The sequence below is a fragment of the Eschscholzia californica genome, unplaced genomic scaffold (genome assembly GCF_041429995.1).
Source record: "Eschscholzia californica isolate CP2 unplaced genomic scaffold, dmEscCali1.0.p SCAF_1, whole genome shotgun sequence".
Taxonomy (NCBI): Eukaryota; Viridiplantae; Streptophyta; class Magnoliopsida; order Ranunculales; family Papaveraceae; genus Eschscholzia; species Eschscholzia californica.
In genome coordinates, this window is record NW_028238198.1 from 82,425,921 (window position 1) to 82,560,408 (window position 134,488).

Sequence of the window (134,488 nt, forward strand, 5' to 3'; positions counted from 1 at the left end):
TAGTAGTATATAAGCTTGAAATATACTTTCAAAGATAATATACCATCAATGGGAATAATTTTGCAACATCCACTTAAATCTAACTGTTAAGAATGAGCATTTCACTTGTTTCAACATCCCATCTAGAAAGTATTGAAATAAGGGACATGTAAAATTAAATCTCAAGTCAATGATATCTTGTTGCAACAAAAAAAATCTTGGGAGATTTTATAGGGCTCCCTCATTTTTGTTAAAAGGTCTTCCCTTAGTGATAATTTAGCAAGTAAAATGATTCATGGGGAGGCCTTTTAACAAAATTGGGGAGGCCTTATAAAATTTCCCAAAAACCTATAATATCTTCCAATAAAGTCGGATTTTATTTTAGTATTACATAAGCAATCCAAAGCCTAGTGTATTGAAACATATATGATCCAGGCTGACTTAATCATTCAATAATGGGGATTTTTTTTAACGAAAATAGGTTTAGCCTAACTTTAGTAATCAGAAAGTGTTAAAATAATGCTGGATTTATCCGTTTCCGACTGACTTACAATACATTGCAGAACCAGGACCAATACATTTGGCATATCATAAGTGTTCCCAAAATTTTCATGTGCTAATAATATGCGACCTTATTCGCTGATCAACATCTTCTTCTTTGCAGTAATCACAAAATTTAGAAATTCTTGTATTAAATCTCAAGGCCTTTTTCTTTGTAGGAAGATCATCATGGAGAACTCTCGGAACATAAGTTTTTACTCTTGGTGCTAGATTAAACTGCGACCATACCTTCTTCCAAGCCAACCCGTGAGGGAGTTCGTAGACTATTCGACGTCGAGGGGTTGTCTTTCATAATCAATGTATATAAAGATTTACTTGTAAAAATTCATTTCTCTTTATGTATTTACACGAATTTGTCTTCGGTATTTCTCGCCTGTAGGCTGATCTTTAATATTTCATACGCAGCTATAGTATTGAAGGTACTTTCTACAAGTTGTCTCTTCCACTGCCCATTAGTTTCAATCGATTGTTTCACAAAGACCAGCTGATTATCCTCACCCTCTTCTTCACTACTCCTACTTGGTTTCAATCCTCTCTGAGTTGAAATCCAAGGGTCTTCCCATATTCTTGCACTTTTTCCATTGCCAATTAAGTAACAAATGCCACTGGGTACCTCTTCTCGCAATTCTAATATACTCTTTCATGTACCAGTATAAGGAGTAGCCCGTTTTGGTTTAAACGTCCAGAAGTCATGGTGTTTTAGGTAATTGGCCTTTAATAACCTAACACAAAGTGCATCCGGCTCGTTTTGAAGTCTCCGTACCAACTTACCTATCAAAGTACCAACTTACCTATCAAAGCTTGATTCACCAATCTCAAATTTCTTATTCCCAGCCCACCTTCTTTTGAATGGCTTGTAATCTTTCCCAATTGATACAATGCATCTTCGACTTTCCTGTATCATGTTCCCACCAAAAGTTTCATTGGAATTTTTAAAATTTTTGAACAACTCCATTTGGTACTACATTTGTCGATAAAAATATATAGGGATAGACGATAACTCACTCTTCAAAAGTATTGTCCTTCCCGTATGTGATGGGGACCTTCTTTTCCACCCGATAATTTTTTTCCACTTTTTGCACTATGAAATCGTAAGAAGATATTTTGTAATTCAGCTTCAAGAGAAAATTCCCAAGTACACATCATCACTCTCCATTTCTTTCACCCTTAAAATATGACTGACCATCTCTCTTTTTCCTTCATCACAAATAGAACTCAAATGGATTGTCGATTTTGTGAAATTTATTTTCTGTCTTGAACAACTTACACAAATGTCTAATAAGCTTTTTAACGAACAGATGTTTTCATCTGAAGCTTTCCCGAAAAAGAATTAGTCATCTGCAAACATAAGGTGGCTAACACTTGGATCATATCTATTAATTCTCAGACCATTTTATAACCCACCCGTTTCTTCACGATTCATCAGTTTAGTAAGAGTTTCTGAACATAAGATAAATAAGTATGGACTAAGTGGGCAACCTCGTCTTAATCCTCTCTCACTATAAAATGTCCCCTTTAGCCTACCATTCAGAATAACCGAAAAAGATGTGGTTGTAACATAATTCATAATCAATAAATGTGTATTAGCATGATACCATATTTCTTCAACACCTCTCCTGAGGAATGCGCATAATAGCAATAATGGGAAATTTAATAATTAGTTCGCCACATGACATGTTAATCTTTTCTTGTGACCAAACTTTGATTAGCCACCAACAATGTAACACAATTTTCAAAAGAATACAGTATTTGAAAATAATAGTGATGTTTTATCTGTAAAAATAGGTTGAGATTTGACTGAAATTTAACGGAAATGATCCGATTGCACCAAAATAAAGACGATCCAAACCCAAAAAGTCAAAGCGGTTTCTTTAGACCTCAAAACACTTAGTGCCTCTTCTTTAGAATTTAAATTAGTCTGGCTGAATACATATCATTATAACCAGATTATACACAAAATTCAAACTGTAACTTAGTGGTTAAGGACTTGGTTTGTCATTTGTGTGGTGACATGGAGTTTTTAACATTTACTTTTTGCTTAACCCTATTCTTAACAAGACAATGTGGTCAAGAATTGTTTAGACCGACCCTGTACCAAAACTATAAAATTAGTGAGGTTGTTACTATCAATTTGGACTCGTGATGTCCATCGGGTTTTGGAGCCATGGTTGGACACCCCCCCCCCCCCCCCCCCAATGTTCATGAGGTCGTGAGATCGAGTCTCGGTGGAAGCAGTTTACCATCAAAATTTATCCTATTCAATTTGAGTTATAAGTAAAGTAAATAATGTAACATCTTTATGATGTATTAACGCTTTGTGACGACTAAAAAAAATTAGACTTGTGACTCAGATTTGAACTTGATTTTTAAGAGTGAATAACAATCTCATTCTTCATAAAAAAAAAAAAATAACAATCTCATCTAAAAAATGGATTTTAGGGGGTATTTTTTTTTTTTTTGTTGAAGGGGATTTTAGGGGGTATTTGATCCATTGATAAATAAATGGGTTTTTTTTTTTTGTCATGGTGGACCAAAGGCATTGAACATTGTAGAATACCCTAAAAAAGGGAGGGTACCTAGTGCCGGCCGCATTGTCTAATCAAACGTGGTTTTGCTATTCCTTATCTCACAGTTTGATGAACAGGTTACTACTATAACATAAGATTAGATTAGATTATAGAGAGAGAGAGAGAGAGAAAGTGTAGAATTACTACTATTGAAAAGGCTACTGAAATTCAACTTTGCGTGTTAGATTTGAATTTTGTACCCTAAAAAAGCAAAAAAGAAAACTTTGACGGAAAAACCTGAATCAAAACCGACCTTCACAAACAAACAAAACAAGAAAAAGAAAAAAGGTTGGCAATTCTTGTCCTTTATTCATTTTATACACGTGTCAGTTACCCATTTGGTCATTCTTTATCTCACCACCTCAGCCATTTATGACCAAATGACTTATGCCTAACATTAATTTGACCGACGTGGATTTCATCTCTCTTAGTAAGTAGTGTATAACACATGTCCCAAAATCATATGAGTAGTCATTTTTTGAAGGATTGTTGGTATGTGAATATCTATCTAAGATTTATAACATGGGGACCTATTAAAAGATCAAATGAGTCTCTTTTAAGTTATTCGTCAATAATTTATAGCTCAATTGGTAAGACATATCATCTCGAAAGTCTGAATATCTCAAGTTCGTTTCCAGCTACAAAAGAAATTTTATTTTTGGTTTTTGCGCTTTTAACTTTTCGGTCTCTGATAGTTGGTTAATATGGACAAAGCTAGTCTCCATATAGTGAAGTGCGCTCTCATTTGGGTGCTCTTACGGGCCAAGCACGCTCCTAACTCTAGGTGTCGAGGGATGCCGATAGCTAAATTAGGTACCTATAGATTTTTTTTCTTCTGGAAATGGTACCTATAGAATTGGTTAGTATCTTTTGGTATCATAAATGGGCCCTCCTGGATCAATAAGACCTCTGATCCAAGCCCATCCCCACGGCGTGAGATGTCCGCCGGGAAATTGTATACGGTCACCAACTCACCATGTTTCCACTAAAGGAGAGTTCTATTGGCGCTCCCAGATTCCTGCTACAGGCGCCTATATACACATAAAAGTTCTCTAAATTTTGACTATGGGTGCCAGTACCAATAATGTGGACGCCTTATATAACTTCTCACACTAATCCGTACTTCAAGGGAAGTTGTTTAGGCGCCCACAATGACTACAAGCGCCTCCGTATATTATTTTTCTTTTTTTTTTTTTTGAGAATTTCGCTTCCTTATACTAAGGATCTAAAATTGGTAACCTAGTATTCTTTCCAATTACAGTTCACATAAAGAAAGATTTCTGATCGTATTTTATTTTATTACCTAAGAATCTTCATCTAAATCACTTCTCTCTCTCTCTAAAATCAAGTAACTTTCTAGTTCCTCTGTTTCTCTCTCTCTAATCTCTACATAGCCATAAAAAAAGTATAGTCCACTAAAAGAATAACAAGAAACAAAGATGCTTCCTCCTCCTCTTCTTCCTCCTCTTCCTCATACTCATTTACTTCATAACATTCAATCTGAAACAATAAATTCATTACCAACTTATCACAATTATATAAAACCTATAATTATTATATGCTTGATTCCTCTTGTTCTTGGAGTTGTAACATGGGTTGTTAATAAATGTGAATGTCATTGTCATTATTTAAAAGAGGAAGATGGGGAATTAACAAGAGATATCGAACAAGTTAGAGTAGCAACAAGAGATATCGAACAAGGTAGAGGAGTAACAAGAGATATCGAACAAGTTAGAGTAGTAGTAACAGGAGATATCGAACAAGTTAGAGGAATAACGAGAGATATCGAACAAGTTAGAGGAGTAATAAGAGATATCGAACAAGTTGGAGGAGTAACGAGAGATATCGAACACGGTGGAGCACTAACAAGTAATATCCAAGAAGTTGAAGGAGTAAAAAGAGATACAGAACAAGTAAGAAGAGGAGAAGAATCAAGTTTTGAGTTTAGGTTTCTAAGTACAGACCCAAGGTTTAATAAGTACAAAGGTAATTGTGGTATTTGCTTGGAAGAAATTAAAAATAGACAAATGTGTAAGTGTCTTATTCCTTGTGATCATGTCTTCCATAGAACCTGTATCAATGAATGGTTTCACTTGAATCACACTTGCCCACTTTGTAGAGGACCTGCTTGATCTTACCATTCCTCGACGAAAAGTTTTTTTTTTTTTCGCCTTCTTGTCAAGAAGAATGTCTTCGCGATTTATTTAATTTAAAAGTTAATTTCGTACATTACCGACTCTTTATATTATGTAAATGTGGATATAACATGTACTCCTAAATTTTGGAGCTTTCTAGTTTGATTCTCAGCGGAGGTGAAATCCACGGTTTATTGGACTTGGGCTATTAAGGTGCTTTAGGCCACTAGTTTTGTTGGGCATTAAGCCAGTAATTTGGTACGGTATAAACCAGTTTCGTTCAAGATTTAGTTTGACAGTTATCGTGCTTATAACATCTTCGATGTATCAATCAATGCCTTCGAGTTCGTCAAATAGCGCACCTTGATGATTTTAAAGTATCAATGCCTTTTGAGTTCGTCAAATAGCATACCTTGATGATTTTAGAAGGCTAGAATTGCCGAGTTGGATTGAAACATATTCCATAATGAAAACTAAGGAGACAGTCTAAAACGGTTATCGAACCATGATTTTTTCTAATTTCGTGTTACTTCCTGAAAAGGAAATCTATATAGAAAATAAGAAACTGAAATTTACTATTTACAATATTATACGTATCTTTCTCTTTCTATTTCTCTAACCCATTCCCCCTCTCTATGTATCTAAACTCAAACTACACTTTCTAATTCTTCTCTAAATTCAAAGATGACAACTTTCTAAGTTTTTGCAGAACCACCAAGTATTTCTAATAATTGTTGTTAGACTCATTCTCTCTCTAACCTATGCGGCTCCATCCATATAAATATGTACACCAAAACCTTCAAAGTAACCACAAAATAGTTTTCCTTCAACTTTAAACACATAACACGAGACCGAAGAAGAAAAATGCGTCCAGTGGTTCCTCCTTCACCTCATACTGAAACAACTTCTCCCCCAACTGATGACAATTGCATAGGGGCGGCTCTCTTCCTTCTTGTGCTCGTTTGCGCTTTTGTTTATTTTGTTTTCCGTATATTAAAGAATATCTAGCGTCGTATAACAAGATATACAAAAAGTGATGAAAGAAAAGTAGAACTCACTATCAAGTTTATGTACCAGAATTCAAATCCGAGGTTTTATAAGTATAAAGGTGAATGTGGGATTTGCTTACAAGTTTTTTCTAATGGGGAATTCTGCAAGAGTCTTATTCTGTGTGACCATGCCTTCCATTCAGCCTGTATCGACGAGTGGTTCGATTTGAAACCTACTTGCCCAATTTGCAGAAGACTTTCATCACTTCATGTATAACTTCAAGTTTCTAATTCATGTTTTCCTTTGGTTTCACCATTCTACGACGAAAGAATTACTTTTCTTTTTTGTTCTTTTGGTTATTGTGAAGTTTCTAATTCATGCATGAGTATTGACTTTATACTATATATCTAGTGGTAAATTTTGTAACAGTGATGGGTTTCATAACTGATATTTAAGTAAACAGAACAACAATTTAGCAATCATGTATTTTAGAGAGGGGAGAGGGACAGAGAGAGAGAGAGAGGAGCAAAGATATGAGCATCTAACATCATCTTGAAAAGGTTATTATGTACACAAACATAAATTTAAAGAGAGTATTCACATACAGTACAGATGCAGAAGACTGGCAAATTAACAGTTTCTGTTGCATCAAGCCAAACCTTGAAGCACAATTTCCAATGCATTCTTCCGATACCCTCTTCAAAGATGCTTCAAAAAATCTCCTGTTTTACAATAAATAATTTAATACAGTTACTAAAAACCGAAACACAACAATGAGCAGCTGTTGCATATAAAGTCTAGAAAGTCCACTGTACTCTTGGATTTGATAGACCTTTATATAAACTTCATGGTCACGTTATCTCTGCTTATGAATGGCCTCAGACATCCATGTTAATTTGCTATGCCAATCGAAATTAACCACAAGTAGACTTGGGTAGTATTTTTTTCCCCAAGTCAAATCTGTGATCCGACTCAGCTCAGATTTCAAATTGTTTGCTATCGACCATGGTGCCTGACTCGTCTGAATGGCTGGTTTGGGTTTACTTTAGGTCCATTCAAGTCAATGAGTCAGATTCAGGCGAGTCAGATTCAGGCGAGTCAGATCCAGGCGAGTCAGATCCAGTAGTTGAGACGAAAAAACCCCACCTTACTCTATCCCACAGTAACCTGTAAAATCCACTGCCACCACAATACCCCTCCAAAACCCATACTAGAAAATTTTTAAGGTGGGTTTAATAGAGAAAATATACCTCTTGTTTTCCGGTCATTCACAGGCTATCTTGGTGTCAAAGCTACTGAGGCAGATAGCAAATGCCTGGAATGCTGAAATTGGATATTGGTAATCCATGGTGAATAGGTCTTTCCCCACTTTGCCGAACTGGATAAGAACGTTATCACGCTCCTGTCCAGACGGCCCAGTCGGTCCATCCTCTGTAGATGCAACCAGCTGAAAATTCTTAACTGAAGCAACTGTGACCCTTCCACGGAAGTTCAGACACCAACACTGAAGTTGCTCATGCCATCTTGGAGACTTGTTTCTTAAAACTAATACTTCTTCTTTCTGCTCTGTCAGAGGACCTGATCTAAAGCTCTCGGTGCGGATTGATTTGGATCGGAAAAATGGGAGTGTTGGGAATGACTCGATGTTGCTAACCGGAAATTCAGTCTGTGTAGGGGCCACGCCTCCTGGTTCAATTGACGAGGCAGGAATTCCATCCATTACACAATTCATTCGCCTCGGACCCCTATTTCAACAATTATGTAAACATGGTAATCGCATCATTAAGTTATAGAAATTTACGGGAGATCAAAATAAAATATACATTAATTGAATTTGAGGTTCTTACCTGGAACCTAAAACGTTCAACTCATATGAAATGTGAGCTACTGGATAGTTGCCAAAAGGAACTCTAGGGGTGACTTGTTTCGAACCAATTAGTCTATTGGAGCGGCTCTTTGAAACCATACCAGCAGAATTCGGAGGCTGACTATCAAAGACTGTGAACTTGGTCCCTAGGAAATTTGATCTGTCGACAAAACCCAGAGTCAAACTTGATCAATGCAAGAATTAGAATTGAGGGACAAGCAGTTGACGCTCACCTCAACTTCCCAATGTAGGTTCCACTTCCTTTTGACATATCATTGGCATCTATTGAGATGATATAGTCTGTGCAGGTTGCTCGGCGAACCTTTCGTGCAGCAAGAAGGAACTTGCCGTTATCAGTCAGAGCTGCCATGAAGAATAGACAAATATATGTTTGCTAAGAGAATCCCAAACAAAACAAAGAAAAAAGTTTACAAATCTAGACCCTATATATGGAACTGGAAGATAACTCAGAGTGAGCTTGTTCACTGACAGATTTATATCGTGAAAGTAAAAGATTGAAAAACTCACCTGTAGTTAAACCGAGGTAAAGATGATATGTTTGGGCGGCACGATTTCGTTTTATAAAACATTGGATGATGGAATCCCTTGGGCCAGGCTGCAAATGACAGGAAGGGTTTAAGAGAATATTATAATAATATATTTAGAACAGTTGAAGAGTCAGATAGAAATCTTATTCTAAAACCAGTAAATATTTTTGTTTTTGAATAGTCTAAAGCTATCAGACAAAAACTCCATCCCAAGAAATGAAAAGAAAAACAGCAAAGAGATGGTACTCCTAAAATATAATTTGATTCTCATAATCGGTGAATCAAATTTATGCCTTCTAGATACCCACACCGAAAGGTATTTCAAGTCTGAAAGCAACGCTGAAAGCGTGAATTATACTTCAAAACCAAAACAGTTACCAGCCACCCTGAGAAATCAAAACACTTTCCAACCAAGCATTGATCTTGTTGAAGCTTATGATTTTGATTTCGCTTCACTTATCTTGTGAGTATGATGGAAAAATTGATAACCTGGCGAAGTAATCTTAGCACATGGCAAACAAATTTCATTCCCATGCCGAAGTCTAGAATTCATAGCCTTTCTCGATATTAGATCACAACAACCAACAACAAAAAAGTTCAAACAATCATCTTAAAAATATTTTTGTCATCATAATCAAATTACCATATGAAAATCAAATTCTTATAAAATCTTGAATAAGGTGACTGACTCTAAACAGAATTCAGGATAACATATCAACTACATAATTGCAAAATTCAGAATTAGGGTTTCAATAACAAACCTGCTTCAATGAGATGGGAAATGTTAATTTGCCAGAAACTTCAGGAGTCCTTACAATCTCTTTTGTGATTTCTCTCCAATTTCTGCAAACCCCAGCACAAGCAACCACATGTTTTCGAGTTGGCCATTTACTCTCAGAATCTTCAATTCTCACTAATACATCTCTTAGTAATTCTGGTGGCATATTAGACCAACAACTCTGTTTAAAAGCATCAATTGGTTCTAATTCATCATCTTGTACTATTTGATGTGATTTTGATCTCAACCCATAACCTAATTTCACCTCAAATCCCTTTTTAGACATATTACCAATCTCCCCCTTTACTTCCCTAATAATGCTCTTGAGAGTCATCAATTCATTATTCAACCCTAAAAGCTTATCTTTTTCTTTCTTACAAATTATTTACAAACCCTAAAAAACTTACAATTTTTCTGAATCTGTTTCATTTCCATAAACCCTAAGAAAATGAACTTCCTTTTCAGCTAAAATGAGATTTATAAACAAACAAAAAAAAGATACAAAAGAAGAATTTCCCCAAAATTACATGATTCAGAAGCACAAAAAGGGTCTACCTTTGATCGGAATAAGATCGGAATTTATCAATTAAGACTCTCCCAGTTGAAATTTCCTAGGAATCCCATTATTCTCAAACTTCTCCAGTGCAAATAACTTATTTCTCAACCAGAATTAGCTTTTCCCCAAATTGTACAAACACACAGACAGCTCTAAATTAGGGTTTTTGTGGGATTTGCTTGAAGGGATTATTGTAGCTCAATTGCCAGCTATGGAGAAGGACCTACATGAGAGAGAGAGAGAGAGAGATTAGGGTTTTAAGCAGCTGTTACGCATACTTTTTGTCTCATGAGCTTTCGGCCGCCACTTTAGCTTTTGTTGCTAGTCTTTTTTTTTTTTTTTGTTGAAATGTTTTTTTTTTTTTTTTGTTGAAATGCTTTTGTTTTTTTTTGTTGAACTATTGAAATGCTTCATCAAAAAAAAAAAAAATTGAAATGCTTTTGTTGGTAGTTGAAATTTGAAAATACCCTTAAGATACATTATCTAATCATATTTTTATAAGTATCTCATTGGATATGTTCTTTGAATTGATGATATGGACAAACTTCGTTTGTCTACCGATTTCAGTTTAAGTTTGGATATACGTACTATTGATAAATGTTAGGTCTTTCTGTGTATAGTAACGATACATTAACTCAACAACAAAAAGAATAAAAAAATATTTAGAAATCTAAATTTAAGTTATTTTTTGTTCTTCTATTTTTAACAAATAAATATTTAGAAATCCAAATTTTCATATTCTAAATTTTATTTTCTCAGACGTAAGGGTCTTAGTCAGCACACGAGAGGATCACACAAACGTATATATCTTTTCTTAGAACTAACTCTAATTCGAATCACAATGCGCCGATGTGGCAATGTGTATGCTCGTATTAATAAACAAATTTTTTGTCCACTTTACTTCAACCTACACTTGCGGGTACATTTACATCTAAGATTATTTATATAGTGTTTTTCAATATAAACTAGAGAAAATAAGGAGAAAGGTACAAAATTATGGTTGTTTGTAAATGAGATAACCTGTATAGGATACATCTCTCTATTTCTCAAGGACAAATGCATACATTTTTGTTAGGTTTTTATTTGGTGGTTTAGCATTGTCGTTTTTGATAAAATAAAAGTTAGAGAAAGTAAAATGATTTAGGTAGAGATTAGAGTTGGTGTGAGAGGGGTTTTGTCTCATAACTAAAGCATAAACTTTTGCACAATTGTGGTGATGAGTTTAAGTTACCTTCAATTATTGTAATCATGTTTCCTCTCATTATTTAAAGTCAACCACAAAATAATGTTTCTTCAATTATTAGGTGAGATTATAGGTTATGTTGTGTTTCAAAGTGAAAAAATTGAATTTAACCTAAACTAATCATTGTCAAATTTTCCCCTCACAAACATGAGTTTCTCTTCTGTCTATTCATATATCATCCAATACATTCTTTTATCTGCAAACTCGTGTCAAAAAAAGAAATTACTAGTCTCTGCGTTAAAAAAAATATCAAACAACAATTTAGAAACGAGTGATTAGTCTGTGCACATTTCTAGATCATCTAATATTTTTTTTTATCAAGTATATTAAAAGATAAATACTTGTATAACTTTCTTTTTCTTTGTCTTACGAAACTAACTTGCTTAGAAATGTATCATGTTACAAACTCAAAACTAAATTCAAGTTAGGTTCTAGAACTACGTTGACTTTTGAAGGGAAGAATAGATGATTTTACTAATTTAAGATTTACTAGAACGAGTTACAACAGAAACAAATAAGTTTAGTTATGAAAGGTGTAATAGTTGAGTTAGAACCGACCCGTTGACACCTTGGTTGAGACCCACAATTTCTATATTTTGTAGTATATAATCAACTTGAGCTCCAACTCATGGAGCCCATGATGGTAGTTCATACTGGGACATTTGGAATGAGTGGCTTCCCACGCTATCTTCCCCTACAAACTTGAGTTTTTAAGACGTGGACTCAACTAATATTTAGATATCTACAAAACAAAATTGCAAGGTCCAACTTCTTGAGAGGGTGTTTCAACAAAAAAAAATCCTTAAGAGGGTAATGGGTAGGGATATTTAGGGACAATCAAAGACATAATGTCTTCAAGTATTTTTCTTGATATTTCACAATGTCGGATAGCCTAGTTAGAATCGTTATTAAAAAAAATTACTTGTATTATTCAAATTAAAGTGTAAAGGATCGAGTAAGTTTCGAGCTAGTTTTGGAGCCAATGACTAGCTCGAAAACTTAGCTTCTTCTTTTGGATAATTTCGTTTTTAATCAGTCAAATAATGCGAATATCTTTTCTTCCCCTCTCTAAGAAGCCGATGTTTTAATGCATGTCCGTGTTTATACATTGTAATCTGAATTTATCGTCACAATAACCAGACAACGATGTTCGCAAATAGCGGACAAAATGAAATAGAGGGTTCGAAACGGAAAAGATATTGTTACTGGATCACTAGTCTATGGACATAATTGTAATATATATTTTGGGGTTCTATAGGCGTCTCTAGAATTGCTATAGACACCCCAACTCAAATATACACCCAGAGGATTTGGCTATATAGTGTTTGCCTATTGCAATTCCTGGGACGCCTTTAAATATGCAATATAGTGAGTTTTATAGACGCTCCAGATATTGCTTAAGGACATCTATAAAGCCCAATATTGGAATGCAAATTCTATAAGCACCCGTTAGTTGTATAGGCACTCACGCAAAGCCAAGGTTTGTGGTGTTCTTGTGGAAAAGGGGCGGTTTAGCAATAATGGGAGGCACTTCTCTTTGTAAGAGGATTCGTGTTAGAAACTAGCGCCTTTAACAATAACAGGGCGCTTGTGGTACTCGACGAATGCAAGCCCAAGCTACTAAATTCTAGTCTTATTAATTACAATATGTATATAATGACAACGTTGTGTTAGCCCAAGCTACTGGCAGAAGCATTCGAAACCTGGACTATAGATGCCATTTAAGTTTAGTAAGTTCAAAATCGTTTCGAGTGGGCTGACCGACCCTTAATTAGGAACAAAAGTTTGTATCTGTCTAAACTGGATGAGAGTGACAAAAAGAGAGATTTTAATAGTAACTACTAACGTTTAGATTGGTATATTATGTTAATGTTGTTGGATGATAATTTCTCCTCTACGGGGCATTAGTTGACACACTTGTGAACATGTTTATTAAGGTGGACCACGAAAATATAAATAAAAATTTAAGGTGGTCGATTCAATATTCATTATTCTTTATTTTTTTTCATGGAAAGAGAAACATCTCCTATCCAAGTATGTTATTCAACAAGGAAAATCATACCATTAATATTACAAATGTTTTTCAACAAAAAAAAGAAAAGTACAAATGTGTCCCACCACCACCACTAAATTTTGAAGCTTATGAGGTGGAACACTCTTTATATTTTGTTTTCTATGTTGGGGCTGGAAAGTGATAACATGTCCTAGCATCATTATTATTTTCTCCATATAGAAACAGTTTATAGTTTATTTTAAAAGCCAGATTGACCATTTTGGTCTCCTTATGACATTTTTTCTCGCACTTGTCTAATTAAATTCACCTATTAAGGATTGATTCTTCCACTGCCAAAATTTTGTTTTTACAAGATCATGACTTGACTAACTTCATTGTGCAGCGGGTGTACATTTGTCGATTTGACATTCCTGTTAGAGGATTCTTGTTGTCTCATTTCACTTGCAAATGTCTGGCGTCTTGCTTGTGGGAGTGAGCACAAATTTAATGTGTCCAAATACTTGGAAAAATTTGTGGAGTATTTGCCAGAAAAATAATTTCTTATCAATTAATTTTGAGTACTGAGTTCCAGAGCAATATACTAATCGGTAACCATTACAACTTAAGTCATTACAAGTTGTATTAAAGTTGATGTGGATACATTGCTCGAAAAAGCGTACAGAACTACACATGAGAATATAAACTTCAACAAGTGTTTGGGTTTTTTTCAAGATGGCTGGTTGAATCTTCACCAATATATATGTGTTTTAACCTAAATTTTTTTTTTTTTGAAGAAAAGAAAACAAAGCAAAATTACAAGCCCAAATCCGTCGTCATCGCCTTTTTTTTTTTTTTTTTTTGTTGACAGAAAAGAAAACAAAGCAAAATTACAAGCCCAACACCAACATCTGGAAACTAAGTTTTGGGTGTTTCAAAAAATTCTACGATCTATTATAAATGACTATTTGCTATTTGTATTGTACATCAAACCTGTAACTTTCGACAATCAAGCAACCCTGTGGACAAAATTGCCATGCTGTCATACGAGCTCTTATCTTGGGGTCCACGTGAATCTTTTAATTTAGAAAAGTTAAAAAGTGCTTCAACTCCATCTCCACTAAAATTGAACTCCAAACATGAGACATGGATGAAGTGAAGAATCCAATGTTTTAAAACACCACTACTACTAGTGGTGGTTTGATGATTAATATAATTGTTCTAAACATATAAGAGAGAATTGTGCAACATTTAAATTGTTGATATAAAAACCAAAAGTATCCCACTATAGTCGTTTGCAAGATATTAAGTTTTGACGATTTGACTAAATGAATCCACTCACGAGGATATCGAAAATCCTAATGTAGTGATATAACTTTGCAAAGTGGAAACTATAATTGATAAATAGCTACATTATCTTTATAGATCAAACTCTAAATTACAACCTTCAACAAAAAAAAAAAACTCTAAATTACAAAACTACACGAAGAAAGAAGTACAAAAATGCACAGGCTTTTAGATTTGGGTTATTTCCTAAATGACCCCTAATTTTGTGACCAGCTTCCTGTATGACCCTCTAAATTAGTAAAAATATCTATATGGTCCCCTTTTCTTTAACTGTCAGTTACTCTCACTCCTCCACCTCATCTCCTCTCTCTGTCAAGTCACTTAAAACGCCACATCATCATCTTCTCCGGCAGGGGTCGCCGGCTGACGACCTTTTTTTTCTCTCTGAATTTTTTTTTTTATTTCTCTGTTCAAGGTCTGAACATACCTTGAACGGATCCTTTCTCTCTCTCTAGATCTAGAGAGAGAGGGGAAAGAAAAAAAAAATTTAGAGAGAGAGAGGAGAGAGAAAAAAAATTAATTAACTTTTTTTTTTTATGTTTGAAGATCGCCGGCCGGCGACCCCTGTCGGAGAAGATGATGATGTGACGATTTAGGTGACTTGGCAGAGAGAGGAAAGAGGTGGAGGAGTGAGAGTAACAGACAGTTAAAGATAACGGAAAAAGGTGGTCATATGGGTATTTTTGCTAATCTAGGAGGCCAGGCAGGAAGATGGTCACAAAGTTGGGGGCCATCTGGGAAATAACCCGTTAGATTTTAATATCGTAAGAGTGATAAATGATCTAGCGGCTATTAACAATTCCTAATTTGTGGGACCCAGGAAATAGCATCACATGCCAAACACAGTACTCGGTACCGAATTGATGTCTTGTTTGGCTGTTCACATGTCGCTTACCTATAAAACAATTTCATTGACACCGACACCTTCTACCGATCTGATCCCGCCCACTTAAATTTTGATCTCCACAAAGGAGGAGGAAATGGGATTTTGAATAGGTTATAATCATAGTGTAAAATATATATTGTGTTATCGAATAATTGGATCATATAGAGCCTTATCAACATCGACAGGATAGGCGGTGGATATTTTCACGTACAAAACTATTTCTTTCTTGTTAATTTAATAGAAATCTAGATCAAGTCCATGTTAAGCCAAGGTGTTTTCTCATATTATTATTTTTTATTTTGTCCAAATAAAGATTCCTAAATTATAAGATTCATAAATTATCCATAATACACATAATGCTAGTAGCATAATGGTAGGTTATCAAAGAAAAAGAGAAAACATAATAATGATTGTGGACAAACTTGTATCTTAATTTATTTTATTTTACTAAGTTTCAACTATTGTAATTCAAAATTTTCTTTTGTTGATATGTTTTAATTCAATCTAATTCCTACACACATATGGGGCGGAGAGAACATGTAAAACGTATATATTGTACATAGACAAGTTAATTGCAATAATTTGACATTCATTCTCGTACTAAATAAGTTGTTGTTGTTCTTGCGTGGAAGAAATATTAGAGCATAAGTTAAAGACTTAAAGAAAAAAAAAGTGAGTTTTTGCGTGTTTCGCATCATCACATAGAAATAAAATTCAGGACTACAATCACCCATGGTTTCAATATATTATCTATCCAACTACATCAAACCAAAATCATATATATACAGTTTTATTTTTCAGTTTTTTCGAAGTACAAAGAGAGAAACCCTAGTCGAAATAGAACATTTTTTTTTTTTGTTGAACTAAGTCGAAATAGAACATGTTAAGGGATTTTGAATCTAAAACCTAACAAAGGTAAGCAATTTAGATCCTTCAAATAATGACTTATATTAATAATGTCACTCCACCAAACATTAGAATTATTGATGTCTTTCCTTGATCCTTAATTGATCTGGCTATATGTACGGCAGATATTGACCTAGCCATGGGATGTCTCGACTTTATCCCACATCTTGAAAGGTTATCAAAAAAAAAAAAAAACTAGGGCTCCACTGTATAACTAGTATATTATTACATACTGTTCTTAGCTGGGTAAAGCCGTACCTTAATTTGCTTCTTCAATTCCAAAAGTAATTTCACTATCTGTACGCCAAATATGACCTAAGGGCAAATCAATATCGTTTTACATTTCTTATAAGATTTATGTTTCTTAATTTTAAGATTCTCAAAATTGATCGAAAAATTTGGAAATGACTAGATAGAAAGAAGATAAAACGGAAAAGATATGATAGATTAGGAGGCAGGAACAAATTCAGGATTTCGACTTAGGAGGTGCAAAATTATATACCCTTTTTTAAAAGTCACACGTATTCCACGTCACCCAAAAACGAAATACGTGATAGACTCAAAAAAATGCCACACGTGAGGAGCGTGTGAGAATAGTTATGATGACGAAATGTAAAGATAGCTGAAGAAAACAAATAGCTAATGAAGCATGCCCAACAAGGTTAATGCTTCAAGCAACAATGGTTTGTGTTGGAGTTAACTCAAATTGATCATGTTCAAAGAGGGTGCAACTCCAGATATATATTGAACATTGAACATTTTTTAATAACAAATTCATCCCATCATAGACATTTGTCCTAATCATCAACTCACTCGGCTGAAGAGAGGTAGCCAAGAAAAAATGACTTAGTGATAACTAGAGGTACAAGACACAAATTATACTTTTCGTGTAAAACTTCTTCAACAGAAGCAATCTCAGCTCCTACTCCTTATCAGTCGAGTGGCTTACGCTCCTACTCCTATTTCTCATCTCGAATTTCTTCCTTCGGCTCCTCCAACGCATGGTAACTTACGCTCTAGCTCTATCTCATGTCAAATCTTTTCAGTCTAGAGGGAGAAAGAAAGTACGCTTGTAAATCAGCATGTATTTGAAGGCATATCCCGAGTTCCAAGAAAGTGTAGATTGGTTGGCTAGAAGGAAGGGAAAGTGCTAGAGATTTTCATTCCATGGTTAAGTCCATGTGAATAGGTAAGTCAGTTTCTATTAAGATAATTCGCTTATGCTAAAGTAAACCTACCCTAAAAGAGCGTTGTATGAGAACGAGCAAACCCTTAGCTTCCCTGGGTTTAGATCTAGAATAAATAAGGACTGAGGCTACCTAACAAACGAAATACTTGGAGTGAGTATTTGAGTCTTTCGCTAGAATCTCTTTTGCTATCGGTTCTTATTCCAGGGGGATATATGAAGAAAGCGTGCTACCGTAAGGTTCTTAGTCCCTACTTCTTTTTCCCAGCCTTTGAGGACTCATTCTACTAGAAACCCTATTCACAAGGAGATAGTAATCTCAGACCTAAAGGAAGAAAGGTGAGGAGCGGTAGCCACTCGACTAATAAGAAGAGGATGGAAGAAGACAACCTGCCACCAAGTAGGCCCCTTTTTCTCCTTGTCGGTCTAATTAGGCTTAGGTATTCTATCAGGCTTGACTAGACCTCCAAGAATCGGCTACAACGCTTAGACGGACACAATTTCAGACCTTTGTATTGTGGAGATATATTTACATATCTTTATCGAATCTTTGTTGTCCGATTCTTCGAAAGCGGGTCAACCTCAGGAATCTCAGGGGGCCAATCCCTACTTTCATGTTCTGATCCTCTCCTTATCAGTCAAGTGGCTTCCGCTCCTCTTTATGGTTCATCCCACGACGCTAGAACGGGTTCAGTGGCCGCTCGTGCTTGACCTTAGATTATGTATTTCGCAACGTCAAGTAATGTTCAAATCTTGACAGTTGGCGCATCTGTTCTGGTCCCTCCTTTTTCCCTTTATATCTATCCCAATTGGATAATGTGACGACTCCTCAAATCCTTTGCTTTCTTTCATCTCTCTGACAATGGGCTTTTGCCAATCAATATCTTCTGACTTTATCAAATGAAGGTCGTCTTTGGATTTGACTTGACAATGCTGGGTCCCTTCTTAAGTCTTTGACTTGGGCAAGATTAGTAATCTATCAATCCACTGTGGCTTTCTTTCTCCAATTTCTTAGCCTCGGGTGACAAAATTTGTCTTTCTTGTGATTTTTGAAAGATGGGCAGACTTGCTGATGGCAAAAGGACTTGAAGAGAGTTCATAATGGAGTTCATAATGTTCTCAATAAGAAATGAAACATGAGATGCAGCCACCCATGCTCATGAAGGTCAATAAGTAAAGTCGTTATCTCATATTCCCCTGCTAAAACGGGCCTCTTTTCTAGTTTTCCTTCTTTTCATATCAATAGTCGAAAATTCTTCTCCTCAGTCACTCCATTCCTGTCCTGATGATAGATAGAATATCATAAGATAACTAATAGAATCTTCCAACTTCAAATAGCGTATAAAAAGATCTATTTTCCCAGAGTCAAAACTGAGCGTAGTCTAATATTGGATTTTTTTTTTGTTGAGGGATGTAGTCACATGATTGAAAATTACATACCTTATATTCTACTGAACTATTCATGCGACATAAACACTAATTATACCCTTGGAAAACTTGGCAAATAAGAAGAGCTAAAAGAGCGTCAACACTTGTTTGGTCAAGTGATTGAAAATATTGACATAAACTCTAAAATTCTGAAAATCTCAAATTAAAAAAAAAGAGCGGAAAGAGGGAAATTTCTGAGATCCTCCATGAGGTGGCAGTTAGTTTATAAATGAGAAAGATAAATTAAATGCCATTACTAGCGAGGTAAAAGAGTAATAAAACAAAATCCCAAGGGTCATAAATGATCTATAATTTGGAAGCATTGTCATTTTCGCTAGTACTAGTTTTTGCCATTGTTTTGTTACTAAATTTACTTACGTCACCATTCAAAAAAAAATTATGGAACATATTCGTACTATAAATAGAGAGAGAGATTCATTTCTTTACACCTCTTCTACTTCTCCATCATTCTCATCTCTTTCTCTCTCTCTCTTGTTTTTTCTAGCTTCTTCTTCTGTATCTCTCTCTCTAGAAGAAGGTACGTTCAAAACCCTAATTCTCTCCATCTCTCTAACTCTCTTCATTATTTCCTCACTCATTCAACTTTTTGTTTATCAGAATCTCCCGTCTTCCTTTAATCTGTCGGAGATTTTAAATTGAATGTGTTTGGAATTTGTTCTTGAAGAGTTTTACTGATCATTCTATCACAATGAAAGGATTTATTTATCGATTTTGTTAAATTTTTTTCGAAATTGTTCAAAATGGAGATTCAGCGATCACTCCTCCAGCTCGACAATTCTGGTTATTTATTTATTTTTTTGCTTTTATCTTTGAGAATTAAGAAGATGGAATCCGAAACTTCTTTTGTTTAGCTGGTGTTTATGGGACTATGGTTTTTTTTAATTAATGTTTCTTTTCCGGATTATTAGCTGAACATAAAAAAAACCCTAATTGTTTAATTAATTTATTTTTTTAAGCTTGTCGATTTGGGCAAATAATTTTTTATTATGAGTCTGATTAATTATTTGTTTGATCTGAATTTATTGTTGGTATTTGAATGTTTGCAGGTTGTGATTAGATTTGAAATTGAGGAAAAATCTGTTGGATGGACAGCTCGGAAAGATAAACCCGAGCCGTCCAAGAGAAATTGTTGATATAAATTAGTATCTGTTTTTAAGAAGTTAATTTGGTTTAGGAAGTTGTTACTATGGCTTTTGAGCTTGGCTCTGTTTTCTCTAATTTAGAGATATTAAAAGCATCAGATCATGCTACCGTCGTTTCAGTTACATTATTCGTTACATTACTCTGCGCGTGTATAGTGATTGGTCATTTACTAGAGGAGAATCGATGGATGAATGAATCCAGTACCGCTATTGCTATTGTGAGTTGTTCGTGCTTTTTCTTCTATTATAGGAGTACCCTTTTTGAAATGTATTTTCGAAATTAGAATCTGGGTAGGATAAAATTTTGGAAATTCAGTATTGGGTATGACAAAATTTGATATTGATAGTTAAGATTTCTTAATATGAGGTATTTGAATTTTTAATTAGTATTATGAATTTTATTTCTATTTGGGTGGAAATTGATGACAGGGTTTGTGTACTGGAGTTGTAATTCTATTGACTACCGGAGGAAAAAGCTCGCATATTTTAGTATTCAGTGAAGATCTCTTCTTTATATATCTTCTTCCACCTATTATCTTCAATGCTGGGTATGTTTCAGCTTCTCGTGTCTCCATGTTTCTTCTTTTTTGGTGAAGATACTAATTGCCGACAACTAACTACTTGAGAGGTGTATAAACTACATAAATTATTGAAATTTGAATTGTCTTGATGCAAAGTTGCATCAGTCAAGTTTCATCGTTGTCAGAAGGTAGCTTTCTGTAGATTTGGAGAGGTTCCAGCCGAGACATTTTTGTCGGTTGTTGAACTGTTCACAGTTACTGGAAGATACTTTGTCATACGCTATGTTTCGCCTTGTTAAACTTTTCGCACTTAAGTTAGATTCACAATGTTATGGTTAAAGTTTACTATTATTTGCTACTTCTTTGTAGTCAGAGTGCGAACTTTTCCAACTTAATCTTTGTTCTTTTTATTTTAACGATTATTTTGTGTGATTATGCTTCACATCTGTCTGTACTTTCACTATGAGTTAGGTGCTGTGTTCGTCATCTGATTGTTTGTTTCATTCCAATTGAAGTTCACAAGCTCACTGATTTTGATTAAAATTTTTCTTTTTATAATTTTTGTGGTGACTAGATTCCAGGTTAAGAAGAAACATTTTTTCCGCAACTTCATGACAATCATTCTGTTCGGTGTAGTTGGCACATTAATATCCTTTGCCACCATTTCTTTAGGTATGTCACTTAAAGTTTATACATGCGATTTGGTTTTACCATTTTGTTATTTCTTTCGCAAAGTAATAGTGTCTGCGTAATAAACACCCAGAGAGCTGATAAAATGACGTGAATTTCTAAAGCAAACCATACCAGTTCTGGCTATATGCCACAATAATTATAGCCTTGTAATAGAGCACGTGACATATTGACATTATTGGCAAGTCCAAGTTTCAATATTTTAGTAATGTATGTATTAAAACATGCTAACTGATATTGACCTCTGCAACAATGTGTTGGCGGTTTCTCCGTATAGAATATAAGTTGCTGCGGTATGTGATCTGTCGTGAAATATTTAATGCAGGTGCTACAGAAATATTTAAGAAGTTGGATATCGGTCCTTTGGAGTTGGGAGATTACCTTGGTACTTCTTATACATTACCTTCTTTCTTCGTACGGGTTGTTTAAGCTCTCATCTGTTTCTGTTATTCTTCTCCACTTGCTCTTAACTATATTCCACGTGTGACTTGCAGCAATTGGGACAATCTTTTCTGCAACAGATTCTGTTTGCACCTTGCAGGTATGGGTAGCCACTTTCGAGCTTGACTGATTTTAGCTTCTAGCTAATAAGATAAATTGTGTAGCTAATGATGTTTCTTGTGTTTGCTGAACAGGTGCTTAATCAGGATGAGACACCTCTTCTATACAGTTTGGTCTTCGGGGAAGGTGTTGTTAATGATGCCACTTCTATTGTGCTCTTCAATGCAATCCAGGACTTTGATCTTACTCAAATCAATTCCAAGATCGCATTACAGTTTTTCGGCAACTTCTCATATTTATTTATCATAAGTACGGCACTGGGTGTGTTTGTAAGTCTTTCTTCCGCGAACCATTCTTGCTTGGGTGCATAGATGTGTCGTATGGTTGCATACGAAATTAAGTTTATCTCTTACAAGAAATTTACGTTCTCCCCCTGCAGGTTGGTCTTCTGAGTGCATACATTATAAAAAAGTTGTATTTTGGCAGGTATTTGAACTATTACATGGTGTTTGTGCAATTACCAACTTTTGCTTCAATTCTTTTGTTTTTGACATTGTGGTTATTGGTAACATCATCCATTGTTGTCTTATGACCGTCGAAGTTGTGTCTTGGTTTATCAGGGACACTTGAGATTTTTTTGTAAACATAGTAGTTCCCTTGTTTTCCTGGGTGACTGAAAGGTTGTTTGGCACTTTGACCAGTAAAGTAGTAGGGCTTATGATGCACCTGGTGGTGGGTGGGTCAGGTAATCTTCCTGCTGATGGCACATGTTTTACTATACCATGGGGTCGTTAATTCTTTACCCCATAGACAGGAATGCAGGACAACAATACTTGAACTTCTGAGTACTATAGTTAGCATCTTTGAGCCTTTGCAAGATCAGTTCAGTTTTATTCGTATTACATGATGTGATTGAAGCACAATTTTACACCATAATAATATTCCCAACCAATTATCTAATAAAATTATTGAAGTTTCTAATTCCCTTAAGTTTTCACAAATTTCAGACATTCTACAGATCGCGAGATCGCGCTTATGATACTCATGGCTTACCTTTCTTACATGCTAGCTGAAGTAAGAATTCTCTCCCAACTCGTGGAACACCTACCGTACATTTTATATTGTTTCAGTTGGCTCTAAATTTACCTCTGAGTTGATGACTTCGATGTTCCTGCAGTTGTTCCACTTAAGTTCAATTCTCACTGTGTTCTTTTGCGGGATTGTCATGTCGCATTACACCTGGCATAATGTTACCGAGAGTTCCAGAGTCACTACCAAGTATGTCAATTCAAATGATCGAAATTCGTTTGTTCTATGTTATTGTTTCGCAAGCATCGATGTCGCACAATTGAATTCATTAACTTCAATTTCTCTTTTTTCCAATCATTGAAGGCATGCTTTTGCAACATTGTCTTTCATGGCTGAGATATTTATCTTCCTTTATGTCGGCATGGATGCATTGGACATCGAGAAGTGGAGATTCGTAAGAAGCAGGTATGGTATATTTATCTCTTTTATCGTGTTTGATGGATTACCCCAGCATTTCTACTCTCACTGTTTTCTTGTACCATCATCATTTCATATTATAAGTTGCATGTTGAGTCATAGTAATTGTACTGTACTCACATGAGTTCATGGGTTCTCTTATTGCAGTCCTGGAAAATCAATTGGAGTGAGTTCAATACTGCTAGGCTTGGTTCTGGTTGGAAGAGCAGCTTTTGTTTTCCCTCTGTCGTTTTTGTCCAACCTAACTAAGAAAGTTCAGGGTGAAAAGATCACCTTCAATCAGCAAGTAATGGTTTTAATTCTTGTCATTTGAAGTTTCTCACCCTCCTTAGCTAACTTACATACTGAGCGACTAAAATCTTGCTCCTGCAGATTACCATATGGTGGGCTGGTTTGATGCGAGGCGCTGTGTCTATGGCACTTGCTTATAACCAGGTACACATTAGAACTATAATTTCTAAGGGCCAAAACTAAATAAGTATATTTTTATTCATATTTTAGCTGGATGTTTTAAATGTCATCCCAGTTCTTAACGTATAAATATTTTTATATATTTATAACTTCAATTATTTGTATGGAGCCTCGAACACACTTTTTAATTTTGTATTTGTCTCGAAGGATTTTACATTGGGTTTATAGGCTATTTGTATTTGTTGATGTAATGAAGGCGTACATATTTGTTGCATTTGCAGTTCACAAGGGCAGGGCATACTCAACTACGTGGAAACGCTATTATGATAACCAGTACAATTACTGTTGTTCTTTTCAGCACAGTGGTAAGATGTCCTATCCTTGTTTTAAGTTTAAAAACTAAGTAGCTTGCCATGATCCACTACTCTGACGATGTAATTGTCGTAAAAATCAACCACATTGTTCCTGATTTAGGCCTCATCTTGATCAGTAAGAATATGTAGCGAATATGTAAGACAAACTGCTACCTCATAACCTAGCCCACTTGGCATAGCTCCAGATAGTAACATGGTTTTGTCTTAGTATGGCCCATGCCCTAGACCTCCATTTTATTCTCCACATGATCAGCTTAGGCAGCAACCCAAAGGCTCTTACCTTCTATGGGAATATATGTTATAACCCAGACCTGGAAAGGTATTTCCTAACAATCTGGGACTAAATCCAAGACACATGAGCCTTCAGGCTCTCATGAGGTTAATCGGCCATTATATCGAATTTGTTTTGAACTCGTGAACTTCTTTCGTAATTTTTAATGTCACTTTAATGGTTATTTTCGTGATTCAGGTATTTGGTCTGATGACTAAACCTCTTATACGGCTCTTACTACCTTCACCGAAACCCTTCAGTAGTATGTTGTCTTCGGAACCATCGAGCCCAAAATCTTTCATCGTTCCACTTCTTGAGAACGGACAAGGTCCTGACGTCAACCCTGTGAACCTCCTTCGTCCATCCAGCATCCGCATGCTCCTTGCTACCCCAACCCATACTGTTCACCATTATTGGCGTAAATTCGATAATGCATTCATGCGACCTGTTTTTGGTGGTCGAGGTTTTGTCCCGTTTGTTCCTGGTTCTCCAATTGAACAAAGTATACATGAAAAAGATGAACAACCACAAACACCAATAACTTTACAGAGATCTTGATGAAGTAAACTCCGACACATTTCCAGGGCGAATTCAGGTTTAATGATCTTTCCAATGTGAAAATTTGGGTAGTGATTGGAAGTGGTGCTAGTTACATATATATATATATATATATATATATGAGTTGAGTGTTTGTGTGTATGTTTGTAGTATGTAGCATATATATTCTTTTGTAGTTTACGGGTGATAAGGAGTGTCTGCGAAGAAGAGGAAGGGTTAGTCCATTAGATCTTTGTATTGTTTTCTTTTCTTTCTGATAACCTTTTTTCCAAGATCGAGGATTGGTTTATTTATTGTAATTTGGATTGATGGGGTTAATGTATTGTAGCTTTTCTCTTCAATTTCGGTTTCCCCTTTGTTATATTATCGATGGAAGAAATTGCCGTTGGATTTTGGTATCTTGTGTTCTTCAAAATAAGGTTGAAAATTATCTTTGGTCATGTTTGTTTTATATCGAGAACGAGACAACAGCTGGATTGAATTTGATCTTCATGGCATAAATGAACTCTACTACTCTAGTGGGAGTTCTGGAAGAAAGACGAGCAGAAATGCAGCAGTCACTTCGCAGGTTGTTTCTCTTTAAGTCCCTTGAGTCGTCATATTTATTTTTGTCAAATTTGTGACGACTGACTCATCTAAATGGTTGATTTGGGTCCTGATTTGTATAGAATAATAAATAACAATGAAAAAGCATCCAAAGAGATTTTGAGATAATAGAAAAGCCAAGTGGAATGCTAGAAATACTGTTGTTTTCTTTCTTATATTATAACTGATCTTGAAACACTAGAATAGTGATATGCTTACTCCACCATGAAATGCTAACAACAAAAATCTATTCTGTATTAAAATATCCAATCAAACACACACACACACCTATATACAACATACCAAATTGAAGTCTGTGCCTAGGGTTTTAGAAAGTATCCGAGTCTGAGACACGCAATAGCGACCATACAAACAAATAGGAAAGGGAAACCTACTTGAACTTTTCTTGCACCATTCTCTCTTCTCAATATCTCCTGCAAATTATATTAAGCAAATATTCAGAAATCCACTTATATACAACCAGATATCAGTAATAGGCACTTGTACCAAAATCTAAAAAGTTAATGCGGACCCTGGAGTTCAATCATTAATCACATTAGTATTTAATCAGAGCATGATCGTTAAAGAATACATTAGATCGGGTTACTCCTTAAAAGTTATCAGTTCGATTCCTCTAAAGGGTAATGAGGTTTACAGTCATTTAGGCAATGTGGATTAGTTGAGGTATTTATCATGATAATCAACAAAAAACAGGTCATAGCTGGTGGCCATGGTTGTATTGGTGTAGTTGGCAAAAAACGAAATATGTCAGTCACTCAGTCTACTTACTAATTCTTCTTGCAATTTGCTCCTTTGTTCTGTCGTTGTGAACTTCTCTTCTTCCAGTGTTCTTATGGTAATTTTTGCCTGCAAAATATTTTAAAACACTTTAATACCTAATACGTTAATAACTTAATTATGGGTACTGTGAGTACAAATAAATGACATAACAACTAAGAGATGGCGTTTTCAGCCCATCGTGTCTGATACTCCGTATCACTATCTGATGCTGGTAGAAAATACAGATATCCACATTTCTAAGAAGAAACTCGTACATGCAAGGCCTATATGTCCAGAAATTGAGTTCTAAGGATGATAGACTTACCTCACTTAATTTTAGTTCCAATTGAGTTAGCTTTGCCTTCAACTTCTTCACTTCATTACTCGGTTTCAAATCCTCCAGATCCTCAGAGAGTTGGAACACCTTCCCAACCTTGGTAAACTGCAACGCTTTCGCATCCTTCGCTGCCTGTTATAAAAAGCATAATCAACTTGACTGCCTTCCAGACTGCAAGAAGGACATGCCATATTTGTGTGTGCAAATGTGGATTTTCAGTAGAACAAGTGGGCTAAGTGACCATCCTTTACCATATGTAGAGGGAGATTTTCCTGGTATCTTGAAACCGAAGAAGCATACGACAATTCCTGCCTCGAAGTTCCATTTACTGGTAGCACTATAGGACACATGAGTGGAGCGATAAGAACCACTTTCAACTTGTGCTCTTCAATGCATTTGCCCACATCTTTAGAAAACTGTCGAAACAAAATCTTTATTCATTGACTAAAACGAAACGAGAGATATTGGTTTACATTCTAAATGACCATCATAAAAGAGCATATATACCATGGTAGATGTTATATTCTCTGCATTAGTCCCGACAGGAACAACCGTACTTTGGATTAAAAACTTATCTTTGCATTTAAAATTTGGAGGTGCTTCCTGTTGGGCTTGCATTATAACTGCATTTGACAAGAACACAAATTTCGTGAAATTACTCGTACAAATAAAGATGTCTTCTTATAAAAAAATAAAAGAAATCACAGCTAAATCAGTGAAGGACGGAGGATAGCGCCACCATTAAGAGGAACACAAACCCAATTGTTGTAATCTTCAGAATGCAACTAACTAGAACTTAGCTCCTCCTGGGGGGTACAATTATGAGATTAGTCGAAGTGATAAATGCTGATTATACCCCTTTCTTTTGAGTTCTTAATTTCTGTTTGTACGTGAAGGCAACAGCTGATCTGCTGGTTTAGTAACATCAGCGTCGGCCCGTCTCCCTTTTTAGTAACGGGAAGTGAACTATTGTGATTTAACTAAATGCAAGTGAATATCTCAACTATCTTTTATTGTGAAGTGAACGCAATCAAGTATCTGAACTCCACACCTCGAGCTGTCAAACCTCTAATTTGCTTTACTTTATTAGCAATTATAAGATGCAAAAAGTGCCCTGAAACTATAACATTTCACATTATTGGTTTCACTTGTCCTGCCGTGGTACGAGCCTAATAAGATATTGAGACTTAACTCGCCGTCCCCATACTTTGTGTAGGATATCGATATCCATACTAGCATCCAACTGTTATACAGCATAAGATAATCCTCTATTACTAAGCAGACACAATATTTGCTTGGAAAGCTCTTCTAGGAGTTATGTGACGTAGTGACGTATAATATTATTCTTAATAGATCCTAAAAGAACAAGAAGATGAATAAGCAATCGGGCAACAAGAATTTGACCTTAAAATCTGTTAACTAGTACTAAACAATTCTTTACAAGCCTCCGATCCCAACCCACGAATAACTCAAAAGGTTGACATCTCATCAAACCTTCCCTACTTCAGAAGTGATATCAGATATACATTAAATTTCTAAAAAGTCAAGATTAAGAAGTAAAACCAACCATATTTCGAGAAAGCACAGCCATTAAAAAGTAACCTTTCTTGTATGGATGAAAAAGACCAATTTAAACAATTGATGTACCTGTAAAATCACAAGTTGACTTCGGACAAATAACACCTGAGTGCGGCCGAACCGAATATCTCCTAGGAGACGTGGTTTTAACCTGCAAAAAGAATGTGTATAATCGTTATCACAAATTTCCCTTGGAGATATAATCTTCTTACAACCCATTATATACAGTACTAACGCCTTCTACTACAAATGTTAGTAAACAAATGAAAGATAGAAGTCTGTGATCCCCTAAAATTTCGGGAGCTATTCTTTTTGTGTCTCACATTTGGATTGCATAGTTAAATATATGTTATAAAATACTTCTTTTTACGGAAGGAGCAAAAACTGTGTGAACTTCAAGTAAACGATTCAAGACATAACTAGGAAATCGAGGAACTGTATAGTGAAACGGTCACACACCTTAAACGCAACATACTGATCTGAGTTGTTGAAGAGCTGAACTGAACATGAACAAGGCTTTTTCAACTCAACTAGAGAAACAATAAACCGTTAATATCTCGAATTTATCGGACTATATTATCCATGAAACAATAAAACATAGCAAAAAATGCTACAAATTTGAAACATCAATAGGTTGATCCAAAAAAAAAAAACGCCCGATCGATGTTAAGGATGTTCAGAAGAGCAGATTCGGAAAGTTTGTCTGTTGAAACTGAAATTTTAAAGCTACCCACAACAACAATCAGTACCAATTTACTGAAATCAAACTAAAGGAAAAGCAAAGCAAAAAAATCACAATTTTCACCATCTTGAAGTAATAGTTCTAAAACATCACTTGTAGTAAACTTACATATGAATTTGAGTTCACTAGGTTGAATCCCCAATATCTCTGAACCCATTATTATCCTTCTTCACAGAAAACCTAACACAAATCTTCTTATTGTTTCCCCAAATTTGTGAACCTGCAAAAATGAGAAATCAAAATCTGGAAAAAAAAAAGGATCATCACAAAAAATCACTAAATTGATAAAGGTAAATTTTTCATATAACATTAGAAAAATCAAATCTAGAATGACCTAAATCCTACCCACTAATTTGGTTTTAGTTAAACCACTAATTATGATTACTCAACAAAAAATTAAACTAAAAAATCATATTTAACTTCACAACACCTAACCTAATAAGATTGATCAAGAATCAAGATTCAGAGAGAATCATTAATAACCGATAAGGAAAAGGCACGAGAAAGGATTATAGAAATGAAAAATGTATAATGAAGAAACCCTAATAGTAATCGAAGATATACAGAGGAATAAGTATTTAGAGAGAGAGAGAGAGAGAGAGAGAAATTACCAAAGATAGAAATGACGTGATGGTAAAGTTAGTTTGATTTGGAGTTTATGTGAAAAGCAACATTTATTGATCGATCGATCGATCAAACTATGGAAGTGATGTGGAATTTTTTAGGGTTTTTAGTAGTGGTTTTGGTGGTGCACTGACACACAAAGTATTGAAAATGTAGTGAGAGAATGTTAGTTGTGTTATCAGTAAATGTTAGTTGTAAAACCGACGACGGTTGGTTACCCGCCTTTTTATACCTTTCTAATTTATATTGCCTTGTCGTGATAAAAAAACCAAATTATGGTGGTATCATTACAAAATTGTGGTTCAAATTCTTGTACAAAATACATTCAAACATTTTCCAATATAGATTCAAGAAGTGAGGCATTCGATTTAATATGTACCTTCCAGATGTTTTTAGATTTTAAAACATATTTGTCAATTGATTAAATTGTGGTATGTGATCGGATTGCTTCATCATTATTATTTTTTAAACAGAAACGTCATAGTGGCAAAAGTGTTCTAACGGCATGGTGTGCGCCTTATGGCATTGGAATGGAGCTTGCTTTTTCACTGATGTATATCAACTCCGATAATTTTTTGAAGGTTCATCACTATTTAGATGTCCTGTTTGGACATCTATTCTCTATTCAGGGGATTCCAAATTCAATTCTCATGAAAGTGAAATTTGGGTATAAATAAGGTAGAACCGGAATCTTTCAAACTCAGTGGATCTTAAAGATCTTTGTATGACCCTAGGGTCCAAGATGACCTTGTGATTGTAGTTACAAAGTTTATTTATTTCATGTTATTTATCTCACGTAATGATGTAAAAAATTTCAAGCCCGTATAAAATAAATAAATACAAATGATAGTTTTAAGACTCACAGAATTGATCAGAGGTTTACTTAGATCGCATCTCTAACTAGTGCAACATCTTTATACATATGATAATTGTAGCTTGGTAACATAATTATTTTAATTTTAAGCACAAAATGTCGGAAGTCCATATCCTTTAATTCTGCAAGTTTATTTCTTTGCGGGCATAGACAAGTGTAGCCAATAACTATGATATTGATGAGAATTAGATAAATCCTCTGTGATCTTCCTAACTCGTAAATAGTACATTACAGAGGTCGAGTACAAAAAAAATTGTCCAATTTCTATGGCAAACAACTTGGTAAATATATGTTCCGAATAGAAATATATAGAGTATTAAATTCAAACAAAAGTTCCAAATAGGTAAGGAAGATTGCTTTATAATTGAGAAACTTACTCATGAGTAAGATGTGAATTTGTTGCCCTTTCTAGATTTCCTTGATAAGGTTTGAAGAGAAAAGGTTTGGAAAAATCTCAGAGAGATTAGAATAAAAAAATAAGAATTAACGACGCCTGAGAGATTCGAACTCTCGCGGGGAAACCCCATGTACTTAGCAGGCACACGCCTTAACCACTCGGCCAAAGCGTCGTTGTTGTTCTTGATTAGGTTTTAATATACCTAGATTATTCCATGCATTCCCTTCATTGTATTCTCATGTGGTCTTCCTATGATGATTCTGTTAAGTTAGTAAGTTACTTCAACAAAAAAGAAATATGTTTCCCTTGGATTCAAAAAAAAAAACAAAAAACAAAAAAGAAATATGTTAAGTTAGCAACATGCAGTCTTTATCTTTATGAGATATTATTATTACGTCGTCTATATCTTTTCAGATATAGTGAGATTCGCACAATCAGATTCTAGCATCCACAGTAAAAATACAGGCATATCGTCGCTCAAACAAAGTTCGCTTCAAACGTAGACTCCATTCTTATATTATTCTTGGAGTTAAATTGTAATCAAACAATTTTATACCAATGGGAGATTGAGTTTAAGGCCTGTAGTCAGGGCGGTTGGGGCTCAAAGCCACCAAAGCGGTCGCTTTCGACCCCGACATAATAAAAGGCCTTATTTTTGTATTTTCTATTTCGATTTTGAAGAAATAGTTATATTCAGAATATACTTGTGATGTTAGAGTGGTTAAGAGTTTTCATAAAGTGTTTTTTACAATGGATTGAATTAGGAAAAATAAACTCAAACTCCCCAAATAGACTTTTCTTTTGTCAAATATAGTCCATCCATCCTTTAAGCTCGATCTATATAAAGTTTGCACAAATAGAATTTGTACAGAACACACATTTTGCATGATCTGCAAAAATTTACACAATTTTGTATTAAAACTTCCTAGTTTATGTTAGCATGTCTCTGAACTTGAACAAACACAAAATATATCATTTTATTTGTCATCCAAAGACCAAACACGAAACTAGGTCTTTCTTCCAATTTAATATCTGAGTGGGTCAACATCAGAAGAACAACAATTGAACAAACAAGTTTAGATAGCTTAAAATTTTGTTCGTGCACAACCTGAGAGGTGACGTGGCCTGCGAGGGAGTAGAAAATAGGCATACCACGCCAGCTTCCAATAGCATCACTGATTGTAAAACAGTCCTAGTCTCACTCTCTTCCACCATTAGGATTTAGGACTGGAAATGGGTATCAGTTTTATCCGAAATCGAACCATAACCAGAACTATTTTTGTCGGTTCTTGATCTTTATTTTTATACCTGACAACTTGATGGGTATTAGTCGATTGGAACTGATAAAATTTCAACACTAGACAAGAACACGATGGATACTAGATAACCGACTGTAATAGGTGACTAATTGATACTTTTACATGTTTTAAAGTGTAAATTAGTTATTATATGTTAATTATATTCTAATTACCTCATTTGAGTTTATTACCAATAAAACATTCTTAAAGTATATTTCATAACAAATTTATCAACTTCGAACATATGATAATACATTTTGTTACAAAATCTTATTAATTCAATTGTTTGTCTCTTATTAAATAAGTAAATTTTTAAATGAATTATAACCTTCTTAATTAGTAAAAATGATAAGTAAATGTCTTAAAGAGATCCTTACAGTATAGAACCCGAATTGAAATAGCTTGAAATCGTAACAATAACTTTTAATAGATTTTAGTTCTGTATAATGAAATACCTCGACTGAAAATAACCCACTGACACCATATACATTACATACACTTGCGAGAGAGAGTCTAATGAAAGAAAGGTTTCGAGAAGTTTCTTTTCGATGGAAATTTCGATAGACATGGAAATATACATATTTCGGTTATTCCGACCGCAACATTTCAAAATTTACTTCTTTCACAAGACATTGTTAAAGTAATTACATCAAGTTTCGATTTTTATGAAAATTTCTGTAAGTATTTCAACAAAAAATGGGTCCGTCATTTCGACCAAAATATTTTCAAATTTTATTTGTAGGTTGAAACGGGTTGATACGGTAAAATGATGAAATTAGTTTTGCTCACGCAGCACCTAAAAGGCAAAACAGATCGGTACTTTCGATGAAAACAAAGCTGGCTCTCATATAAAAAGGGCACAAAGAACACAATTTTAACACTCATTTGCTCATTCATTCACACTCTTCGTGTTCTCCGTCTCTTTCTCTCGCTCATCTCTTTTAGGGTTTAGACAGAGAGACTCTCAGATCTCTCTCACTCTCTTTCAGTTTCTCTCTCTAGAATCCTTTCAGATCGATCCATGGCTTCAATTGGATTTACTTCTGTCTCTGTACAAGCTCGTTCTTTCGCCACTCAGGTATAACCATCTCTCTCGATCTTCTCATTCTATGTTTCCTTTGTTTGTTCTTGATTCTGATTTTCGTTGATTATTTACTCTAGATCTGGACTCGATTTGTATTGTGTCAATTGTTTTTGAGCTCTTTCATTTCAATGATTTGTAAATCGATTTCTTTCTTTTTTTGTTTTCCTTTTGATTTCTAAAAACTGTTGATTGTGTTCATTATTTATTTCTGATTTGTAATCAATATTGATTTGATCTGTGAAATTTGTTCAAGATTGTTTATTTTTCTCTAGTAACATTTTTGCATGTGAGTTATTGATCTAAGATTTAGTCTCTCTCTCTCTCTCTCTTTTTATTAGGATTTATTCTTGTAGAAATTAGGATCAGTCTGCCTAATTAAATCGTGGAGATCTATATTTGTGTGCTTCAATAAAATGTGATTTATAGATTGAATTCTTGTAAGCATTAATGGTTTTTTACCTCCATAAGATGAAGGCTGAGTGATTTTGTGAGGCATGATGGAAAAATTATGTATCCCTAACTCGTAATCAACTAATTTATATGCCTTCTTTTTTGTTGTTGTTGTTCTTGATTTGGTTTCTCTATTATTAATATTTTTATGTGATTTACAATTTTGAGAGTTAGTATATGAAAATTGGTAGGTAAAGTGAATCAACTTGTTAGTTTAATTTAATTTCTATTCATTTGATATGAATCAAAGTTCTTGTTTTTATACATTTTGAGCAGGGGACAACCAGAATTGCTAGTTTGAAGCCAGTATCAGTTTCTTTCCAGAGGAAAAGCTTCCCATCACTTAAGTCGCGCTCTCTTCGGGTTTCCTGTGCTGTATGTTCTCTAACGCTTAGTTTTCATATTTTTCGTAGTTCATTGTCTCTTGCTAAAGAACAAGAAGTTCTAGTTTACTTTTCTTTGATTATCTTACTTTATGGCTTATATCCTGATACATTTTTAAGCTTCACTAGACATAACTTGCATCCTTCAGCTTTAACCAATGCGATCGGGAGAATGAAAAGTTACTTGATTTTATCGTAACTGTTAAATGCGATGGTTATATGACAATTTTTCTGGCCCCAATTGTGTTATGGTTATGTACCTATTTTGTGAAACATCTATTGGTCGGAGAGAAACGTTCCATCAATGAGATCCCTCTCGTATATAGATAAATGTTGGTTGCTTTGTCACTATACCATGCTATAACCTGCCGTCGCTAAGTTTTACATGGTTACATTGGGTGTGTCAAAAATCTCAGTATGATAATCTCAAAGTTAGTCTGACTGATTGTAATATCTTTTGAGCAGGCAAAGCCAGAGACAGTGGAGAAAGTTTGTGAAATAGTGAGAAAGCAATTGGCACTATCAGAAACCTCTGAAGTCACTGGCGCATCGAAATTCTCCGCTCTGGGAGCTGATTCTCTTGACACAGTATGCAAAATTTACAGATAATTTTTTTTAGAGTAATAAGTATTCAAGGACTTGCCCATTTCGATATTTCTTAGTTAACATGTGACTTTGGAATACAATTTGGGAAAATTCCGAACTGATAACGAGGTTAAGAACCTTAGAATTCCCATTCCGATATCTCTTAGTTGTCTCTTGATTAGTCCCAATCATCTCTCCCAATTCTGGACACCAATTTGCATCTAAGCTTCCTTGTATTTTTTTTCAATCTGCCGATTCTACAGAATGTTTTGGGTTTTGGTGTTGGTAATTACAGGTTGAGATAGTGATGGGACTTGAGGAAGAATTCGGAATAAGCGTAGAGGAAGAGAGTGCACAGGCTATTGCAACCGTTCAAGATGCAGCTGACATGATCGAGAAACTCTGTGAAGAGAAGAAAGCTTAAGTGGAAGAAGTCTTAGTTTTAACTATTTATTAGTATGTTTTAGATGATGCTCCTTGGTTATGATCTTTGCCAGTTAGGGTTCTTTTAAACTTCCTTGGTTATAATGTTTGTTATGAATTTTCTCAAAACCTAGAACTTTTGAAGTTGCGATTGAATTGAGTAGCTCCTTGTTAAAAGTTTAAAACCTGGTTGTTAGTTCTTTCTTTTTCCCCCTCAATCAAACCCGGGTGCCAACAAGATACAATTTGTCCCGGGTGACCCCTTCAATGGCTCTATCTAGAGGACCGAGTAGACAAACAATGTGATCCCTTCAATGCCTCTATCTAGAGTATCGATTAGACAAACAATTTCGATCAGAAACTTGATGGCCCTTTCAAAGTCTTTAACCAGCTTGATGATAGCTGTTCCTGATATATTTGTCGTTTGAACTATTTTAAACCTCTTCACTAACTTATCAAGGTGGAGCTATCTGCCTATCTCTACCCCTGGGCCAGTTATTGGAATTGCTAAAGGCACTTGGTTTTTGTGCTATAAACAGACAGCTCTATTAGCACCCAGGTTATTTTTCAAAAAGTCTACAAGCACTCGGTTTTTTCGATTAGCATATGTTGACCTTTATATGCCTGACACATTCAAACATCAAATACTGAAAAAATTGGTTGGAAATTACCCTTGTTGATTTTTGTTTTGTTGAAATCCCTTGTTGATTAGTATTTTGTAAGTTTTAGGAAGAAAAAGATGGAGGAAGACTTAAAATCTGCAGGTGTCTATACTGTTCTGGTCAGTGTTCATTGACCCTAGTCAAAGTAATAAGTCGTGTGCTTACAGTGCAAAGATCGGATGGTTTTAGCACAACCAAGAGTTACAAATGAACTTACCCTTACAATTTAGGAAATGTATAACTTACATACTTCTGTTTTCTCGTATACTTTTGGATTCTCTCTTTCTAGAGGAGTTTAGACCGGAGAGAGATGAGGTTAGGGCTAACAATTCTTGATAGGAATGGTAAAAAGATTAACCTTTCACTTTAGAGGTCAAGTGTTCGAAGTACGTTGACAATAAAAAAGGTTGCGGCTTTGGGGAATAAACAAAAGTCTTGGGGAATAAAGATTTTGGTCAAAAAGAATTGACTTCATGGACATCTTTATTTTTTGTCCGAAAATTGGATATTTTACTTTTTTTGGTCCCTAATCTTCATCTCCACATCTTTCTCCCTCAGACTCTTAAAAAAAAGAAAGATATGGTTAGGTTTACTGTGTAAATATTACATTGGGGGGACCCACACAAAGCAAACATGAAACCAGAACTAGGCATAAGTCCATTATCTGAAGTGAAGTTTTAAAGGCGCTTCCTGACATGTCAAAAACGCCTCACCCAAGACAAAGTCGAGGAGGAACGAGGAGTTCGTGAGGGGAAGGGGTGTCTTTAAAACTTAGCCCTTTTGTTTCACTTATAGGGTGAAAGAAATTGTGTATACTAAACCAGATACTTAATTGGGGAAAGAAGGTGATGGTTGGCTATAGTATGTGGATATCACATACACCATCTTCCTGGAGAACCGGGCCAATCTGACTTGATAGCCTGAGTGTTCATTATAAGAGAACACTCGGCCCAACCCTATCTGGCTAGAAGTAAGACCGAAGTCCAAACGGGCCAGCCCATAAAACGGTGATTCGTGGTGGTGATCCGTCCTCCGACAAGTGCTTGCTTATGTGGCAATAAAGGGGGTAAACTTAGTGATCACGTGGCACCCATCGAAGTCAGATGGCGATACTTGCGATGAGGTGGCGGCTTTCTTGACAAAACAAAGTTAGAGTAAAAAGGGACAAATTTGAGATTTGAGTACATCTTTTGTCATAACGTTAGAAGTGGTGGGGCCAGTTGAATTTCCGACCGTTACACCATGACGCTCCTAAATCGTGAAAAAAGTTCACACTTTGTTGTGACAGATAAATGAAGAGTAACTCCCTAAATGGTTCATCATCATCACTTAACATCTCGAACTTACCCCTCAACTTAACCGAAAACTACAACATCTACCACTAATCCCGCTTCATGTTTAAATGACTTAGTTCTTATAAACAACAATGAAAGTGTTTAATAAGAGACATAAATAGAACTGATAATAAAGGGTAATTTAGTCTCAGTTAGAAAACCACACCAACAAGTGTTGGGTTACTACCTTATTTCGGGACTCCCGAGGCTTCCATTATCTGCTGCATTTACTCTCTCTCTCTCTCTCTACATATATTATAATACAACACCACCACCACTGTTAACATTTTAGAGAGAGAAACAGAGAGAGTAAAAGAAGAGAGAGAGAGAGAGAGTGCTTCACTTCTCATCTTTTCCCATTGCTCGCTCCATCTTTGGAGTCCCATCGGCGGAAGACGTTCAGCCCCATCAGGTATGCTCTCTCTCTCTCTCTCTCTATATTCCATGGAATGTTTAGTTTTTGGTAATGAGTAAATGTTTCTCCTTTTTTTCATTTCTAAGTGCCCCTTCTTGTATCTCCTTTGAGAGTTTGAAATCGTTAATACACAAAATATTATAATTATTCTCTGCCGTTAACCTTAGGTTTCGACCATTTTCGCCGGTTTTCAACTCCCAACTCTCTCTCTCTCTCTCTCTCATTATTCAAGTTTTTCCCCTGTTTTCAAGGGTATTTTGGTCAAACAATATTCTTACTGTTTTTTCAACTTTAAACCATTGGGTTTGAATTTCGAATCTGCCCTCCCATCGTGCTATAGATTTCCCCTACTAGGGTTTCGGTCAAGTTAGCTATGATAGGCAGGGGTGGTTCTATACGCGCCCTATATTATTGGTCCAAGCGCCATCTCCAAGCCAAAATTCTTAAATTCACAATGGCTATTCATGCGTAAATGGGCGATCAGAACAATAATCGAGGGCGCCTACAGAACTACGGCCTAGGGAGATAACGACTGCCACTAGATCTGGCCCATCTGGTAGGTAAAATCTTGAGAATATCGAAACTCATCGAGAAAATCTTGACCGTCCAATTCATGTTGCTTAGGGCAGTTGGTCAAACTCTGGATCTCTTATGGAAATGACTAATTTGACCATAAAATGGAGCCGTTGGATTAACTTTAAATGTGGGTAACCCAGGTTTGATTTTTTGTTTTGGTTTAGGAGAAGGTAAGTGAAGAAGATGGTGATTCAGAAGGTAGTAGTAGTAGAGAAGAAAGCTTCTCACTCATGGTGGTTTCAAGGTCATAGTAGCCCTAAACGCTCTCCTTGGCTTCAATCCACTCTCTCTGGTAGTTTCTTCATCTTTTCTTTTTTACCCATCTTTGCTGGGCCTGGCCCACCCATTTGTGATATTTGAGCTTCTTAGTTCTTACTATGAAGTATAAACCAGTTTAGCCCAGACTGGTCTCTGGTCCCAGATTCAGGGCCCCTAAGTAACATTAGAGCCCAAAATAGCCACTTAGGATACTATGGGCCTGATCTAGCCCCTAAGTATGGTCATCTTGACCCTGTAATGACAAGACAAGGAGGAAAACCTCCACCAGCCTTTGGTGCAATGGTTGGACACCCCTCTAAGCCCATGAGGTCGTGGGATCGAGTCTCGTTGGAAGCAGTTTGCCATCAAGATTTATCTTATGTAATTTAGGCTATAAATAATGTAATAATTTGTCGGGCTTTAGGCCTCTTTGTTGTTGGGTTTTAGGCCTCTTTCACTCTTGGTTCAAATTAGGCGGTTCTCGTGCTTATTAGATCTTCATGATGCATCAATGCGTTATAACGACCAACGTATATCGTAGTCGAAATCTCAAAAAAAAAACACAAGGAGGAAAACCTAACCAGTTGGTAGTGTATTTGCTCCCCGTTACGGAAGTTAGAGGTTTGAGAACCCATGTACAAATTCATGATTTATTAAACTTGAATATAAATTAAGTAATTTAGTTGGTTTTAAGCCAGTATTTTCTTCAATTCATGATTTATCCAGACGGTCAATGGGGTCAAGTAGGCAGGCAACCTAACATGGTTGTCGACTGCAGTTAGTTCTTATATCCATTTGTATCACATGACAATCTACACAAATTAGTTTAGACTCGAAAATATCTGTTTTTATAAGGATTCCCATTTAACGATAACTCGACAAGTATTGTTACAAATGAAGCACTTTCCCTGTCTTAAAAATGTACTGAGATATGTGGATTTTCGGTTCATAGCAATATAATATCTAAACGAGATTCAAGTAAGAATTTATATTTATTCTGATCCTCTAATGTGACAGAGTTGGATGCGAAGACAACAACAATGCTAAAAATAATAGAGGAAGATGCAGATTCATTTGCTCAACGGGCGGAAATGTACTATAAGAAACGACCAGAATTAATCAACATGGTTGAAGATTTCTACCGAACTCATCGGTCATTGGCTGAGCGATTTGATCAGCTCAAGACGGAATCAAAACCCCATTTTATGCATCCATTAGCTTCACTTTCGTCAACCAACTACCAACCGAACAAGTTTACTATAGGCGAGCCGGAGAAATCTTATGATAGTTACTCCGACGATGCATTCGGATCCGAAATATCAGCAGAGTCTGAAGTAGATGATCCAGAAGAAGAAACCCAAGTTCATAAAGGGATTGAAGATATCGAAGGCGAGGTTTTTTCAGGAGAATCTGAAGTTGATGATCATGAAGAGAAAGAAGAAGTTATGAAGTTGAGAGAAGAAATAGAGAAACTCAAATTAGAAAACAAGAAACAAGAAAAGGAATTGATGGAGAAAGATGAAGAGAAAAGAGAAGTTATAAGACAACTTAGTTTGTCAATGGAGATTTTGAGAGAGAATTTGAATTCAAGTAAGAGCAAGACCAAGGAATCATTCAAGAACAAGAATCACTTTGACTTCAACAAACTTAAGGGACTCTTTTCAGGGAAGATATTTGCAGGGTCTTCTAAGACTACTACTACTCTTGTAGCTCTCTAGGGCAAAGGAAAGTAGGAAAGTGTAGTTCATACTAGTAAGGAACTTCTTGGGTATATTTGTCACATAAAGGAAAAAAGCATAGAAGGAGGGTTTGGGTTCGAGGGGAGAGGAGTTGGCTTTGAATGATATGCAATTACTTTAGAAGAAACCAAAATCAACCAAAAGAAACACAAATCGAAGAAAGGCCGTCGTTATTGATTTCTTCCCTAGGGGTTTTTGTGTTGATTCTTGCTGCTGCTGCCTCTGAGTAATTGAATATAGTTCTAAGTGAAATCTTTCACCTCAGGGTTTTCTAAACTAGGTCTTAATATATAACTATCATTCATATTCTTTGTAGGAGTTGTTTCTGTTGTTATATATGTAATATTGTTGTTCCTTTTCTTTTTTGTCATATTCAATAGAGTATTTTTACTTCTTCTTTTTTTCTCCTATTTCTGTTTAAATTGTTGTCAACTCTGGATGGACCTGGTTTGCTTGTATTTAAGTTTTTATGTAGCAAAAATGTATACTTTCTTGGGCTAAATAAGAGCAATTCCCATGAATATCAAGCACTTCATACTCATTTCCCATGGATGTGAGAATCCGAGATTTAGGGAATTTGGATATAAATAACCTAAAGGTTCATGATGTCTTAAACATCAGACAGTTATAGCGTTCATGAATCTCCATGTATTTTTATTTTATCTCTTCTTGATGTATAAATTCCTTTTAATGACTCTTATAGCCATCCATGTCGAAAAAATTAAATAAAATAAGTAGAATACAAACTCTTGTCACTCATACTTGCCGTTAAATGAGGATTTAGTTGTTGTAATATGCAAATTCATACTATAAAGTCAACGACATCTAGAGCATTCAATTGTGGGGATACAAAATTGAACACATTTATGAAAAAAGCAATGAAAATGCAAATTTATAAGAAGAATTATTGCAAAATTTGTAGTACTAGATTATACAAAGAGAAAACAATTATATATTGATAGTCCTCACTTCACCTAAACCACTAGCTAACACCATTATTTATACACTAGAAAAATCCCAAAAGATGAACAAAAAGAAATGTAATAATATAACAATAATTGAAGCACAAATTTTGAGAAGACAACCAAACAATAATCCTCCTCCTCTGTCATTTTCAACTCCCAATAAGCTGTAAAATGTAAATTACAATGACACCAAGAAGAAACCTAGAAAAATTCAGATACCCAAATGAAGTTGAGGCAGAGGAAGAGATGGGTGCAATAGAGGCAGAAGGTGAAAGTATTAACATTGGGTTGGTAGTTGAATCCATTTCATCTGGATTGGGGGGACTAGGGTTTGAAGGAATAGTAGGAAATGAAGAAGACCCAGATGGGGAAAGATCAGAACCACCACCAGGAGAAGGAAGAAGAGGAGTTATATCTGGAGATAAAGTTGGTGAAGAAGAAGAAGAAGAAGGTGGATCTGCTGGACCAGGTAGAATTGCTGGGGAGGCTGAAATAGTAGAAGTTTCTAAAGATGATGAAAGTGATGAGATACTTAAGAAAGTAATGAAGAGAAGAAAAATAAATGAAAAGGAAGCCATTATTGATTCTAGGATCTTTCTCCCTCTCTCTTTAAGTTTTTTAGGGTAGTGCAATAAATATGTCTGATGAGAGAAGTTAGTGGGAGAGAGAGAGAGAGAGAGAGTTTTAGAGTGAGAAAGAGGAGGGGAGTTAGTGAGTGATGAGGAGGGAATGAAAGGTCTTTAAGAAGTAGGATAAAAAAAAACAAGGGTTAATTCCATTTTGGCTCCCTAAAGATGACCAATTTACCAAAATGGCCCCCTGAAGATGACCAGCTTTCAATATGGCCCCCTTTATAAATTTTCCGTTAGTTAATTTCAGTCAACTTTAACAGTTGACTGAATCTTTCCCTATTTACCCTTCCTTCTAAAACTTTTATCATATTAATATTTTCTCGTCGGAGAAGGGTCGTCGGAGACGACCGGGGAACACATCACAGGCGACCCATCACCAGAAAAAAAAGAAATTAACATTTTTCATTTTCTTCCCTCTTCTTATTTCTTCGTCTTTCTTATTTGTTTTTTCTCTCTCTCCTCCCTTCCCTTTCTCTCTTCTTCCTTCATCTTTCTTCCCATTTCACACAGGTAATATCAATGAACAGATCAAGATCCAAGACCCAAGAGGGACATTTTATTTCCAAAACTACTCTCTTTCTACATACCCTGCTTTTTTTTATCATCATAGCAATCACAAAAAATAGTTAACTAGAGAGTGAGGTGAGTGGTTTTAGAGTGTGAAATGCGTATGAACTCAAAACAGGGTAGGTAGATCCATTAATTTCTTAAGATTAATCTCATACAAGGGGTGTAATAATGCATAAATTAGTCTCATACAATGTACAATAAATCACCACTGTAATGAGAATGCCTAAATATCTAAACTATATAACCTTCACATTAATCATCTCTACAAAATATGTCAAGAACTCAAAACCCCCACAAAAAAGATCATCAAAATTTGCTCTAGAGTAAGTACTTAAAGAGTGAGAGAGAGAGAGAGAGAGAGAAAAAAAAGGTTAAAATTATTTCATATGATCAGGTGGATCAGATCATCAACCATCTCTCTATTGTTGTGATTTGAATCAAATTTGGCGAGGAAATCAAAGCTTGTGAGCAAATCAAATATTGTGAAGAAATCAAATCTTGTGGGGAAATCAAAGCTTGTGAGCAAATCAAATATTGTGAAGAAATCAAATCTTGTGGAGAAATCAAATCTTGTGGAGAAATCAAAGCTTGTGAGCAAATCAAATATTGTGAAGAAATCAAATCTTGTGGGGAAATCAAAGCTTGTGAGCAAATCAAATATTGTGAAGAAATCAAATCTTGGAGGAAATCAAAGCTTGTGAGCAAATCAAATCTTGTGATGAAACCAAAGCTTGTGAGCAAATCAATATTGTGAAGAAATTGAATCTGATTGAGAAAGACTTTTAGCAAAAAAATGAGATTAGAGAGAGAAAGTAGAGAAAGAGAGAGAAAGTAGAGAAAGAGAGAGAAATAATCGGTGTGTTAGATCTAGGATTTCTTGAGCTGGCACTATTTCGTGTTAGCGTGATTTTTGCCTCTTGTGGTTTTCTCTCAGGAAAATTTGGGAAAGAGAGTGAAGAAGAAAAAGAGAGTGAAAGAGAAGAGATAAAGATGAGGGAGGAGAGACAGAAAAAATGAGAAAGATGAAGAAATAAGAGGGAAGAAAAATAAAAAATGTTCATTTATTTATTTCTGGTGATAGGTCGCCGGCGGCGTGTTCCCCGACCGTCTCCGATGACTCTTTTCCGGCGAAAAAATATTAATGTGATAAAAGTTTTAGAAGGAAGGATAAATAGGGAAAGATTCATTCAACTGTTAAAGTTGACCGAAATTAACTGACGGAAAACTTATTAAGGGGGCCATATTAGAAGCTGATCATCTTTAGGGGGCCATTTTGGTGAGTTGGTCATCTTTAGGGGGCCAAAATGGAATTAACCCAAAAAACAATGGTGGGAAAGTGACATAGATTAGGTGGCGATGGGAAAATACACATGGGGATGCTGGGCTAAGAGACAAGATTCATATTTGTTTTCTAGTATTAGTACCATCTTTTTCTTTCTCTGTGGCTCTAACTTGGTTGTGTTAGGGTGTTTAGGTTAGTTAATTCAATGGTCTAAGATCAACATAATGGAAGGTGTAACCTAGCTAAACATGTCGCGGCGCCTGTGCCACATAACAACCCGTGGTAGGTGACGATGGGTAACTGTCAGAATCTTGTGCCGCCAATAGTCATAGTTGGTCACGAGTTGTGGCTTGTCAATGCACAATGGTTTTGGTTGTTTGAATTCATTGTGAACCATAGTTTCGTTTGTGTCGTTGTGCGGTTCACGAGTCATGGCAGATCACTAGTCGTGCAGATCATGAACCATGACGGGTCATTGGATACCGGATGTGGCTTTTGGAATCCTTTGTGAACCAAAGGTGTAGTTGGGGAGCTTGACATTATTGACAATATCATAACAACTCTTGTCTTCTTTCTTTCGTTTCTTTAATACTTTATCAGGCTTTCACGAAAAACAAGTAACCTTTTAATGTGACACGGAAAAATGACATAACATCATAATACCAACAAAACAATGTTGAAAATGATAGTGGTGTCCCCGTCACTCACGGGTTTGTTAAGTAAAAATATTAGGTCTTCAACAAAAAAAAAAAAAGATATTAGGAGAATAACTTGCTGTGCCTGGACCATCTTGATTAATTTTGGTGTTATTCTAGAATTAGGTTAGGGTTTCAATCCCAGTCTCCTTTAGGGGGGTTTGTTAAGTAAAAATATTAGGCCTTCAAAAAAAAAAAAAGTGAAAATATTAGGAGAATAACTTGCTGTGCCTGGACCATTTTGATTTTGGTGTTATTCTAGAATGTCTTGTAAATAATAGCTTTCATACTTGAGTTTCTTTGTATCTGTGTAAGTTTCTATAAAAACATCGTGAATAAATATATGAATTGAACAAGTCCGATAATTACCATCATGAAAGATATTTGAATTTTGAAGTATAAGACATCTTGGGCTAAAGTCCAACAATAAAGAGGCTTAAAGTCCGACAAATTATTACATTGCTGATGCAGGGGCACCCGGCGTGGAGACTATTTCCATGACCGGACCCGGTCATGGACCAACCGGCCAGAGAGAGTAGAATTAGGAAGTCCTTATTTTAGTATGATTATTAATTAATTTAGGTTTAGGAATTATGCAATTTTAATATTTCCAATAATTGGAAAGGTTCATATTTGAGTCCAAGTTATTTAGGCAGTTGCAGTATTTAATTATTTAGGAAGTCTAATTCAAGTCTATCTAGGAAAGTCCAGAATCCTATAAAAGGATATCTAGTTTGTCTATTATTCTCAGATTGAGAGAAAAACCCCATTGAAGTTTTAATCAAGTTTATTATTTAGAGTTATTTGATCTTTATTTTCATCGTTCTTACTTAATTATTCATCTCTTTTAATTCCGCTGCGTTTCTACATCAAGTGGTATCTAGAGCCATCATTTTTTTTCTTTCTTTCTTCATCACTTTTATCATCATGGTTAATACTACTATCTCTGCTACACCAACTAAGGAGAAAACACCAACTTTCTCCTCTGAATGGGAAAACATTAAGGAAGGGCTATCTGCAGGTAAAAAGTTGGAAGAAGGGTTCAATGAGTACAAGAAGGAAACAACAGAAAAATTCGATAAATCGATCAACGATTCGATCAACTCAATGACTCAATCACCATCATCTCCAAACAACTAGAAGGTATGTGTAAAAACCAAACTCCACCTCCCACCACTATCACACATCAACAACCCTCTCAACTACCGGGCACCACCAACACCACCCGATTTCCTCCTCTTGGTTTCCCTCCCGAACCCACGACACCACTATTCGGCCACACCATTAGCCACCCTCCACCGGTTATCACACCACCGTTCATCACCTCCTATTCACCAAGCACACCTTTTCAAACACCTACGTACCCCCCTATACCCACACGTCAACACCACCATCATTCTCTTTCCCCGAGCCGACTACAACACCACACCGACCACCACCCGAGAGCCACTTCTCGGCCGACTACAACCCCCTCACCAACCCACAAACCAACAACCGAAACATCACCAACCAAACACAACCAATTACCCCTTTGGGGACCATTACAACGTATCAAGACCCACGTCTCCTTTACTCGTATAACCGATACCCTTCATTCACTATCAACCAAACCGAAACCCACTCACCATACAATCAACATCACAACCACCCCAACCCCCATACCGAAATACGATCCACCACCATGACTATTGATCCGGTTACACCACCTCTACAACACCGTCGTCCACATGAAACCGAACCAACCATCAACCTCCCTCTCAACCCGACAACACCACAATCCCACGTCACCAAGCCCACCCGTTCAACCGAAACCGAGACCATACCTCCACCCATTCACAAACCCGTGACCTCACCACTCCTATCACCCGTCCAACCAACATCCCACAACGACAACCCTTGGTAGTCCAATGTACCCAAACCGAACGTGATCATTACACTCCTCCCACCGACACCGAATCTCCGAATCCTAGTTCATCATACCGTATTCGAATGGAAGTACCCTCGTATGATGGTTCGATAAATATTGAAGATTTCTTGGATTACGTCTCTAGACTTGAGATATTTTTTGATGTTATGCAAGTCGAAGGCCCTGAACAGGTACGTTGTGTAACTGGTTATTTATCTAAAACTGCTCTTACTTGGTGGAAACAGGAATCTGAGAATCGTCGTTTATTACACCTTCCTCCTATTTCTTCGTGGTTAGAATTGAAACCATTAATGGTCTCCCGTTTCCTCCCTCCGGATTATGAGAACCAACTATGTGTTGATTATTTACGTTGCCGCCAAGGAAGACGTTCCGTTGAGGAATATGCTTCGGAATTCCAAAGACTAATTACAAGACTTAATCTCCCAGATTCAGAGTCAATGAAAGTAGAGAAATTCAAGGATGGACTTCGTACTGATATTAAAGATTTGGTTAATTTGAGAGCTTTTAATTCGGTTTCTGAATGTATTAGTGTAGCTCGGTCTTTTGAATCAGATTCACGCTCCATTTTTCGAGGACACAGTACAAGAAGTCAAGCAGTCAGAACTCTACCAGATGAATTAGATCAATCAAAACAGGCGGAGGACGGTACTAAATCACTAACAGAAAATCCTTATAAAAAACCTCCACCGGTCAAGTGTTATCGTTGTTTTGAAACAGGCCACTATTCTAATGCTTGCCGCTCTCGCGGTAAAGCTAATTTGGTAGAAAAGAAAGCTGATTCGGATACAGATGATGATCAATTGGAACGAATTAATACTATTCCCGACAACGGTGATCGGGTTATGTTACTCACTAGGCGAGTTCTTTTCACACCTTTCAAGAGGAATTTATCTCAACGAAAGAATTTGTTCGTTACACGGGGAACAGTACTGAATAAAGTATGTACTATTGTGATTGACAATGGTTGTGTAGAGAATTTAATTTCTACAAAACTTGTCAATTTCTTGGGTATTCCCACAATGATTAAATCACACCCATATAAAACCGCTTGGATTCAGTCTGGAACAACTACACGGGTTGATCACATGTGTACTATTAATCTTTCTATTGGTTCTTCTTATGTGTCTACAGTTAATTGTGATGTCACCGATATGCATCTATGCCACATCATATTAGGACGACCATGGCAATCTGATGTTGATGCCACTTACCGTGGTCCTTTGAATGTTTATGAATTTCCGTGGAAGAAGAAGTCTGATAATTACCATCATGAAAGATATTTGAATTTTGAAGTATAAGACATCTTGGGCTAAAGTCCAACAACAAAGAGGCTTAAAGTCCGACAAATTATTACATTGCTTATAGCTTAAATTACATAGGATAAATCTTGATGGCAAACTCCTTCCACAGAGACTCGATCCCACGATCTTATGCGCTTAAGAGGGGTGTTCAACCACTGCACCAAAGCCTGGTGGATAGAAAGACTACTCATACCTTTAGTTTATTTATGTCTTTCAGCACAAGTCAACAAATGATCGATTTTCACTTCTAGGTGAATCGAACGGTTGATCTTTGGTTTTTTGAAGCACATGCTTAACCAACTAACCAAACAATTGTTGACCAAATGAACATACATTAACCTTGAAGTTCAACTTTTGACGATATTATTATTCGAGGGTTGTTTGATTACTTACATAGATCATAGTTGTTTGGGAGATATTCTGCTTCAACTTTTTTATAAAAGAACAAGTTACAAATATGTTCAACAAAAAAAACAAGTTACGAATATAAAATTATTACGGTTCTATATTGTGTTTGCTTATGTATAACTTAAAAAATTGAAATAATCTTTGTTGAGAGAGACTATATAAAAAATGAATCTTTACCTGTCTAAAAGAAGTAAACGGATCGAAGAACTTAGTCTTATTTTTTTTTTGTTGAAAGAACTTAGTTTTGTTTAAATTATATCTTGTTGAGAGAAAACAAAGACATTGACTCTTTCGAAATAAAGTGTTCTCTCCTAAATCAAATTAGAGTATTTGTTGGAGTGGTTGATTGAGAAATTGTCACTCTTATTTTTTTTGTTGAAAATTTCTAATAGGCTTTTCTCTATGAAAGTGGGTGAGAATATATTGTTAAAATTCCAAAATCCAACCTTAAGAAAGGCTTTTCCTTGGCCTAATCGAACCACTAGTATAACACGCTTTTGAGAGAGAATTTACTTATGTAACTCTCATGTCGCTGAACAGAGAGGAATTACTTTTGCTATGTAAACCAGTGATTTAAGATTTAATCCCTTATGAATGAAAAGGGTTTCAATGGTTTAAAAAAAAAAGTATAATTTTTTAAAGGGCTACATTTAAGACAACTAGCATTGAAGAAATTTAGTATGTGGAACATAATTTGATGGAAAGTTTTAAAGACACATCCCAATAGTGTTACTGACACCTCTCTATAGGTTTATTGGTGCCCCTCCGTTATTTCACTAGGATTGTTAAAAATGTTTCTCTCAAAACAGACACTTCCACTATTTTTTTGATATAAAATGAAATCGGCGAATTTAATGCGACATGGCTATAAGATCGACAGAAGTCCACAAATTTCAAAAGGACTGAGCACTTTTTCTTATTCTTTTACGATTCTTTATTGCTCAAATACTAAGGAACCAACTTTATTTTTCTCTCATTTCGTATTATAAGCAACAAAACCTCTGAATTTAAGATAATGCTTGAAGTCTCTCTTTTCTCTCTCTAAACTCGTCACTTAACAGATCCAAATTAGACAATCTAAGTGTTTTAAGTTGGATTTTCGGTTGACATTAGTTGAGGGTTCTTCAATGAGTTCAAAGAAGATGTTTTTTGTTATTTTTATTTAGATTTTTGGTTGAAATCAGTTAGTCTTAACTATCTTAAACTTGACTGATTTGATTGATGTTAAGGAAATGTTTGTAGAATGATTGATTATGGGCTAAGGGCTAAGCAGTAGGACCAAACTGATTTTTGATAAACATTCGATCAGTTCGAACTAATTTTGTGGTTGAACCATACCACAACTATTGAATACAAGTCAAATCAGTGGTCTCAAACAGATCTTTGTTACAAATTTCAGCTAAAATATATCGATTTTGACGCAGCGGAAATCTCTGAAAAGGCTTAGATCTTCGTCTAAAGACTACAAAACCGAAACTAAGAAGATTTAATACTAAAAGACTGAACTTCATAGATAAACTTGAATGACTGAAACAACTCTAGACCCTCTTTATATAGGCCTAGGGTTTCCTAATCTTAGTCAAGATCAAATAGCAACTCCTAATAAAATAAAAAACTCTAGAATAACAAAAATCCTAAACTGAAAACAATTCCCAAAAATAGAAAACTACTAAAAGTCCGTTTTTGAGGACCTAAATGATGAAATTTGTCCCTCAAAGTGGGCCGCTTATGGCGAAGCGACACGGAATGACCGGAAGGCTATTTCGCACCATCCCTCAAAATTTCGTTCAATTCCGACACCCGTAGCTTCGGTTTTGGCCGTTTTAGTCTGACACCTTTATACTTGGCCGCGTCTATTTCTTCTATATATTTTTCGGTCAATTCCTCTACATCAGATTTTTAACCACTGAATATTAGAGTTGAATTCGGTAAACCTTGAGCGAATTTTATAACAAAATACGATCAGAGTCCACCAATTTCAACTGAGAACATTGAAATCGATTTCACTAAACCTTGAGTCGGACCGAATCTACCAATTTTTGCTCCTTTAACCAATAACATTCAAACCTTATTCAATAAGTTAAAAAGGGGTGTGGGAGTGGTTTTTAGAACTTCATATGATTATACAAATTGATTTGGACAGATTATACATGGTCTGTGTACAGTGTGAGAATAGTCCCACATGACTTCCAGATCAGATAAACATTGAAGGTCTCTTTCTGCTGTATCATCCAGGACGCTTAGATTCATACTTGACTGGGTGTTCTCTGTGAGTTTATACTTCTTTATTAAAACATTCCCAACAGAACTGCCTTCTCGATCCTCTACCGATTCATCAGTATCATGGGTGTGGCAGTTATCTTTCATATTCAGAAGTTTATTTTCGTTTCCTATGGGTCCTTTATGCTGTTCGTCGGGCTTATCCCACAGTGCTAAGGATAACTTATCTTGCCCAGTTTCATTTATAAAGTCGTTCCAGTCTTCTGAACCAAATGCCACAGTTGAGTTCATGAGCAATGGATTTCCATTCTCTGTTTTGGTTACTCGAGAATGTTGTAACTTTTGCCTTTCGTACAAATCAACCCTCTGTTCATCATCAGTACCAGACCCAAACATTGAGTCCTCATCATCGGAATGTTCATATTTGGACGAGCTTCCTTCTTCACCTTCTAGCACTCTCCTACTTTCCCTACAGTCAGATAAATCATTTGATACTAAGCCTGATCGATTTAAGTAACCCGAATAATTCTGAGCTTTTTCAGTGGGATTCTCTTCAAGCAAGGCCACTTTCAGTGGTGAATCACTTGATCCCAGTGAAGGATGGGACTGAGCCCCAAAGTTTAAAATGTCATTCTCCTCATCTTCTGCACCAATTGCATCTAAAGAAGAATTACCATTTTCAAAAGTTCGACAAAACCCTAGTTCAGTATAACCTATAGATGACATCAAACCTTCATCAGTATCCTCAGAATACAAATTCTTACTAGATGAAGCATTCACATTCGAACTTTCACGAGAGTACTTTCCATTCTTAACCTCCGAAATCGTCAAATTTCCATTGCTGGGTGAAGACTTAGAACAAGTTTTGTTTTTCAATGGTACACTATCTTCTTCCACATGAACCCCATTAGCTATCAAATTTCTCCCTAACCTAACCCCAGAACCATAAGTTTCCAAAAGACGATCATCATCTAATCTCAAGTTCTTAAAAGAGCCTAAATCAGAATCTAGAAAATCATTACAAGTTCCTAAAGAACTACATATACTTGCTGTACCCATGAATGAATTGGCACTACAGTATTTCTCAAACTCTGATTCACCATATGATGAGTACTCAGATGAAGCAGGTGATTCAACATCATCTTCCAACGTCTCATCTTCTTCGAACAATGAAAATTCTTCCAACGGATCTGGAGAGGTAACGTCAGGGAAAACCTCTCCATTATTCATTTGATTCTTAACAAGATCAAATCTTTATTCTCAAATCATAAACTCAATAGAGATACTTAAAAGTGATCCAATCATAAACTCAATAGAGATGCTTAAAAGTGATATCATACACTATCATCCAACATACCTCACAACAACCCAAACCCTAAAATTATGAAAACCAGAACGAACTGTACTCAAGGGTTTTGTTCTGAATTTTGACTCAGCGTGAGATCAAAACTTAAATTTCAGATTGTTACTTCTATTGTTTCTAATTTCCCGCTTTCCTTGAATTTCAGATTAAAAATTGGAGAGGAAGATGAAATTTGCAGCAGAATTCAAAAGGAAGAGAAAAAGGGGGTAACTTGAAACTCACCTTCGAAGCCGATCTTGAGAGATGACGGGAGATAGATTTTAGAGAGAGAAAGTAGAGAGAGAGAGTAAACCAGATAATTTGGCCGTATGTATAGGGACCTCACTTTGTATAGAGGGGCACCCTTGCTTTTGATGTCCCTATAACATCATGTATAGGGACATCTCTAACATAACCCTTCACGTGAGGGGGCGTGTGAGAATAGTCCCACATGGGAGAATGAGTAACTAGCAACCAAGAATATAAAGTATAGGTCCTCTCCACTCATTGCCAATTGGTTTTGAGTTGGATGGCCACAAACTTAACATACAGGCTTTATGTGGTCTCTGTTCATACAAATTACTTACCCGGAGGAAGTACAAATATAATTTTCAACACCAAGTTCTTATTATTTTTACAGAACCATGATTCTCACTAATATTGATGATTGACAAGTTCTTACTTCTTATTAGGTATAAAAATTCATTTGCTTGGTAGTATATAAATTATAATAATTTAAAATGACAACCATAAATAAACAAATATGGGCTCGAAAAAGACAGTGAACTAGATAGATCTATAATAGAGGTAGTTGGAATCAATGGTGCTACACATGCAGACCAGACAAGTTCTATACACATAAGAATAAAAAAAATGTTTATACGGTTGGTTTATCTTAGACATTTTAAGTTCATTAAGACAATATCGATGGTTTAAGACGTCCCAAGTTTAGTTGCCTAACAAATCAACCATTAAAAAAAAGGCAGTGAGTACCATCTCTTATACACCAAAGAGACACTATATAATTATTAAGTAGAAAATTTAAGTTTTCAAATGGAAGTAGTTAGGCAACTAACAAAGTTGAGTTGTATTTTGATTAGATTAAATGACCATTACAAACCAAATTTCTAGGGCTTTTAAAGTTTTCAAATAGAGAATGTATGTAAAATTGTAAACTCTACTTTCACCAAGTGTAGGTGGTAAATTGCAACTTTCAAATCTTATAAGCAAAGTGTCTAGGATTTTGGATGTGTACAGGACAAACTAACACTCAATATGTTTTTTTTTTTCTATATCCAAGATTAGGGTTCCATTACTCTACAATATCCAACTTGTCCAACAAATTCCTTGTATTAACACATAATTGGATTTTTCTATCTTTAAGATGGTAAGAATTTAAACCAATTGACTAACTTTTGTTGAAAGTTTTTTTTGTTGAAAGACCAATTGACTAAGACTAACTTGTTATATAAAATATATATTCTCTTCATACAAAGAATTGCAAGGCAAGTAACCATCCTCTTATATAATTATCACCCATCATACTATCTTCTAAGGCTATCAATCTTACATCTCTCCCACTACTTAAAACATAAATTCATCTCTCCTTCTTTCTCTTCTCTATCTCTCTTTCTCTCTCTCTCTCTCTACTTCTTCCTCCCTTTGCTTCTCACTTTTGATCTCTTTTAAGAAATGAATGAAGAGATGGTGATAATAGTTGGTGCTGGTCCAGCAGGAATAGCAACTTCAGGGTGTCTAAATCATCTTTCAATTCCAAATATAATCCTCGAAAGAGAGGATTGTTTAGCTTCTATTTGGACCAAAAAATCATACGATCGCCTTCATCTCCATTTAGCTAAACAATTTTCCGAGTTACCTCACTTTCCGATCCCAACCGATTACCCAAAATATTTATCTAGAGAACAATTTGTCAAATATTTGGTTGATTACGCGTCTTATTTCAAAATAAGTCCTTTATATAAGCGAACCGTTGAGTTGGCTACTTTCAATGAGAACATGGGAAAATGGATTTTGAGAGTAAGAAATAACGATACGAAAGAATTCGAAGAGTATTCTACCCGTTTTTTAGTTGTGGCGACAGGAGAAACGACCGATGCGTATATACCGGAAATTGAAGGGTTGGAAAGTTTTAGAGGAGAATATTTTCATTCTACAGAGTATAAGAATGGGAAAAAGTTTGTTGATAAAAATGTTTTGGTAGTTGGGTCGGGTAACTCTGGTATGGAAATTGCTCTTGATCTTGAAAATTTCGGTGCTAAGACTTCTATAGTTGTTCGAAGCCCGGTAAGCTTCTTTAACTTACTCTCGTGTATTTATTGTTTGTTTGACGCACTGAATGGATTAACACATTGGCACGTTGCACCAAATACTGATTCCGTTGGAGGAGTAAATTGTAATAGAGAAACTTGATTGACCTCTTTTAGGGTTTCAACTAGTTTGAGATAATGTTTATGAAAGTTGATTTTTTCTAATTGATGTGGACAGGTTCATATTTTGAACAAGTCCATTGCCTACATAGGGTTGAGGCTGCTAAAACACATGCCACTCAATTTAGTAGACGGGCTCCTAGTAATTCTAAGCAAGTTAACATATGGTGATACAACCAAGTATGGAATTGCTAGACCCAAGGAAGGTCCTTTCTTAATGAAAGGGAAGTATGGCAAGTATCCTGTCATTGATGTTGGTACTTATGACAAAATCAAGTCTGGCCATATCCAGGTACAATTTTTAACTATCAATGCGTGAAAATATAAAATAAATGGTTAAACTTCTACAAAAGATACAGTTTTCTTAGCTAAAGAGCTCATTTGTTTGAAATAATTGTGACCATGACCGTGACCAAGACAAGTCAAATTCGGACAACTTCTGCAAGTATGGTTCATGCGATTGAGATTCAAAAACTTTAAAAAGAATGTGTTCGTCTAAGGAGCTTTGAATCTAGACATGAATGATTTGTTATGTTATCATTATTTGTTTCATGTGATCAGGTATTACCGCTGATAAAAAGTGTGAATGGAGATAACATCGAATTCACAGATGGAAAGACTCATCAGTTCGATGCTATAATTTTTGCAACTGGTTTTAGAAGATCAATAAACAATTGGCTCCGGGTAATAATCCCACTGCTATACTATTGAATATTGATACATTATTCAATAGTCTAAAAATAAATAATTTTTTGTTGAATTGACATGTTATTTCCTAGAATTTAGTGTATAACAAATTCCATACAAATTTTGATTATTTTTTGTTTTTAGGATGACTACCTTATTGGTGAAAATGGACTTTCAAAGTCAATTTTTCCCAATCATTGGAAGGGACAAAATGGTCTTTACTGTGCTGGATTGGCCAGAAGAGGGATATATGGAGGTGCCATGGATGCCCAAAATATAGCAAATGATATCAAGATGTTACTATGACCTACACAGTTTATTGGTGTCTTTCCCTTTTCTTGATAAAATTTTGTTAATTCCTAATTGTTGGAGGTGAATATTAAGAAGGAATCTACTAAATTACATCAGAGAAAGGTGGATTGGTCATTGGTTTGTAATTTGTATGTGTGAGTATGGCAATGTCAACATTGTATTATTTGAGATAAAATATTTGTGAAAATTTAGCCAATTATACTTAAATTCAAATAAGAGTTGTACACGTATGGAATTCTTCAATTTTTCAGTATGGTCTCTATCACCATCTCTATTCCCTTTATCAATTCTCGTATCCCACCTAGTTCCTCAAGCTGGAGCACGAATGTCAAACATGGCCACCTTAGACAGGTACATAGAGTTTTTTTTTTTTTATTGTTGAGGTGACAGGTACATAGAGTGCCAATCAATAAGTTGGAAAGAGTTGTTGTGAGAATTTCAACTTGATCATTGGGCTTAGTGTATGGAGTAGTGGTATCTCGCCCGATGTGACCTTGTCACAAATAAAATGACAATCCACTTCAATGTGCTTGGTGCCCTCATGGAAGACAGGGTTGGCAGCAATGCGAATGACCATCTTTTTCTATTGTGATAGCTCTGTGCCTTTGTAGGCAGTTTACCTAGTTGACCAAGCTTTCAAGGACTACTGATGCTTCCTTTCTTGATACAGGGCGAAGTTTACTCTAAAATGGTTGTTACGAAGAACTGTAATAACAATTGTTTTCACATTTCAATGAAATAAGTTGTACTACAAAACTGTCGTATTTTCTATTTCACAATTTCACTTGATACAACATAATTTTTTTCTTGAAAGTGACTTACAAAGTTATTACAATGGTATAGGTACATCAAAGATGTGATAAGCACGATAACAATCGAAATTAAACTTCTTAAAACAAAAAGGCCTAAAGCCCAACTGAGCTACTGGCCTAAAGTCCAAAGAATTAAATGGCCTAAAGCCCACCTAAATACATTATTTCTACCTTTTAATAATCCAAGTTTAATAAACCATGAATTTCACTTTTTTGGGGATCGAACATGGGACCTCCATGGATTTTGGACCTTATGTCAACACTATCCACCACTTGGGCAAGCAAACGTTTTTTTTTAATTGTTCAGCGTGTGCCTCGAACCCTTGACTTATAAGGTGGAAGACTATACCTCTTACCACTCCAACCAAGGATTGTTGGCGGCAACCGAGTATTGACTTGATACAACATAATTAAATCATTGAATAATACAAATTGTCATGAGAGAAAATCTTTTATACAGTGGAAACCACTTATTGCTTGAATATCTATAACTACATTAAAACGTCAAATGAAAAAAACATCTATTCAAACCCATGACGTTTTGAATCTTAGAAGATTGCATGATCGTTAGGCCCCCACAATTTTTATGTTGTAACTAATTAGACTGAAAATATCTATAGATTCACTTTTTCTCTGACTGGAGAGCCCTACAATGTAAGCATACTCTCGGGTCCGAACTAATCTGAGAGGTCTTAGACTGGATAGTCCAGACTTTGGCTCTTAGAATGGGCAGTCCGAGACCTTGCTTAACATCTGACTGATGCGAGTCAATGAAAAATCGACTGACATAAATCTGTATGGAATATTGTTGGTCTATCACTTGTTTATACAGGGACATGGAAAAAAGAAGTAGATCTATGATTCCAAATATCCTATCTTTCCCCAAAAATAAAATAAAATAAAAATAAATAAAAAATATCGTATCTAATGACTAATTTGCCCATAAAGAAGTCAACTCAATGAAGAGTATTCTATTTCACATTGGGGGTATATCGTGTAAATTTTCATCTGGTTGTTGATTGGGACTCAATAAAACGGTCAGTTAGACACTGAGGCCTGAGCCAACTATACTCTCTCTTTCTCTACCGACTTTCTCCCTGACTTTCTCTGGGGTGTTCTGAGGTAAAAACGCCCTCCTCATCTTTCTTCTCTTTCAAGAAATATTTCTCTAGGGTTTATCATCTTGATTCTTCTTTACTCTTACATATATATATTTGATAATTAGATCCTTCTTTTTGACATAGCTTGATCAGTAAGCTACAATTTCTATTCGTCTAATCTGTTATTGTCTTTTATTTTCTCTTTTTTGTATTTCAATTAATGATTCATTTCAGTCTGTGTTGAAAAATTGATTCTAGCTCTGAACTATTAGATCTAGGGTTTGTTAATAGGATCTAATTTATAGAATCATCATCTCTGTAATCGTAGTATTTCTTTTCGCTGTACTGGTTGAATTAGCTATTTACTGAGAATCTGATATGAACAAAGAAGTCTCATAATCTGATTGGGTTGCTTTTTGTTTCTCATTTTTGAATTGAATTTACAACTTTGAAGCATAATTGCCTAAATTCAGTGACTTTTACTTCATTTCCTGAGACTTTTTAAATCTACAGTTTAGAGTTTTGCATCTAATTGTCATACTAGACCAATCTATTTGATCTTGTTCTTTGTTTCTGTTCCCCGAAATTTTCTTTTTAATATGCCGAAAGAGGATATTTGGTTTTCGATTGATTATCTATCTATTCAGCCTGGGTTTCTTTTGTTAAACATTCTTAAGTGAAGAATTTTTCGTGTTTAAGTTGAAGGGTTGGGTAAGCTTGAAATATAAGTGTGAAGTAGGCACTGATCTAAATCAAGCATGTGAACTCGAATGCAATTATTTCAAATGAATTGAGCAGCATGTTACTTCCAACCAAATCCTCAACTTTAGCTCAGAAATCTTTCACAAACCAATCATCTTCGTTCTCCTTTTGTTAAGTGTCACTTGTGTTCATTTACGTGGTAGTGTTTAATCTCTTCTATATTGAATAGATTTTTCTCATTACCGCGCCTAATTATTTGTTTTTTTTTTCAGATCACAGATAAAAATGGTGAAAGCAGTTGCCGTTCTGAAGAGCAGTGACGGTGTATCTGGCACCATCCAATTTACCCAAGAAGGAGATGGTAGTTTAGCTTAAGTTCAAAAACACATACTAATATGAGTATAGCAGATCCTTTCCGTAGAAATCAAATAAACTGAAGTGTGTTGATCCTCATTTATTCAGGTCCAACTACTGTAATTGGAAACGTCACTGGTCTTATAACTGGACTTCATGGTTTCCATGTCCATGCTCTTGGTGACACAACAAACGGTTGTTTATCGACCGGTACTGTCCATCGCTTATCTCTTTGCAAGGAATAAAAACAGAAAATAGAAATTAAGTGTCTAAAAAAGTTGTCAATTTCAGGACCTCATTTTAATCCTGCTGGCAAAGAGCATGGTGCTCCTACAGACGAGACTCGTCATGCTGGTGACCTTGGCAATATCACTGCCTCCGAAGATGGTATACGATCTTATTTTCTTTTCTTACTCCTTCACTGTTGTTTCTATTAGTTACCCGTGTATCAGTTTTGTTCATAGACATCGTTCTGAATTCCTATTTTGTTATTATAACCATCAAGCTAAAAGAGAGTGATTAGAAAGCTAAATGTGTTTGGAAAAGGTGTTTTATGTGTTCTCTATTCACTCATGGCTTATTGAACATGGGTTTTGTTTTTCAGGTACTGCTACTTTCACTATTGTTGACAAACAGGTGATTAGCCGCTCTCGATTCCTCTCAGTTGTGGTGTTGAACTAGTTTTTCTTTATATAATTTTGTTTCTCAAGGATCGTTTAATGTTTATAGATTCCTCTAGCTGGACCAAACTCCATTATTGGAAGGGCTGTTGTTGTCCATGCTGATCCTGATGATCTGGGGAAAGGTATTTTTTCTGGGTTTTTTTTTGCTTTCTAATAAATGAAATTCTAGATTACTGAATTAAGAATTTGTTTGGGTTAAACTATACACATAGAAAAGATAACTAACAAGCAACCCGAATAACTAATACGTCTCGAATTGCATTTTAAATTTTTTGCCTGATATATACGATATTGTGAAGTCGTAAGCCCTTGAATTAGTTTGACCCTACCAGGCTACCACAAATCTGTGCACTTAACAAAAGATTTATATATACAAAAATATCGTATATTATACACAGTAAAGTGATTCCGACATGGAGTATCCAGTGAGACATAGATAGAGTACACTAAAATGGAGTACCATCATACATGATGTTATTACTTTCTAAACAACATTTAAGATCAGTACTAAACTAACCCACACATTTTTCAGGTGGACATGAACTTAGCAAGACCACTGGAAATGCTGGTGGTAGAATCGCCTGCGGTAAGCTATTACAACCTCATTCTCTTAAACCTTATTAACTCCCAACCCTTAAGCCTTAATTCAATTGGGATCACTAATTTTATCTCTTTGTGCAGGTATTATCGGTCTGCAAGGTTGATTGTTGTCTCTTTGAATTGTTCCGGTAACCCTATGCAAATGTGTAGAGATCGATACCTAGTTTAGTATTGAAACACTTTTGATAATAAAAGGAATGGGACAACTAGGGTTTAGACAGAACTAAAACTCTGTTGTACTTCATAAATTGTGTGGTTTGTTGATGTCTCTTTTATATTACCCTCTCCCGTTGCAATTTGCAGTAGTTGTTTCTAGCTCTTTTATATTCTGCCTTACACTTGAAGTCGCCCCATTTCTTTCAAAATTGTTCGTGAATTGTACTACATCGGTCGAAATTCAAAGTCAACCCATATATAGCATAAGAGGTAATAACTAGAAAAGTCAAAATATTATTGAAAATGAGTAGAAAATTACAAAACATTTGGAAATTATTATTCAGGTCAAAAAGTATACAAAGACTAACTTACCCTTTTTTGTCTTATTGTGTAACTAAATTCTTTTATTTTTCTTTAAACTTTAAATCGATATAACTTTTGTTTGAGATGTCGGATTTCAGTAAAATTTATATATTTTGAAATGATTTTTCATTAGCTTTCTAACAAGATCCACTTTCAATACTTTTTTTTCAAAAAAAAATCCAGAAAAAAACGGTGTTTTTTCGCTTACAATATTCTGCAAACACGTGTTTGCACAATCTGTTCTGCAAACAACTGTTTGCACCAATCTGTTCTGCAAACATGTGTTTGCATTTGCGATATTGCAAACATGTGTTTGCATGTGCGATTTTGCAAACTGCGTTTGCATGTGCGATTTTGCAAACTGCGTTTGCATGTGCGAAAATGCAAACTGAGTTTGCATTTGCGAGATTACAAACTCAGTTTGCATTTGCGACATTACAAACTCAGTTTGCACACGTTTACATCTTCACAAATTGCTTAAAGCCAACTTTTGGATTCCAGCCAAGAACTTTCCTTGCTTTACTAGTATTGGTCTCTCCCTATATACGAAAATTTTCATTGTATTCATTAAATAAATAGTTTACATTTACAATTAATAGATACTCAAGAATTGATCATGTATGAAATATAAAAAGCTTTAAAAATTACAAACAACCTCACATAGAAAGAGTCCAAGTACAAATGCATATATGGTATGTCAATCAATAACTTTCAAATTCTTCACTCTACCTATCTCTAAGACTTACAATAAAATCTATCATTTATCTGACACTATCTAAACTTTAGAGATCAAAAGTGGAGCCCTACAAATTTTCAGCCCACCAAACAATTCCTGTCTCATCTCTTTGAAGCAAAACCCCAAAACTCGCTTAACTATTCAACAAAAAAATCTCAATGTTAAAAAAACCCTTAAAAGAAAAAGATAAAATAGACTCAAAAGTGATCACTCATTTCTGAAAAATAAAATAAAAAATCAGATAGATGGTTCTTTGCTGATACTAGTCCCACCGTTTTGAAGAACACTTTTTGGAGGACAACCCAAATGGTTAGGTTGGTGGAGGTGGAACAACATCTATGCATATGTTTCTCACAGTACTTTTGATTTGGAATAACATCTTTAGAACACCTCCATTTTTTTCCAAGTGTTCTTCTACATTTTCCTGGTTCTGCTTCCATATTGTTTCTATTATCAAAGTACATTACTTTACAACCTAAATCTGAAAAACACAAAAAAAAAACATAAAAATCTTGATGTTGTTGTTGGAGTTATTGCAGCATTGAAAGATAACTGCACAAGCATGGGTAAAATTTACGAACCCAACATTAAGTTGATGGCGGTGATGGTGATCTATTGGTGACATAACTGATAAGTAAGATCAATGGGAACAGGGAACCCAACATAAAGTTGCACCAAACCTCTAACTGAGTCTTAGCAGTTTGTTCAAGCCAAATTAAAATTGTCTCGTAAAGTTATCCGCAATATGGGTTGAGATATAATTCATACAAAATGATGTAAACTATTTCGGGCGCCATCAAGAAATCTTAACTTGAAGAACAAATTTTTTACTTTATTCACACCTTCTAAATTCCCAACATACTTCGCCTGATAAAAAACAACCAAAATTAATCACAACAGGATTACGAAAGAATTTTCACATTTCCATACTTGAGCTGAGCTTCAATATTCATCACAACAGGATGATCATAGCGACCAAAATTAATCTGGAGCTACTATGGACAACAAGATTCATAGATTAATTTGAATTATTAACCCATTTCTAAGAACATACCACTTTGCTTTAATGAAACTAAAAAGCCGAAAATTCACACACATTAAGCTGAGCATAAGAATAAGACCTGTAATCAGTCAAGCAGCTGATCCTTTGTATACCCCATCGTGTTCTCTCGCGCTCTCTAGACCTTCCTTCGCCGACTCTTTTATCTCTCTTTGCTTTAGGTGATCAATCAACCCAATTCTCATTACCTACTAATTGTTCAAATAGTTTCAAATATTTGCATACTGAGATACGTAAAAAGGCCAATAAAGGTTAATCTCATTTACTTCTACAAACTGAGTCATTTAATGTTATAGAAAGTAGTCTTCAAAGCATAGGGCGAAGGCATTTCAACACGAGTTCAAGTAACGTTACCTGAAGAAAAGCTTCGTCATATTCTCATAGTTATATGCGGCTTGAATCATGAAGATGAATTTATGATCCTCATGTCAACCCTTCTTAATCCCTATAATATTGAACATACCCTGGTATCATCGGGTTCCAAGTAACTGAGTTCTTTCCTAATCCCATCCGATCAAACAACTCTTTTGCTGCCATCAATTGCTCTGATTTACAATAAAACATCAATCATGCCATTCCAAGTAACTATGTCTTTGACTGGATTGGAAACGAAGATCCATCGAGCAGAATTCATGTCACCCAACTTGAAATAACAAGTCATCATGGTATTCCAAGAAGATGAGTTTCTTTAAGACATTTCATCAAACAAACTCCGAGCTTCAGTTACATAACCATGTTTTCCAAGTGCAGAAATCATCGCATTTTGTGCAATAACATCCCTCTCAGGCATTTCGTCAAACAATATCTTTGCAGAAACTAAATTCCTAGTTTTTGCACAAAAGTCGAGCAACCTAGTTTGCAAATACAAATCAAAATAAAAACCCATCTTTAAAATCTGACAATGGAAAGATTGTCCGAGTTGAGTAGCAGAAAGTGAAGCACAAGAACGAAGAATCATAGAGAAAGTTGTGTCATTGGGACGATCTTTCCCCGCAACATAATTTTGTACAAACTAAGAAATTCTTGACCAAAACCAGATTCTATGGATACCCTTATCACTGAATTCCATAAAGATGAGTTGGGTTTTTGTAGATTTTGTAACACAATCAAAGTGTAATCAAGTTTTTGGGATCTAAGACAGGAAGAAAGGAAGCTGAGCCAGAGAGGGTCTGAGTCGAGATATCCGTCTGTGACTATTTAGGCGTGAATTTGTTCCAATTGATTGAGGCAGAATCGAGACTTCTGGAGATGGAAGAGTATATAATCTCTGAGAGAAGAGAAATTCCTCGAAATCGAATTCATTAACACGACAATATCATGAAAGAGTCATTTTCAGTCGAGCAAGGGAGAGAGAGAGAGCAAAAAACATAAGAAGGGTAATATTGGAATAATAATAAAATTCTTTTAAAATTTTGACCTGATTAACAATTAAGCAAATTATTTTAAACTTAACTTCTAATTGGCTCTAATATTTTAATAGAAAATGACTAATATCAAAAGATGGAGGCTTTTTTAGTTATTATGAAATGTTTTGCTACCCAAATAGTCATTTTCTAATAGCATAAAAATATTTCATGTGAGTTTATGGGGGGGGGGGGGGGGCAAAATTTCATTTTCAATTACGTCATGCGGTTGTACTAGTATATATGTTTCTCCTCGATGACGATACTCTTATCTTAATTCCACTAGTAGTTTCACCTGCAGAAATAATTTACATTTGAATTCGATATCAGAACATCTATCTATAAAGTAAACAAATACTCGAATTTTTCGAATTCTAAGAAGAAGCATTGTGCAGAAAGGTCCCCAGTATAAAAGTATTTATGGACTTTTTAACTGAAGGGGTAAAAAGGTAAAAGACAAAGAAAGGTGACACAAAAGTTGGTAAAAGTGGGAAGGTAAAGGAGTGGCGTCGTTAAATGCTTGAGGCTCTTAAAAGCGCCGTTTATTTTGTATAGTGGGTAAACGGAAAAGTCGCCTTCATCATCAATTGAGTTTTGGACCTTTTCAATGCACGTGTCACTTTCACATTCCTCCTTCCTCATCCTCTAACCAGTAGTTATGCTCGGCTTACACACTCCCCTCCCTAATTTTTGCCACTGGCATGAGATCATGTCTTTAGGATTAGACACACTTACAATTTTATCTGACAAATAACCGACTGACATATTTTAATACTCAGAATTATCTATAAGTACGAACTTAGAAATTAAAACGAGTCTCCTCAGACTAAAAATCTCAACCAATCAAGTATCTCTTTGTCTTTATTTATTGATTTTGAATATTTTCTGGAGCAAGAATATGTGCGAAGTCGTTCTTTTATTCGATAGAGAGAGGGAACGATTCTACGGAAAAAAAAAGAGTTAGTAAAACATTAGACACTCCAATATGTAATTATACTTAGTTCCACTTAAGCAAATGCCCCTCCTCTATGATATATTTGCACCTTGGGACGTCGAAACCATTTGTATGGACTCGGTAATTAATACTCGCCTTTAACCAAAATTCTAGCCTATGTGGACTGAGGTGGCAGCTTATGGACACAACAAATCAATTTGTCATTGGTTCTTTTTTATTAAGACACCAATTTAAACAAATGAAAATGATATCTGATTTTGTATCCGGATACAAATCGGCAAAAGATATCAAATGACAAAGAATCATACCCAAATAGAGAGAAGAAACAAGAGAGAGAAACTATAAAGTTTCAAGTAGAGTACAAATTTTCTTTTTAGACTTGGCAATACAAAAAAAAAAAAAAGAAGAAGAAAGAAAAAAGAAAAAGAAGAAGAAATTTTTAACTCTTGGGGTTTAAAGAAGACGCGTGTGTACGGTTGAGAAGAGGCAGCAACAACAACATCAGCAAGCAGCAGAGAAATGGCAGCAGGTACCCTCCCTTTCCAGAGCAGGTTTTGCTGCAAGTGAAGCGTGACCAACGAATAGTAAGGCAAGAAGCGTTTTAAGCGTTACAAAATTGAAAATTCTAGAGAGAGAAAGAAAGAGAGTGGGTAATAAGAGTTTTTTTTTTAGAGAGAGAAAGTTACAAACTTTACTGTTTTGAAGAGAAATATATTGAAGAAAGAAATAGAGGGAAGGTGAATAGTTTTATAGTACTAATAAGTGGGGTTTGATTTTTTTTTTTTATTGCAGAGAAAGATTTTAAGGGTAAATCTCAATTTCTTCTTTATTTTTGTTGCATTTTGTTTCTAGAGTGAGAAAGAGAAATGGGTTTAGTTGGAGTAGTGAATGAGTTGAATTTGGAAGCAATGTTTCCAAAAATGGAAGGTTCTAGTTACCAAGAAGAAGAAGGTTTGCTTCCTCTAAATCAAGGTAACTAACTCTCTGTTTTTTTTTTGTTTTCTATTTGATTTGAAACTTGAGGTTGGAGTTCAAAGGAAAACAAAATCACAAATGGGTATATATTATTTTAGTAAATGATTTGGCTAAAGCCATTAAAAATTCTAAAAAGATTTTTTCCTGCATTTTTTTTTCTTTCTTTAATCAAAGACATTGAAAAGCTTAATCTGTTAAAAATGTATTTTAAAAGATTAGTACTATATGTTTTCATGTAGTTTTTGGGTTCATTCTAAGTGTTTCTTTACTCCTTGAAGTTTAAAAAGGAGATCCCTCACTTGAGTTAGTTTTCTCATTTCAGGGCTTCAGGCTCAATATACAGTATATGAAATGGTCTTAGTTAGTGTTAAGTCAGATTTAAAATCAGATTGAAGGTCTGAAATAACTCGAGTCAGATTTCAGAATGTTTGTGTTTGTTTGGCTTTGATTGTCTGAATGGCTAATTTGGGCTGATTTTGGGCCATTTGAGTCAGACGAGTTGGATTCGGACAACTAGAAAAAAACACCAACTTAGACTCTTAGATGATAGATTGAATTTTTAGTGTTCATTTAGGTTATTGATTCTCTCATTTATAAGATTTCTTTATTTTTTTGGCAAGTACTTCTTGTTTAGTTAGGATTTAGTAAATGCTAAGAAGATGAAGCATAGATGAAGTTCCTAAATTGTTCTATCTAACTATGGTATACTTTTATTATGATCTTAGATGAGAACGATGATCTCTATGCCGAACTTTGGCGTGCTTGTGCGGGTCCCCTTGTTAACGTTCCTCGAGTTGGAGAGAAGGTTTTCTATTTCCCCCAAGGTCACTTGGAACAGGTCCTTTCTAATCTTGAATGCCCTCTTGTCACATATATTGCCATTGTTGTTTCTTTTTTTTTTCTTTTGTACTTCTGATTTGCATGATTATTTTTCGATTTTATTTGTTATTTTCCTAGACCCAATTTGCATCGACTTTGATATTGATATAGGTCGAAGCATATACGAATCAAGAAGCTAGTATGCAAATGCCGAAGTACAATTTACCTTCCAAGATCCTTTGTAAGGTTGTAAATGTGCAGCTAAAGGTACATAAATATTTTTAAAACCTAGTGTTATTTTCATTAGACAGATATTTTTTTGTTACTAACTTCGCTTTTGACGATTCTTGTTATCCAATTTTGTTCGTTCAGGCGGAATTGGAGACTGATGAAGTGTTTGCGCAAGTGACATTACTTCCTGAGACAAAAGTCTGATATACTTGCTTGGTCTATTTGATTTCTTTTTTATTTCAATATGTATATGGCTATCGACTAATGAGAGAAATTATAGCAACAACCGGAGGCTAGTGTTGCGAGTGACACTCCAAAACCTGTGGCGGAGAACTGTGTGAACTCCTTTTGCAAGTCACTAACTGCATCTGATACAAGTACCCATGGTGGATTTTCTGTTTTGAAGCGACATGCTGACGAATGCCTTCCTAAGTTGGTAGGTATCTACGTATTTTTTCAGATAACAATTAAAATATTGTTTACCATATGAAGCTAATTCGACGGTTTATGAAGCCGAGCTATATATTGTTCACTTTTTCTTGTTGCAGGACATGTCACAACAACCACCATCACAGGAGCTCGTGGCTAGGGATTTGCATGGGATAGAGTGGCGTTTTCGCCATATATATCGTGGTAAAATTTTTACTAAATTCTTTATACATTTTAGCTGCGAGTTTTTCATTGCTCTCTTTAAAATTAGTCTCTTCTTTCATGCTGATGTCTATTAATAGCTTTTTGATTGTTGACTTTTTTTAACGGTTTCAGGTCAGCCGAAACGACACTTGCTTACATCTGGATGGAGTACTTTCGTGAGCTCAAAGATGCTTGTTGCTGGGGATACTTTTATTTTTCTAAGGTTGCCCCTTTTCTCGCGATCCTTCCTCCTATACCCGGACTGCCTAGCTTTAGTATTACTGCAACATTTGACACTCTTGGGTTGGTTACTTTTAGGGGCGAAAATGGAGAACTTCGGGTTGGGGTTCGACGTGCAATCAAGCTAAGAAAAAATATTTCTACATCGGTTATATCGAGTCACAGTATGCAGCTTGGGGTGCTTGCTACTGCATCTCATGCTATCTCTACTGGAACCATGTTCACTATATATTACCGCCCGAGGTGAGCAAAGAAATCTCAACTTCAGGAGTTGGCTTGAACGCTTTCTTACTTTGAACTTTATTTATTCACATGCGTTTCACAGGATAAGCCCCTCGGAATTTATAATTCCTTACGATCAATACATGAACTCAGTTAAGGACTATTCTATTGGATCAAGGTTCAAAATGAAGTTTGAGGGGGTAGAATGTCTTGAACAAAGGTAAACAACACATGGGTTTTCGAGATTCATCTTTAGGTTGTGAATATAAATTTGGAACTTCAGGATGGTGGTAAATCAGATTTGCAGGTACTGTTGTTGGTATTGTGGATATTGATCCAGTAAGGTGGCCCAATTCGGATTGGAAACGTCTCAGGGTAACTACTAGTTCTGTACTTGAGCTAGAAATTATGCATTTTTTTATGACATTTTGTGCTCTAAAATTTGCATATGTGTAGGTTCGATGGGATGAAGCGTCTGCAATCAACGCTCGTCCAGAAAGAGTTTCGTCATGGGAAATTGAAGAATCTATAGTCACTAACAAGAGGAATGCTTCGATTTTACCCCAACAACAAAAAAGAACCCGAACTCGTAATTCCTCATCCGTCGAATCATGTATTGTGATTGAAGATGGTTAGTTATCCTGATCTACCTTCCTTTCTGAAATAGATATACCCTTCAAAAAGTTCAGTCCGGATTCGTGCTCAATTAATAAGAAGCTCTTAGAATATTTTTGGATCGTATTCTCTGTTCTTTTTTGAAATTTTACTTAAGTTTACGGTTATTGTAGTAAGATAACATTCTATAGTTCTCTTATTGAAGTTTTGTGTTGCTCGATTGTATGCAGAAACAACTCACTTATTGGAAACTAATCTTCCTAGACTGGTTCAATTTCTCAGGTTCATCACAGAGTTCGATTGGGCCACCACCACCTAAAAGACACTCAGGGGTCTTGCAAGGTCAAGAAAGTGCAATAAGCGCTAACGAGTTGGGAATCAGGGATGCATCGGTGCCGCCATCCTTATCTCCACCGAACCACCAGTTAGGTCAGACTCAAGTAGAGTCGGTGGAGTCAGAGAGTATCTTCAACTTTAACAAGGATGACCCATCAAATCCGAGACCTTTCAGCAAATTACCTCGCAAGTGCATGCTTTTTGGTGTTGATTTAGTGAATACTTCTCCATCTGAGTCTGAATTACCAGATGCTGTTCCTCCATCACTATCACCTCCGGATACCACAGAGACGGACCAACTTCTCAACCCGTCGAGGACTACTATGCTATCTGATTCAAGTGCTTCAGAGCGTGGGAACTGTTCGTTCACCAGTCGAAGTTGCACCAAGGTAAAGATCTCTAACATGACCCATGGTTTCAAACTGCGATTTGTAGTAAAACACAATCATTTTGTGTTTCTTGTGTTTTGAGGAATACACGTGATCTGTTTTCGATTCGAATTTGCTACTTCTTTTTTAGGTTCACAAGTATGGAATAGCTCTTGGTAGATCTGTGGACCTTATGAAATTCAACGGATATGATGAACTTATAAGCGAGCTAGATCGAATGTTTGATTTCAAAGGCGAACTGATCAAACCGAATAATGGGTGGAATGTCATATACATTGACAATGAAGGGGACACAATGCTTATTGGTGATTACCCGTGGCAGTTAAGTATATCTTCCAAATTCCCTTTCTCTCCCTGTCTCTTTGCTTCTTTTCGTTCGTTCTTTCTCCTAATTGTTTATAGATCATTTGTTTGCTTATAGGGAATTTCGAATGATGGCACAAAAATTATTCATTTATCCAAAGGAAGAAGTCGACAAGTTGAACCCTCGCTCATCTAATCCAATACCTATACCGTAATTTCTTGTCTTGTTACAAGGTGTTGTTGGTGTTTATATTTTGTGGTCCATTAGTAAGTAACGTGTAAAGACGAAAAACGGGCAGATGTTTTTCACCTATTTTCGGTTGGTAACAAAACTTGAAGCTCAACTAACTCAACTGTTTTGTGAGGACATGAGATCTATTCTAATTTTGCTAATATATATGATTTTTGATCAACTGTGGTTCAATATTTTGTGTTCCTAAGCACAAGGAACTGGGAGAGGTTGAATTCTTATTGGTCTGTGTGTTTTTCTTATTTGTATTTGGTCCAACAACCAAACCTTTGGGACTAATATGGAGGCTCACTTACTCATCCCCCTATCACTATTTAGGGGAAGTCTAGGACCTAGTACTAGGTGTACTTTAAAAAAAACATTGGTTCGCTAAAGCCCCCTAGACTCTGTTAAATTTATCACAATCGCTAGAACTTATGGATTTTCACTTGAAAACCAACCTTGGATTAGTTCAACAAAAAAAAAAAAAAAAAAACCTTGGATTTTCACTTAAAAAGGAACCTTGAACATCCCAATTATTAGAGTGAATTCCAACCACTACATCAAGTAGTAATGGACAATTTCCCATTAGTACAATTAAACATAAATTCTGAATAGCCTTTGACTCTTCATACAAACTTGCGCACAAACTAACTATGTAAAATCCTGTAATACAAACTCGTGGTGGTCTTATTACCCGCACAGTTTAAAAAAAATACGCGACTACATTTGATAAAAAAATTGGACATGTTTGATGAACATAACTATATTCCTCACTTCAACACTTCTAGTGTTGGTGACTAATTTTTTGAGAGGAAGTTTTCTCATGAAATTCTTAGGAAATAAGTTAATCTCACTGCCAATCAAACACACCCTAACTCATGAAAGGCAATAATTTATCACGTTGACTGCCCGTACCTACAAATTTTCAATATTTCTAGGGGCTTCCTATAGAAATGAAGAGTAGAAGGGTTGGAAAGAAGAAGATGAAGAATCTCGAGGACTCTTTCTCCTTTTAATTTCCCCCCCCTTCCTCCCTTCCTTCTTTTTCTTCCCGCTGCCTCTCTCTCTCTCTCTCTCTCTCTCTACCCAATCATTCGCTCAGAGAGAGAGACACAACACTTTCTCTCTCTTCAACAAGTAAACTAGTAAGTTATTTTTGCCCTAACTTCGTTTTCTTCAATAACTGCTTCCTATTATTGTTCGTCACAATGTCGTAATTTTTTAGGGTTTTTTTTTAATCTCACTTTAGGGTTTTAAATTGCAAGAGTTTCTCTTATTGTTTCAATTACATTCCCGCTTATTTTTCAACCTTTTCGTTTCATTTTAGGGTTTACTTTTGTATAAAGGGCTTTTTAGTAGTTAGGTTGATTTTTTTTTTCTTCTGGTCTGTTTGATTTTATTTGACTTGCATGGGTGAATCTATTTGTAACTTTATATTAATGACTTGCTACTACTGTTGCTTTTGACTTGGGGGTTTTGATCTGTTTAGGTCTAGGGTTTTGTTCTGCTTTTGATTTTCGTTTGTGGGTTACTAATTAATTTAGGAGATTATATATTTGTGAAAATGAAGGTCTTTTAGTGGAAGATTTAATTCAGCTTTATATGTATTTGGTTTCTAAAAGTTCCGATTCCGTGTCATGATGAAAGTTTGTATCTGGTGTTCCATCAAAATATTGTTATGTTTTTATAATCTGTTCATGCAATTCATCTACTTTGTTGCTTATTTTTGTATATTCCAGAAATACAACAAGATTTAGTGTTGCAGATTGTTTTTTTTACATGGACTCGAAAAGTCATTACATCAATATGGCATGAATAAATACATGAATTGGATAAGCCCTATAACTACCATCATCGAAGACATCTTGGGCCCTTAAGGTCATATAAAGACCCTTAAGGCGATCCTAGGGGCATGAGAGCCCATTCTTGCATTTACTTTATTTATATCCCTTTAAGACAAGTCAATAAGTTGATAATGGCAGATTCCACTTCCATTATGAACTTAACTTGTGACCTATGAGTTTTCGGAGTAGATACACACCAACTTGGCCCAACTAGGATTGTAAGCTAGGTTTTTGGCTCTTTTTTAAATTTTATATTGGGTTCTCTTTCACCCTCAGTTAAAACTGCAACTATTTCTTGACAATGTTTGGTCACATATTTATAGAGATTCGCATGCTCAGTTTTGTGTTCCTCTCTTCTGTTTATTGTGATTAAATATGGTGACAAACTGTTATCGTATAGATCTTGTAAATAGAACATGATACTCAATACATTGCATTGTGTGGCATGTAGTTAGTAAGATGTAAGATAAGAGGTCAGGGAAGTCGATGTGAAGTTCCCTACAGAAGTGCTTGGGTAGGTTTTTTCTGCACTATCATATAACACATGATTCCAACAAAAAACACAGATATTATTGGGGTAGACTGTGACACATATTAGCTGGAGTGCGCAAGCAGAAGTTGACATAACTTGCCTTGATGAATAGAAAAAACTATGTACGTGTAAATTTATAGAGATGGCAATAAACAGAAAAGGTAGAGTGTGCGCGCCGAAGGTTAGATTAGACCATGATCTAGATAGTGTGCACGCGTAATGCAGTTAACTGGCTGAGCAACGTTTAGGCAACCACCCTTTGACACCACTTTGTTGAAAGGACTCCATGTTGTGTTCAAACACCCACCTTTCGGATTTAGCGCCTTCTTGAGTGGTGTAAGAGATTTAGTTCTTGGTCACTCAGACAAGTTTTTCTTGTACAGACTCACTCACTCACACACACACACACAGTAGTATATCTTTATCTATGATTCCATTCGTTAATTTGTCATATATATGATATAATGCATATTAGATGGCCATGTGTCGCTATAACCCTTAGTTTTAATAATATAGTATGGGTGCAGCGCTTCGTGCTGCCAGTCAACTACATCGCAGTTTACAAACTACGATCATATGTTAAATATCTATATCGTGTTTGACGGTTGGGTATCAATGAGGAGCCTACTGGTATTGAAATTGATTACATGTTTTAGACTTTAGTTAATATCTATAAATATAATTAGTAGACTATATTTTAGAGGAGAGGAAGTTAAAGAAGGAAGTTGTTACCTGGGGTGCTCTAATGACAAATGCTAGAGAATATATCTATCTTAGTAACTTATGTATTTGTTTTGTTGTCATTTTAATGTATTATCGTTTTGAAGTGGATAGTTCACGATACTCATTTACTGGAATACAATAAATTAATTTTTCTTACAATCTCTATAGTTGCTTTTCTATAAACTGTACTATTTCACTAGTTTCTTCGGACTTGTAAAAATTTTGGGATTTCGCAGATTCTGCAATCTAGGGCTGTGGTTTCTTCCGTAGCTGCTTCCACCATCAAAGTGAAAGCAACTATTTTCTTGGGTAAAATCTACTCTGCAATCACATTGATAGTTATATCGTATGGGTTGCTTTGCTTATTGGATTTTTGCTGTGTTTGTTAAACGTGCTTTGCAGATCATTTTTCTCGGTTTCATTTTTGTTTGATAAAATTTATTACTAAACAAGGCAATATTTTGTTTGGATCATCCCTATTGATGTTAATTTTCTCTATTTTGCTTGGAAAAAGATGAGCATTTTTAAGAAGGGGAGAAAACTATTTTTTGCACATGATTCCCAATGCCATGTTGGTAATTGGAAGTTTGGAAGGATCTAAATAAGGCAATCCGTAAGGGTGGTAACTGGTAACATGGCATTTGAGAAAACTAAATTAGCTACTCTCCACTTTTTCCCCTGGTATAAGGAAAACAATGTATGCATCATGTGTCCTATAGGGTGTTTTACTTTCTCAAATGCGTCAGTCAAAACAGTGTGAGTTATCTCATGGCCGTGGAGTTTGCCTTAGTGTCTTTTTGGGTCTACATTATTGTAGATCTCTAGTACTTCTAATCCTTTATCTTGTTTTGTAATATTCTTGAAGTTAAATAAAATCAAATTTATTTCGATTTTTCTGAGCAGAAGTTCGGTACTTAATTCGAAGCTCCTTCTACCCACTTGGTTGCTGTCTGTGGTTATTTTTGCTACATTAACAAGCTATATGTGAGGACATAGGCCGTGAGCGGCGTTTGTTCCCTCAACTGTGTTAAGACCATTAACATTCAGGGACTTAAGTTCTCAGGTAAAAATCTAGTCACTTGTACACTGAACTCCCAATCGTTAAACAGGCATCCGTATTTCTGTTTGTATAGCGTCTCTTCCTGATGCAATTAAATTGGATACTGAGTTTCTTTTCTTTATTGGTGCAGAAAATCTGTACTTATCTGCTGCTTAGTGTGGGCGTACCATTGGAGTCTGAAGTCATTGTGTCACACAAAGCTTTTTAAGAAGGCAATGGGCCTTATTCAACCAGACATGCAGAAGATTTGCATCATCTGACACACTACCTATGTGAAAATAAGTTTTGGTTTTATTCAGCTTCTGCATACACAATGGAGTGCAACAGAGAAGAGGCAATAAGAGCCAAGGAACTTGCAGAAAAGAAGATGGAAACCAAGGATTTTATGGCAGCCAGAAGAATTGTCATTAAAGCTCAACAACTCTATCCAAGTCTTGAAAACATCTCCCAAATGCAAGCAGTGTGTGATGTCCATTGTTCTGCTGAGCACAAGGTAGCGGGGACCGAGACGGACTGGTATGGAGTCCTTCAAATTCAGCAGACTGCGGATGAGACTACCATTAAGAAACAGTACAGAAAGCTTGCTCTCCTACTCCATCCTGACAAGAACAAGTTTCCTGGGGCAGAAGCTGCCTTCAAACTTATTGGGGAAGCACAAAGGCTTCTTTCTGATCCCACAAAGCGGAGATTACATGACATGAAACGTACTCAAACCACCCAGAAAACTGCTTTACCCAAGCAGTCTCAGCCACCAGCAAGTAGGAACTCTCACGCTGGCAAACAACCTGGAGTACCTAAAAATCATGTCAGTGCTGGTACTGCGCAATTCACAACCATGAATCCTCATCAGCAAAAACAACAGCAGCAAGCTCAACCGGGGGTCTCCAACCAACAGACGTTCTGGACTTCGTGTCCTTATTGTAGTATAAGGTACCAATATTACAGAAACATTGTGAATAGAGCTCTGCGCTGTCAAAATTGTTTGAAGACATTTGTTGCTTACGATTTGGATGCTCGTGGAATGCCGCAGGGGGCTACCAATCCACCTTTTGTGCAAAATAAAGAGGGTCCCAGTCGAGATGGTCAAAAGATAGGGCCAGAAAGTACGGTTAGGAATTTTTCTTTTAATACGGGATCTCAGGGAAGCCATGTCAATATGGAAAAAGTGTCACAACCAAAGACAGGAGGTACTTCAAGCGTCGGTGGGGATTCTAAGATGAAAGTAAAAGAAGAAGTCAATGTTCGGAAGGAAGATGGAAAGGAAGGAAAGGAGATACCCGTGGAACCTAAACCTTCTAAAAACACAAACAGGAAGCGGGGAAGGAAGTCAGGAGAGGAGTCAAGTGAGAGTTGTGACACTGAAAGTAGCACTGACATTGAAAATGATATTGACCATGTTACAGGATTCACCAGTGGAGATAATCCTCGAAGATCGTCTCGGCAGAAGCAGCAGGTTCGTTATAATGAAGGTGCAAGTGACGACGAAAACATTGGAGGTTCCTCAAAAAGGACAAAGCAGAATATAGCACCCGATGCTACAAGAGAAAGGTGTGAACCATCTACAGGAGCAGACTTTAGTAGAAATGATAAGCCGTTATATAGCTCTTCTGATTTCAAGGAAGACAAGGTGGAGAAACAGAAAGTGAGTGCATCTCTTCAAGAAGGTCTTCCCAATGGAAATGAAAAAACTGAGGAATGTAAGAAAAACGGAAAACAAGCTGTTAGTTCGGATGACGATAAGGGAACTGAATCTGCCAATGAATCTGAACCAGATGTCGTTGAAGTCCCAGATCCAGATTTCTACGACTTTGATCGGGATAAGAAGGAAGAGTGCTTTGCAGTAGATCAAATGTGGGCTGTTTATGATGATTTAGATGGCATGCCTAGATTTTATGCAATAATCAGAAAAGTGTTCCCACATGGTTTCAGGGTTCGAATCACTTGGTTAGAACCTTTTTCTTATGAGCAAGAAGAGGTTACTTGGATCAATGCAAAATTACCCGTTGCATGTTGTAAGTACAGACATGAGAAGACGGAAGAAACTGAAAATATTGGTATGTTCTCTCATAGAGTTGAGTGGGAAAAAGGCACCTCTAGAGGTTCTTACGGGATATATCCTCGAAAAGGTGAAACTTGGGCTCTATTTAAAAACTGGAATATTAAATGGAGCTCTCGTCCAGATAATCATAGAAAGTACGAGTATGAGTTTGTGGAAGTGCTGTCAGATTATAACAACGAAGCAGGGATATGCGTTGCGTATTTGGTTAAGATAAAAGGTTTTGTTAGTCTTTTTAAGCCAACTGCACAAGATCAGAATGTTTCCTTTCAGATACCACCAAAGGAAATGCTCAGATTTGCGCACAGGGTTCCTTCATTTAGAACGAATGGTACAGAACGTGAAGATGTCCCAAAAGGGTATTATGAACTTGATCCTGCTTCCTTGCCTGCTAATATGGAAGAAATGCCTGATTCTGTAGATGTGAATGCAAAAAGGGGAGATGTTGCCACAGATTCAAAAAGTGGAAATCAGTCTCCTTTCTCAAATGGGTGCAATAGGGAGCAGAAAACTGAAGACATTTCTGGCACTAGGGAGAAAGAGTCTGGTGGTTCAGATCAGGTGAAAAGTTGTGGTGTCTCAGATGCGAAAGATAGTGGTGCGCGTGAGAAAGAGTCTGGTGGTTCAGATCAGGTGAAAAGTTGTGGTGTCTCAGATGCGAAAGATAGTGGTGCGCGTGAGACTGCCTCTTCATCCGAAAATATGGACCCCCATGAACTGCCGGAGACTGTGTTTTACAATTTTGAGGGCGACAAATCTCATGATAAGTTTCAGTCTGGTCAGATATGGGCTTTATATTGCGATTTGGATGCCTTGCCCAAGTTCTACGCTCAGATAAAGAGGGTTGAGTTAACTCCTGATTTCAAATTGAATATCAGGTGGCTTGAATCCAGTAGTCTACCAAAGAATGCTATTCAGTGGCTTGACAAGGGTATGCCTATTTGCTCTGGGACTTTCGCTAGTGGTGATAATAACGAGTTTAACGACACTGCTGCTTTCTCTCATCAGTCAAGAGGGGTAACAACTTGTAAAAAAAACAAGTTCGAGATCTACCCAAGGAAAGGAGAGGTATGGGCATTATATAAGAACTTCAATTCCGAATGGTCATGTTCAGATCTGAATAAATGTGAGTACGAGATCGTTGAAGTCCTACAGGAGAAAGTTTCGACAATTCAAGTTTCTGTATTACAACAAGTATCTGGTTATGAAACAGTTTTCCGAAGTGAAAGTGAAGCAGGGCAGGGCTCTATTATTGACATACCAAGGGTCGAATTGCTTAGATTCTCTCACCAAGTTCCTGCATTCCGTCTGACAGAGGAAGGAAATGGAAGACTTCAAGGATGTTTGGAGCTAGATCCGAAAGCATTGCCTGTGGATTTTTTTAATTCTAAGTGAAGACCAAAGACCTGAAGAAGCACACAAAGTATGTCTGTATGAATCTGCCTGGTCATGAGTAAAACTCGATAAGAATCTGTAGGTTGGTTCATTGCAGATGGCGAAGTATGGAAAATCCCGTTTTGTTGATTTTGATCATCTCTGCTCAGTATATTCAGCTCTGGGTGGCAGTTAGTTATCATGGGTCTCTAACAATTTCACCCGCTTTCCTGGCCAGGTAAAGTGGTATTAATATCTTATGATTATGTTTTTTTTTTTGGTCATTGAAGTAGGTAAAATGTAGGTCATTTTGGGGGAAGAAAAACTGTATTAAGGATATGTTAAATTCTAAGTTTTGTTTCAGCAGATGTAGTACTTCTGCTGTGATTTATAGAGTACTTTCAGTGCAGTTGTACATGTAAGAAGAAAAAGACTCCGTTTTCTCCCGAACTTGAAAAACTATCCCTCAAAGTTATGCTTCTTTAGCTTTAGGTGCTGTTTGTTTTTTGTTTTTTTTCAGATCTGAAATCTGAATTGGTATCAATTCAGATTTCAGATGTTTGTTTTTCTTATTTGTAAAAATCTGAAATGTCAGCTGAATCAACTAAATGTCTGAATTGACTGAAAAAAGACCCACATTTTTCAGACTTCAAAATAAGTCTGAAACCAATGCCAAAATCTGAATTTGTGTTAATTTACACTAATAACCCCTTGAATTAAAAAACTTCCACCACCAACACCACCACCACCACCACCACCACCACCACCACCACCACAACAGAACCAGCACCACTAACCACCACCACCTCCACCACAACAGAACCAACACCACTAACCATCACAAAACCACCACCAGAGAACCACCAACACCACAGAACTGCTAACCACCACTAACCACCACCACCACCACCAACAACCACCACCACCGAACCAACACCACTAACCACCAGAGAACCACCACAAACCACCACCACCACACAACCATCACTACCACCACCACCACACAACCATCACTACCACCACCACCACACAACCATCACTACCACCACCACGAACTAGCCACCACCACAACAGGCCAAACCGCCACCACAACCAATGCGCCACCACCACAAACCGAAATGTCACCACCACATCCAATCACGGCGACCACCATCACCCACGGCCACCACATCTGAGAGGTGCGTGAAGAGGGAGAGAAAGAGAGAAAGAGAGATAGAGAGAGAGAGAGAGAGAGAGAGAGAGAGAGAGAGAGAGAGAGAGAGAGAGAGAGAGGCCCCTACCAGTTATTAGGGTTTTGGGTTTTTTTGGATAATGGAGGAAGAAAGAGGGAGAGCTGGAAAGTAGAGAAAGATATTAGGGTTTGGATTTTTTTTGGCTGAAATATGAGAAGGATAAAGAGATTGGTAAATTAGGGTTTTGGGTTAAAAAGAAGAAAGGAGGGCATAAATGTCAAAATTCTAATTCAGACCCAATAATTCAGACTTAAAAAACAAACATCTAACTTCTAAAATAATTCGGCAAATTCAGATTCAGCGAATTCAGTTCAGCCAATTCAAGTTCAGCCAATTCAGATTCAGACACAAATAAAAAAACAAACAGCACCTTACATGAACTTTTCAGCTCTCTCTCTCTCTCTCTCTAACATTGCATGATCTATATTATTGCCTCATTTTATGTGGCTAGGGTACAACATTTGAGCTTTCCTCACGACGACGACGAGGCTTGCTACACCATCATTGGGTGGAAGAGCTCAAAGTTTTAATTCAGGAAGGAAGAAAGAGTTAGGGTGTGATTTTTGTAGTGTAATTGATTTAGTTGTAGCGCCCACGTTTTCAAGTGTTATTCTATGTCCACCCAACTTTTTTTTTCTTAGAGAAGAGCTTACCGCCAAGTGTTTAGCACCACCACTACCACAACCATGTAACACCCAATGCAGCTTGGTGCCATCACCACTACCAGCCAGTACTACCAGCTTGGTTCCAACCCGCAGCCATGTAACAAGTGTTTCATTTATTTATGATATGATGATTCCATTGTCACTGGCACGACAGCACCACCACCACCACCACCCACCACTTTCATGATCGCGTAGTAATTGTGATGATTCTATTGTCACTGGGATGGCAGCACCACACCACTTTCAAGACTGCCAGGCAACCACAACCTACCCAACCAACGCATCTAAACTGTTGCCACCACCACCGCCACCAAACTGCCCAAACAGCCGGACATGGCGCCACCATAATTGGATTGCCAAAACATGCCACATTCACAAGAAAAAAAGGCTTATCGGAAGAATAGGGAACAAGAAGGGCATTTGGTCTAGTGGTATGATTCTCGCTTAGGGTGCGAGAGGTCCCGAGTTCAATTCTCGGAATGCCCCCTCTATTTCTAATTTTTGTCTAGTGTTTCTCATTCTGTCTTCTTTCTCTCTTAAGTATTCCCATAAGTTTCAATATAACTCTCTCTCTCTGAAGCGTCTCAACTCTGATCCAGAAGCAGGGGTGAGAACACGAAATCATATTTGTCCGTTGTTACATAGTGCAAGTCTATATACATTTTTGGATCAAATTCATGGCGAAACATCCAATCCGATATTCCTTATTCTATTCGAGGGATTTACACCAACCATTGTTTTTCAATGGAGCTTTTCATTGGCTTACCAATTCCTCAACTTCATATTCTCATACCACATTATCGATCAAATACTCTTCGAGCTACCATTACCTACTAAACTATTGGTGAAGACTAAAACATTGTCTGTGAAATACGAATATACATCTCTTTTGTGTTGGATTACTATCAAACATACAAAGTTCATTTTATTTTTTTGCATCGGTTCAGTTTTACCAGCTTTTCGATGATTACGTTCTATTTTCTCTTTAGTTGCTTATTTCTTTCTGAATATATATAAGTAAAATACATTAAATATATATATCACTAACCAATATTGGTTTTTCATTGCTAAGGTATATGTTTACACATACACAGATTCGGAAATCAGAACAATCAAATTTACATTATCTCTTCATCTTCCCATTTCTCCATGTCCGGTTCTAGCTGCATGATTTTATCTGTTGCAAAACGAACGTGAAATGTCATGTCTTGTTTATCAGACTGAATTAGAGTTGATCCGTCTCGGAGGAGGTCTTCGAGCACATGTATATAGGCATAACGAGTTGAGGCTTATTGAAATCCCAAAACCTAAAATTGCTGATAAGAGAACTGCATAAACTGCACGCAGATGGAGCTGCCAAGAGAAATAACACCTCAAGTTATATACAAACCTTCACTAACCCAAATAAGCTAACAGCTAGAAAGGATGGCCGGATCCGTTGGATTCTCAAACCAAACTTTAAAAATGGATGCCCTTAATGCCTAGAAGAAATATACTTAAAAAACAACACTACTTGGGGCTGAACGTCACTACGTATATGTATCTTGTGTCACAAGAGAATGTAATGACTTCGCTATCTTGTGTCGTAAATGTCTCCCTCTAGGTATAGGTATCACCGTATCAGCGTTACAAACCGGTACAAATAGTTGGATTACGTGAGTAGAACAAGGGCAAAACGAAGACACTTTCGTACTAGATCCCATGTTTTCTACTAACAATTATTTTATTTTTTTTACTTTAGGATGAACCATTGTTACATTATACACAAAAGACGACTGTTACTTAACCTAGAGTCGTATTTTATGGTCCTACGACCTAACATTATTTTGTGCAAGTACATATAAGATGTACTAAGAAACATACATTGTTCTCAGTTGTGTGATCCTGAGTATCTGGGTATACGACACAATTATCTGAGTGCTCTCCACCATGATGATGACTTTAGAAGTTCTTAATATGCTCTTAGTTAGGGTTTATTTATACTAGTAATTGAAGTACTCACTTGAGCATAGCAGATATGAAGATTTATGGCAACCAAACTAAATTCAAGAGCTGCATATGTCCATATATACTCCTTCATTGCTGCATGTACAATAAGCAAAATCACAATTCACAAGTAGATCGACACATACATTCAGACTAGTTGCAATTTTGATGTCAACATTGTTTTCAACATTACCTACGATGATGGCAAACATTGATCCCAAAAGTCCCAAGCTGAAAGAAAATGGTGCTGCAATTATTAGGGCTTGAGATTTCAGGTCAGTAATCTGTGAAGAAGAAAAGATGGCTCTTAAGCACCAGAATTAATATCTTGTAAAAAAACGACGGGGTGTATCTGGCGCAAAAACAAGAGGTTACGCTGCAACGTAAACATATTTTATAAGTTTGTCCTTGATTTTAGGCATCACTAAGGCCCGCTCGCTGCAACTCCACATTATAAAAGGTTTTTCTTGCACGGGCCAATCATAGACCACTCAGGATTCACATGTGACAAGTCCCTGCACCAAGCCCACCCAGAAGTCCTAGCCTGTGTGTATAAGATGCTAGCTTGTAATCTAGGTCGGGTCTTCTTCGGCAATTTCGGACTGTCGACTGTAGGCAATACATATCGCCCTTCAAGGGTACTTCACTCAATGACCTGCCATGGTTCCAAGGGTAGCTCTGCCCTATGTGGATATTAGACTACCTGACATTTCTATTTACTGCAAGATACAAGTTTAACGTCTCGCTCATTCTTTTGCTCAACGCATTCGGAACTTTTTAAAGGTCCGTATACATAGAGGCTCTAACTTGATTACTTTGAGATAATGAAAGTGAAAACTACTGCAATGACTTAAATTTAAGACTTTCTTTCTTCCTGCAATAAATGTCGCTGAAGAAAGGCAACTATAGACATTCTGGTCCCCGAACAAAGAGATTATATTTCATATCGTACCAGTAGTTGCTCCAGGATGAAGAAATAACTTATCGAGCTTATCAATGTGAGCACCACCAAGTCATACCAAGCCCTACAACAACAATGTCCATAGTTTAGTAAAAAGAAACAGGAAACGAAAAAAGAAGCAGATTCAGATACCATTGATATGTTAACAGCAAGTCTGTCTGTTTGAAGTTACGGGTTGAAGGTCGTAGACTCGTGCTCCAGACGGACTTGGAATGCCCATTCTTAATCTAATTTAGGAAGTTTGCTTAACCAAGATTAACAATGACTACATGATGAATGTAATGAACTTGGCTAAGCTTTGAATTGCTTGACAAGCATCAAGTTTGATACTTTGAGTTGAATTGACACCAATGTTATGAAAAAATTGCCTTTGCGGATTATTTAAAAATTAGTTGTTACCCCATTGGTTGTGGACTTGGGCCATGTCTGGGCCCTCCACGTCTGACCCTTTGCCTAGAAGCGTGAACTCGAAGCACAGCAACAGGTAAATTGCAGACCTCTTTCCCACAAACATCACAATTCCTATTTCCTTTGATTGTGAACCACTTTACCACGCATTCTTCATGTGTAAGCTTAAGGTCACCCTTGCAACTGCACTCCATCTTGAACGTCTTTCCTCCTTCACACAACCCAACTAAACAGATCCTGCAAACTGCTTCCTCTTCGGGAATCTCTTGGTCATCATCTTCAAGAACAACAGGACTTGTATGATCTGACTTAGAAATGGCCAAACCAAATCAGTTCGAAGAAAATATGATTGGAGTTAACTTGCATGGCTGTAAAGCTATTATTTAACAAGTCAACTTGTGAATTAACTTGGTCGTAGTTAATATGCTTTGTTTAACTTCAATATAAAAAATGGGCATTTTAAAAATGTCATAGCTAAAAACGAGAGCGCAAAAGAGTAAGGTTGTAAATTTAGACCAGTGACTAAACAAGTTAATTCATGCTACACATATCCAACTAGAAGTACACGAGATTGAAGAAGCAAAAAACTACAACGATAGAGAAGATATAGGTACCATCAGTTATATCTGTTTGCACAGGTTCCTTGCGATTGGTGAAGGATAAACATCGCACAATTACAACATTTCCAACTGGTACAGACAAGGACCTCGAGACCTTAATTGCCGGACTCTGCTAGATAGAGCAATGCTAAATTTAATCAATCCTAGAATCTCATCAAGAAAAAGTTTCTTGTAAAAAAAAAAGATATATCCAAAAAGTAATAATCATGATAAGAGCTAAGACGATAAAGGTAGGACAAGAAGTAACAAAGAAGAAAAAAAGAAGAAGGATTACAATAGTGTTCAGAAACCAAGAAAAATACCAGATAAAACTTACAGATGAAGATTCTTTCTCGCCACCAATGCTTTCTTTTGAAGGTGTCGATGCCGGAGGTAACAAATTTGATATGGGAATAACAGGAACCGACGAGGATCTTTTGCAATGGAATGAAGAAATAATACGATCCAATACCGGGCTCCGAAGAGGCTCCTTGGAGTCTTCATGCAGGAGGGAGCTTCCTTCCCCATTAGAGACAACTGCCGTGTTCTTGAAGCTTAACCCTCGCAAGATGCGTCCCAGATTATCAAAACCGACTGTGTTGGATGGTATATCGATTGCCAGATCTAATTGTGTTCCTATGGGTTCTGCAGGCACACCTTCATCATTATCGGACTCCATTACTTGACCAGCCTGTATATCACAAAAATGTGGACTTACTATTGCAGAATTTTTCAGTTTCTAAGACTTCTTGACATAAAGGGGGGAGCTTGAACTACGGTTTAATTTGATAGTGAAATCGTATAGCATAAACTTGTTGCCTACTTCTTATTTAAATATTATTTAGATCACAAAATTACCGAAACTCAACTAGTCTAGAACAAACATTTGAGGCTTCTCGGTGATAGATAATTAAAGCACGTTCCTAGAAGTTGTTCTAGCTTAAGAACTAGATACAAGAATGGCAAGGCTCAACCATAACTTAAACCAGTAAATATCTTAGATCCTATGACAACTAGCTTATGATATTATTATACAGCGACGACAATCGACACGCATGAAAGAAATGCGATTACCATGAATAACAATCTCGTAACGTGTTTTTTTGGTAATCACAGTTCCATAGCTACAATAGAAGAAATCAAATTCATAACATTAATGTAGTTAATAATGTCAAATGGGTGCTCTAGCATTTCACAGTAATGTAGTTAATAATGCCATTAAATGTCAAGTTTTGAGGTCTAGATCATGAATACCCACACAACAACATTTTGTAATTCTTTCACTAATTTGGGTTCTTTCTCAAATTGAACCCCCCCAAAAAATATAGAACAAGACAAAGGAAGATGCAAAATTACCTCTGTGGAGACGCCATTAGAGACTGGTTCAGGTTGCATTTTCTTCCCTTCTTCTCCCTCTTTCTAAGGTGGGGAGAGAGATATAAATCTGTCGTCGTCGTCAAGAAGAGAGGAAAATGATGAAGAAGGAGAAGGAGAAGGAGATATCATCATAGACAAAGAGATCTCATTTTACACAAACAATACAACCAACCAACCAATAGAATGATGAACCAACAGAAAAACAGAGCGGGTTACATTTTGTAATTTTATAAACTAATAGGGGTAATTTAGTAATTCCATTAGTTTTTTTTTTTTTTTTTTTTTAGCAGTCCTCATATAAAGAAAAAAAAGAAGAAGAGGGATTAGGTTTAAAACAGACTGACAGAAGTAGAGAACGGGAAAGGCTTCCTTCTTTGTATCTACTACTATCCAGGTAAGTAATTTTTGATTCTTTCTAGAGTTCCTAATATTTCAATTTTGATTGTTTTTAGGGCCTTTAGGTTACTGATTTTGATTGTCCATCTGTTTGTGTGATTGTTTGTGTTACTCATTTTGATTATTTTGGTGATTGATTTTAATTGTTTGATTTTGCTCACACTACTCCTAAACCCTAATGTTCATGATAAACCTAATTAATAATTTTGGTAATAAATTTCCTTTATATGTTAGTTTTTCGGAGTATATATTTTATCATAGGTACAAGTTTTCTTAATAGAAATTATAGGCAAGTCATGTATAAAATCAAATTCTGGCTCTGCCCTTGCATCCACTTCCAAACAATACAAAATAGTATGTGTGGAGGATCAGAATCAAGGATGCCTCGTCGGCCACTATAGGAAATTGTATACGAAATCACTTGGGAGGGCATCTAGAGTTTGGATTATATGCACGATTAAGCTTATCAAGTGTAGAGAGCTGTTGCTGGCTCTGGAGCGTGTGTCAAGAATCCGACGATATGGATCTACTAAGGCTTTGGGCTTTACAGTTGAGATTTGATTCAAATTTGTATTTTGTTATTAGAAAAAGTACCCGACATTTTTTTATCTAATAGCAATTAAAGTGTTCTAACCCGATGTTCCCTTGTTAGATTTTGGTGTAATAATATCTTGACCAATAATAATATCCAATATATACATATAGATTAAATTATAATTTAGACAAAACATATCTTTTAATAAAAAATTACAGTTGTTATATATATATATATATATATATATATATAGTAATGTATATGATTATTTTCAATCCACTATACTACTCTTTATAGCCCTACGTAAAATCGTCAAGCCAAGTGCACACTGGAAGAAGATTTTTACGTTATATTAAGCTTGTTTACTAGGGTTCTATTTTGTTGCATGAAGTCCGATAGATTTCGATTTTAGGTTTTAATTTCTATTTGATAAAATTGTGACTTTTTGGGGGAGAAAGAAGCAAAGTTTCGGTATTTGTAGTTTTTTTTGTTTGTTGGAGGAAGAATGAAAAGCTAGAATAACAATATAAGATGCAAATGTAGGTACTGAAAAAACCTAACTATATCGATGCTTGATAGTGTTTTAGGTTACTAGACGATGCCCTTTGATTTCCAGATTCCATGATGGAGATGATAGCATGAGGTTTTCAATTTTGGCCATACTATAGTTCATTCTTAATTATTTTTGCTTTTATTCATTCTTAGGTGGAGATGAAGTTTCTAGATTGGTACTTGAAGATAGCAGTTGTAGGTGCCACAATTGGAGCTTCAATGGAGCTCTTCATGATAAAAACTGGTTTCTGTGTGAGAACCCTCCTTTTCTTCTTTTGTCCGGCGTTTGGATTCTTTTCTGCTTTTGGAATGATATCTGTTTTCTAGCAAAAGATTCAGACAAATGGGATGATGGCAGAAAGCACCTTGCTACCATGGCTCTTCACCTATAGTTGTTAAGTTAGATTTTTATTTCTTGAGGATCGAGACCTGTGTTATATTTAGGACTTTATCCTCTAGGCACTTTACTTAAACGGTATTTGAAATTTATTTTTAACTTCTTTATACCATATAGCAGTGGTGCCCAACGGTCCATGTCGGCACGTGAACAGCCGACACAGTCCATTTAAGAGGCGTGTCGACACAGCTCGACATGCGTCTGCCTGTCGTGCCGACATGATTGTTTCTGTTCATTGTTTATACCAATATTCAAAAACTTATTTGGATGGCTCTTTTATGAGTATTAGAAGCCTCTTATTGTTTCACAATCATCAAGAACCTTTATTCTTTTGCCGCTTATTTATGACTAATTTGGTCTTGTTTAGCCGTTATGTCCATGCAATGGTGCAAGTTGGTGTTTGAGTTTATTTTCCTTATATCGGTAACAAATCCGTTGCTCAACTTTAAATTGATCTTTGACGTCTTGGTTGGTGATTTGGTAATCTTATACCTGATCGCTAATATTTCTTGTTTATGTAGATGAAAAAGTGACTGTTTTAGAATCAGAGAAGCGAGCTTGGGAAAGTTCCCCAGAAGCTCAAGCTGTAAGAGATGCTTTAAATCCTTGGCGAAATCAAGAGGAGAAGGTTAAAGAGAACCCTTAAGTTCATTTGATGCAGGTAAACTTTCCATCTATATATTATCGTAGGAGCTAAATAATTACGCTATGAACTGTTAATTTAAACTTCTTTTTGTTTATTTTTATCAGGACATTAAATTTTCATCTCAGAAGAGATTTCAAGGGAGAAAGGTTAGGGTGAGATTGTTCAACTAAAGTTGGGTTTTGTTAAAATACTTAAGCAGAAGGAAGAATTGGGTCACTGAAATTTAGAATACACAAAATGCTACTTGAGTAAGGAAGCTGCTTTATTGAAACAATTAGAACAATCGTTTTCTCTCTGTACTTCGATAATAAATCATCAATGACAATGTGACCGTGTACTTGGAAATTCGATAACTTCAAATTTGTCTGGATGATGTTATATTTATTTTTACCAGTGATGTATTATCTATGTCTTTTCGTCTATCTCAATAAAACTGATTGTGGAAGGAATCATTCGTCCATTTTTATTGGGAGTTTTATAAAAATCACATTAACGACTAAGATATCTGTAAAATAACTATACTCAAGTATCCCTCTTTATCTCTCTCACTTCTCTGCAACCCTCTCTCTTCTCTGCAAGACTGCAACCATCCAATACATGAAAAGGAAAAGTCTCATAAGTTGCATTTGTTATCCAACTTTTGGGAATGTGAATTAATTACGAATTATTAAGTATTAAATTACAATAGACGTGTATCTAGCTAAAGTTTGTGTTTTCCCCTCTTTAAGTCGTTGATGTCTCACATTTTCTCTCTAAATCCTACCTGTCTACATGCTTCGGTCAAGATTTTGCTGGAATATCGATTTGGCAGAGTACGGTCACTCAACGGTTTATACCATTACACTGGACTAGGCTATACCTGACAAAGTCAAACTTTTACCAAATGTAAGAACTTCTGTCATCTTTCCTAGAGTTTTACTCAAGGTTAGACTCATAAATTTATGTAACAAATTCTTGACTATGTAATGTGACAATGCTAGCGTGGCCCCTGGACATTTTTGTGGTCCCACTTTCATATGTTTACTCATGTATAGGAGTAATTCTTCGTGAGTAATGTTAGAAGGGATTACAAGTCAAAATCTACTTCAGATCTACACGAAATCGGCGGTCGCTAGGCAACTCCCTCTCTCTCTCTCTCTTGATCGATCTTTCACTCTCCATGGACAGTTAGGTTCATGTTCGGCTCTGGGGGTGGGTTTACTTTCGTAGTCTCTTCTATTGATTTTCAAGGTATGTTTTGGAAATACTTCAAGAACTAAGGACTATTTTGTCATACAGTATAAAAAACATAGCAAATCCCTTATTGGGGTTTCTCTCATTTATCCTAACTAGAATCTCAGCTTCTTCTTCGTGTCTTCAAACTAGAATTTCTTCTCTCGTAAATTATTCACTGATAGAATTCGGGTACGATCTTGATAAACACGGATTGACACTATAAATTTACTAGTTAATATACTTACTTTTTGTTGTTTCTGTTTTAAATCCTAACATGATTTCCCTTATAATTCAAATATTAGTTTCTAGGGTTTCAAATTAAACTTTAATATTGAGTAATTGGTAACTGTTTGATGAACTTTATTGTGTTTATGTCGGATATCATTTCTTCTCATGTGATTTTATCTGATTACAACACGGGGAACTGAGCAAGATTAGAAATTTATTATACCTGTTTGGGGGAAATTGGAATAGGGTTGTTTTTTTGCTGTTAGAAATTATTTTTGAAATCATCAGAGTAAAACAGTAATAGTGTGAGGAGTATTAGAAGGGACATTGATAATCACTTCGATATATGTTCATCTAGTATAGCGACCATTGAGAATATCGAATGTCTTGTGAGAAAATATGAGAGAGAAAAGTATTGGTTTAAGTTCATTATTTCAGTTATTAGAATCTGAAATCCTTTTTGCATACGAAAATTTCGTGGCGATACGTGAATTTGAAAGTATATCTTTAAGGTTTTATTGGCAAGAAGATTTTTTTCATTTCTGAGTATTGGGTAGTCATTGTTAATGGTTAAGACTATTTCACATTGACATTGGTGGTTTTCCTTGGTATTGGATGAGCTGCCTGATGGTCCTATATAGGATTTTTGATTCAGTCTTAGTTGACGGAGCTTGTCATTTACACTGTTTGACACTTTTTTCTTTTTTTTGGCCCTAATGTCCTGATTGATATGTCCAACGTTGTCCAATACTCTCCCCTTTTGCTTATTGTGTACTTGATTTTTAATATCGTTTTTGGGTGCATTCTCGATTCAATGCTGCAAATTTGGTGCATTCTCGAGTCAATGCTCCTGATTTTTAATAGCAACTGAAAATAGCGTGCCGAATAGGTATACCCACAATGTATTGGATACTCACATGGTAGCATGTTGTGCTCCCGTACCTGTATGACATAAAAGAGTGATCTGCGTTCCAGGAAACATTGATATGGACTCATCCCATATGACACTTGACTGTGGAACTGAATGGGTATGGTTGAAGCAGCTTTGTTCGCTAATATAACATCCGAAATAGGCAAATACTGTGAAATTCTTTCAAGAAAAACCAAGAAGACATGAAGCTAATAGACTCTAGAACTTAAATGATATGCTTTGCCTAGTGATCACGACTCTGTGATTCTGGATTTCTAGGTTAGTTGGTTTCACTGTGGATCGTCAATAGAAGGGTTATTGGGTATGTTTTGAGCCCGAGAGTCCTGATTTGGGCATCTCAACTAAAATGAAAGTCTGAAAATTTGTCTGTAAAACCCAGTTTTATTGCACTCTAAGGTAAACCAGCGGTTATGCAGTCATTTATTAGGAAATAGGAAGGTGGTTAGTTTTCCACTGTCGTATGAAACACTTCCAAGAAACTAATCGTTTATTTTATTCTTCCTAGTAAAAGCTGTCATACTAAAGATGCAAATACGTTGATAACTGCAGGACCTGGCTTGTTGTGGAAGATTGATTGGATCTGTATAGGTCAAAAATTTGCAGGGAAGATGAAGAAGGAAGCTACCAGAGTGGTGGAAGCCTCCTCAAAATCATCGGAAGCAGGAGCTAAGGCTCCAAACTCATTGAAACCTAGATCTAAAATTACGAAAAGATCTTCAAATTCGAAAGTGACATTAGCAAGAGAAGCCAAGTTTTTTCAACAGGTTCTAGACGAACCTGAGGATGACAAGAGAAAAGGACAGAAGACCGACAATGAAACAAGTACCAGTAATATAGGAATTGATGATAAGAAACCAAAGCCACAGGAAAGACTCAAAAAGAAGAAATTTCTGAATCAGAAATCTGCAATGACTACAGGAACCGAGATTGGTCCAGTGGTTGAAACGATATCCGATCATGAAAACAAAAACAAACAGGATGCTGACAGAGAAACACACACTAATAATCAAAGGAATGACGGAAAGAAGTCAAACTCACAAGAAAGGAACAAAGGGAAGAGCATGGCCAAAGGAAACGATAGAAATAAGCAGAGGGATCACAGGAAGGAAAAACTTGGAGGCTTGATAATGATGTGCAATGGGAAAACGAAACCAGATTGTTTTCGGTATAGAGTCATGGGAGTTCCAATGAAGAAGAAAGAAATTGTTATGAGCATCAGACCTGGTCTAAAGCTCTTCCTCTATGATTTTGATCTCAAGCTTTTGTATGGAATCTACACGGCATCTTCTTCTGGTGGCATGAAGCTCAAGCCGAATGCATTTGACGGGGCTTTCCCTGTTCAGGTTCCCATATGTTTTGCCCACTTCCCTTTACATATTTGCAGGAGAAACAATATCTATGTATTATTGACATCAGACATTTTGTAGGTGCAATTCAAGGTTCACCAGGATTGTTATCCCTTACATGAAGATGTGTTTAAGAAGGTAATAAAGGGGTACAGTGAGAAGAATCGGAGATTTGACACTGAACTGACTTTTCAGCAGGTGAGCTCTAAAACTACTTCTACGAATCTGTGAAAAGTGTCTGATTCAATTTGCTCTCACAGGTAAAGAAGCTAGAAGATCTTTTTAAACCAGTTCCACAGCAGGAAACAAATGTTTGTTCGTTTATTCAAGCTGCACCAGCAGCACTGCTTGTTCATCCCCCTCTCCTTCCTATTTTACCTGTTAGAGAAACCTCCGAAACTCCTGGAAAAGAACAGAGGTATTATGCGCCTGATCAAGAAAGGGAAAGGTTTTCGAGGCACAGAGAGATTACTTCTGTCAGAAATGAAACCTCATCTTCCGATCCACTCTTTCTTAGTGAAAAGGACTATAGAACTTATGGTCTTGGAAGAGCACAACATGCCACTGTATCCCCGGTAGGAATTCACTCTTCCGATTCATACAAAATTGATAATCGTGGGGAACAGCTTCATACTCATCCCACTTCCATTCACAGGGATAATTTACCTAGACAGATAGAAGAACACTCTTCCGATCCACTTTTTTTGAGTGAGAAAGATTATCGGACTTATGGCCTTGGGAGAGAACTACCTGTGTCAACCCTTCCTGTTCCAGTCCCTAGTAGGTCTGCTGCTTTAGAGCTTTATTCGAATGACCCTAGTTATACATATCGATATGGCTCTGCATCATCGGATTCATATTCCTTGTTACCAGCAACCTCGTCAGAGCTGTATTCTCCATTAATGGGAAAAAGCCAGCTACCTCCTTACCTAAACAGAGGCACACCAGATCATCAACTAAAGAGAGAGCGTGATGAAAAGGAAACACTATATTCCACTTATGCTTCAACAGGTTTCTCGGATCCTAACCGAACACAACATCTGGGTCGGAATGCTGATCAAACATATGGATCTGTTTCATCGAAATATGTATTTCCTGGGCCATCGGTATCGTATCACTGACTCAGGACTGCCCTTGAAGTTCTTAGCCGTTTCTTTTGTGTCATTAGTGGCTTCTTAAGATAATGTTATATTAAATCTTAATCATTCTTGGGGAGTTTGTCCCTTGTGTTCTTAATCATATGGTGCAAATGAAAGTTAAGAATATGAACTTCGTAAGATGATGAACAAAAAAATCATGTTAATTACAACCATTTGGTGCTTCGGTCAATTGAATTGTAGTTTCATTAAATTTTCTTCCATCGCGAATTTCTTTGTTTTACATAAGGCAAGCTATAAAGCGACGAATAGTCTTTTTTTGTTGGTTCTTTAAAATTGAATTGTAGTTTCCTTATAGAATGTATAAAGGAGAGTTTCCTCATTTACCATGATGCAACCTTCATGACACTTGAATGATGACCTCATCTCCAAACATCACAAGTTTGACGTCAGTTTGACCCATTGACTCTTGAGAGGTTGGCCTTTTTTTTTGAGTCTTGTTGAGTTTGACTTGCCCCAAAATTTTCTCACATAATTTATAGGTAAAAAAGGTATGGTAATTCTTGGTGGTTAGTGTTGTTTCTCCAATAGTTATGACGAGTTCTATTCCATGTTTTCTGTCATATAGTATTTTTTTTTTTGTTGAAAGATGTCATATAGTATTTGTTGCCCTTGTGTAAAATGGCTTAAAAAAGGCGTTATTCACAGACAGTCTCTTTCACCGGAACTGTGACTGTCAAGATATTTCGCGGTTGTTTGGTGAGTCCGTAGAGTTCGATTTTTCTATGAAGTGAATGTGACCATCATGTGTGTTTGAATAATAAAAATGTGGTTGGTCATTGTTTCTAAAATCTTTCTAAATTGTTTCCACCAGGATTCGAAAATTTGACTTAAGAGGAGGTGTGAACAATCTCCATGAGTCATTAAACTTGTTAAAATTCATAAACTGAATAACCATTACATCGGTTTGATTATAGGTATCTTTAGTTTTTAAAGGTTATACAAGAACAGACCTACCTATAAGACAATTTTAGGAGATCTAGAAAACCGTCTACAATATTTTTACTTGATTTTACTGTTTAGATAAAAGTAGATAAATCTTATAAATAACTGCTTCCACGAAGGTTCGACTATCAAATATTACATCTTAGAATTAAATGCTTCTAGGGAAGTTCCACTACAGAATATGAGGAGCTGAAAAAGGGGTGTCCAACTGCTCTACCAAATATTAAATGAGATAAATCTTAGAATTAACTGTTTCTAGGAAGGTTCCACTACAGAATATGAGGAGCTGAAAAAGGGGTGTCCAACCACTCTACCAAATAGCGTCGTCTTACCAAATAAACTAGGGTTTGGAGGATTTAAACCCACAAACACCCGGTAATTTACATCTAAAATAGTTAGTTATTGGAGACGCGTAGAAAATTTCATGGTCTTTTTTTTTCTTTAACAAATTCCACTTTTGAATCAATCTTTTTTTTCTTTTTACGTTTTCAATAAAAAGAAAAAACTGATTTAGTACTTATAAATAAGGGATATCCAATTCATGCAACTTTCACTTATCACTCCAAAATCAAGATTCTCTTCTGGTTTTACTGCTTCAATTTTACTACTGTCATTCATTCTTTAGAGAGAGAGAGATGGGTGGTTGTTTTTCTGATGTGAGAGGAGGACAACAAGCTATTGGAGGGACAACAACATGTCCCACTTCCTCCATAAACCACCAAAGTAATGGTGGTGGTGGTGGTGGTGGTCATGGAGGAGGAGGAGAAATAACCCATAATGATGCTGTTGATCATTTCTTCAGATCTCATGGTTTTCAGACACTTTTCACTCAACTTGAGGTAGTATAATTTATTACTATCTCTTTATACAAAACCCTAAAAAGATTTTACTGTTTTTCTAGGCATCTACTAGTGGACTACTTTATTCTCTCTGTCTCCCTTGAGTTTTGTCCTCTTATATCTCTTTCTCTTTCTCTCTATGTTTTCTTCTCTCTCCAGTTCTTTTCTTTCTAGCTATGACCTCTTGTTCTGGTTTGGGACATTTGCAGAAAAAAAGATCATAAAAACAGGTTGGGTATGAAGTTGATGTTCATAATCAGTTTGGGTTTGTGTTTTTTTTTCTATTGCCCATGAACAAGGGTTTGAAGTTTCTTTGTTTGGTACCAAAGGGTCATAAAAATAGTGAGCTTAAATATTTAAAGTTGAGAAACTAGGGTTTGTGAAACTAACATGGACAATGGAATTGGACATAACATAAACAAAGAAAATTTAACTCAGAGTATGAAAATTTTGAGCAAGAGATATTGGGATTAAAATGGAAACCAGAGTAGTTGTGTTGATTAAGTGGACTATAACAAGTATTTGAACCATAAGAACAATTTGGGACTTTGGACATTTTAGATATAAATTGGACAATAGGAAGTAATCATAAGAACAATTTGGGCCTAATTGCAAACCAAACTAGCTGGCAAATGAATTATGAATTTCTGATTAAAGTTAAACAAATGATTTAAAAATCCGTTCGGACATGAGTTGACTTGTGGTCTAGTCTTGTAAACTATTGATTGTTAATAAACACGTAAAAAGTTTTAGGTAAAGATGAGAGTGATGCATGTCAACGCACAAGTGGAAGACAATGTATGTAAAATAGAGATAGTGGTGAAGGAAGTAGACACTTATGTGGCAACCTCACGCTTTCGATAAGTACGATTCTTTATTGGAATATTACGTGCGCAGAAGAGATATTAACTATTTAGTCAATATCTTATTATAGAGTTGATGTAGCGTTGTGGAAGACTTAGACTAGAGCTACTCTGCCAGCCTAGAGGGATCAAGGATGCTCTTGCATCATATAAAATGATATAATGCAAGAATAACGTGTACCTATGCTATTATATCTGATATTTAAATTGGTAGACCAAAATCGATATTGCATCTGTTTTGCACTTCACGTGTCAGTATATACGTCCTATCTTCACTTAAGGGTTTGGAAGTTTGGTATATATCAGTCTTACTTATTAACTTGTTATTCATTTACTTACCCTTTTGAAATCGCAATTTACTCACAAACTTGTATTGCAGTTATCGCTATCTGCATCCCATTTACGTGATCTGGATGTTTTCTCAAAGGTATAATTTCAGTTCGCTGCAACCAAATTGTAATATTTAGCGCTGAAATTTTTTGTTAGTAGTTACAGGTTTCACCTAGTTCACTGCAACTATTCCATTTTTTATGTTGTTTGTTATTACGATCTAATTTTTTCTCTCCCTCTCTGGACTCCTTGCCATGGTTTAATCGTCTAGACTCTAGATTACTACTCTATATAATTAAATCTTTATATTTGTACATTGTTAGGATACAATGTTTATTCCTTTGACTCTCCTATATCTATACTTGGAAATTCCGATAAACACTTGAGCTATTGGTTATGCTAGTAATTCGCTTTCGCTTTAGTAGACATTTACCAATACAATGTAAGTAACTGGGAGTTGCTTTTCGGTGTTTCATGTTCGTAAGAACTGTTGCTAATGCTCTCTTGTGTTGTAGAGTGACCCCATGGCAGTAGTATATGCCAAAGGAAGAGATGGAAAACTCGAAGAAATAGGCCGGACTGAAGTAATACTGAACACACTAGACCCTGTTTGGATTAAAAAAGTTTCCATTGCTTATCAGTTTGAGATTGTTCAGTTGTTGGTGTGAGTGTCTTTTCGTCCTCTAAAGAACTTTTGTTTACCTTCAAGGTTTCATTCGTATAATTAATCATTTCACTTTATTTCTTGTGTATTCTTGTTATTTCAGGTTTCGTGTGTATGATGTTGACACTAAGTTCAATAACTTACCTATCAAGGTATCTTATAAACTCCACTATTCAATTTGTCGTTCTAATTTGGAACTTCAAGGACCAAATTTTTACCAATAGGAAAATCCATTTTAGCCCCAATCTTTGTATCAATGAGAAGCCATTAATTACTAAGTAATAGTTTTTGTTACTGACTATTAATGAGCAGAGCCTACCCAACACTGTTTTTCTCATGTGTAAATTGTTCTCAGATTCTTCTGAACTGTTACTTGGCATGAATTTAAACATTCGTATTCCTATATTTGTAAAATTTCCATTTTGTTTAATCTCTATGACGTACTGTCTATTTGCCGTTCTGTTTGGGTAGTCAGTTATATTGTTCGATGTAAAAAAAATCGAGGAGACTAAAAGGTAGTTTCAATGAATTGGCGACATCCCCATTATACCAAAATTTTGTTGAGACCTTGCAGCTTACCATAATGTTGAATCCCTGCAGAAACTAAATTTGGACGAGCAAGACTTCCTTGGAGAAGCTACGTCTGCTCTGTCGGAGGTAAGAAGCACTTTTAAATACAACAAATTTACTAGTGCATTGTCTAAGCAATTTATGTTATAGGTATATCCGTATATGTTATAGGTATATCCTAATATGTAATAGCAATTTGATAATGAGGTCTTTTTTTTATGATCGTATTTCGTAAAATCGTATGTCTAATACCTTTCTTTCTTTGTTTTAGGTAGTGACAAAACATAATAAGAGTTTGACACTTAAACTTATGGTAAGAAATGGGCAAGGAGGACTTAAAAATCAAGGGGAGCTTACTGTCCAAGCAGAGGAAGTAGTTACTTCAAGACAGTCTGTTGAGATGATATTTCGTTGTTCCAAATTGGATAACAAGGATCTCTTTTCTAAAAGTGTATGTATTTTTAGAAGAAGAATTGTATTTGAGATTAATATTATACTCATCGTCTACATGGTCATTTTTTGCTCCAACTCTTACTTCCACTCTAAATTTTAGGACCCATTCTTACGAATATCTAAAATTACCGAAGGTGGAACTATCCCGATTTGTAAAACTGAAGTGGTGAAAAACAATTTGAATCCAACTTGGAAACCTGTATGCCTCACTGAACAGCAATTTGGGAGCAAGGCAAGTTTGTGGTTTTCTTAAATATATATATTCCGTTCTACTGTATGTTGTCTATACTTTCAAATTTCAATCGACCCTTAGGCTACTTCTATTACGATGGTCTTAGTTTTGAACGATCTTAATTTTAGTAATCAATGGATTTTCTCTGCAGATTATGATTCCTTGGTTATACCAAGTCTGACCTCTAGTTACATAATTTCAATTTGTTTCAGGATACCCCACTACTGATAGAGTGTTTTGATTTTAATAACAGCGGAAATCATGAACTTATCGGGTAATAATAAGAAACTTCTTATGCTCTACTTATTTCACATTTTCGATTGTACAGTATATAATTGCGTTACCTATACTTCATGCACCAGAAAAATTCAAAAATCAGTTGCAGATATGGAACTACTTCACCGTGAGAAAACTGGACAAAATTTTCACATACAATCATCTAGACGGAAAGACCAGATGAAGGTTGTGGTCCAATATACTTGAGCAAAATTTGTAATAACTTCCTCGACGAACTCCTTGTCTAAATCCAAATTGTTCAACAATTTCTTACAGATGCTGAAGGGGCAACTATTTGTGGATAGATTCAGCGAAAGAACGCTTTATAGTTTCTTGGACTATGTTTCAAGTGGATTTGAACTTAACTTTATGGTAGCTGTTGATTTTACAGGTAACAACCGGCTTCCAATGTTCTAGAGGGATTATCTAAACTGTTGGGCTTACTTATTATAGTCAACTGACATGCCCAAATGTTTTTTGTGTCGGTTTCTTTGTGCAGCTTCAAATGGAAACCCTCAGTCCCCAACTTCCTTGCATTATATTGATCCGTCAGGTCGATACAATGCTTACCAGCAGGTGAATTGTCCGTTGAGCCTATTGTAATAGTACAATCACACTCCTTGAAAGAGAGAGTTTGTAGGCAAAATTTGGAACATTGGTTTATGGTTTGAAACGCTATTAGAGTTAAAAAAAAAAAAGTAAAAATGTTATTTGGCAAAGTTTTCTAAGCATCACTGTCTAGCAAAACGTAGTTTTCCCCGATTTTATACGAAAATTGTAGTTACATTTCGTCAAACCGCATTTTGTTGAAGTTGTTGATAATCTTTTTTATTTTTACGAATTTTGTGCAGGCTATTTTTGAAGTAGGGGAGGTCATACAGTTTTATGATTCCGACAAGCGTTTTCCTGCTTGGGGTTTTGGTGGACGGCCGGTCGGAAGTGTTGTATCTCATTGTTTTAACTTGAATGGAAGTGCTAGTAATTCATACGAGTCCGAGGTAGTCTGAGTTGCTGTTTTTCATTGTATGTTTTTCTTTTTGCCTAATTGAAAATGTGGTTTATGGTTTTTGCCTAATGGAAAGCTATATGATGAATGTCGGCATTAGATAGCATTTATCTTTACAGTATTTATCGACTTTTACTAACTTCATCTTACAGGTCGAAGGAGTAAATGGCATCATGTCTGCCTATTCAAGTGCCCTCCATAACGTTGCTCTTGCTGGTCCTACTTTGTTTGGGAAAGTTATCCATAAAGCTGCACAAATTGCCAGCGAGTCCTTACATACACTAACGAAATACTTTGTCTTACTGATTATCACAGTAAGAGTTCGAAACTTTTTATCAGACCAAATCCTTTTTTCCTAGTTTTGGTTGTTAGCTAATTTTTTATTGCTTTTGTTTCCTAGGATGGTGTACTTACTGATCTTCAAGAAACTGTGGATGCTTTGGTACGGGCTTCAGACTTACCCTTGTCAATTCTTATAGTCGGCGTCGGTGGTGCTGATTTTGAACAAATGGAGGTAAGCGTATTATTCTTTGTAACAGGATATATGAAATCTGCGGACTGCTTTCATCCTTGTTAACAAACAGAACGTAGAAGATTGACTTTGATTTTTGAAGTTCTACATATTGATGTTTTACTTGTATCATTCGGCAGATTTTGGATGCAGACAAAGGAAAGCGTTTAGAGAGCAGCACGGGACGGATAGCTACACGAGACATTGTACAGTTTGTACCAATGCGTGAAATGCACGGTGCGTGCTTTTCTTTCTTCGGGTTAATATTAATAGTACTAAATGCTATAGATTACTCTTATGACCTTTTATTTCTCCGATCTTCGGAAATTGTGAACTTCGATTGTCTTAAGTCTACTACATTAAACAAACCGAATAGATTCTTACGAGAAGAGGGTCTCTACTCAATAGAAATGACTTCAGACGACTCACTAAAACGTCTCCGTGTTCCATATCTTCGTATTTGTTAATATATGTGATATCATATGTCTCATAGTTCATCTTTGTATAAGTATTCAACATATTTTTCTTATAGCTTATTGATTTCTCGATTATAATGTTAATTAGTCGTTCACTTGAATTCCATCTTATAAACAGGTGGGCAAGTCTCTGTAGTTCAAGCTCTTTTAGAAGAACTTCCTGGCCAATTTTTAACGTATATGCGAAGCAGAAATATCAAGCCACGCTTTGTCCCTTCTGGAGTATCCATAGCTACAAGCTCAGGAACACATTAATCAAGTCGGATAACCCCAACTCTGATTTTGTTAACCCTAATCATTAGTCTCTTGGTGATCAACGCTGATCAAAACCAGATGCCAAGACAATGGCAATATGTTTTCGATTTTGTTCTCTTCAATTAGTTAAACACATTTTTGTACAGATTGAAAGGGTTTTTGTTCTTATTGTGACAGTTAATTTGCACATAGAATGTTCATATTTTTGTTTGCTTGGTAAGCTAGCTAGTAAATGGTCGAGTCTGGATTGGTTTACAAAGACCTATCAAATACTCTCCCCAAGCGGATGGAATTATAGGCGAAATTCAAAAGTGAAAAGCAACCGAAGTTAAAATTAGGTTTCTTTTCTCACATTTAGCATTGCAGCAACCTTTAGAGAAACATAGTAGTTGGACTTGCAAGTAAAGATGAAATTGGCCATTGACTTTTAATACTAATGAATGGAGGGTAGGTGAGTGGGAATTCATTATAGACTGATTTCAAAGATATCTTAAAATAAATTTCCCTTTCAATAAGTTTTTTTTTGGTTGAAATAGTTAATCACAAAGAAAAAATAGAGAATCTTGTGATTCACATGTTATTGAGACCCAACCAAATGGGATACTTTTAATCTCATTCATAATATGGTTGGATTTTTAGGGGTTTAGAGTTGAACTTTAGTGGTTTAGGGTAGGATAATTTCTTTTAGAAATAATATTATTTAAAGTTTTTCAACTTTCTTGTGAACCTTATTAGTGTAGAATGGTAACACATAGAACATATCTTCATGGTCTAAATGAATTCGAATCTTACCGATAAAAAAAAAGGACTACAAATATTCTGGCGAGACAAAGTTAGTTTGATTTTAGCATTTCTCGGACAAATTTGTTGTAGAACCTTTAGGGATAAATTAGAAATGAAATACTAATGAACTTTAGCTAGTCATGAATCTCATGAATGATCATCTCAACTAGCCAACTATCATTCTTCTTCATCAATCAAGGAGTTTACCCAAGTATGGTGGCAACTATATTATGTGTGTTTATGTAGAAAGGAGAGCTTATCTTCTAGAAGGGAGGAAGAAAAGGAGCTAACGTTCTAGAAGGAAGGAGTCTTCCAATCAAGACCTAAATATATAAAATATAGGAACTCTGGCCTAACTAGCTAGAAAATACTTTTTATATTAGACAAATTAAGCCATCACTTGTTTACTTTAATCATATCTTTTTCAAATTTACACACTTTCTTTTAACTTTTATGCTTTTCTTGTGCAAAAACTTGTAAACCTAACCTTATAAATACATTTCTCCTCTCAAATTCTATTCTATTAGAATATTTTGTCCCATCACCCAGGCTATAATCTGGTCGATTTTCGTTGATTCACCTAAAACTAAGGGATGGATTGGAATAAAAACTTCGGAGGTGATGTTTCATCTTTTATGCATCTTGAAACGGTGGGCGATTCGGAAGAAGAAGTCCTCCCAACTAATATTGGATTGTTCGATGTTTTTTTCGCAGATGAGGATGCTCAATCGTGTAGTTACGACACGAGTGATACTAGTTTTGTTAATGATTATGGGAATGTTGATTATAAAGATTATTACGATGAGGATGAAGAAGACAATTGTGATGATGGTTTGTCGGAGAGAGTTGATGAGGATCCAACTTATCCAAGAGATTGTATTGATGGAAGGAAGGGTAATGAAGATGAGATGAATGAGGTGGAGAAGAACAAGCTTTTCTGGGAAAGTTGCTTAGAAGTTGAGTGTCTTTAAAAGTCAAGATTGGCCCATTCTTTTTTGCTTCGTGAAACATTTTTTTATGTTTGTATTTATATCATCTAATAAGTATTTTTCCACCTAATTTGTCAAATGCATTTTTTGTGGTGGGTGGGTCTTACTCTAGATGTTATTAATATTTTCCCATGGAATGCAAAACTTATAACTCAGATTTAATATCCAAATAATACAACTATTACTCTATATGTTGTTAATATTGTTCTTACTCTGGATTAGTTAAAATATCATATACGATGATTACATCTTATGTCACGCCATAAAGATGAAATAGAAGTGACGATGTAACAGTCAAAAGTCTTGGTGTGAAGTTGACGTGGATTGAGATCGAACGGACATTCATCCTGTTTCATCAAGAGAGAGAAAAGTGACGTGAATTCAATTGTCTGATTAAAATTGAAGCCAAATTTTTAAGTATTTTGTAACATTTTCGTTGAAATAAACATATAACATTCACCAGACAACCCTAAAGCAATCATAGCGCTCCATAGTAGTCATTGCAAAATAACATAAATGGGTGTAAGCGGGGTGTAAACTTAGCGCCCTCTCATCTTATAACGGTTGGTATTCATATTCAAATTACAGTTAATTTTGTTGGAGAGAGTGATAGAAATGATCTTTCAACCCAAACACATCTCCTCAACTGCACTAAATAACCAAAGAAAAACCCTAATTAAGCTCTTGCAATCTCAATCAACAACAACTAAACATCTCAAACAAATCCATGCCCAACTCCTCTTTCAAACCTCTCCTCTACAATCATCTCTCTATCTCTGCAATTCCATGCTCTTAGCTTACTCCAAATCCTCTGACCCTGACGATGCTTTCGCCTTTTTCGCAACCCAAATGCGCTTCCTTTCTGCTGATCAATTTACATTTCAATTCCTTCTGAAGGCTTGTTCAAAATCAAAGAAGCTTTTCCAAATTACCCAGATCCATTTAATGGTTTTCAAGCTTGGGTTTAATCTTTATACCTCTTTGATGAACTCAATTCTTCATTGTTATGCTTTGTCTGGTCAGATAAGATATGCTCAGAAGTTGTTTGATGAAATGCCTAATCCAGATGTTATCTCTTTTAATTCATTGATTCATGGGTATGCTGAATTAGGTGATATGAACTCTGCATTTCAAAATTTTCGTCGAGTTCCTTGTCCTAGTGTAATTACTTGGACAGCCATGGTTGTTGGATTTGCTAGTAATGCTGATATTTTGGCTGCTAGGGAGGTGTTTGAGGAAATGCCTGAGAGAGATTTGATTTCTTGGAATGCTATGATCTCTAGTTATGTGCAAAACAAAGCACCCGTTGAAGCCTTGAATTTATTTTGTCGAATGCAAGCGGAGAATTTCAAGCCAAATAAGGTGACAATTGCTACTGCACTTTCGGCTTGTGCTAGTCTAGGAGCTCTAGAAACTGGAAAATGGATCCATGTCTTTATTAAAAAGAATCGGTTTGAATTGAACCCGTTTCTTGGTTCTGCACTAATTGATATGTATTCAAAGTGTGGGGTTGTTGAATTCGCTCTCGAGGTTTTTGGGTATTTGAAGGAAAAGAATACTTGTACTTGGAATGCAATGATCAATGGGATGGCCATGAATGGTCACACAGAAAAAGCTTTAGATATCTTCAACCAGATGAGAACTAGTAGAAATGCTATACCCGATAAGGTCACATTTGTCGGAGTTCTTTTAGCATGTAGCCATGGAGGGTTTATAGATGAAGGAAAGAAGCATTTTTATTTCACAATGGAAGAGTATGGAATCACCCCAATCGTGGAGCATTTTGCTTGTATGGTAGACCTTCTTGGCAGAATTGGGCATTTGGAGGAAGCTCAAGAGCTTATAAGAAGTATGCCGATGACGCCCGATATAGTTATCTGGAGGGCTTTGCTTGGTGGTTGTAGACTTCACCGGGATGTTGAATTGGCCGAAAGAGTTATCTTAGAAATGGAAACTCATGGAAGTGGAGATTACGTACTTCTATCAAATTTATATGCTTCAGTTGGAAGATGGAGAGATGTTGAGAAAGTGAGGAAGATTATGCAGGATAAAAGAATTAAGAAGACCCCAGGTTCTAGTTCGATCGAGGTTGGTAACATGATTTACGAGTTTATATCAGGAGACAAATCTCACCCGAGATATGTTGAAATTTGTGAAAAATTGGAGAAGGTGGGAAAGAAGATTGGTGAAGATGGGTATTTAGCAGAGACATCTATAGTACTGTATGATGTAGAGGAGGAAGAGAAAGAACAAGCACTTGGACATCATAGTGAAAAGTTGGCCATCGGGTTTGGCCTTATTAGTACAGATTCTGGGACTACGCTTAGGGTTGTGAAGAATCTTCGGTTTTGTAATGACTGTCATAATGTAGTGAAATTGATATCGAAGATTTATAAACGGGAAATAGTAGTTCGTGATCGAATCAGGTTCCACCATTTCAAAGATGGAATATGTTCTTGTAAGGATTATTGGTAAGAAATGACGTGTAACAGATGTTCATACATTATATAATAGTTGAAGATAGTTGGAGCCTTGGAGGCCTGACACAATTTCAAGTGGGTCGAAACTATGAGAATGGTCCTGAAAATGTACTTTCTATGGTTCACCGGGTTCTTTTCATGATCTAAAAGAAAATTGGACTTCAGCTTTTGAGATCCTTCGATTCATCTTTTTTCGTCTTTGCATCCCCGACAACACTGGTCGTCTCCGACCCCTCTTCATCAAGAATGACACTGTGGGTGCGGCTGGGTGTTTCAGTTAAGTGGGTGTTTTGACCTTCAAGGCTTCAAGAAGGTATGGTTTTTCTTTCTTTCTACGATTTTAAGTATTACTAGTGCAAACCTAAAACTAATGTTCAAACCTGAAACTAATGTTGTATAGCCGTACAGGGTTACCCGCAGAGCCTAAGTTGAGAATTTCTTTAGTACAAAACAAAGTCCTTCAATATCATCCCCGACATATTTTGATTTAATGTATACATCGACATGACTTTTCCCTCACACGAAAATATTAGTTAGCACAAGAAATTAAGAATCCTACGGAGTAATCAAAATCAATGTTCTTTGTTAGATGTTTTAGGGACTGGATAGCTGGAAAATGTAACAACAATAGTATGTTAGATTTGCTCAATCAATCACAGGATTGTTGGTGGTAATTATATCGCAATTTGTCAACTACTATCACAGTCAGAATTATATTATTCTAAAGTACAACCAGAGTTCATGAACATCCTATTTCGTGTGTTCTATATAATAATCCTAATTCATCTTTGACTTATTTTTTTTAACATCTATACAACTTATTGTTTTCTTAAAATATTTGGTGTACCACGAAGAACATAGTTTTGAATTCTAGTCGGTTAATCTTTAATTACGTCAATATTCAATTTTTTTCCACAAACAAATACAAATAAAACCTAGAGTAACCCTAATTGTTTGTAACGTACAATAGAACTGTCTGTGTCCATCGGGCACTGTTTACACTCTCGTACAGACGTAGAGTTGTTATAGTAACGGGTGGCACCGAAGTATTGTGGCTAAAAGTTAATGGTATTTAAAAAAATTGGTCCGCTAAGGACATGCCATAATCAACGGTCCTAATACATTTGAATAGTAAACCTGTAGGAGATGTTTGGAAATCAATTATTGAGTTAATAAATTAGTCAATTAAAAAAACAACTTGTTTGTTTAGTTAATGAATATTACTTCCTTCGAAACATTCTTCACAAAAATCTGTATAAAAGGGATAATCAAAAGATGAAGATCATTAGTAGTAGGTCTTCCCTGAATAATCTCCTCCTTGTAACCATGTTACTTTTTGGAGTTTTCGCGACGGTTTCTTATGGTTTTAGTAATTATCTAAAGAATAATTTCTATAAGAAAACCTGCCCGGGTGTCGAAAAGCTTGTTTACAGGATTACTAGGAAGCATGTCCTTAGAAGAGCTGTATTACCCGCAAAACTCCTTCGAGTGAATTTTCACGATTGCTTTGTTAGCGTAAGTGCAGAAATCAGTACTTCGCTCACTGTCGCGTAAAATGACATCTTTACCAGAAATCTAATAATTCTCGAATTTTTGAAACGTTTTTCAGGGTTTTGATGCATCGGTGTTACTGAACTCTACCAAAAAAATTCAAGCTGAGAAAAACGCCCCTCCAAATGTATATCTGGAGGGTTTTGATGTCATCGACGAGATTAAGACTCAAATAGAGAAACGCTGCCCCGGTGTAGTTTCTTGTGCAGATATCATTGCCTTGTCTGCTAGAGATGATGTCTCTATCCATGTAATTAGTAACTTGAACCAAAGCTTAACTATACATAATTGACATTTTATTTTCTATTGAGATTTTAGGGCAATGGTCATTTAAGATAAAAATGTCGCCTTACAAATTGGATAGTGTGATATTTATAATATTGTTATTGAAGTTGATCTCTCTCTCTCACACACACATGAAATTCTTTCAGTTTCAAAGACGGCTATGGAAGGTTCGCAGGGTTGAAGAGATGGCAAAGTATCGTCGGCGAATGAAGCTCTCCAGCTCCCAAATACTTTTGGCAACTTTACCCAACAATTGCAAGGTTTCACTAGCAGAGGACTCAATCTTCGTGACCTAGTTGTTCTATCAGGTACCTTTTGTTATCAAACTGCTACTGAATAGTTGTTTAACGAAGATAATGGAGATTCTTTCAATCGTTGTTTAATTTTTTATCGAAGGTTCTAAATAACTGTGCTTTTCATTTCTAACAACGGTTTAAAACTGTGGTTAAAACGGTATTAATGTCACGTATGATATGCCATTACATACTAAGATATTCTCTGTTCATGAATCATGTTAAGACAAAATGAGTATTGGATTAACCTATCATTATTTTGCCACAGAATGAGTACCATGCTAACACTAAGTATTGTCATTAGAAACAGTTGAAAACCGTTGTTAAATCTTTCTTTTATTGTTATTATTGGTTTTTGACATTATGATAGTTTAACATTTGTGATGATTTTGAATCCTGGGTCTATTTAGGTGGAGGACATACTATTGGAATGGGTCATTGTTTTCTCATGTCCAATCGACTCTACAACTTTACTGGAAAAGGAGATGCAGATCCTTCTCTCGACCGAAAATATGCAGCTTTCTTAAGACAAAGAATGACTTCAGAAGTGTAGTAGATATGGATCCTGGAAGCGCTTTTTCATTCGACAATAACTACTATTATATACTAAAGCAAAACAAGGGTCTTTTGACGTCCGATACTACTCTTCTTACAAACAGACACTCATTAGCAATCGTTAACCAGACTAGAGTATAACCCGTGCTCCGGCACGGAACACCCAAAGAACACTTAACGCTTTTGAACATATATATTCGATGAACATAAAAGAATGAAGTGTGGATTTATTTAAGGACTAAAATACGATACATTTAAAAATGAAGGAAGTTTTTCAATACAATAAAGAAGTCATTTGTTGTGTTTTCACTTTCTTTCCCGTAGTATAACATTATATAAACTAAAATTATCATACCAAAAGTTACATTAGACGGAACCAGAAAGCATTTAAAAAATTCTTAGAACATTAAGAAAAACTTAAACATCAAAATTTAGAAAAATCAAATCAAACATAATTGAGGAGGGAAGCTATGGGTCTGATATAAAAGCTAAGACCTATTTAATAAGACAGAGAGGGGAATAAAGATCTTTGTGTTTTGTAATCAAGAAATTAGACTGGACTTCATTATCAAGAGTAGTGTTAGAAGACGCAAGAAGACAAAGCCTACTCCGGACTTATATGAATCAATGATCTTTATTTTCGAGAGTCAATTTTCTCTCTTTCAATGAACATTTTCACTTCGAATAGACGTTTGATTCTTATTTAGACCTGAGATAGGGCTACAGTCTCTTCTTAAAACAATAGTAACATTTGTGATGTGGTTTGGAATGTCATGTAGTTGAAAAAGTCTCACATAGAATTAGAGGGGAAGCGTGGTGTCTTCTATCTATATTACGAGTGAGATAGAAGATGAAAGGACGTTTGTCGCAGTCATCAAATCACATGCTAAGAGAGTGACTGCTGGTTGATAGGAGATCACTTACACATTAGTTTTACTTTTTTTTTTGTTGAAAACACTTATATGAGTCTGTAGGAAGTTTATTTTGCTAACTAATTTAATTTTCATAACTACGCCTACACTTTTACTAATATCGTATTCGTGGACTAAATAGTGGACTAAATAACATAACACACCTTTTAAATGTATCACTTGTGCTGTGCTTATATAACGACACTCTTGATAACAAGAAGGCACAAGTGTGGATTTCTCCAAATATTTCTTTGTGTGATACACCTTTGTGACATATTAGTCTCTAATATGCTTGGCGGTGTTGTTTTCAATTGTAAGATGTGTTTATGTATTTCCTTCATCACTTTATTACATAGGAGCTCGATGAAAGTGCCTATGCTGAAAGTACATGTCACATTTGAATGGAAATATACGGCCATTTTCAAGTAACCATATCCTACTGGCCTAATCCAAAATTAACACCAGATTTTGTAATGGTTAGGATAATTAGGAGCAGGGACGGATCCAGGATTTTCATTTAAGGGGTGCGGATTTATACACCTAAATAATTTTTTTTTTGCAAACACAATAATTAATAAAATACTTATATTCGTTAATTATATTGATACTTCAACGATTACAAATACATTTGACATCTACGAGAGTTCATATTTTGAAATGTTCGCATAATCGATTCATTGTCAATTTCACTAAAAACTTCTTTTCCGATGTTGGAGTCGGTCCTGTTGTTGGAATGAAAGATAATGTTGGAGTCGAGTCCGGAACTTCCGGTGTTGAACTAAATGAAACCGAAGAAAATTTTCTTTTAATATACCTTTCCGTAGTTACTAGTTGAACTTGAATACTTGATTAGATAAATAAGAAGAAGTAGTAGTATAGGAGAAGTGATTTTTGTGTGATTTGAGATGAAGAAATGAGAGATATATAAATAGAGGTAGAAAATTGTATAGTTGGATGGTTGGGTAGATGAATTGAAGTTTATAGGGGTTTAGGGTAGCTGAATTGAATTTTATAAGATTTATGGTAGATGATTTGAAGTTTATAGGGTTTAGGCTTTAGGGTAGATGAGTTGAAGTTTGTAGGGTTTATAATTTAGAGTTGAAGTTTCTAAGAGTTTATGGTAGATGAATTGAAGTTTGTAGGGGGTTAGAGTAGATGAACTGAAGTTTAAAGGAGTTTAGGATATTTGAATTGATTTTATATAGGTTGGTAGTTGAATTAATTGTTATAAATCTTTGATTTATGGTGGATGACCACCACACTTTGGTAACTCCCACCACCATAAGTTCTCCACCATTATTTGTATTCAAGCAACATTACTCTCCATTAGTTTTGTAACTCATCAAGAGGCCTATATAAAGAGCTTTCTTGTTAGTGAATAAGATGTACCAAACTAGTGAACCAATGTACCATAGTACCAATGTAGAGAATTCTCTACAAACATATGAATACAAATCAAGTTCTTCATGTCTCTATATCTTTTGTCTATATTTCTATTGTTTTTCTTCTTCCCTCATTTATTTTTCACAACACGTTATCAGCACGAATTGCTCTATGCTTAAAGGGAAGAAGAAATTATTCACTCCTTGATCAAGTTATAAGCAAATAAAAGATTGGTAAGTTTGGTCAATTGTGATTGGTAAGTTAAAAGGTATTTGAACCTTTCTTTGTTGAATTTGCAAACTATTCATTCTTATTTATCGCTAACCATTTATTTTATTGTTGCTAAGAAATATTGAATCATATGAGAAGGATATGAGAATTGCATACATGCTAATAATGAAATAATTAACATTGCGATCAAATATGAATGTTAATGTGATTCATTCGATGGTAAGGTCAAGGTAAGTTATGATTTAAAAAGAAATTGGTATTACTTTCATAACTAATGTTTATTTTTGTATGAAAATATCATAAGTGCATATTTTGGTTTGCTAAAGAAGATTTCTCCGAAGAGGAAACTCAACCACCAAAATTTGATTAAGATCAAACTGAATCATCTTTTTGTATATGAGGTTACCAAACCTGAAGTTTGGTGTATATACTTCTTCAAATCTAGAAAATTCTAAAAGAATTACTAGAGTAAATAATCTCTAAGGATGAAAAGATATATCCCTATGAGTTGATTAATTGTCAACAAAAAGGGTAAACCGTTGGAAATCAAATTTACCTACACATTCCTGAAGAATGACAAGTACTGGTATTTCAGTATTGGAATTATTTTCCATTGATTATTAAAGGATTATAATTAAACGGTGATAAGAAAAATCCTACACCGAGTTCATATTGGAAATGGAGTAACAAAATTGAGAATCTCATTTTACTATACCAACGTATAGTTTGATTAAATTTGACAAAGCTCTTCATCGTGGAATGTAATCAATTTTTGTGAAACTCATCATATATTAAGTCGAAATCCAGAATATCTATTCAGGTGATGATGATATTTTCTTACGTGTCTGTAGACAGTGATGAGTTGTAAATTCCTGACAAATAAAATTGTTTGATTATCATATTTCATATTACACCTGAAGTTGTAATAACCAAAGAGAAAGTGATGATGGATTTAATAAATAAAATAAAATAAAATCACATGAAGATGATATATCTCACATGTAATTAATCACACCCGAAGTTGTGTTATTATAACAAATTGCTCACACCTGAAGCTGTGATCAGATAATAATTTTTTTCCAACGGAAAATATGATATGAAAATAAAAATCAAATTTGCCTAAAGCAATTGATTTTTCCTTCGTCTTTGTCAAATCCTTGAAGTATGTGCTCATAAATAAGACGGAAATCTATCGACATTAGGGGGAGGAAGTCCTATATTCAATGTCGTAAAATACTTGAAAATGATCGAGTTTCTCTCATTTGGAATCAATATACGGAAAACTTGCTACCTCGAGATATTAATATTTTTCCGAGCTTAATATGCTTATATCCAGATAAAAGTAATGGAAAATGATCAGAGTTGATCAAAGTGACATATACTCTTTGACACTGAAGGAATAATTTTTCCTCCTGAAGAGGCTATCAAATTAGAAATGAATGTGATTCATATTCGTAATAAAATCTCCTGAAGAGGATATGTGTAAAAAGAGACACCGACCTTTTACAAAGGTACATACATATATGAGATCATTGAGCTATGTATGCTGTGAGAATTTGAGAAACCAAATAAATTATTTCAGACGATGTATTTATGAAAATACTAGCTACTGGGAGCATGTTGATCCCGAGTTACTCTAAGTAATTGGTAAAACTTTGATGAGATATTTCATTATTTATGGATTTTTGTTACAAAATATTTATGTCTTTAGACATGAAGTCGAAGCACCAACCAAGAGTTACCCTGAAGGTAATGAAGTAGACATATGTTAGAGTTGAATTATAAAGGATTTATAAATCCTATTTTGACTCCTGAAGAGTTTATCAAAGTTTGACAGTAGAATATTGAAAAAGATTATTCGAGTAACGAAAATCTTGAAAATGAACATATTCTGAATTACTAAAAGACTATAATTCAAAGCAACTCATATTGTCTTAACTTATCATATGTCATGGAAATTCAGGTCCCGAAGTACCTAATATAGTACAGACAATACATTATGTGTGTTGTGATGTGGTTTCAGAAAACAACCATCATTCATATATAAAATGTCAATCACGTTGTACTCTTTTTCCTTCGTTAAGGTTTTGTCCCATTGGGTTTTCCTTATCAAGGTTTTAACGAGGCAACGATGCGTATTGAAAATTGTTATAATTTGTTTAAAAGTTGTAGTCTTTTTTCCTTCGTTCAGGTTTTGTCCCGTTGGATTTTCCTGACAAGGTTTTGGCGAGACAACTCTATTTTAAGACAATAGTCATCAATGATGAATTTAACACCTCTTATGTGTGTCAAGTGGATTATACAACGAAATGTGATAAGTACATCAATTTCACAAGATGTTATAGTTATCTTACTGATGTACATGATACACAAATACGGATCACTAAATAGTGACTTCAATCGATATCCCTAAAGGATTAACAAGCTTCAAGTTAAAGTATGCATGAACTTTAAGACATTATACTAATGCAACTTGAAATGTCAAATGCTACAAATTGTATTTTGTGTATATATACCAAAAGGAAGCTGACGATAAAAAGTTGAACAATGCCCTCAACCTTCATGAGGGGGAGCAAGTTTATGAAGACACTATATACTATATTTTCACAAAGTACTCTTTTTCCTTCGTTAAGAATTTTTCCCATAGGGTTTTTCTTAACAAGGTTTTAATGAGGCTGATTATGTGTTCATCAAAGATGTACATAAACAAAGAATTTGTACTCTTTTTCCTTCACTATGGTTTTGTCCCATTGGGTTTTCCTAGTAAGGTTTTAATGAGGCAATATCTGATGTGGTGGACATCCAGGGGGAGTGTTATAAATCTTTGATTTATGGTGGATGACCACCACACTTTGGTAACTCCCACCACCATAAGTTCTCCACCATTATTTGTATTCAAGCACCATTACTCTCCATTAGTTTTGTAACTCATCAAGAGGCCTATATAAAGAGCTTTCTTGTTAGTGAATAAGATGTACCAAACTAGTGAACCAATGTACCATAGTACCAATGTAGAGAATTCTCTACAAACATATGAATACAAATCAAGTTCTTCTTGTCTTTATCTCTTAGTCTATATTTCCATTGTCTTTCTTCTTCCTTCCTTTATTTTTCACAACATTAATTATATTTTAAAAATATAAAAATGTGGGAGGCTGGGTTTGAACCTGTGCAATTTAGGTACCCTGCCGGTTAAATATACACTTAAAGACATACATTTCAAAAAAATATTTAGTGCTTAAGGTGGAGATTGAAATCATGACCTTAGGGGCAAGTTGATTTGAAACCCATGTCTTAGCCATTACGCCAAAGCCATCTTCATGCCATTTGCACACATCATTATATAGATAACTATACATACTTACATATATGTAAAAAAAAATTATTACTATTACTACATTTTTCTTCGGGAGGATTGAGGGGGTGCGCACCCCCATGGATCCGCGCCTGATTAGGAGGGTAATAAGGGTTAACGTATGGACTGTGATATTGGTTTCTTGTTTGTGGTGCTTGTTGTGGATTTGCACTATTACTTTCTTCCCTTATAATCTTATGATCTTTCCACTGAAACAACAAAGTAAAGAACATCATATGTATATATATATAGTATACATTTAACATTTTCATATAACCATATCATACAAGAGTATTTTAGTACAATACAGTAATGTTTTAGTAGATGTTATATTTAGACATAACCAGGGTAGACATACATTTCCTTAGAGAAGTGATAATGTGTCTGAAAAAATTGAGTTGATATTTGAGTGAAATTCGAAGTGGACATATCTTCCTTCACTCTCTGGCACTTTCTTTCTCTTTTTTTTTTGATGAATTGAGGCCATTGCCTTATATATTAACTACTCGAGCAAAAATGAGTGTTGGCTAAATCTGCCGCCAACAAGCTTACAATGCAATTCGGAGTCTCATACGTCTCCATAGTTTGATTTAAATTGAGCTTAAAATTGAATTTCGCTAATGAATGAGCGACATTATTTGCTTCTCGAGCGACATTATTTGCTTCTCTGGCACTTTCTTTCTCTTAGTAATGTTGAATTCCACTCGGTAAATATAATGTTGAATTCCACTGGGTAAATATAAGAAGTTCGGTTGGGTTTAAGTTATTTATAATTACATAATTTCCAAAATTAAGAGGAAGATTGCTTCTTTTTTTTTTATGTTATATTCGTAATAGGGATATCCTATTTTGGCACGAAATCGTACAAAAAGTTGAGACGGAATAATGTGTAAATTAAGAGGCAATAAGGGAATGATTAATTGATATGATCCAATGGTGACGATGAAATCTAATCCTAGACGAACGTTCTATTTCGTGTAATAGACAATCTAGATCGTTAAAATAAAAAAGGATTTCATTATAAATATCAGATGACCTCTAGACAATATCCTTTATTAAAAAGGGATGTTTGTCACAGTAATCGTTTTTCCTTCTGATTTATTATATGGATGTTCCATAAGCTAACGTTCTTTAAAGATTTCAGCACATCGGTGACTAAGTTGAGTGAAGTTCAAATTCTCATTGGGAAACATGGAGAGATCAGGAAGCAATGCAGTGTGGTTAATAAACATTAATGGATGAGGGAATCATGAATTCACGGAGTCATGAGTCCTTCAGATTCATGATTCTACGAATTCCTGAGTTAAAGTAATTTTTTTTGGTTTGTTTGATACGGAGTAACTAATTCTTTGTTATATGGGTATTTTTAAACGCTTCTTAAAAAAAAGTATTGAAGAAATCGTGTTTTCGAAACTCGTTTTCTAAAACCATTTTTATTTTCAGATATCGTTTCATTCGAGAACCCTCTGTTTTCTTCATAATTTTTTTTTTGAGAATCGTTTTTCCAATTCTTTTCGTAAATAATTTTTTTCAAAAGTAGTTTATTCCCGAAAGTCGTTTTTTCCTCGAAAACCCTTCCCGAATTTTTTTCGATTAACCGAGATTTCTTGAAACTTTTTTTTTCACGAAAATCGTTTTTTTTTCAAAAACCGGTTTTTTTCGAAAAATGTTTTTCTGGAAATCTCCATGAAACAAAAAAGTTTTCAGTTATCAACGGTTTTCAAGAATGAAAAAAAGTTACGATTTTCGTGAACGATCTTCCGAAGGAAATGGATTTCTAAAAAAAACGGTTGCCTTTAGATAAACCCAACATGATCCTCAGTCTAAATAAGATAATGATCTTCAGATCACAGAAGGTGAAGATGATTAATCTTATGAGAACGATTCATATTAGTTGGTTGTTTACGACATAAAGATGAATTTTCCGACCCGCGATAACCTAACGGCGTCAAGTTCCGTTAGGTCAAACATTGAACGAGACATTGCCTCCTGCCTACACATTGCCCTTTACAACTTTGGGCATTGCGTAAAAAATCTCCCATAAGGGTTTATCTCTATCGAAAAAATATCTAACTATCTTCCCTTTCACTGAGGATGAAGGGGAGATTGTATTATCTTTGCGAGAAAGTCTACGAAACGACATCATCTTCAATATCCTTTCATGGGTACCCTTAAAATCTCTTATGCAGTTCAGAAGTGTAAGAAATTCATGGTCAGATCTTATTAAGAACCATATTTTTCTTGGTAACCAACGATCTTTAAACCTTAACAATCTGAATTTTATTATTTCTACTGGTAGACACCTTTTTGAACACATTTACACGATATCTTATGATCCATCATCCTTACCAAGGGCAGAGCCAAGGGGTGGCGACCCCTGGCTGTAGTTAAGGGTAAAGTTAGTATATTAACGAGTGATACATAATTTAATACGAGGTGCGACCGAGTTGGTTCACTAGTTGGTTTAGCGTACTACATGTCGTGAGATTAAATCACCTCTTCCACGCTTAGAAGTTTTCTAACTGAAAGAAGTTTTCCTTATTTCTTAAATAATCAATTTACAAATGAAGGTAGGTTTCTAAATGTTTAATATAATTTTATTTATAAACATTTTATTTAAATTTTATTTGAGCTAATCAGTAAGGGTTTCTAAACAGCGAATGTATCAAAGAAAGTAGTTTTATAAATGTTTACAATAGTTTTATTTATAAACAATTTTATTTATACTTTATTTGACTAACCAATTTGGTTTGTATTATTTATTTTATTTAAAGTATTATGAATAATTAAAGTTTTAAGTTAAATGTTTGACAAGTCAAGGAAAACTTTTTAAACTGTTTAAAATAATTATTTCATAAAACAAGTCTTTTTAAGCTTTTAATTTCTTTTGTTTTCTTAATTTTTTTAAATCACTAATTTATAACCGAAAGTAGTTTTATATATGTTTAAAATAATTTTATTTATAAATAATTTTATTTATACTTTATTTGAACTAACCAATTAAATTTATATAATTTATTCAGCAAAAGTTACTTTTTCTTCTAAGTGTATATATATACGTTAAAAATGAAAATTTTGGTCTGCTCCGCCTTTATTCTTTACCATTATTGTACGAGAACCCATTTAGATTATGTTCTAATCCCCTATAAATGGACATTAAAGTCAAATGTTTGGCGAAATATTCAATTTTATGTTCCGCCAATACTAACTTAGGAATCAGGATTTACAACAGTTGGTTATTATGACACAGATATTTTATTTATAAACAATTTGATTTATACTTTATTTTAACTAACAAATTTGGTTTGTATTATTTATTTTATTTAAAGTATTATGAATAATTAAAGTTTTAAGTTAAATATTTGAGCGGTCAAAAGAAGTCTTTTTAAAATGTTTAAAATAATTATATATATAAAACAAGTATTTTAAAACTATTTAATTTCTTTTTGTTTTCTTTATTCTTTTAAATAAGTAATTTATAATTGAAAGTAGTTTTATATATTTTTAAAATAATTTTATTTATAAATAATTTGATTTATACTTTATTTGAACTAACTAATTGAATTTATATTATTTATCTACTTATTACCAGAAACTTACTGTTTGATCTGTTTACGACCAGAATCTTAATATAAAACTCACTTGATTAGGAGGTTTTCGTCACGACCATTATCACCATCATTGTTGCTCCTGAACTTACAATAAGTGTATCTTTCCCATAAAGATCTGTTGCGACAATTTTACGAACCAGAGCACCTGAGTACTCCGGCGACGGTTACCTCTTTATTGCTCACTTTGACTTTCTTTATTTTAGTTGACCGAGTAACTGACTTGACTGTCGGAGTTCCCTTAGGCCCGCACCATCCCAGTGTCCTAGAGGCTTCACGATCTTTAGTCTTCTTTTTTGTCTGCAGGTCCTTTCGACACATAGACGATGTCCGCGACATTCGACCCGACCCATCAAGACTTCTGATCGTTAACCAGTTGACTGTTGGACTTTCCGATCCGTAGACTTTTGACCGTCTACAACACTAAGGGTTATGAACACAGGAGCTATGCGGGAGATCGTATTATCTTCGCGAGAAAGTCTACGAAACGACATCATCTTCAATATCCTTTTATGAGTACCCTTAAAATCTCTTATGCAGTTCAGAAGTGTAAGCAATTCATGGTCAAATCTTATTAGGAACCCTAATTTTCTTGATAATCAACGATCTTTCAACCTTAACAATTTGAATTATGTTGAATTCAGACACGTTCGACGTGTAGTCACAAAATGATTTCAATATTGAGATAGCTTTCATTATTATAGTCATGGTGCCATGAAATAAAGTTCTAACAAGATAAGGGTCCGAGAATAGGGAGAACTCTATTAGTCTCATGTGTTTCAGTCCAATGGTTCTGTAAGTAGTTGTTGATTGACGAGAGTCCATGGATGCCCCAAATAACTACACTCCTTAGTGGCTTTTGGGAAAAGAAATCTCATGATGTATACCATCAATATTTCCCTCCCAAGTCTCCAAAAGCTCTTGTACACAAAGGAGCACCTTCAAAAGAGGTCAGTTGTAGAGAAACTTCCGACGGAAATGCATTGATCTCGGAACGGGTGTTTAGTGATGCAAATTTGATTACTCATATTGGCTTGCTCAAGAGGGCCATATAGTTACCTAGCCCACTGTTGTTCTCTGGTTATTAATCGATAAGTCGATTTCTCTCTGTCTTGGCTTAATTTAGACAGAGTTTCCTTTCTCTAAGTTATAGAGAGATAAACTAATAAGGAATTAATCAATATTCCTTCTTTCGGACTAACCGAGATAGGTGTTAATGTAGTCGAGGCAAGAATAAATTCTCTTTCCTTAAGACATTTTACACCCCCGTAACAGTACCAAACGTTAGGGTGAATGCCTTCGGGATACAACGACTAACCTTTCAGAATTTTAAGATGGTACTTCTATATTCTGAAAGCGGACGAACCTTTGTCAGTATTATGAGCTCTTGGACTAATGCGGATGATCTTCTAGATGCTTCTGAAATTCAAATTTCACTCGAGACTTCTTTCTTCCTTTTCCAGATATTCTAGTCTAACCAGAACCTCTTAGAAAATACTTCTTTAATTAGATATTCTAGGCTAACCAGAACCTCTAATTGTTAGAAGGGAAGAGAAGAAGAGAATGAATTGAATTGATGAAAAATGAAGTGGGTTTGATGGGTTTATATAGGAATTGAATAGGTGTATAGTGTCTTTTGGGTTAAAGAACACTACTGTTCGGAACCAGGGGGTATAACCGAATAAAAGAGGGTCGGTTCATCTTGGGCCGTCAGATCGCGCTGGAAAACGCGGCCAGATCTTGATCCATTAGATCAAGACCGAAGCTGTCCCACAGATGCACTAACTGACCGTTAGATGCTAGCCCGGAGCGTGCCCGAACGCGGAGAGAACGCCAGACGTCAGATCTCGCGCAAATCCGCGCGATGAACGCCCACCGTCCAGATATGAGCGCGTTCACTTCGCGCGAATGCCCCCCAACGTGACTTGTCCTCTTTGACAATTTAGTACCTATTTCAACCGATTTTTCGTTCAAATTTTAACCTTGAATTTCTCATTCATCCGGAATCGGATTTGAGTGATTCTTGGCTCTAAATTGTAGAGCTCGACGAGACGAACTCAATGGCGAGTTCCGTTTCTGAGTTTGAGGAGTCGGCTCGAGCCAAAATAGGCTCTGATTCCAACAATCCCCCACATGAATGAAAATTTGAGGTTTTATGCTATGATATATGCAGACATACTATACTGACAGACTGACACTGACAGAGCTTATAAGCGGAACTTCGCTGCATCGGAAGAAGGTAGTCTTTCGACTTTGAACCTTTCCTAGTGAATAACTACAAGGTCTACAAGGACGGCAGTGAACTTTACGTCTTGAACTGAGTCCTGGGAATTGTAATCCAAAATAGCTATCACACAGCTAATCCCTTACTAACTTAGGTTCTCGGTTGTGTTCATTTCGGCCCTGAACATTCCCGATTTCGTGTGTGCTTTAGAGAAGTCGGCCTAGACGACCTTCCCATAGAACCGGCATCAATTCACACACATATAGGTTATCCGTAATAAGGTATCCTGCTATACCTCACGTTAGAATCAAGTTCTAAGTTTTCGGATTCATTAAAAGCTTAATGCTTAACCTCTCAATGCAGGTAACACTGTTGTCATCCTAGGAATGGGTAAGAGATAGAGATCTCTTACAATGTTACTGTCGAGTCAGGATATAGCTTCAGTTGCCCTTTGAACCTAGATCGTGGGATCTCCAGTCATCTAGGTAGGGTTTCACCATGCCTTTACTCATTTACTTTAGGCGTTAGCCCCATTCCCCTTGATGATGCAACTACTAACTCTCTAGATAACCCTTTTGTAAATGGATCCGCTAGGTTATCTTTGGATCTTATATAATTTATAGTTATGATCCCTTCAGAGAGAAGTTGCTTAACGGTATTATGTCTCCGACGAATATGTCGAGACTTACCGTTGTACATCTTGCTTTGTGCCAGTGCAATCGCTGCTTGGTTATCGCAGTGTATGTTGATTGCAGGCACCGGCTTTGGCCATATTGGAATAACTTCAAGGAATTGTCGCAGCCATTCTGCTTCTTCCCCTGCTTTATCTAGAGCAATGAATTCTGAATCCATTGTTGATCGAGCAATGCACGTTTGCTTCGAAGATTTCCAAGATATGGCAGCCCCTCCCAGTGTAAACACATATCCACTGGTTGACTTAGTGTCGTCGGTATCTGATATCCAATTTGCATCTGCATATCCCTCTAAGACTGCGGGATATGTGGTATAATGGAGTCCGTACTCCTTCGTCTTTCTTAGATACCGTAACACTCTCGTTATGGCGTTCCAATGTGTGTTATTCGGGTTACTCGTAAATCTACTTAGCTTACTGACTGAGTAGGCTATGTCGGGTCGAGTACAGTTCATTAGGTACATCAGACTTCCAATAATCCGAGAGTACTCTAATTGTCTTACTGCGTTCCCTGTATTCTTCATTAAGTGAATACTTGGATCTATCGGAGTATTCGCCACTTTTAGGTCATCTTTGCTGAATTTTTCTAAGATTTTCTCAACGTAATGCGTTTGAGATAAACTTATCCCTTCAGTCGTCTTGGAAACCTTAATTCCAAGAATGACCTCCGCTTTCCCTAAATCTTTCATGTCGAAAGTTTTCGAAAGCATCTTTTTAGTTGTATTGATGACGTCTAAATTATTTCCCATAATTAGCATGTCATCTACATACAAACATAGAATAACACATCCTTTCGCAGTGATCTTTGTATAGACACATTTATCACATTCGTTGATCTTGAATCCGTTTGATAATAAAGTGTCATCAAACTTTAAGTGCCACTGCTTTGGAGCTTGCTTTAGCCCATATAGTGATTTCACTAATCTACACACTTTCTTTTCTTGTCCCGGAGCTATGAACCCTTCTGGTTGGTTCATATAAATCTCTTCTTCGAGTTGTCCGCTTAAGAAAGCGGTTTTTACATCCATCTGATGAATTTCTAGATTATATAAGGATGCTATAGCTACTAACACTCTTATTGAGGTGATTCGACTAACTGGAGAATAGGTGTCGAAGTAATCTAACCCTTCTTTTTGTCGGAATCCCTTTGCGACAAGTCTTGCTTTATACTTGTCTATAGATCCATCCGTTTTCAATTTTCTTTTGAAAATCCATTTGCAGCCTAGAGGCTTGCAACCCGGTGGGAGGTCTACTAGCTCCCATGTATGATTTTGCATGATGGATTCTATTTCACTATTAACAGCTTCTTTCCAGAATGGAGCTTCTGGAGTAGCCATTGCTTCTGTGAAAGTTTGAGGTTCATTTTCTACCATATAGGTTAGAAAATCAGGACCAAATGTCTTAGCTTTCTTTGTCCTTTTGCCTCTTCGAGGTTCGAGTGTTGTTTCCTCGATTTCCATATCATCTTCTTTAGATGTTTCTACATTTTCCTCTTCCTCATCTCTTACACGTTTTCTACTTTCAGATGAGACTTCTGAATTCTGTTTGAAAGGAAAGATGTGTTCAAAGAACTTAGCATCTCTCGATTCCAGAATGGTGTTTACGTGTATATCTTCGATTTCAGACTTCTGTACTAGAAATCTATAGGCGCCACTATTTATTGCAGGCCCTATGTATACACAGTCCACAGTTTTAGGTCCTATCTTGACCCGTTTAGGAGGAGGAACTAATACCTTTGCCAGACACCCCCACACTTTCGTGTATTTAAAGGATGGCATCCTTCCTTTCCATAATTCATATGGAATTTTACCGGTTTTTCTATGGGGCAACTTATTTAATAAGTGATTTGCCGATAAAATCGCCTCCCCCCACAAGTTCTGAGGTAAACCAGAATTTATCAAGAAAGCGTTCATCATTTCCTTTAATGTTCTGTTTTTCCGCTCTGCTACACCATTTTGTTGAGGTGTATAAGGAGCCGTTGTTTGATGAACTATGCCATTCTTCGCACATATCTCGGCGAAAGGAGATTCATACTCTCCACCTCGATCACTTCTCAAAGTCTTAATCTTTTTATTAAGTTGAGTTTCCACTTCGGTTTTATAAAGCTCGAACTTATCGATTGCTTCATCCTTACTTCTTAGTAAGTAAACATAACAAAACCGAGTGGAGTCATCGATAAAGGTGATGAAGTACTTTTTACCACCTCTGGTTTGAACCATCTTTAAGTCACAAATATCACTGTGAATTAAGTCTAGAGGTTCTGTGTCTCGTTCTATTGATTTGAACGATGTCTTAGTCATCTTTGATTCTACACATGTTTGACATGTTCGTTTTGAATCAATTTCGACTTTCGGAATTAACTCTAAGTTCATTAATTTCTTTAATGACTTGTTATTCACATGTCCTAGTCTTTCATGCCAAATATTAAAAGACTCAACGATATAAACGGAATTATTAATTTTATTAATAATAGACGCCTTTGGCGTTACAGAGGTTACATTTAGTTTAAATAACCCCCCACATAAGTAGCCCTTCCCAACATACATCCCATTCTTAGACAAGACGAAGTTGTTTGACTCAAAGACTAGCTTGAACCCATTCTTACTTAGAAGAGAACCAGAAACCAGATTCTTACGGATATCTGGAGCATGAAGTACATCGTTCAAAGTTACTTCCTTTCCTGAAGTGAACTTTAGTATGATCTTCCCTTTTCCTCTGACCTGGGTGGTTGAGTCGTTTCCCATGAACAGGGTTTCTCCTTCACCTATTTCGGTATAAGAGGAGAAGAGGCCTTTGTCACCACAAATGTGACGAGTTGCTCCGGTGTCGACCCACCACTCTCTCTGGTTGTTAACCAGGTTGACTTCAGATACCACTGCACAGAGGTTCAAGTTCTGAAGTTTCTCAGTCACTTCTTCGGCTTCAGTAACCATAGCACATAGGTTCTGAGTTTCGGTATCTTCTATCAGCGAGGCTTGGTCATTCGACTTCTTATGTCTTTTGCCGGTTTTGGAACGACAATCCTTTGCCATATGGCCTCGTTTGCCACAGTTGTAGCATTGGCCGAACCTCGTCTTTTTCTTCGGCTTTCCTCCGTCTTTAGACAGATGCTTATGCTTCTTACTTGGACCAGTCTCTACGACGTTCACATTCGAGAGTCTTTCAGAGTTCTTCTCGGCAGTGCGACTGTCCTCTTCGATTCGAAGCTTTAGGATGAGTTCTTCAAGGCTCATATCCTTGTTCTTGTGGCGGAGATAATTTTTGAAGTCTTTCCACCCCGTGGGTAATTTTTCAATCAGAGCTCGGACCTGGAAAGGTTCATTCGTTATCATGTTCTCTGCCTGTAGTTCCTGTAGGAGACTCTGCAGTTCCTGGACTTGGGTCATAACTGGTTTTGAATCAGTCATCTTGTAGTCCAAGAATCGTCCTACGATGAACTTTTTGACACCCGCCTTTTCAGTCTTATACTTATTGATAAGGGTGTCCCACAGTTGTTTAGACGTTTCTATAACCGAATATAGATTATAGAGTCCGTCATCTAAACTGTTCAGGATATAGTTCTTGCACAAGAAGTCTTCTTGTTTCCATGCATCTATTTCAGCAGTACGTTGTGCCTCATCCTCTATTTCTGCATGGGTGGGTCTCTCTTCGGTTAAGTATTTAACCAGACCCAATGTCGTTAGGTAGAACATCATCTTCAACTTCCATCGGTTGAAGTCAGTTCCCTTGAACTTCTCTGGTTTTTCCCCATTGTTTGTGTTAGGCGGAGTAACTCGTAGAGTAGTTCTTGTTCGTGCCATTTCCTTTTCTGAAACACACAGAAAGTATACCAAATTAATATCTTATAACCAGAGAAATAATCGCTTTAAAATGTCTTAAGATTGTTGTTCTCTGGTTATTAATCGATAAGTCGATTTCTCTCTGTCTTGGCTTAATTTAGACAGAGTTTCCTTTCTCTAAGTTATAGAGAGATAAACTAATAAGGAATTAATCAATATTCCTTCTTTCGGACTAACCGAGATAGGTGTTAATGTAGTCGAGGCAAGAATAAATTCTCTTTCCTTAAGACATTTTACACCCCCGTAACAGTACCAAACGTTAGGGTGAATGCCTTCGGGATACAACGACTAACCTTTCAGAATTTTAAGATGGTACTTCTATATTCTGAAAGCGGACGAACCTTTGTCAGTATTATGAGCTCTTGGACTAATGCGGATGATCTTCTAGATGCTTCTGAAATTCAAATTTCACTCGAGACTTCTTTCTTCCTTTTCCAGATATTCTAGTCTAACCAGAACCTCTTAGAAAATACTTCTTTAATTAGATATTCTAGGCTAACCAGAACCTCTAATTGTTAGAAGGGAAGAGAAGAAGAGAATGAATTGAATTGATGAAAAATGAAGTGGGTTTGATGGGTTTATATAGGAATTGAATAGATGTATAGTGTCTTTTGGGTTAAAGAACACTACTGTTCGGAACCAGGGGGTATAACCGAATAAAAGAGGGTCGGTTCATCTTGGGCCGTCAGATCGCGCTGGAAAACGCGGCCAGATCTTGATCCATTAGATCAAGACCGAAGCTGTTCCACAGATGCACTAACTGACCGTTAGATGCTAGCCCGGAGCGTGCCCGAACGCGGAGAGAACGCCAGACGTCAGATCTCGCGCAAATCCGCGCGATGAACGCCCACCGTCCAGATCTGAGCTCGTTCTCTTCGCGCGAATGCCCCCCAACGTGACTTGTCCTCTTTGACAATTTAGTACCTATTTCAACCGATTTTTCGTTCAAACTTTAACCTTGAATTTCTCATTCATCCGGAATCGGATTTGAGTGATTCTTGGCTCTAAATTGTAGAGCTCGACGAGACGAACTCAATGGCGCGTTCCGTTTCTGAGTTTGACGAGTCGGCTCGAGCCAAAATAGGCTCCGATTCCAACACCCACAAGCTAAACAAATTGCAATAGTTACGTTCTGGATGTGAATCTTACAACTCCAAAATCCACCTTAAGACTACCCAACTAGCTTGAGCCGGAACTTGAAAGAGAAATTATAGTTCTCTACTACATGGAAGCCTCTAAACAGCATTGTATTCAGTTAAACCTAGTCTAAATTCAATAATAAAAGACACAATCATTACCTGTCTCTGAGGCCGAATTATCGTTGAGAGATTAATAACGATCTTCAAAGAAAACTTGATCAGGACAGACATTGATAAAGCTTACATATCTACAAAGCCAGCGAGTCATACCCTTGCCGTCTTTCTTTGTCAAAGTTAATTTCTTTCATGAAACCCTTCAAATGCACTACACGAAAGAGAGAAAGGAAGTGTCAATGATTGTCAATACAGCATTGAAAAGAAAAAAATGATCCATCAATATTTCCAAAAGAGGGGATGCCCTATGGTTCCATAGAACTCATCAAAAAATACCATATAATAATCATTACATCTTATGTGATGCCATAAAGATGGAATAGCAATGACGATGGAGCAGTCAAAAATCTTAGTGTGAAGTTGGCGTGGATCGAGATCTAACGACTAACATTCATCATGTTTCATCAAAAGAGAGAAAGTGACGTGAATTCAGTCATCCCATTAAAATTCACCCAAATTTTGAAGATATCTTAATCGTGGAGCATTTTTGCTTGTATGGTAGACTAACTGAAATAAATTTTGTATGCTTCTTTCATTGTGAATTTGGATCTGAAATAAATTTTGAATAGCAATGCTCCACGATTTTTAGTCATCCCATTAAAAATCTTAAGCTCTTGCCCAATAGACATTAATAAAAATGCTTCTTTATAGATGAAGGAAAGAAGCATTTTTATTTCACAATGAAAGAGTATGGAATCACCCCAATCGTGGAGCATTTTTGCTTGTATGGTAGACTAACTGGAGTTTGTAGTTATTGGCAAATTTCAGATCCAAATTCAGAAGAAAACGAAGTCGTTCACCGCTCGAAAGAGGACAATGAGTAGGGGTCAAAGGGGAGCTGCCCTTGAAAATGAAGTTAACTAATCTCTTTACTTAATTACTATCTTTTGAAGTAACGAATGTTTGACTCTTGTGTTAGTTAATTAAAAAATTGGTGTTCACCAACAAAATCTCTGTGATTAATAGATTGATTGAATCCTATTGTTTTTGTTATTGCAATTTGCCTCAATCCAAACCCTAGCATATGGGTTGACAAGCTATATATTTTGGAGTACAACAAAGTTCATGACCATATAAAATTAATTTCATATGCTACATAGAATAATCTTAATTTCTTTTTTTACCGTCATTTTCTTTTTCAGTCAAACTGCTTGAAATTAGCTAAATATGCAAGCGAACAAGTTTTGAAAAGTAAAATTAAACTTAAACTTCAAAATAGGTTTGTGTTTTAAATCTTTTTACGCTTTGTGATGGTCCAAATATGAATTGTCTCAAAGCTTAAAAAACACGTCAATATTTTCTTTTACTAAGTATGAAAGAAAGACGAATTATTATAACTAACAAGTTTCAATGAACTTTGAGACATAACATATTTTAGGAAAAAAAAACTAGGTTAACGTGATAAACAACAATTTTCACCGATAACTTAGATATGTGTATTTATATATGTATATATCGCATAATAGCATATTTTTGAAATGTTCAAGCATCGAACCCTTGACCTCTAAGGTGGAAGACTATTGATAGCAAAAAATGTTCTATTGGGCAACAAAAACTATAACCAAAAATTAATTTAATCTTGAAGTTTATTAATGGGTTCACAAAATTTTCAACTTATATAAAAGTATTAAAGACAAAAAAAAAAATTTGAGAGTCTATTTTAGAAGTCGGTCAACTTTGGAGGTCATTTTTGTGAGTTGCTCATATTACAAGGGCAAAAGGAGACATAGTTCTCAAGAAGGGTAGTCTTAAATGCGCAAATCAGAGTTTTATTTGTTGCCGAGTTGCTAAGAGCATCTCCAATGCAACACTCAATCTTGAAAACTCCGAGTGCCACCTAGGATGTTTAGAGCTTTTTCTTAAAAATCATCTCTAATGCAACACTTTATTTGGATCTCTAAGATGACGTGTCGAGGGTGGAATAGAGATATCTCAAGAAGACGCTCTATTTCTAGAGTGCCCTCTTGAGATCTAATTGTCTAACTCATCAATATTTGATTTTTAACCAATAGAAATCAAGTCTTATATATTTTCTAAAATAACTAATTATTTGTTTACGAAAATAACTGTCACATAAGTAAATAAGATAAGTTTAGAGTTTTACATTAGAGGCACAAAACAATTGAAGATCTCTATTTTCACTACTTAGAAGTGAAAATCTCAATTAAAACTTGACACATAGGATGAAATTCTAATTTTTTGAATTTTGCATTGAAGATGCACTTATGCAGGAGTATAAAAGAGATATTACCAAAAGACAAGAAACTAGATACTATTTTTGTACTTTACGCATAAAAAGAGACGTTACCCATTAAATTTACTGTCCGTCCATAGGCACCAAACAAAAACCCCAGTTGCTCCCTTTTTTTCTCCACACGAGACAAAGAAATTGAAGGGTTTTTGATCGATTTCGGACAGGGTTAGACTCTAATCTTCTAGGTGACTAAAATTTCTCAAAGCTATACCTTTTCCAGGTTCATCTTTAACAAACCCTAGTTTTTCTTTTCCATATTCATCTTATGGAGTTCTTACTTCCAGATGGTGTAAAAGATGATATAATCTTTAGCATCCTTTTGAAGGTACCTTTAAAATCTCTAATCCGATTTAGGTGTGTAAGCAAATCCTGGTCCAATCTAATAACAAACCCTAATTTTCTTAGAATGCAATCCTCTTACCAACGCAACAACTTAAATTTTATCTTTGTTGGTGAACACCCATCAACAATTAACAACCTTTACTCAATTGCTTATAATCCATCATCTTCATTACCATCTTCATATGATAAGCCTATTAAACTCTCTTCCCAATTCCTTGATAATGGGTTTGAAATTATTGGCTCTTGTAATGGTTTGCTTTGCATAGAAACTTATTCCCATGAATTTGTTATTTTGAATCCATTTACAACTGAATTCAAGCAAATTCCTTCACCAACAAAATTTCAAGATGAAGAACAATTTCCCCAAGAATCTGCTCTCAGTTATGACCCCGTAATTGATGACTACTTATTGGTAAGAGTAGTAAAGTTTCCTTCACTCTCTGATTCTAAAGTACAAGTCTATACCTTAAGATCAAATTCATGGCGAACTATACAATTCGATGTTGTGTCTAATCTTATTTTGGAGCGGTACCGATTCGATGTGGTGGTGTGTGTTTATGGAAGTTTGTATTGGAGTACTAAAGACTTCTTACACTCTTTCAACGTTTCTAATGAGAAAATCAATAAAATACCATTACCTGCTGATTGGAGTGGTAGCACCTTGTCTGTAATTGGAGAATGGCCTTGCCTAAGTCGTGGGATTATAAACAATACCATTAATTTATTGTTGAGAAAGAAGCATGGAGTGGAGGAGTCTTGGATTGAACTGTCCCTCAATTATATACCGGGAGTGCACATTCATTGCCCAAATAGGTGTATGGGTACCATACTCATTGCTCTATTTAATGAGAAATACAGTTTAATTTATGACTCCGAGCAAGAAAGACTTCGGTTACTGAAGGTTCCTTTTACTCCTAAAATGTATCCTGAAGGGACTTACGCGAGATGCACAGCTACTCTTAATTCTGGTACTTACATGTCGACGGAGGTGTTCAATGAAGGAACTACACTGTCTGAGGACTAGAAAACAAGAAAGTTTATTGTCGAAGGTGAAAAGGCAACTCTTTTATGGTGGATGACTCTTTTCAACATTAGCCAATATTTAGAGCTTGACAATGTTTTCGTATATTGGCAATAACCTGATGCTTAATTTGTTTCTTGTTTGCATAGCTCTATTAATTCTATTCTGAAACAAATATTATCTCTTTTGTTTATGCATAGCGTAGTTTTTGTTAAGATGCAACCAGATTACTCTTTCAAAAACAACTAATTGAATATCTTGCTTCCCAATGAACATGTCGACCGCTACGACTTTAAGCACTCCCACTTCTTCCCCATTCCTTATTATCCATCATCGCCATCATTTCATAAACAGAAAGTGGATACATTTAACACATTAATGGCTGAAATTATTGGTTCTTGCCCTGGCTTGCTTTGCATAAAACATGTTTTTTTTCAGTGACCTAATCCTTTTGAATTCATCTACCACTGTCTAAAGATGACGAATATCCTCAACTATATGGGTTTGGTTATGATTATGTGATTGATGAGTACAAATTGGTAGGAGTCGTGAGTTATTGTTCAATCAATGTTTCTAAAGTTCAAGTCTACACATTTGGATCAAATTCATGGCAAACCATTCAATTCGATATCCCATATATTCTTGATATTGAACGGGGTGCTACTTGCTCGCGGGTATTGTTCTTCAATGGAGCTTTTAATTGGATCCCTAACTCATCCAAGAAGTTCAATATTCTTTTAACATTGTTGGCAAGAAACCTCATGAGCTACCCTTAGTCGCTTACCAGGTGGCTTTGCCTATTTAATAATGTTTTCACCCATCGTATTGAATTGTGGGTGATGGAGGATTATGGATCGGTAGAGTCTTGGACTAGAATGTATATCGTTCATCGTATTGAATTGGTTAGGAGACCCTGACCTGTTGAAAAATGTACTAGTACTGGTGAGGCCCCTAAAAAAGAACTAACTATGAAATAATAGATCAAGTTACTTACTCAAGCCAGGAATGTCCTCAATTTTGATGATTTCTTTAGGTCTTCTTTCTTTATAATATGTGGAAAAGTTTACAAAAACCTTATTCGAGTTCGGAAGCCCAAGTTGAAGGACACGATCAAAAGCAAAAATCAATGACGAATCTTGTTTCTAATGTCGACAAAATTAGTCAACTCAAACCTGAATATTATCCTCAAGTTGTGATGGAGTGGTACAATTATGGAGGAAAAAGAGAGAAGTGGAAAACATATATTGAGAGTGGTTGCACAAGGACAGTGACTTTGAAGGTAAAGAAGCGTCTTTTATCGGTTGATTGGAAGTTCTCGCATGTCATAAAACAGAAACGTAGGCGCGAGCTACGATATATATCGCTGAAAGGGAAGACTTATACATCTCTTGTAAGAGATTGCCAAGGATATTTAGAAGATGACGAACTCTTAGTAACCGGTGTGAAGTCAAAATTTCCAACAAACGGGAAGAAGTTCTCCTCAACCATTAATAGACAGTCACAAACGGGTTTTTTAGAGAAGAACAAATTCAAAGAAAATAAATGATGAGACATGAAAATGTCCCATCTGAATCTCTTAACTCGGGTTAGTTAGTCTATTCTGAGCGGTTACTCTGATGATTTGTAAGTTTCTCTTGTTCAGGTGTCTTCTATGGAATTGTGCTCGAAAGTTGGATAAAACGGGAGAAAGTCACACAAAAGGGCAGTTTGGTCATTTGGGAATTCTGGTAATTTGGCCAATATTGATAATCGGGTGAAAGTATAGTTCATGACGAGTTCGTGGGTGGAAACGGAGGTCGAATCGGAGTCCGGATAAGAAAGAAAGACCAAGTCAAAATTTGTGACAAAATCAGTTGACCAAAGGTCAACATGGATCTCTCGAATGCCACATGGCGACAGATGGACGGTAGAGTGTGCGCGAGGGATGATTTCGGGACTAGCAGTACGGCGCTTAGGGTTTTCTTTGAAACAAGATCCGGTACTCGGCGCATCCAAACTTCGGTAGTCCCTTGCATATCCGACAAACAGTGCAATTCTCGTGAAGATCAGACGGCTGTCTCTGCTTCTCTCGGTAATCCGCGAAACACCATATAGTCCCTTCTAATAGCCAGCGAGGCCTACACGGGTTGGCTGTTTCTTTTCCTTCCTTTTTTTTCTCATCTCCAAGAATAGAGAGTATCTTCTCTATTCTTATTTAAAACAGAACGTAGAGAGAGAAGTTAAGAACAGAGAAGGAAAGCCGAGACAGAGAGACAGAGAGATTTCGGCTAGCTGGAGATTTTTGCAAAATATTTTAGAGAGAGAACCGAAGACAGAAAGGGAAGGATTTTGATTTTCTTAGAAAGGAAAGATTGAAGAAGATGTTGATAGAGATGGAAAGAAAAAGAGGATTCGATTGAGGATTTCGATTTTTGAATTTTCTCTTTATATAACAGTGAAACACAGAGAGCAAGATCATCTCGGATTGGGGGGTCAAATAATCCTCTCTCGAGCTCAACTAAAAATAGAAAAATCAAAGAAAGAGAGAGAAGGAAAAACAGATTTTTGGTTCATCATCATCTCAATCTTCTTCAGAGCCGTGGGTAAAGGGGTGCCACTGGTGCGGTGGCACAGGGCCCACCTTTACCGAGGGCCCATTATATTAACCGGAGGTCAGAGTGCTTAACTCAGCCAGCTTCATACCATTGGGTAAAAAGAGAAAAAGAGGCTTTAATAAATTCAACTTTTCAAGTATGTAGCTGTACTTTTAAGTGTTGTAGTTGTTGTAGGAGATTTGAAGTGACATTTGAAAATATCAAAACTTTGGGAATTACATGCCTTTTAAGTAGACTTTTTAGTTTTCTCTCTCTCTAAATCTCTCTCTACACTCCAAGTTTGTCTCTAGAAATAATTTCTTTTAATTTCAATCATGAAATCTCAGACTTCTTCTATCTTTCAATTTTCTTTGTTTTTTTTTTTTTTTTGTTAAAGGTTCACTTTTTCTTTGTTAATTACTTTTTGTTTTCTTCTATGATACTACTACTTATTACAATGCATACAAATTATAAATTTGCAAAGTTCAATATGTACGATAAATTTGAAGAAGACACCATCTCTGATATTTGCAACCTTCCGATAATGTTTTGAATTTATTTTCTTTTTCCTAAATTTTTGTAATTTATCATTTATTTATCTAAAATTATCTCAATTTCAACATATATTATGTTTTGTTTGCAAACGAGTCATAATTTATAAATTACGTAGATTTAGTTGATGATTTTGCTTCAGAAAACGCAAGGAGAAAAAATTTCAGGTGAAACTTGATTCATAAAGTCACATAAAAGACAAAATTTGTAGTGTTTTTTTGTTTGTTTTATATTAATTTTTGTTTTTTGGTTCAATATATATTGAGTTTGAACAGATTATCAAGTTAATATCATGTTTTACGATTATTTAATGAAATTTTCTTAGTTTTCATTTATAGCAAAAGGGTCATCTTTGAAATTTGGCACAGGGCCCTCAAAATCTCAGCCACGCCCCTGATCTTCTTCTTCTGTTCTTTGCTTTGTATTTTATTTCTTTTTGTGAGAGAAAGGAGTGATTGTAGAGAGAGAAAGAAACAGAGAGAGTGAGGACAGATTCAAACAAAGAGAAACAGAAACAGAGAGAGATTGTTAGACAGAGAGATTATTTCTAATTTAATAAAGTCTTCTTCTTTTAATGTGTTTATGTTAGTTGATTTCTGGATTGAAAAGTAAAGAAAAGAGAGATTTTACAGAAACAGAAAGAGTAAGAAGAGAAAGAAAGAGTAAGAAGAGAAAGAGAGTTGGAGAAGACGAGAAAACCATTTTCCACAGAGAATCCATTTCCGGGAAGACGAGAAAATCGTTTTCCCTTAGCGCCTGTTTGGATGCGACCGGAAAAATCAGTGAGAAAGTTTCATTCTTCTTCCATTTTCTCTCTCATTTGTCATATTTGATTTAATCTTTTATTATGAGTAGCAAATTATCCTTCTAGGGCTAGGATGAAACCCATATTTAAACTTTTAGAGACGACATGTAACTATTTGTTTAATTCTTTTTATCGTGCTTCAAAGTTTAAGTTGTTTAGTTTGTTAAAATATGTAATCTTTTCATTATCTATGCCTTTAGATTTGATACATCATGCTTAGGTTAGATCCTTTGATGGTGTATACTTATTATTTGATGGATAATAGTTTAGAGATATAACTTTCAAAACAAACAACTACATTGTTATGCTTTATCATTTTTAACCGAAAACATCTCCCGGAATTAGGATAGTTTATTATCCGAAATTATGAGTTATAAAGAAAGAGAGTTGATTACATAATTATTTGTTCTAAAGGTGATTTTATGTGGTGAATTCCTAAAACTTAGACTCCTCCCCCATTTGAGTTCATTTTTATTTATTTTTGTTTCAGTATTTGATTTTATCATCACCAAAACAATTTTCAAAGAAAAATCGATTTACTTCCGAGTCTTAGAATAGGTTTGACTTAGTCTCTGAGGAACGAACCGGTCTTACCAGAATTATCACTTGACGCCCGTATACTTGCGGGTGGTGACCTATTTAGGGTACCTTCTAGGCCTATCAATAAACCTCTTATTCAAGGAGATCGGGGCGACGAAGGTTATCAACTAGGGCCTCTGCGACCTCGCAAAAGTGAACGACAGATTACTATTGGGAGTTTCGTGCCTAAGAATCGACGAACCGTTCTATCCGGGATGTTAGACAGTAATATCGTGTCACCAAAGAAAAAGGTTTACTTCACAAATAGTATTGAAAATTTTCCAATGATTACAGGGATCATATCTCGTGATGGTATCATGGGCATCTGTTGCCACAAGTATTTCGGCTTACACAAGTTTGAAGTTCTGGTAATTTAGTACAGTGTGTTCACTGCCCATCTTTATTTCATCTTAGCTGCCTTGGTTTGATGAATGTGCAAGAAGAAGACTGGTTTTGTCCATCTTGTCAATGTGGGATATGTAAGAAGGGAGTTGTCACTGGAGACGTTAACAAGTTGACAAATACAACAGTTCTCTGTTGTGATCAATGCGAACAACAATATCATGTGGGGTGTATTAGGCAAGGAAGATTGGTGAAACTAGAGAACTGTCCGACCGGAAAAGGGTTTTACAGTATCACTTGTGAGAAGTTCTTTGCAGGGCTTCATAAGGTTTTCGGAAAATCATTGCATGTGGCGTCTCTGTTATTTTTCGTCAAACTACAAGATGACGAGAGATGTCGAAATTTGTTGGATGTTTATTTACTACTTTTGCATGGGAGTGAATCTTCACATCATAGGTTTCAGATTATCGTTGGGGATTTGGCCCATCGTTGTCTTCTTCAGTTTTTCCGCAACTTTCGTGAGAAGTGGGAATTAAGAATCGCCATGGAGGATTTCAGCGTCAACAGGTGCAACATTTTTTTTCTCTCTTCAAAAACGGTTCGGGACGAACCTCTTGGGAGAAGGGGATGCTGATTCAGGGGCACCCGGCGTGGAGGCTTTTTCCATGACCAAACCGGGCCATGGCCCATCCGGCCATGAAGAGTAGTTTTAGGAAGTCCCAATTTTAGTATGATTATTAGAGAATTTAGGTTTAGGAAATTATGATATTTTAGTATTTCCAATAATTGGAAAGGTCAAGATTTGAGTCTAGTTATTTAGGAAGTTGCAGTCTTTTAATTATTTAGGAAAGTCTAATTCAAGTCTATCTAGGAAAGTCCAAAATCCTATAAAAGGATGTCTAGTTTGTCCATTATTCGCAGATTGAAGAGAAACCCCTTTGAAGTTTTAATAAAGTTGAGTATTTTAGAGTTATTTAGCCTTTATTTTATCGTTCTTATTTAGTTTATTCGTCTTCTTTAATTCCGCTGCGTTTCTACATCACTTTCTCTTCAAATCTTTTGCTGACGTCAAGATCTGTAAGCTCATGGGGGATTGGACTACATCATAACCTGATCCCACAAAATCCTCAACTCGGAATTAACTCCCTAGGAAATCTAAAACCAGGGATTCTTTATGGTGGTATTTGGGGAATCTCAACATTAAAACACACATTCCTTCTCAAAATCGGCCCGAGGCTCGAGGATCAACACGTAGCTCACCTCTTGTGGTTTGCATGCAAATTAGACTTAACCTCTCAACCATAACAAGTTAATTCACACGCTAACCCACTCATGGCTTCTACCCCTTCATCTTCTTTCGTCCCTCTTACTAACTCACCCATAGCAAATAGTGTCACTAATAATCAATCCCATCCTGGAGAAATCACACAAATGGTTACAAACATGGAGAAACAACTAAATCTTCCACCTAATGAAGAAGCTGTAGTTTATCTTCCTAAAAAACTTTCTCATGCAGTCGACTCTATCAATTTTGAGAAGAAACTTATAGGGAGACTTTGTAGCCATCACTTCATCCCTTTGTACAAAATTCAGAATCAACTTAAACGAAAATGGGAGGTCTCCTTTCCCTACACTATTGAACCAATTCCAAATAGACTCAACCATTTCATCTTCACCTTTCAAGTATCTAAACATAGAGATCGTGTTCTGATCAACAAACCTTATGTTATCCTCGATTACCTTTTAATCTTACATGTAATGGATGTGGACACAAACCCTGAATCAATACCTTTAAAGCATGATATCTTTACTGTCCAACTCTCTTCTATCCCACAGTGTCTTCAATATGAGTCAGACATTCGTGTAATTGTTAGTCCTCTTGGTCATGTCCTTAGGTTCATACCTGCTCAATGGGATGTTCTTCCTGGTAACAAAATTAAAGTGGATATTGTATGGGATGTCACTAAACCTTGCCCTCCAGGAACCTCAGTTCAGTTAGAGGGTGATAAAATACGAATTGAATATCGTTTTTTCCCTTTCCCAAAGACTACCTGTCTTTATTGTCGTATTATTGATCACTCCCCCTTTCCTTGCCAAGATCAGGATGCCAATCAGGAGATTACTAACCCATCATCATCGTCTAAGAAATCGATTGGTTTACCTACTACGTTAGAATCTCTGATTTACTCCCATCCAGCTCTCATTACCACTATCCTTCCCATTTCCAGAGCCACTTCTTCAGAACCAGTCTCTTCTATCCCTTCTTCCATCCCAGAATCACTTCTTCAGAATCAGTCTTCTTCTATCCCAGCAATAGATACACCTCCGATCATACATACCACCAGAAGCCATAATCCTCCTCCATCATGGACAAAATACTTTCTAAAAGCCAATACCTCTGTTCCTAACACAGAAAGAAGAAATACAGGAATCAGTATTCAAGAGCCAAGTTTAAGTCACAGGAAGAATTTAGTCAACAACTGCTACAGGAAAAGGTAAGGAACCAATGTATTACCCAGACTACTCTTATTTGGATAGTAGGTAAAAGAGAAAGATATTGAGTGATGAGAGCCTGGTGAAGGCTACTATTTTTTATGATACGGATTCCTTCCTGGATGGTCTTGAACAATTATGGAAAAAGCATAAGGACAATTCTTGCATCAATCACTTACAGTCTCCTTGGACTTCAGAGATCAGTACAGGACTTTTCACTTCTATAGGGATTGATGTTCCTTTTTCTTGTGCTCCTTTTTCCTCTAAGGATGTTCCTTTTATTCCAACCTCTTCCCCAGATTTCAATTTTGATCAGATTTATGGGACCCAAAAGAAAGCTGAAAATGCAAGTTCTAAAGCCAAACCCAGGAAATACAAAAATTGTAAGCCTAAAGTTTCAGTCAAAATTAACAATACTGTAGATTCAACCATAAAGGAAGCTTCTGATCCTGCCCCAAGTATCCAAGCCAACATGAATATTGCTTCCCAAAGTCAGGATATCACTGTGATTCAGAGTCAGCCAACTACTAATGGATTGGCAGGCATCCCACCAATCCCAACTGATCAGGTAAAAATCATTCACTTACTCTCTAACCTCAATTT

General features: G+C 35.9%; 14 protein-coding genes, 2 non-coding genes and 2 pseudogenes across 28 annotated transcripts; 14 read left to right on the forward strand and 4 right to left on the reverse strand.

Moving 5' to 3' along the window:
• Window positions 1-6,650: 6,650 nt before the first annotated feature.
• Window positions 6,651-10,377, reverse strand: LOC147569986 (tubby-like F-box protein 3). 2 transcript variants are annotated; one of them, XM_086656552.1, is made up of 6 exons: window positions 9,409-10,377; window positions 8,628-8,715; window positions 8,333-8,462; window positions 8,080-8,259; window positions 7,483-7,977; window positions 6,651-6,954 (listed from the first exon to the last, which is right to left on the reverse strand). In XM_086656552.1, the coding sequence occupies exons 1-5, from the start codon at window positions 9,757-9,759 to the stop codon at window positions 7,497-7,499; spliced, it is 1,230 nt and encodes a 409-aa protein (XP_086512678.1). In that variant the 5' UTR covers window positions 9,760-10,377; the 3' UTR covers window positions 6,651-6,954; window positions 7,483-7,496. The 2 variants fall into 2 exon arrangements, with proteins under 2 accessions (XP_086512678.1, XP_086512677.1); XM_086656551.1 differs by having other exon boundaries at window positions 8,080-8,283; window positions 9,409-10,304.
• Window positions 10,378-19,327: 8,950 nt separating this feature from the next.
• LOC147569987 (sodium/hydrogen exchanger 1-like) lies at window positions 19,328-25,303 on the forward strand. 2 transcript variants are annotated; one of them, XM_086656553.1, is made up of 15 exons: window positions 19,328-19,505; window positions 20,035-20,348; window positions 20,560-20,678; window positions 21,226-21,323; window positions 21,667-21,726; window positions 21,836-21,882; window positions 21,977-22,171; window positions 22,282-22,328; window positions 22,850-22,916; window positions 23,020-23,120; window positions 23,235-23,336; window positions 23,496-23,634; window positions 23,721-23,783; window positions 24,041-24,124; window positions 24,603-25,303. In XM_086656553.1, exons 2-15 carry the CDS (start codon window positions 20,175-20,177, stop codon window positions 24,960-24,962), a joined length of 1,656 nt encoding a protein of 551 aa, XP_086512679.1. In that variant the 5' UTR covers window positions 19,328-19,505; window positions 20,035-20,174; the 3' UTR covers window positions 24,963-25,303. The 2 variants fall into 2 exon arrangements, with proteins under 2 accessions (XP_086512679.1, XP_086512680.1); XM_086656554.1 differs by lacking the exon at window positions 19,328-19,505 and having other exon boundaries at window positions 19,508-20,348.
• A 391-nt stretch (window positions 25,304-25,694) lies between these two features.
• Window positions 25,695-29,861, reverse strand: LOC147569988 (vesicle-associated protein 1-2-like). Of its 2 annotated transcripts, none has more exons than XM_086656555.1 (9): window positions 29,596-29,861; window positions 29,093-29,204; window positions 28,702-28,772; window positions 28,312-28,393; window positions 27,172-27,287; window positions 26,916-27,080; window positions 26,653-26,796; window positions 26,337-26,414; window positions 25,695-25,981 (listed from the first exon to the last, which is right to left on the reverse strand). In XM_086656555.1, exons 2-9 carry the CDS (start codon window positions 29,139-29,141, stop codon window positions 25,868-25,870), a joined length of 819 nt encoding a protein of 272 aa, XP_086512681.1. In that variant the 5' UTR covers window positions 29,142-29,204; window positions 29,596-29,861; the 3' UTR covers window positions 25,695-25,867. The 2 variants fall into 2 exon arrangements, with proteins under 2 accessions (XP_086512681.1, XP_086512682.1); XM_086656556.1 differs by lacking the exon at window positions 29,596-29,861 and adding an exon at window positions 29,420-29,583.
• A 1,108-nt stretch (window positions 29,862-30,969) lies between these two features.
• TRNAS-GCU (transfer RNA serine (anticodon GCU)) lies at window positions 30,970-31,051 on the reverse strand. Its single transcript has one exon. It is a non-coding gene; the product is annotated as a tRNA-Ser (tRNA).
• A 1,866-nt stretch (window positions 31,052-32,917) lies between these two features.
• Window positions 32,918-35,287, forward strand: LOC147569990 (acyl carrier protein 1, chloroplastic-like). Its single transcript, XM_086656558.1, has 4 exons — window positions 32,918-33,255; window positions 33,988-34,086; window positions 34,560-34,682; window positions 34,975-35,287. The coding sequence occupies exons 1-4, from the start codon at window positions 33,199-33,201 to the stop codon at window positions 35,101-35,103; spliced, it is 408 nt and encodes a 135-aa protein (XP_086512684.1). The 5' UTR covers window positions 32,918-33,198; the 3' UTR covers window positions 35,104-35,287.
• A 1,760-nt stretch (window positions 35,288-37,047) lies between these two features.
• Window positions 37,048-40,486, forward strand: LOC147569991 (protein NETWORKED 3C-like). The gene is made up of 3 exons (XM_086656559.1): window positions 37,048-37,510; window positions 38,254-38,381; window positions 39,365-40,486. Exons 2-3 carry the CDS (start codon window positions 38,273-38,275, stop codon window positions 40,063-40,065), a joined length of 810 nt encoding a protein of 269 aa, XP_086512685.1. The 5' UTR covers window positions 37,048-37,510; window positions 38,254-38,272; the 3' UTR covers window positions 40,066-40,486.
• A 12,448-nt stretch (window positions 40,487-52,934) lies between these two features.
• LOC147569992 (putative indole-3-pyruvate monooxygenase YUCCA10) lies at window positions 52,935-55,100 on the forward strand. The gene is made up of 4 exons (XM_086656557.1): window positions 52,935-53,732; window positions 53,934-54,167; window positions 54,437-54,559; window positions 54,707-55,100. Exons 1-4 carry the CDS (start codon window positions 53,121-53,123, stop codon window positions 54,866-54,868), a joined length of 1,131 nt encoding a protein of 376 aa, XP_086512683.1. The 5' UTR covers window positions 52,935-53,120; the 3' UTR covers window positions 54,869-55,100.
• Window positions 55,101-56,692: 1,592 nt separating this feature from the next.
• LOC147569993 (superoxide dismutase [Cu-Zn] 1-like) lies at window positions 56,693-59,427 on the forward strand. 2 transcript variants are annotated; one of them, XM_086656568.1, is made up of 8 exons: window positions 56,693-56,808; window positions 57,761-57,849; window positions 57,951-58,052; window positions 58,134-58,229; window positions 58,447-58,478; window positions 58,572-58,647; window positions 59,058-59,111; window positions 59,207-59,427. In XM_086656568.1, the coding sequence occupies exons 2-8, from the start codon at window positions 57,774-57,776 to the stop codon at window positions 59,227-59,229; spliced, it is 459 nt and encodes a 152-aa protein (XP_086512694.1). In that variant the 5' UTR covers window positions 56,693-56,808; window positions 57,761-57,773; the 3' UTR covers window positions 59,230-59,427. The 2 variants fall into 2 exon arrangements, with proteins under 2 accessions (XP_086512694.1, XP_086512695.1); XM_086656569.1 differs by having other exon boundaries at window positions 56,796-56,938.
• A 4,617-nt stretch (window positions 59,428-64,044) lies between these two features.
• On the forward strand, window positions 64,045-68,974 carry LOC147569994 (auxin response factor 2-like). Of its 4 annotated transcripts, none has more exons than XM_086656565.1 (15): window positions 64,045-64,387; window positions 64,651-64,770; window positions 65,499-65,611; window positions 65,764-65,859; window positions 65,965-66,021; window positions 66,104-66,259; window positions 66,372-66,456; window positions 66,589-66,679; window positions 66,775-66,939; window positions 67,022-67,138; window positions 67,218-67,293; window positions 67,375-67,549; window positions 67,816-68,258; window positions 68,389-68,579; window positions 68,680-68,974. In XM_086656565.1, exons 2-15 carry the CDS (start codon window positions 64,665-64,667, stop codon window positions 68,774-68,776), a joined length of 1,968 nt encoding a protein of 655 aa, XP_086512691.1. In that variant the 5' UTR covers window positions 64,045-64,387; window positions 64,651-64,664; the 3' UTR covers window positions 68,777-68,974. The 4 variants fall into 4 exon arrangements, with proteins under 4 accessions (XP_086512691.1, XP_086512692.1, XP_086512690.1 ...); XM_086656566.1 differs by having other exon boundaries at window positions 64,098-64,327; XM_086656564.1 differs by having other exon boundaries at window positions 64,103-64,535.
• Window positions 68,975-69,745: 771 nt separating this feature from the next.
• LOC147569995 (uncharacterized) lies at window positions 69,746-76,873 on the forward strand. Of its 4 annotated transcripts, none has more exons than XM_086656563.1 (5): window positions 69,746-70,177; window positions 72,061-72,201; window positions 72,796-72,955; window positions 73,083-75,569; window positions 75,642-76,873. In XM_086656563.1, the coding sequence occupies exons 4-5, from the start codon at window positions 73,266-73,268 to the stop codon at window positions 76,401-76,403; spliced, it is 3,066 nt and encodes a 1,021-aa protein (XP_086512689.1). In that variant the 5' UTR covers window positions 69,746-70,177; window positions 72,061-72,201; window positions 72,796-72,955; window positions 73,083-73,265; the 3' UTR covers window positions 76,404-76,873. The 4 variants fall into 4 exon arrangements, with proteins under 4 accessions (XP_086512689.1, XP_086512686.1, XP_086512687.1 ...); XM_086656560.1 differs by having other exon boundaries at window positions 69,746-69,938; window positions 72,129-72,201; XM_086656561.1 differs by having other exon boundaries at window positions 69,746-69,938; window positions 72,129-72,201; window positions 72,799-72,955.
• A 1,820-nt stretch (window positions 76,874-78,693) lies between these two features.
• On the forward strand, window positions 78,694-78,765 carry TRNAP-AGG (transfer RNA proline (anticodon AGG)). Its single transcript has one exon. It is a non-coding gene; the product is annotated as a tRNA-Pro (tRNA).
• A 528-nt stretch (window positions 78,766-79,293) lies between these two features.
• LOC147569997 (RING/U-box superfamily protein) lies at window positions 79,294-83,790 on the reverse strand. Its single transcript, XM_086656570.1, has 8 exons — window positions 83,590-83,790; window positions 82,571-82,924; window positions 82,249-82,363; window positions 81,626-81,938; window positions 81,218-81,290; window positions 80,459-80,549; window positions 80,282-80,361; window positions 79,294-79,632 (listed from the first exon to the last, which is right to left on the reverse strand). Exons 1-8 carry the CDS (start codon window positions 83,626-83,628, stop codon window positions 79,495-79,497), a joined length of 1,203 nt encoding a protein of 400 aa, XP_086512696.1. The 5' UTR covers window positions 83,629-83,790; the 3' UTR covers window positions 79,294-79,494.
• Window positions 83,791-83,962: 172 nt separating this feature from the next.
• Window positions 83,963-86,585, forward strand: LOC147569998 (DNA mismatch repair protein). The gene is made up of 4 exons (XM_086656571.1): window positions 83,963-84,004; window positions 85,247-85,343; window positions 86,012-86,151; window positions 86,241-86,585. The coding sequence occupies exons 2-3, from the start codon at window positions 85,253-85,255 to the stop codon at window positions 86,134-86,136; spliced, it is 216 nt and encodes a 71-aa protein (XP_086512697.1). The 5' UTR covers window positions 83,963-84,004; window positions 85,247-85,252; the 3' UTR covers window positions 86,137-86,151; window positions 86,241-86,585.
• Window positions 86,586-87,430: 845 nt separating this feature from the next.
• On the forward strand, window positions 87,431-91,206 carry LOC147569999 (uncharacterized). Its single transcript, XM_086656573.1, has 4 exons — window positions 87,431-87,540; window positions 89,060-89,853; window positions 89,938-90,054; window positions 90,117-91,206. The coding sequence occupies exons 2-4, from the start codon at window positions 89,119-89,121 to the stop codon at window positions 90,975-90,977; spliced, it is 1,713 nt and encodes a 570-aa protein (XP_086512699.1). The 5' UTR covers window positions 87,431-87,540; window positions 89,060-89,118; the 3' UTR covers window positions 90,978-91,206.
• Window positions 91,207-92,209: 1,003 nt separating this feature from the next.
• Window positions 92,210-98,645, forward strand: LOC147570000 (protein BONZAI 3-like). Its single transcript, XM_086656572.1, has 16 exons — window positions 92,210-92,797; window positions 94,040-94,087; window positions 94,506-94,654; window positions 94,758-94,806; window positions 95,255-95,311; window positions 95,496-95,675; window positions 95,778-95,909; window positions 96,122-96,183; window positions 96,272-96,371; window positions 96,462-96,576; window positions 96,685-96,761; window positions 97,037-97,183; window positions 97,344-97,505; window positions 97,592-97,705; window positions 97,843-97,939; window positions 98,297-98,645. The coding sequence occupies exons 1-16, from the start codon at window positions 92,594-92,596 to the stop codon at window positions 98,431-98,433; spliced, it is 1,830 nt and encodes a 609-aa protein (XP_086512698.1). The 5' UTR covers window positions 92,210-92,593; the 3' UTR covers window positions 98,434-98,645.
• Window positions 98,646-100,703: 2,058 nt separating this feature from the next.
• Window positions 100,704-102,849, forward strand: LOC147570001 (pentatricopeptide repeat-containing protein ELI1, chloroplastic pseudogene; annotated as a pseudogene). Its single transcript, XR_015231371.1, has one exon. The product of XR_015231371.1 is annotated as a pentatricopeptide repeat-containing protein ELI1, chloroplastic pseudogene (transcript).
• A 794-nt stretch (window positions 102,850-103,643) lies between these two features.
• LOC147570002 (peroxidase 1-like) lies at window positions 103,644-105,678 on the forward strand (annotated as a pseudogene). The gene is made up of 4 exons (XR_015231372.1): window positions 103,644-104,200; window positions 104,295-104,486; window positions 104,668-104,829; window positions 105,225-105,678. The product of XR_015231372.1 is annotated as a peroxidase 1-like (transcript).
• A 19,769-nt stretch (window positions 105,679-125,447) lies between these two features.
• Window positions 125,448-126,756, forward strand: LOC147570003 (F-box/kelch-repeat protein At3g06240-like). Its single transcript, XM_086672496.1, has one exon. It carries the CDS (start codon window positions 125,585-125,587, stop codon window positions 126,542-126,544), a length of 960 nt encoding a protein of 319 aa, XP_086528622.1. The 5' UTR covers window positions 125,448-125,584; the 3' UTR covers window positions 126,545-126,756.
• Window positions 126,757-134,488: the final 7,732 nt, after the last annotated feature.

What these genes read in the sequence shown, in the direction of transcription:
- LOC147569994 (XM_086656565.1), top strand. Translation starts at nt 64,665, where the DNA reads ATGGGTTTAGTTGGAGTAGTGAATGAGTTGAATTTGGAAGCAATGTTT. An exon ending in TTTGCTTCCTCTAAATCAAG is followed by an intron (nt 64,771 to 65,498) that starts GTAACTAACTCT and finishes TTATGATCTTAG; the next exon opens with ATGAGAACGATGATCTCTAT. An exon ending in TTTTCGCCATATATATCGTG is followed by an intron (nt 66,457 to 66,588) that starts GTAAAATTTTTA and finishes TAACGGTTTCAG; the next exon opens with GTCAGCCGAAACGACACTTG.
- LOC147569999 (XM_086656573.1), top strand. Translation starts at nt 89,119, where the DNA reads ATGAAGAAGGAAGCTACCAGAGTGGTGGAAGCCTCCTCAAAATCATCG. An exon ending in ACGGGGCTTTCCCTGTTCAG is followed by an intron (nt 89,854 to 89,937) that starts GTTCCCATATGT and finishes GACATTTTGTAG; the next exon opens with GTGCAATTCAAGGTTCACCA. An exon ending in CTGAACTGACTTTTCAGCAG is followed by an intron (nt 90,055 to 90,116) that starts GTGAGCTCTAAA and finishes TTGCTCTCACAG; the next exon opens with GTAAAGAAGCTAGAAGATCT.
- LOC147570003 (XM_086672496.1), top strand. Translation starts at nt 125,585, where the DNA reads ATGCAATCCTCTTACCAACGCAACAACTTAAATTTTATCTTTGTTGGT.
- LOC147569986 (XM_086656551.1), bottom strand. Translation starts at nt 9,759, where the DNA reads ATGACTCTCAAGAGCATTATTAGGGAAGTAAAGGGGGAGATTGGTAAT. An exon ending in TTCCCATCTCATTGAAGCAG is followed by an intron (nt 8,716 to 9,408) that starts GTTTGTTATTGA and finishes TGTCATTTGCAG; the next exon opens with CCTGGCCCAAGGGATTCCAT. An exon ending in TTGAACGTTTTAGGTTCCAG is followed by an intron (nt 7,978 to 8,079) that starts GTAAGAACCTCA and finishes TTGTTGAAATAG; the next exon opens with GGGTCCGAGGCGAATGAATT.
- LOC147569992 (XM_086656557.1), top strand. Translation starts at nt 53,121, where the DNA reads ATGAATGAAGAGATGGTGATAATAGTTGGTGCTGGTCCAGCAGGAATA. An exon ending in CTATAGTTGTTCGAAGCCCG is followed by an intron (nt 53,733 to 53,933) that starts GTAAGCTTCTTT and finishes TGATGTGGACAG; the next exon opens with GTTCATATTTTGAACAAGTC. An exon ending in CAATAAACAATTGGCTCCGG is followed by an intron (nt 54,560 to 54,706) that starts GTAATAATCCCA and finishes TTTTGTTTTTAG; the next exon opens with GATGACTACCTTATTGGTGA.
- LOC147569997 (XM_086656570.1), bottom strand. Translation starts at nt 83,628, where the DNA reads ATGCAACCTGAACCAGTCTCTAATGGCGTCTCCACAGAG. An exon ending in GCGAGAAAGAATCTTCATCT is followed by an intron (nt 82,364 to 82,570) that starts GTAAGTTTTATC and finishes TCTATCTAGCAG; the next exon opens with AGTCCGGCAATTAAGGTCTC. An exon ending in TTCATATCTGCTATGCTCAA is followed by an intron (nt 79,633 to 80,281) that starts GTGAGTACTTCA and finishes TTCTCTTGGCAG; the next exon opens with CTCCATCTGCGTGCAGTTTA.
- LOC147569988 (XM_086656555.1), bottom strand. Translation starts at nt 29,141, where the DNA reads ATGGGTTCAGAGATATTGGGGATTCAACCTAGTGAACTCAAATTCATA. An exon ending in ATCAGTATGTTGCGTTTAAG is followed by an intron (nt 28,394 to 28,701) that starts GTGTGTGACCGT and finishes TTCTTTTTGCAG; the next exon opens with GTTAAAACCACGTCTCCTAG. An exon ending in GTCAACTTGTGATTTTACAG is followed by an intron (nt 27,288 to 28,311) that starts GTACATCAATTG and finishes TGTCAAATGCAG; the next exon opens with TTATAATGCAAGCCCAACAG.
- LOC147569987 (XM_086656553.1), top strand. Translation starts at nt 20,175, where the DNA reads ATGGCTTTTGAGCTTGGCTCTGTTTTCTCTAATTTAGAGATATTAAAA. An exon ending in AAAAAGTTGTATTTTGGCAG is followed by an intron (nt 22,329 to 22,849) that starts GTATTTGAACTA and finishes CACAAATTTCAG; the next exon opens with ACATTCTACAGATCGCGAGA. An exon ending in TTGTTCTTTTCAGCACAGTG is followed by an intron (nt 24,125 to 24,602) that starts GTAAGATGTCCT and finishes TTCGTGATTCAG; the next exon opens with GTATTTGGTCTGATGACTAA.
- LOC147569998 (XM_086656571.1), top strand. Translation starts at nt 85,253, where the DNA reads ATGAAGTTTCTAGATTGGTACTTGAAGATAGCAGTTGTAGGTGCCACA. An exon ending in CATGATAAAAACTGGTTTCT is followed by an intron (nt 85,344 to 86,011) that starts GTGTGAGAACCC and finishes TTGTTTATGTAG; the next exon opens with ATGAAAAAGTGACTGTTTTA.
- LOC147569995 (XM_086656563.1), top strand. Translation starts at nt 73,266, where the DNA reads ATGGAGTGCAACAGAGAAGAGGCAATAAGAGCCAAGGAACTTGCAGAA. An exon ending in AGTCTGGTGGTTCAGATCAG is followed by an intron (nt 75,570 to 75,641) that starts GTGAAAAGTTGT and finishes GGTTCAGATCAG; the next exon opens with GTGAAAAGTTGTGGTGTCTC.
- LOC147569991 (XM_086656559.1), top strand. Translation starts at nt 38,273, where the DNA reads ATGGTGATTCAGAAGGTAGTAGTAGTAGAGAAGAAAGCTTCTCACTCA. An exon ending in GCTTCAATCCACTCTCTCTG is followed by an intron (nt 38,382 to 39,364) that starts GTAGTTTCTTCA and finishes CTAATGTGACAG; the next exon opens with AGTTGGATGCGAAGACAACA.
- LOC147570000 (XM_086656572.1), top strand. Translation starts at nt 92,594, where the DNA reads ATGGGTGGTTGTTTTTCTGATGTGAGAGGAGGACAACAAGCTATTGGA. An exon ending in CTACGTCTGCTCTGTCGGAG is followed by an intron (nt 95,312 to 95,495) that starts GTAAGAAGCACT and finishes TCTTTGTTTTAG; the next exon opens with GTAGTGACAAAACATAATAA. An exon ending in GTAATTCATACGAGTCCGAG is followed by an intron (nt 97,184 to 97,343) that starts GTAGTCTGAGTT and finishes TTCATCTTACAG; the next exon opens with GTCGAAGGAGTAAATGGCAT.
- LOC147569990 (XM_086656558.1), top strand. Translation starts at nt 33,199, where the DNA reads ATGGCTTCAATTGGATTTACTTCTGTCTCTGTACAAGCTCGTTCTTTC. An exon ending in CTCTTCGGGTTTCCTGTGCT is followed by an intron (nt 34,087 to 34,559) that starts GTATGTTCTCTA and finishes TCTTTTGAGCAG; the next exon opens with GCAAAGCCAGAGACAGTGGA. An exon ending in GAGCTGATTCTCTTGACACA is followed by an intron (nt 34,683 to 34,974) that starts GTATGCAAAATT and finishes TGGTAATTACAG; the next exon opens with GTTGAGATAGTGATGGGACT.
- LOC147569993 (XM_086656568.1), top strand. Translation starts at nt 57,774, where the DNA reads ATGGTGAAAGCAGTTGCCGTTCTGAAGAGCAGTGACGGTGTATCTGGC. An exon ending in AAACGGTTGTTTATCGACCG is followed by an intron (nt 58,053 to 58,133) that starts GTACTGTCCATC and finishes TGTCAATTTCAG; the next exon opens with GACCTCATTTTAATCCTGCT. An exon ending in TCCTGATGATCTGGGGAAAG is followed by an intron (nt 58,648 to 59,057) that starts GTATTTTTTCTG and finishes CACATTTTTCAG; the next exon opens with GTGGACATGAACTTAGCAAG.